Source organism: Pipistrellus hanaki (genome assembly GCF_964339955.1).
Source record: "Pipistrellus hanaki genome assembly, chromosome: 15".
NCBI classification, from domain to species: domain Eukaryota; kingdom Metazoa; phylum Chordata; class Mammalia; order Chiroptera; family Vespertilionidae; genus Pipistrellus; species Pipistrellus hanaki.
The window spans coordinates 47,272,681-47,403,698 of record NC_140517.1 but is presented as its reverse complement, the minus strand read 5'-3'; the positions used below and the strand labels follow the sequence as shown (position 1 = coordinate 47,403,698).

Sequence of the window (131,018 nt, the reverse complement as noted above, 5' to 3'; positions counted from 1 at the left end):
TCCCCACCCCCCTCCTCCCAGGCCAAGGGAAGATGTGACTGCTCCCCAGATGCCCCTCCCCTTCCTAGGAGGCCTGGGGAGGGGGGTGGTTCTCTCGGGGCTGTCATGTCTCTCAGGCTCTGGATCTCCCCTTGCCCACCAGCACTCACCGATCACCGGGAACCTGAGGGCGGTGGAGTTAGAGAGAGGGAAGCTCAGGTGGCACTGCAGGGTGGCGCCGCGGTCCTTGGGCTTCCGCGCCAAGTGCAGCACCGAGGAGGAGGTGGACATGTTTCCGGAGCCGTCGGTGTTGAGGGACGTGGCGGGCTCTTTCCAGGAGGGGAAACGGGCTTTGGCTTCCAGGCAGGAGCTTCGGAAGGTGCAGGTCAAGGTCACAGGCGCTCTGGCCGCAGGAATGTCTGGAATGCAGAGCTCTGGGGTCTGAGTCAGGTCTGAGTCGGGGGCAGAGAGGTATCGTACCCAAACCTTGGGGACAGGGGGCCCTCACAGACACGCCGCTGAAGCAGAGCGTCTTTAGGCTACAAAGTGCTTTCCCAGCCATGAGCTCATTCAACGCCCCTCCCCCATTCCTCCAACCCCAGGGAGCCTGGGCAGCTCTTCCTAAGTACATTTGTCTTCTCTGCATGGAAGGAGCATCCCCCCACTGTCTAGGAGAGAAAACTAGAGAGACTTGCTTAAGGTCTTGAGCCTGAACTTGAGCCTGAACCCTGGACTTTCAAGGTGAAGGTGAGTGAATTTCCTGAGGATCTAGGTGGCCGATGGTCCCTTGTCTGTCCCCCAGCCTAGACTTCCTAGGCCAGATCCTATGCCACCTCCCTCCTCCCCAATCCAATTCTCCCTGCAGGCGCTGCCCCTTCCAAGCAGGTCGGTGATCATTTGTGCCTCCAGCTCTCATTGGCTTGCTGCTGCTGGATAAGTCACTTTCTCTCTCTCTGCCATTTTGATTCAGAAAAAGAAAGATTTCAACTGTACCCGTCTCTTTGAATTATTGTTGTGAAAATTAAATCACTAAGTTTTTAAAAAATATACTTTTATTGATTTCAGAGAGGAAGGAAGAAAGAGAGAGAGAGATAAAAACATCAATGAGAGAGAATCATTGACCGGCTGCCTCCTGCACGCCCCCTACTGGGGATTGAGCCTGCAATCCAAGCATGTGTCCTTGACCGGAATCCAATCCAAGAGCTTCCAGTCCACAGCCCAACGCTCTATCCATTGAGCCAAACCAGCTAAGTTTTTTGTTTTTAAAGCCCAGTGCCTGGTGAGGTAGACACTATGCCATTACTAGCGCCCCTTCTGGAGCTCCTCCTTGCCAAACGACCCATTGCATGAGTTTGAATGTCACCTGACAGGAAGAGTGTGATGTTCCCCCTCAGGAAGGCAGTCTTTTGCTCTTGAAGGTCTGCAGCGGACAAGTATGTTGCATTGTCCCTGTTGGACACACTGTGGACCAGCAGGGTACAGTCTCGCTCCTCAAGGTTCCAAAGAATGTGGACTCTCCCATTGCTGAGACCGTCTATGATAACATTGGACTTATTGGTGGCTACAGGGGCGCTGAAATTTTTGTTGAGCCAGTAGCCCACAATCATGGAGTTGCCCAAAGTTCCTTTGGGAAATGCTAATCTGCAAGGGACCGTGGTGCACAGGTTCTCTTCCACTGGTGTCTTCGTGACTCCCAGCACAGCATGAGACAGTAACACTGCGGGGAGAGATTCAAGTGGAAAACAGACTCACCCAGTGTGTCCCGGTACCCCAATGGTGCATTAAAGGATTAACTTTATCCTAGAAAGGTTTGGCCATCACCCAGATCCCGAGAGGTGACCCCTAAGCTTCTGGAATATCCGGAATGATGAGTGTGTCTTGGTTTACCTGAGGCCTTGGGCCACACTCAGGCAGTATACGCTAACAGTGTGATTGATCATGGGGACCTTGAGGCACATGGTATCATCTTGACTTCTGGAGGGGCTAAGGATGGCCATGAGGTGGTCAGCCATGCCTATAGGGTAAGACTCCCTCCCCCCAAACAAACAAACAAACAAACAAACAAACAACCCCAAACCCTAGACACCAAGCCTCAGTGGGTTTCCCTGGTTGGCAATACCATGCGTGTTGCCACCCATGGTTACTGGGAGAAGCAAGCACCATTCACACAGCTCTACTGGGGGAGACAACTGGAAGCTCATAACTGGTCTCTCCTAGACCCTGCCCCATATGCCTCTGCCCTCTGCTGATTTCAATCTCTATTCTTTTGCTTTAATCAACTGTAACCACAGATATAACCATTCTGCTGAGTTCAGTGAGCCCTTCTCGTGAATCATGGAACCTGATTGGGGGGGGGGGGTGTCTTAGGACTCTCAAACTGCACCAACAACAATGTTGTCTGCTCAACCTGGATGGAATTGGAGAACATCATGCTGAGTGAAACAAGCCAGTCAATGAAAGAGAAACACCATATGACCTCACTCATTTATGGATAATAAAGAACATTATAAACTGATGAACCAAAAGATAGATATAGAGACAGTAAAGCAACAAGCAGACTGTCAAATTACAGTGGGGAGGGGAGGGAGATCTGGGGGAGATAAGAGATCAACCAAAGGACTTGTATACATAACCAATGGACACAAAACTCTGGGGAGGGTGGGTATGTATGGGAGGGGGGGGGCAATGTAAAATATGTACACAAGATAATAATTTAATAAAAAATAAAATAAAAAATAATAAAAAATAAAATAAAATAAATAATGTCTGCTGTTTTTTGCTTTGTTTTGTTGATCTTGTTATTGGTAGTCACTGTATCTTGTGACTTTGGCTTCTTTCCAGGAGGGAAAGCGGGTTTTGGTTTCTATGCAGGAGCTTCTGATGGTGTAGGTCAACTCACAGGCTCCCTGGCCATAGGAATCTCTGGAATGTAAAGCTGGTGTTTTTTTTTGTTTTGTTTTGTTTTTTGATCCTTACCCAAGGATATTTTTCCATTGATTTTTGGAAAGTGGAAAAGAGAAAAACAGAGAGAAACACTGATGTGAGAGAAACACTTGGATTGGTTGTCTCCTGCGTGAGCCCCGACCAGGGTCTGGGCCAGGGAAGAGGCTTTAACCGAGGTATGCTCTATCCACTGAGCAAAACTGGCTAGGGCTAGAACTCTGGTTTTTGAGTAAGTGTGTATAGATTTCCAAGTGCCTTCATAGAAATCAGCTTAAGCCATTCTTATAATGGTTTTATGATTAGTCCCCCAGACGTATAGGGAAACTGAGGTTTAGAGAGATTAAGGACCTAGTTCCAAGTAATAGAGAAAGGAGTCATCAGGCCTGAGCCCCAGCTTTTCACACATGAAGTCAGTTACTCTGAGACATCACTTCTGTGGATCTTGACACACTTGATTCTGAGCCACTGTGCTATGTCTCTTCCCTAAGATTCGATCTAATAATGCTCATCATGCAGGATGATGTTGAGAGAGCAGATGTGGGCACACTTACCATCTTGGTTCTAGAGTAGGGGTGTCGAACTCAATCAGAGAAGGGGCCAAAATCTAAAATCCAGCCTAAATCGCGGGTCGAATGGTTTACTGAACAGTCATAAACTGACAATGTCATAAACTGACAGCGGAGTGCAGTGATGACAGCGCGGTGCGGGCCACATTGCAAGGCCTGGCGGGCTGGATTTGGCCCGCAGGCCTTGTGTTTGACACATGTGTTCTAGAGTGACAGAACTGTCAAATGGGCATAATTCCTCAGGGGGCGGTTGGGTAGATGAAATGGAACATGTGGTGGGTCACAATGCCAATCACAGAATGTGCACATGGAATCCTTGATTACTTATTTATCAAGTACTTAATTCTTTAGGTCCTCACCACTTTTCCCGACCTCAGCTTTTTTCATCTCCCATCACCACTCACCTCCATCCCCAAGCATTCTTGGCTACCTGAGATACCTCCCACCCTGCCTTTCCTTCCACTTACCCAACCATAACCGCAGTAGTGCCATCAGCAGCAGCAGCAGCAGCAGCAGCAGCAGCAGCAGCAGCAGGATCTCGGGGACAAGGGAGGGCCAGCATCTATGCTGTCGCTAGCTCTGATCTCAGATCCACGTGTCCTGGAGGGAAGGATGTAGAATGGGTGAGGAGGAATGCATCAGTGAGAGACATGGGTTGGGGTAGAAATGGACTCACTTCTTACTAGGGGCTCTTGTCTCCTCCATCACCCTGAAGGTCTGTTCATCTTGTGAATGGGGAGCTTCATTTAAAAAACCACCAAGAGGCCGAGACTGGTTTGGCTCAATGGATAGAGCGTCGGCCTGCGAACTGAAAGGTCCTGGGTTCGATTCCGGTCAAGGGCATATACCTTGGCTGCAGGCACATCCCTAGTAGGGGGTGTGCAAGAGGCAGCTGATCGATGATTCTCTTTCATCGATGTTTCTAACTGTCTATCCCTCTCTCTTCCTCTCTGTAAAAAATCAATAAAATATGTTTAAAAATAAATAAATAAATAAAAAACCACCAAGAGAAACCGGTTTGGCTCAGTGGATAGAGTGTCGACCTGTGGACTGAAAGGTCTCAGGTTCGATTCCGGTCAAGGGGATGTACCTTGGTTGCGGGCACATCCCCAGTGGGGGGGGGGTGCAGGAGGCAGCTGGTCGATGTTTCTCTCTCATCGATGTTTCTAACTATCCCTCTCTCTTCCTCTCTGTAAAAAAATCAATAAAAATATAAAAAAATAAAAATAAATAAAAATAAAAAACCACCAGGAGCTTCAAGAAGAGAGGAGAGTCGCCATGACTCTCTGTGGAGCCCCTACACCATGGCTGCTTTCTTCTCTCCCCTAGCATCTTCACTCAGCTCCTTCCCCCTTTAGGAGCCTCAAATGCCAGGCTGAGGAGCTTGGTCTCTCTCCCAAGTCAATGGGGAAGTAATTCAAATCACAGAAAGGTGTTGAACCATGGGGAGCAGCTTTGGGCATTATAAAGGTCCCTCTGAGGAGGACACAGTTTAGGACAAAGATCACGTGGCCTCAGCTGGCATGATGGCTATGGGGGTGGGTAAGAAGATGGGATATACTAGCGCACGCACACACACACACACAGGCATCTCTATGGTGGACAGGATAAATTCCAAACTCCCTTGCTTTGCATTAGAGCTTTCCATCAGTTTGCCCCACAGCCCCACTCCCCACACCCATGCCATTATGTGCATGAGAAAGAAAAATGGTAACCATTCCAGCCTGGCCATTGTGGTTCAGTAGTTGAGCGTAGACCTATGAACCAGGAGGTCATGGTTTGATTCCAGGGCACATGCCTGGGTTGCAAAACATCCATATTCCAGGGAAGAAGGGGGCATGCAGGATGCAGCCAATCAATGATTGTCTCTCATCACTGATGTCTCTATACCTCTCTCCCTTTCCCTTCTTCATATATATATGAAGGCCCAGTGCATGAACTTTGTGCGAGGGGGGGGTGTCCCTCAGCCCAGCCTGCACCCTCTCCAAACTGGGACCCCTTGAGGAATGTCCCATTGCCCATTTAGGCCTGATCTCCGTAGGGCAGTTGGACATCCCTCTCACAATCCAGGACTGCTGGCTCCCAACTGCTTGTCTGCTTGCCTTACTGACTGCCCCTAACCACTTTTGCCTACCAGCCTGATCACCCCCTAACCACTCCCTTCCAGCCTGATTGTTGTCTAACTGGTCCCCTGCCAGCCTGTTTGCCCCTAACTGCCCTCCCCTGCAGGCCTGGTCACCTCTACCTGCCCTTCCCTGCAGGCCTGGTCCCCCAACTTCCCTCCTCTGCCAGCCTAGTCACCCCTAACTGCCCTCCCCGACTGGCCTGATCTCCCTTGCAGACCTGGTCCCTCCCAACTTCCCTCCCCTGCTGACCATCTTGCAGTGGCCATCTTGTGTCCACATGGGGTCAGTCATCTTTGACCACATGGGATCAGCCATCTTGTGTGTTGAAGCGACGGTCAATTTGCATATTATTCTTTTATTAAATAGGATATTATATATATTAAAAGGGACCAATTCCAAAGATACGTCATACATTCCTACTTCTGTATGTTTATTTGGGCCATTCCTCTTTTCATGGCAAGCTTCTGCAACTCTCTCCTCTGCCTACATGCAAACCCACCACTCTATTCAAGTCCAGATCAAATGGAACTTCCTCATGGTAGCGTTCAAGGATATCCACAACCAGAAAGATGTCTTTCTCTGACCCTTCAGCTCCCTATCTCTCTATTTCTCTTACGGCAATGTCTCAGGCTGTCCCGAAGAGTTTTCTACAGGATATCAACCCTCCTGTGCCTCGTTATTCCAAATTTACTCAGGTGATCAAGTCCCCTGATCTTTAAAAAACAAACCTGTATTTTCCTGCCTTTTTTATATTTAGGGGTGGCCATGCAGCTACTGAGTCAAATTTTTAAAAATGTTATTGAATTATTAGGATATAAAAGCCTATTCAGCCCTCGCTGGTTTGGCTCAGTGAATAGAGCTTAAGCCTGCAGACTGAAGGGTCCTAGGTTCAATTCTGATCAAGGGCATGTGCCCAAGTTGTGGGCTTGATTCCCAGTAGCGGACTGCAGGAGTCAGCCAATCAAATTATTCTCTCTCATCATTGATGTTTCTATCTCTCTCCCACTTTCTTTCTCTTTAAAATCAATAAAAATACATTTAAAAATCCTATTCAGTCTTTTACACCATTTTTCTTTTTGCCATCACAATTGAGATCTGAATATCTGTTTTAGGATTTTTTTTTGTATATACTATTAACTAATAAAGTTCCAGAATTTAGTTTTTAAAGAATACTACTTCTCCCCCCTCCACCCCCCGCCCCCCGGTTGGTGTGACTCAATTTGTTGGAGCATCATCCCATATACCAAAAGGTTGCAGTTTTGATTCCTGGTCAGAGCAGATACCTAGATTTCGGATTCAATCTCCAGTAGAGGAGGCAACCGATGGATGCTTCTTTCTGTCTCTCCCCTTCCCTCCCATTCTCTCTAAAAATCAATGGAAAAAATATCCTTGGGTGAGGATTAACAACAGCCACAAAAAATAATATAATTTATGCTCTCCTCTGCAATATACAGCTCTTTAATGAATATTCATGAGTGTTATTGACTTGTTCCATTCTCTATTAATACAAATACTCCCTTGAAAGAACAATTTAAACAAAGTGGTCTTATGAGACTCCAAAGATATTACAAATTATCCCTTATGAAATAAATATCTTATGAAAATGATATTCAAATAAAATGGGATTCTGACCAGTTGTCTTCCTTGATAATTTCTGGCTCCGGTAACAAAAACATTGTGACTGATGGCATTGTTTTCCCAAATTTTATACCTGTCTGTGGGGTGGCACGCTTCTCCTTTTCCTCATGGGCAGTGCAAAAATAAAAATGCGTGGACTCCGCTAGACTTATTATTAAGCAAATATTTTGATACCCATCTATACAGAATACCAAACATAACAATGAGCATGTCTGCTGGGGACTTTGGGAAATTCTGCTTTCCTGATATTGGCACCAATGCTTTCTCCTTGTCACTTGCTGCTTCTTCCCTGGAATATGGATGTAACGCGGGAGGTGGACGGGCCCTCTGGCAACCATGAAGTAACCAAGAGCGCGGTCCCCTCTCTGGCTTCTCCCCCGTTTCCTTATCTATAACACGAAAGGTTGGTGTTTTTTTTTTTTTTTTTAAATATATTTTATTGACTTTTTTTAGAGAGAGGAAGAGAGAGGGATAGAGTTAGAAACATTGATCAGCTGCCTCTTGCACACCCCACACCCCCAATTGGTACATGCCCAAGCAAAGGTACATGCAAACAAAGGTACATGCCCTTGACTAGAATTGAACCTGGGACCTTTCAGTTCTCAGGCCGATGCTCTATCCACTGAGCCAAACCGGTTTCAGCTGTTTTTTTTTTTTTTTTTTTTTTTTTTTTTTTTTTGTGTGTGTGTGTGTGTGTGTGTGTGTTTTCTGGAAAGGAAGTCCACCTGGCTACTTTCTGGAAAGGAGGGGATGCTGGCTGCTTCTCATTTGTTTTCCACTTGGTGCGAGGCACATGATTATGGGGTGTTAGGCAGGCTTGCGTGTGGCTTGGGTAGTAAAGGATGAGGCTCGCTCAACTTCCTTTTTGGTGTTCTGCTGTTTTGGGTTTTAAAAGAACCCAACTGTATCTGCTTGTTGTAGCCGGCCTAGTCTACAAGAGGTGGGGTGAGGAGAGGGAAGGGACGGGATTGGAGCTGGGCGGGGGGGGGGGGGGGGGGGGGGGGGGGGGGGGAGGAAGGAGCCTCAAAGAGCCTAGCGCCTCTGGAAGTCTGCTGGCGGCCACTCAGGATGGGGGCCCAGCGTTGGCTCTGCCAGGCTGGCCGCCAGGCTGCTTCCCTGTGGCTTCCCGAGCCAGGTCACAGGCGATCATGCTGCCGGCGGCCTGGGGAGATACCAGTGCTCTGGGGACTCCAACACTGAGGCCACGAATGGGGTGTGGACTTCCCCAAAGAGAAGATTGCCCACCAGTGACTGGGGCGGCTTTGGGGAAACCCGGGGGGTGGGGGGTGGCTTCCCCAGGGCACTCAGCACTTCCACAGGAGCTGTTACTGGAAGTGGAACCCAGGCGGTGCAGGCAGTAGTCCTGGTGGCCACCAGGGAGCGCTGGAGGGGATGGCCGCCATGCTCTCGCTTGTGGACTGGGGGAAAGCTTCCTCAGCGGTGTCCCCTCTCGGACCTCGGGAGCCCATTAGCAGAGGAAACGGCGGGAGGCCACACCACGACCGAGGTCAACATGAGGTTTTTATTGCCCGATATGCAACGGTCCTTCCGTCTTCATCACTCTTTTCTCTCCCACATCTCATTCCCTTCCCCAGGCCTTGCCACCTCCGTGTATTGTCTTCACGGGCAACCTCTTTCATTTCCAAATGTCCTTTTCCCAGTTTTACCTCCTTGTCTCCGGTTCAGGTCCCCAGAGTCCCAGCCTGGACCCTCCTTAACACGTGTCACCTGGCCACTTTCTGGAAAACTGAAAGTCCTTCTGCACTTTTACTGAGTGACGAGTGGCTAACCGGACTTATTAGCGATAAGTTATAGTTAATAGTCAGCGCTGTGGAACACTGACTGGGGAACTTGCTTTCTTTTTTTTCCTTTTTTAATTTAATAAGTCTTTATTGTTCAGATTATTACAATTGTTTCTCCTTTCCCCCCCTCTCCCCATAGCTCCGCTCCACCCGGTTCCCATCCCACCCTCTGCCCTTACCTCCCCCCCCACCTCCACTGTCCTCATCCATAGATGTACGATTTTTGTCCAGTCTTTTCCCACACCCCCCACACCCCTTTCCCCCTGAGAATTATCAGTCCACCCCCTTCCTATGCCCCTGATTCTGTTATATTCACCAGTTTATTCTGTTCCTCAGATTTTTAACTCACTTGATTTTTAGCAAGGAACGGTTGGCCTGATTTAACGTCTCACCCTGAGCCCGATGAACGGACTGACCCGTTGAATAACTGTGTGTACAGTCACTAAGCGACTTACCGGGAAGTCACAGAGGTGGAGGAAGGCTTCCTGATTAGTTGCCTTATAACCAGCTCATTCGACTTCCTTGGTGTCCAACGTCCAAGCTTCACCAACGTCCCACCAGCCAGAGGTCACGTGCGGATACCCGCCCCCACACACCCCCAGCAGTCCTCCAAGCCCTCAGTTCTCTCCCCTCCCCCACCCGCCTGTGCACCAATGAGCATGCGCGAGTCCGTCAGGAGCCTGAGGATGCGCGCAGGGGCCGCTGAATGGGGCGGGGCCTCCTGGGTTTCCAGTGGCTGAGCCAGTCTGGAACAACGGTCACTACCGGGAACCCTAGACTCCAGCTGGGCTTCCCCTTCCCCAGGAGAACCATCTTTCCAGGCTCCTCCTTGAGCTCAAGACTCAAGGCCAATCAGTCGTTGGGGAAAATCCTCCTCTACCCAGAACTTGTGGGGAAGCAGGTGATGGGCAGATTGGGGGCCATTGATCAAGGAACAAAATGCCGAGTGCACGACCCTCATGGCCAATCAGAAGGCGCCTTCTTGGTACCCCCTTCTTTCCTGTTCTGCAACCAAGTCCCCAAAGAAAACGACACAAAGATGACCCAGCTCTCCATTTTCATGACAACCCAAGCCTGACCTATTTCCACCCCAGTTTCCATCCTTCTTCTTCTCCATCCCTTCCTCAAACCTACCACCCCCCCTCCCAACCCTAGTCCACTCCTCCCTGATACAGGATTTGTTTCTTTGATACAAGCAAACGTTAGACCTATAATGAAGGATCCTGCCTTCAACTTAAAACGTCTGTTACACAATAGTCTCACAGATGGAAGTCCTGATGACTAGGAGCCTTCTTTCCAGGATTACAAAACACAGGAGGCAATAACTCTCCCTGAGAGAGGATACAAATTAAACTTCTCACCTTGAGGCCCTGAAAGGTCTGTCTCCTCGGCAGCTTACCCCCCCCCCCCCACCCTCAGTCTGAGCTGCAGCAGCACAGACACCCCCACCATTGCCGACCTGGGTTCTTGAACTCATCAAACCTCTCCCATCTCAGAGCCCAGAATCTGCTCTTCCCTCTGATTAGCTCCAAATGGTTTAGAGGTCTCAGCAGAAATGTCACTTTGACTTTCTAATGCACACTAGGTTCCTCCTCTGGCCTCTTGTACATGCTCATAGTATTCTGTCCTTCTTGTTATTTTAGGTTATTTTCATGTTTCTCCATTCTGTGTAGCTCATGGAGACCATTAGCCCACGGAGGAAAAGTCAGTGTCTGGCTCATTTGCCTCATCTGTGGAATGTATGAGCTGCATGCAAGAAAGGTGCCCATACATGTGGGGACTTATATAAACATCTACCATGAGTACAAGATGGCCATCTCCCTGGGGCTGAATGAAGAACCACTGGATTGACTCGCCAATAAGGCCCCAGGGAAGAGATGACCCCCCCCTTTTTTTCTTTTTTCTTTTTAAAATATCTATTTATTTATTTATTTATTTATTTATTTATTTATTTATTACAGAGAGGAAGGAAGAGGGACAGAGAGCTAGAAACATCGATGAGAGAGAAACCCCAACCAGCTAGCTGCCTCCTGCACACTCCCTACCGGGTTGTGCCCGCAACCAACGTACAGGCCTTTGACGGGAATCGAACCTGGGACCTTTCAGTCTGCAGGCCGACGCTCTATCCACTGAGCTAAACTGGTTTTGGCTAGGAATTTTCTTGAAGCGAACAGGGCCCTCACTGTGCCGCCGCCAACGCCTCCATCGCCACCTGGAAACATCCCTCCACCAGAGTTTCCTCTGGCTTCGCCCTGCCCAGGCATAGTTCACCATCTTTTGGGTCCTAACACATGCGCTCATGATTCCACCTCCCCGGCGGTGCGGGCGAGACGGGCCGGTGGTGCGCCCTCGGCGGACTGGAGAGGCCTCGGGATCCCACCTCGGCCCGCCGCCCGCCTGTGGGGCGGGCGGCGGGGCCTTCACCTTCATTGCGCCACGGCGGCTTTCGTGCGAGCCCCTGACTCGCACACGTGTTAGACTCCTTGGTCCGTGTTTCAAGGCGGGGAGATGACCCTTTTTTCAACAGCTGCAAATCACCGGCCTCTGATGCCAGAAAGGTTGTCATCTCCTCTGAGGGGAACACTTCACACCATTGTCCATTCTAATGCCAGAACCCCATCCTCACTCCTTGTATGCCTACCTTTCAGACCGGCTGAGAAATATTGCAATAATCTCCTAATTAGGTTCTTTGCCTCCACCTTTATCTGGTCACCACTTCTTTGCTTCAAATCTTCCAGCTGCTTACAATCCATCCATCCATCCATCCATCTATCCATCCAATGACTAAACTATTAAATGATTAAACTATTAATTTATTAAACTATTGTGAGGGTTTATTTTAGGCACTGTTCTAAATGTAGAAAAAAAAAAAAAAAGACAACATCCCTGTTCTCATGGAACTTACATTCTGAGGGAGTCAGAATAAAGTCCTACCAGATAAAGCTCCACTGCCTTATGTGGCACTCACGGCCCATGTTTGTGTCTCTTCTCCACCTGTATCTCTGGACACTTTTCACTCACTCTCCATCCAGGTATACCTCAGGTGAGCATACTGAAGTTCAAAGTTCAAAGTTCAAAGGTGGTCTTATCAGAGACATATGACCACTAAGCATTGAAGTTGGGATTTAATCCATATACTATGGTTCCAAAGCTTGGTCCTCTTGTATGTATATCCCAAGTCCTGAGCACACAGTAGGGGCTCAAGAGGCACTTTTTTCGTGGACCTATTTCATAATTTTGTGTTTATTTTTCCTTCCTTTGACACCATTTCAGGACAGGGCATAGTTCTTCTGGCTAAAACAACAGCTCATAGTTTGCTTTCAAAGCTTCTATGATCAGGTCCAAGAGTCACCGCATTCGATGGCGAACCAGTGTAAAGGACAGGGCAGGGGGCGAGAGGCCTTTGTAAACTGAGGCTCAGGGCGTCCAGATTTGTTACAGGCTCCTGGTCTCCAGGCTTGAACAATTCCATGGGATAATGGCCAGTCCAGGTGTGAATTTAGTTTTCCCAGGGTTTGTCAGCCCCAAATGATCTTGCTTTTTCCTGGAAGTTTAGGATAATGTGTCCTGGAGAGCAAAGAAAGGAGGATGTTGGAACAGGTTCAGAGATGAGGTATCCAAATCTACAAGGACAGAATTCGGTCCCCTCTTTGGGCCCTTGGGGCAATATGGGGCAGGCACTGCCCTGGTGGGAGCCTGGAGCTGTGTCTTCTCCTGCTGGTCCTCCCCTGCATTCATAGCACCAGACTGCTCCCAGACTCCCTTGGCAAGTTTTCCTGCTTCTGCATGTAGGTTCAGTCCCCACTTCCCCTGGGCAACCAGAACCCCAGCTCAGCCTTGCTACTGAGAGGGTGCCTTCCCCACCAGCCTGGGGGGGGGCCCACTTCTGAGATCCCCGAATTGTCACATGGTATTAGAAAAGACTGCAGGAAATATTGTGGAGTATTACAGATGCATGGTGTATACAAAAGAACACCAGTTCCCAGGGCAGGGTATAAGGAGAGCAGGACACTTCTGGTCCTAGAGAATCATCGATGGTAAGTAACAGTGAGACCCAGCTATCCCAAGCACTGTTTCCTCCAAACCTCACTGAGGATATGGGGTGCAGGGTAAATGAAGTCACCCAGGCTTAGTCTGGTCCTCCAGCACCTCGGCTAATTTGGGCCTGTGACATCTATAGCCTGTGCTGATGTAGACTGCCACTCAGAGACCAAACCTTTGATCCTCACTCTAACACTACAACTGCTGTTAGAGGTTCTCTCAACACTCCTCTCAATTGGGACACTGTGTGTGTGTGTGTGTGTGTGTGTGTGTGTATACATTGCTGATTCTTATTACCCTTCAAGTGTTTCTCTCTCTTTTTTTAAAAAATATATTTTTATTGATTTTTTCCAGAGAGGAAAGGAGAGAGATAGAGAGCTAGAAACGTCAATGAGAGAGAAACATCGGCCAGCTGCCTCTTGCACACCCCCCACCGGGGATGTGCCCACAACCAATGTACATGCCCCTGACCGGAATCGAACCTGGGACCTTTCAGTCCGCAGACCGACGCCCTATCACTGAGCCAAACCGGTTTCGGCAAGTGTTTCTCTTAATGTCATCTTTTTTCCCCTCCCTGAGTCTAGATCCATCATCTGTAAAGTGACAATAAAGGGCATTCTATAGGATGAGGAGGGTAATTCCTGAGCACTGCATGTGCCTCTCCTTGTGGGTTTTGTTACATTGTTTTGAAAGACTAGATTCCAAACACAATGGGTACCCACCACACTCTTGTTCCCAGTAGCCGATGTGACTGTGGATGTTTCTGGTTCCTCAGGATTCAGAGACATGTTGGGTTCTGACGGGCTCTTTTCAGCCTTGATCACTGCAATTTTCTTTAACAGTGTCTTTTTGATGTGGTTCACTCTAAGGAAATGACCCTCTGGATCAGTTCTGGCTCTCCACCCCCAGCACCCCCCATGCAGTCTGTGGTCTTAGCAGTTTTGGTTTAGCTTCAATGACACTACCATCTTGTCGTGTTATCTAGAGTGAGCCACACCACTCTCCGGGAACTAGTTAATATCTCATACATGGGGGCCACCTTGCCTATCAGGCTATGGAGCTCAGACGAGGTCAGCTATGAAAAGGCTTTGCAAACTGTGAAGGACTGTTGCTGGTTTTTAAGTCAAGATGACTCTTCTTTGAAAATGGCTCACCAGCTGGCCTTGCCACCCTGCTCCTCCTCTTTCTCATCTGGGATATCTGGTCACTGCCAAGTCCCATGTCTCTGGCTGCTCATCATCACTTGCCCTGGCTCAGCCTGGCTTAGGCCCCAGGCCTCCTGGCTCTCCCTCTCTGGTCTGTGCTCCATCCCAAGCTCATGCTTTTCTCCCCAGCTTAGCCTGCGTCCATGGCTCCCAACTCAGGATTAAGCCCAAGACGACTGGACTGACCAGACTCCCCTCTCCCTCCACCGGGCCAAACTCTGGCCTGACCTCCGGTAACTCTGCTCTTCTCACTATACGCTTCTAGCCAATAGGTTTAGCCAAGTTTCAAGAATCTTTCTGAACTGACACAGAGGGCCTTTCACCTTCACTTTTGGCCATTATCCGCCACTCCCAATGCAGTGAACACTGCATGTATCACTGGGAATTCCTCAAACATGTCCTTAGAGTCTACATAGACCACTTTCTACCAAACAGTGAGTGCTCTGGCCCCCAGATCCGCTCTAGACAGTTCTCTGGGGACTCTGCTGTCTTCTCCAGGGATGCCTCTCACTCCTTTGCCTTCTCCTCTGAGATTTGCTGAAAGCCCCTGTCTCTTAGGCCTGTTTGTGACTCAGAATAGTCCTGGTGGCCCTCGATTTTGGTGACCATGTGTGATGCCTATTTCCCTGGCCAGGCCCTGAGCTCCTGTCTTTGCCTGCTCCGTGCCAGCACCACAGCCGGGCCTGCTGAGCAGCAGGCTCTGGGGAAGGCTGGCTGATGGGTTTGAACTCCAGTACTCACATGCATGGGATGAGGCAGAGAAAGAGCAGTGTAGTTGCAATGACTCCATAGACAAGGCCCTGGAAGAGCCCGTTGATAAAACTCTGGGTAACCGAAGGACTCTTTACTGGAAGCAGACAACATATGAGAAAGGCTTCTCTCCCTCAACCTTCAAATTGAAGCCAAAGCTCTGCTTCCTTCCCCTGGCCCCAGTGCCCATCCCCCTCCCCCTCTTCCTCATCCTCACTTGACATCAGTATGATATTCATAGCATGGCTTCCATGTTCGTTCTTCCCCTCACAGATAAGGTGTGCGCCTAATGCTGGCATCTCGGTCAGGCTGATGGTGGTGTTGCTCCAGGGGGTGAGGGAGGTGGAAGTCACCTGGGGGTTGTCCATCCCGATGACGTCACCTTCCAACCACCACCGCACATAAGGTGCGGGAACCCCATGGAAGGAGCAGCTGCACTGCAGCATCTTCTTCAAAGAGCAGGAGGAAGAGACCAGCTCTGCAGGTTCTGTGGGGAGGGAGGATCAGGAATTGGCAAGCATCCCGACTTCCCTTCTTCACTTTCTCCAGGATCCAGCCTCCTCCTTATTCATGATTCACAAGGAACTTTGAAAGACTTTCTGGAGGCCCAGAGGAGTTGAGCCTCACTCCTCGCTCCTCATCTGGCCTGAACCTGAATGCTTAACCTTCTAGACTGGAATTTTCTGAGGATCTACATTGCATATAACCCCTTATCTACCCCCTAAGCTAGACTTCCTAGTCTCATTCCCTATTTCCCCTCTCTTCCTCCCATCTCCACTCTCCCATTGGGTCTGCCCCTTCCCAGATCCATCTGTGATCAATTTCTCCCTTCATCACTTACTGCTGGATGCTGTGGGGCAAATCCCTTTCCCTCTCTTTGCTCTTTCCTAGTCTGGGAAATAGGGATGCTCACCGAACCTGTGTCATATTATTGTTGCTGCAGGGATGAATGCCCTAATGTTTGCAGTATTGCTAGCTCAGTGTGCAGTCAAGCATTACCCATTCAATAAACAGATGCCTTTCTACAGTTTCTTCTTCCCAACCCCAAGTAGACAATGCTTGAGCATTCATCTAAGGCAAAGATTGCTGTGACATGTTTTGGATAACAACATCTGATGCTGCCTCACCCTGCGAAGAATAGGTGGGACATATAGTCCACTTGGCGAATATCATGGTTTAGTGAGGCCCTTAGTGTTTTTGTGTTATTTCTCATTGGCGTTGGTTGAGGTTACTGGAGGGAAGAGGTCACTTCCCCCTAAACAATAACCCTGGATCTTGGTCCTTCATCTGGTCACTTGAGGTGATGAGAAATCTGCAGGCCTGGTTATGGGTGATGGGTAGCCTGTCCTCCACTGCTGTTCTCTAGCTTATTTCTTTTTTCCATCTGGGAAAGCGAACTTGTGGAGTGCCTGACTCCCTATGAGCTCCCAGCGAGTGCCAGTGGTATCGGACACAGCTCCTTGGGCTCTCTTATCTGCACCCTCATCTCCCATTCCACTCCCTGGCCCAATCTGCTACTTGCCCTGGACACCACCAGCCCAGCCAGAATCTGGCCCGCAGCTGTCCAATCCGGATTGGTTACTTGATATCCTGCACCCTTGTGATCTCTTTCCTCGTGCTCCCAGAGCCCCCAGCTTCACCAAACACCCCAGTGTCCTTCTCTCCACCACTCACCCGGACCTTTGGGCGGCACCACCATCTGCAGCATTGGTAGCTCTCAGGGACAGGAGAAGTCCGGGCCCTTTACTGCAGCCAGCTCCGACCTCAGAACTGTGTGGCCCAGAAGGGATGAGAGGATGAGTAACTGAAAGAAGATGTGGGGATACAGGGAGCAGAAAGTATTCTTTTTTAAAAAAATGTATTTTTATTGATTTTTAGAGAAAGAGGAAGGGAGAAGGATAGAGAGAAACACCAACGAGAGGAAAACATCATCAATCCACTGCCTCGTGCATGTCCTCTACTAGGGGTTGAGTCCACAGGCAGGCATGTGCCCGCCCCAACTGGGAATTGAACCCTGACATCTTGGTTCCCAAGTCAATGTTGAACCACTGAGCCATACTGGCTGGGCCAGAAAGTATTCTTGGCAAGCCAGGAGTTTCTGTCTCTTTGGTCATCCTGAAGACCAGTCAACCCCGAGAAGCAAGAATTACATGGGAAATGCTCAAGAACATCTAGGGACAGGGCAGACCACACCAACCCCCCTGTGAAACCCCCATGCCAGGCCTCCTTTCTCCACTCTCCCCTAGTTCTTTACTCCCAGTCCCAGCCCCCTTGGAGGGACTCTATTACCAGCTCCTTTGGGTTCCCTGTAAAGGCTAACGGAGGTCCACGGGAGGCTGGTGTACCACAGAGGGACAGGATCAGGTCTGCATGTTCCAAGTACCCAGCTGCAGATCCCGGGGTCTCCACAACCACCCTCATTTCTGAGGCTGACTTCAAGCTTTAAAGCATCCAAGGCTATGTTTAGGTTCAATAATTCACTAAAAGTACCCACAGAATTCACCAAAAGCTGTTATACTTGTGGTCGCTGTTTATTACAGCCAAAGGATGTGGATCGGAATCTGTTCAGGGAGCCCTACCCAGTTTGGCTCAGTGGATAGTGTTGACCTGTGGACTGAAGGGTCCTGGGTTCCATTCCAGTCAAGGGCATGAACCTCTTCCCTAGCCCAGGCCCTGGTCAGGGTGTGTGCTGGAGGCCACCAATCAATATTTCTCTCTGTCTTTCCCCATCTAAAAACCAATGGAAAAATATCCTCGGGTGAGGATTAAAAAAAAAAAAAAAATCTGCCAAGGGAAGCACAGACAGTGGGCGGAGCCCAGGAAAGCTCCACCCTGAGAGCTTCCAGCTGTCCTCTCCTATGGAGTCCTGGGGAGTGCCGCTCAAACATCCAGGGAATGGTGTGTGACGATGTGCACAGAGAAGGACAACCAGAGAGCTCACCCACGCTCAGGCCCAGAGTTTTTATCATCAGCCCTCAGTCTCGCGGGCACGGCTGACGGCCCCCGTGGCTGATCCTCGTCTCCAGCTCCTTTTGAAATTGAGCTGATGGCAGGTGATCCAAAGACCCAGCTTAAATCCCACTGTGAAACCATCTGGTGTGGCCAGCCCCTGCCCTGAATCACAGTTTTAGACTATTCAGTGTGATGCAAGGCCCACAGGCAAAGATACTCCTATCGGGCAAGGTATTCTAAGGATTTAGAAATGACCTCCCAGGAGCCAAGGGCAAAGGCCAGACCTCTCTTCAGGTTTAGGTCAAAGTCCTTACTACACAGAATGATAAATGGCAAAGTCAAGGTAGCAGTTCACTCTAGGACTGAGTGGGAGATGTATTTGGGGTGGCAGGTACACGCTCTTATTTTTAGACCCATGTCTGAAATATTTCATAATATTTAATGAAAATATAATCAATGGTCATTTATGTTAAACCTTCATATATATGTATCATACATAAATATATGTACTCATACATCTTTATATATTCATATATATTCATAAATATGCACATACAGAAGTGAATATAACAAAGATACAGAAAAATCATAATAAACTCTGGGCCTGAGCGTGGGTGAGCTCTCTGGCACCAGTACTTACCTATGAAGAGAGCAGAGAGGATGGAAAAGTGGAGCAGGATTTTCAGTTTTTATTCTGTACACTCGGTACTGTTTGACACATTAGTTTGTATTCATGTGTTATGGGTGAACAGATTATTTTCCCAAAGATGGATTAGTAAAAGAAAACAAAGGATTACATAATTAGGCTATAATAAAAGTATTTAAAATGAATATTCATTTGTTGTTTGCTACATGCCTGTCAGTTTCACACTCCTCCCAAGAGCCTGAGAGATAGAATATACAGAAAGACAATGGCCAGACCACGTATGACCTTCAAGCCTCAGCTATACATCTTACATGACTCTGATCCAACTTTGCAGCAACCAGTCCAACAAGCCAAAGCAGAGAGCAATTGGCTCATAACAGCCAGAACTTGGTCAATGAGTGCCAGGTTCCCTATATGTTCCCCCATCAATCACATGAGGCGCCCCACTTGTAATTAGCTAACCCACAGCTTCCCCATGAGCACAGTCTCCAATCAAGCACTATGTGAAATTCCTTCTCCTTTTTTCCCCTCTTTGCTGTAAGGATTCCCCACTGCCCTGCCTGCCTTTGAGTCTTTGTCAAATGCAAGTGATGGGGGCTGACCCTCTTGCCACTGCAAGCTCTGAATGAATAGCCTGTTTGTTCTCATTTGGGAGGTCTTTGTCTGTTTCTTCAAACCCTGTGGTATTAGGTCTTGTAATTTTCTTTTTATAGAGGAGGAAGCTGTAGCGCAGAGAAATAAGTGATTTTCCTGGGGTCACTGAGCAAAAATAGGTGATGTTGGATTTAAAACTCAAGTTCTTTCTCCAACCCAGATTTCAAGAGAGTAGTCATTTTATAATCTACCCCATCCTATGGCCAATAGGCAATCTAGTAAAAGTACAAATTAGTATGAAAAGTTTAAACACACTCATGTCAGAAAAAAAAAAAAAAATCAATCACCTAAAATTTCAGAAACATGCCTCTAAATGGAATAAAATGGTGTCCAGGAAGAAATGAAGACCCAAAACTCTGGAGTCCTCTTTTTGACTAGTCTTTTATATATATATAATTGATTTTTTTACAGAGAGGAAGGGAGAGGGATAGAGAGCTAGAAACATGGATGAGAGAGGAACATTGATCAGCTGCTTCCTGCACATCCCCTACTGGGGATGTGCCCACAACCAAGGTATTATACATGCCCTTGACCGGAATCGAACCCGGGACCTTTCAGTTCGCAGGCCGACGCTCTATCCACTGAGCCAAACCGGTTTCGACATTGACCAGTCTTTTTTTCTCCCATGTCCCATAGCTAGCCAATCTGTCAGAAAATCCTGTTGGCGCTGCTCTCAAAATCTCCCCACTTCTAATCACCTCCACTGCCGCCATCCTGGCCCAGTTGCTGCAATAACCTTCTCACTGGCCTTGCTGCTTCACGGAATCCCCTGCAGTGCATTCCCCACATAGTGGTCACAGGGCTTCTATCAACCCTGAAAATGCCCTCCCCTTCTCCGCTCAGAACTCTGTGCTCTCTCTCATCTTATCAGAGTGAAAGCCAAAGTTCCACACAATGTGGCCCTTTCCCTTCTCCTCTCTGATCTCAGCTCCCGCCGCTCTGCAGAGGCTCTCTTCTTCAAAGAGTGGTTTGTTCCCTCTAATGGGTCTCTCTCGAGAGGCACATTTCTTTTTTATCCACTCATCCACTGATGGGCACTTTGGGCTGTTTCCAGATCTTGGCTAATTGTAAATAATGCTGCGATGAACGTAGGATTGCATATCTTTTGAATGAGCCTTGTGGGTTTCTTAGGCTGTACTTCCTGAAGTGGGATCGCTGGGTCAAAAGGCAGTTCCGTGTTTAAGTTTTTGGGGTAACGCCACACTGTTTCCCACAGTGGCTGCACCAACCCTGTGGTACATTTATACCTGGAACACTACTAGGCCATAAAAAGAAGGAATGTTTACCTTTTGTGACAGCCCGGATGGACCTGGAGATTATTATGCTAAGTGAAATGAGCCAATCAGAGAAAGACCAAAACCCACAGGCTCTCACTAATATGTGGAATCGAATGAACAAAATATAATAAACTGACCAACAAAATAGAGACAGAGGCATAGATACATGGAACAGACTGAGAGCTGTCAGAGATGAGGGGAGTTGGGGGACTGGATGAAAGAAGATGAAGGCATTAACAGACAGCAGTTGGTGGTAGCAAGAGGAGAGGGGGTAGGGAGTAGGTTGAGGTGGGCAAATGGGAGGAATGGGGACAGAAGGAGACTTCACGTGGGGTGATGGGTGTATGATGCATTGTGCAGATGATGTCATTATTGAGTTGTACAGTTGAAACCTGGATGGTTTGCCAATCAATGTCACCCCAATAAATTCCATTTTTTTTTAAAAAAAAGCACATTCCTTTGTGATAGCCCTCTTTCTTTCATTCCTTCAGTCAAACAACATTTTTGAGCTCCTCCTATATGATAGATGGCAGTAAACAAGAATGGTTCTTCCTGGTCCTCATTCTCATATAGAAGGTAGACAATAAGCAGGTGGACAATGAAGACAATTGGGTGGTTGTAAGTACTATGAATAAAAATAACACAGGATGATAGGACAGCTATGGGATGTTATGGGATGGGGTAACGGTTTAGGTAGGGTGAGTCAGAAAAGGCCTCTTTGAGGAGTGACATTTCAGCTGAAACTTAGAGGAGTAAAACCATGGCAAACTGGGGGAGGGAAATGGCAGGCAGAGGGGACAGCAATTATAAAGCTTGAGGAGTTCACCATGCTTAACACGTTCTGGAATTAGATAATAGTGATGGTTGTACATCTTTGTGGATATCCTGAAAACTCCCTAATGGTGTACTTAACAAGGGTAGGTGTTATGTTACGTCAATGACATCTCAATTTTAAAAATCGATTATAAAATTGTAGATAAAACAACTCTCAGTTCAAAACTTTTCTTTCATCAGTGATATTCATTGGACACATATTATGTTGCTTGCTGGATGGTCAGAGTGACCGAGTCACAGTGATTTTCTCACAGGACTCAAAAGTTTGGTGGAAGAGACAGACATAATAACTGCCTAAACTTGTCATCTTTGATTCTTCCCTTTCCCTCACCTCTCTCTCAAATTCACCAACAAATCTCAAAATACAAGTTTAACTTGTTTAACAAGTTTAACTCCAAACACAAGTAGTCTCAAATCTCCACTCTGAGCCAAGCCATTACCTTTATCCAGCTGCCAAATGGTCTCTGTGCTTCCACTCTTGCCTTCTACATGATCCATGTTTCACACAGCAGTCATAAAGAATGTACCCCCCTCTCCCAAAAACCTGGTATCTATGAACATTCACTTGGTTTTGTTTGTTTCTGTTAATCCTCACCCCAGGACATTTTCCCCGCTGATTTTTAGAGAGTGAGAGGGAAGGGGAGAGATACAGAGAGAGAAACATCTATGTGTGAGAGAGAGGTATCAATTGGTTGCTTCACTTATGTGCCCCAACCAGGACTGGGGATCGAGCCTGCAACCAAGGTATGTGCCCTTGACTGGAATCAAATTTGGGGCCCTTCGGTTCTAAGGCCAATGCTCAGTCCGATGAGCCAAACCAGGTAGGGCGAACACTCACTCTTAATCTCTCCTAATCCTCATCCCCACCCCCTGTGTTAGGCGACCACTAATCTATTTTTATGTATCTATGTATTTGCCTATTCTGGGTGTTTTATACAAATAAAATGATACAGTACGTGGCCTTTTGTGTCTGGCTTCTTTCACTTAGCATAATATTTTCAAGATTCATTCACGTAGTATCAGTGCTTCTATTGTTATGTTTGAAAAATATTTCACGTATGGGTAGATATACCATATTTTGCTGATCCCATTCATCAACTGACAGACGTTTGGATTGTTTCTACTCCTTGGCTATTATGAATCAATTATAACACCAGCTGCTACAACTGGTAACCACTTTGCAGTTAACATCTGATGAGAAAATATTGTTGTCATTTACAACTCTAGAGACTTGGAAATTTTATGTCACGGGAACCTCTCAATAACCCTGTGAAACGGATTGCATTATTATGACTTCACAGAAGAGAGCACAGACCCAGAAGTACATGACTGACCCAAACATTTGCAGCCATTAGGTTGACAGATTTCAGACTCAACCCCTGCCTCCAAAGGCAGTGTCCTTTCCATGACACAAATTTTCCTTAAAAACTGCTGTGTAAGCATGGTCAAGTCCATTCTCTTCTCCGAATCCAAATCCTCATGAATAAAATATGGGAATAAATCAGTTAGCCTTCACAGGATTGGTAAAATATGTAGGGAAAGAGCTATAAACCACACAGCATCGTGAGTTAAAGACATTTTTAGCTATGACCTGTGAAGACATATAGTATACACAGGATAGAGTTCTAGATTCTTCCTGGAAGTGAACCAGAAGTCAGAAGGCCTCATCTTTGTCTCCCACATCTGGGAGGTGATAGGTAAGTCCCTTCCCTCACTGTTGGTCTGCTTTAGAGACTGCAAACTGGTGGTGTCCAAATTGGATCTGACCCATACATGTCTTGTCAGGCCCACTAAATCCTTAAATTTTAAAATCAACTTTTTGTGTGTGTGTGTGGGGGGGTAACATGTAAAAATCAGGATAGTTCACAAAGTAATTTAAGTCTAGGCCCCACCAGCATGGCTCAATGTGGTGGATCAATGATTTTCTCTCACCATTGATATCTCTCTCTCTCTCTCTCTCTCTCTCTCCCTAACTCTCTGAAATCAATAAAAACATATTGAAAAATAAATAAAGCGAGTCTAATTAACCGACGAACAGGGCAGGCTATGGAGGGAATGGATCATGCCATTAACTGAACCGCAAGGGGAAAAACTGTTGACTCAAAAGGGCACTAACCTGGTCCTTCACCAGCCGACGGCTTGGCTGCCCCTCCGCTGGGCCTGGTGGCCCAGCGTGGTGGCCACAGAACTGCTCTGGGTCCAACCCGGAGGCTCGAGCGGGCCTGTTAGGCCAGATAGCTGCCCTGGCTGCCGACACTCACGCTGACTGACAGACTGCCCGACGGACAGACAAGTCCTGCTTTCCCGGGATTTCCGGTTTAGTCAGTCCCAACGCAGGCCCACACTCATCGATGGTGGAAGGCTGCGTAATGGCGCTCAGCAGTCTCTCTCTTTCTGGTTCCTCCCGGCATGCCTTGCGCTGGGAGCGTCCACCCGGCAGCCAATCAGCGGCTGCGTGTGCTATTACTCTGCAGCCAATCAACGAGGCAGATGAAGACTTGCATTCATGGACACACACACTTGCCTGTGGCTCGGAAGGAATAGCACCCGAAGCCGCTGATTGGCTGCCGGGTGGACGCTCCTCCGCCCAAAGGCATGCTGGGAGGATCCAGAGAGACTTCCAGGCGCCAGTACACAGGCTTCCCGGAAACTGGCTTCACCAGGCCAATCAGCAGCTGCTTGCTCTATTACCCTGTAGCCAATGAACGAGGCAGGTGAAGGTTTGCATTCATGGACACACTCTTACCTGTGGCTAGGGAGTAATATCACGTGCAACTGCTGATTGGTTGCCAGGTGGATGCTCCCCCGGGAAGGCATGCTGGGAGGACCCAGAGAGACTTCCGAGTGCCATGATGCAGGCTTCTCCAACAACTGGCATCAGAAGGCCAATCAGTGGCTGCATTCTTTATTACCTTCCAGCCAGTCAATGAGGCAGATGGCTCACATCCTTGCCTACATGTGATTAGCCAATTAAAAATATATATATATTTAATACATATATGTTTTTAATCATATATGTTATATATATATAGTTGATTTTTAGAGAGGAAGGGAGAGGGAGAGAGATTAAAACATTAATGATGAGAGACAATCACTGATGGGCTGCCTCCTACAGGCCCCCTACTGGGGATCCAGCCCACAACCGGGCATGTGCCATGATTGGGAATTGATTCTCCTGGTTCGTAAGTCAAAGCTCAACCACTGAGTCATGCCTGTGGGCAGCCAATTTTTAATTTTAGCCATCTGGTGTTTGTATAGTGGTATTTTATTGTGGTTTTGATTTGCATTTCCCTGGTGGGGTAATGTATTTTCATATTGTTATTAACCATTTGGAAATACTTTTTTTTTGGTGAAGTGCCCATGTAGACTCTTTACCTGTTAAAATAAAATATAGTTGATGACTGGCTTAAAAACAAATATATTCTCCAAATTTTTGCCTGTCTTCCACTCTCTTAATGGTGTTTATGATTAAGAGAAGTCCTTTAAGTGAAATTCAATTTATCATTTTTTTTTTATTGATCTTATTTCGAGGACTTGTCTAGCTCATTTTTTTTTATTGATTTTATTTCGAGGACTTGTCTAGCCTGCTGACTGAAAGGTCCCAGGCTCAATTCCGGTTAAGGGTATGTACCTTGGTTGCGGGCACATCCCCAGTAGGGGGTGTACAAGAGGCAGCTGATCAATGATTCTCTGATCAATGATTCTCTCTCATCAATATTTCTAACTCTCTATCTCTCTCTCTTCCTCTCTGTAAAAAAATATACTTGAAAAAATTACCCAGCTACAAATGCCCAAATATCAACGGTGCTGAGGTTGACTAAAACCATGGCCCTAATCCAACCTGTAGGAACAGCTGGGGATGGAGGTGTTGGGAAGGCAGGGAATTCAGCTTGCCCAAAGAGGTGTTATTTGAGCTGCATTTCAAAGTATAAGCATGTGCTGCAAAGATGGAGAAAGGGAACACTATGACTAGGACATGGAACCATGTGAATGAAGCATGGAGAGGCAAGGTTTCTGTGGTGACCTTGAAAAGAAGAACTAGAGAAATTTTTTTATTTTTATTGTAGTGTTACTTGTGGTTTGCTTAAGAATTCTTAGACTCCCCTATCGTGGTCAAATATCCTCTTTGTTTTCTGGAAGCTTTATTGTTGTACCATTCATGTTTAAGTCTATGATACATCCCAAGTGAATGTGTGGGTGTAATGTGAAGTATGGGTCCAGTTTAATTCTTTATGAATAAATATATAATGGCTTATTAAAAAGACAATTATTTCTCCCTTAATTGCAGGATCACCTTATTCATCAATCAAGTCTCTATCTGTGTGGATCTATATTTAATTACTGTTTGCATTCCAATGATTGATTATCTATGCTTACGCCAATACTGGGCATATGCCCTGACTGGGAATTGAACCTGGGACTTCTTAGTCCATAGGTTGACACTCAACCACTGAGCAACACCAGCCAGGTTCATATTGTGTTTTCACAGTTTACATACTTCTGTCCCTTCCCCAAAACCTACACTATGCATTTGAGTTGTCCTGAGACTGTTTCTGGCAGGGGTCCTCAAACTTTTTAAAGTGGGGGCCAGATCACGGTCCCTCAGAGAGCTGGAGGGCCGGACTATATGAACTACTAATTCCTACTGTAACACCTTGGCTGCGCTCACTGCCCAAAAAACCTGGCGGGCAGGATCAGACTCCCCTGGGGGCTGCATGTGGCCCGCGGGCCATAGTTTGAAGACCCCTGGTTTCTGGCATCAAATGGACATGCAATAAAATTTTGGAGAACAGAGAAATGGGGAGAAGATGTAGGGGTTCCTCAATGCTCCCTTCATGAATGCATTTAAAAAGGAACTGACATGCACTTTTGTTTCGAAACTAGCCAGGAGCGAAGGTTTCTGTGGTGACCTTGAAAAGAAGAACTGGGAAAGATTTTCATTCTGCTGACATTTCTCTGTGAAGGTGGAGGAGGGAGGCTCTAACCCAGTGGTTCTCCACTGGGGGCTTTTTGCCACCCACAGGCATTTGGCAATGTTTAGAGATGCTTTTGGTTTTTGAAACAGAGTAGGGAAAGCTCCTGGCATCTCATATGGATGTTAACCAGGGATGCTGATTGACATCCTACAAAGCACAAGAAAGCCCACCCCGCTCACAACAACAAAAAATTAGCCAGCTAGCTGAAACTGGTTTGGCTCAGTGGATAGAGCGTCAGCCTGCTGACTGAAAGGTCCCAGGTTCGATTCCGGTCAAGGGCATGTACCTTGGTTGCAGGCACATCCCCAGTAGGGGGTGTACAAGAGGCAGCTGATCAATGATTCTCTGATCAATGATTCTCTCTCACCGATGTTTCTAACTCTCTATCCCTCTCTCTTCCTCTCTGTAAAAAAATATATTTTAAAAAATTACCCAGCTACAAATGCCAAATATCAACGGCGCTGAGGTTGACTAAAACCATGGCCCTAATCCAACCTGTGGAAACAGCTGGGGATGGAGGTGTTGGTAAGGCAGGGAATTCAGCTTGCCCAAAGAGGTGTTATTTGAGCTGCATTTCAAAGTATAAGCATGTGCTGCAAAGATGGAGAAAGGGAACACTATGGCTAGGACATGGAACCATGTGAATGAAGCATGGAGAGGCAAGAAGGGGCAGGAGCCCTGGCCTGGTACCTCAGGTGGTTAGAACAACATCCTGATACACCAGGGACAGGGCTTGGTCAGGGCACAAACAAGGAGTAACCAATGAATGCATCAATAAGTGGAACAACAAATCAATGTATTTTTTTTCTCTCTCTCTCTCCTAAAATCAATAAATAAAAAATTTAAAAATTGGCTTTAGAGAGAAAGGAAGGGAGAGGGATAGAGAGATAGAAACATCAATGAGAGAGAAACATTGATTGGCTCCTGCATGACCCCAAAACCCTGGGCACGTGCCCTGACTGGGAATCAAACAAGTGACCTCTTGGTTCATGGATGGATGCTCAACCACTGAGCCACATCAGCCAAGCAATTAATAATTTTTTTTTTTTTTTTACAAAAAGAATGAGCAGGAGGTCTTCCAGTGGTGTGAAGGATGTGGCTGAAGTGTGTGAGGGTTGGTGGCTGAGAGGAAGGAGTAAGGTAGATGATGGTGAGGCTGTGAGAATTCTTGAACACCTCCCACTGGAATTGATACCTCGAACGCAGCAGGTGTGGAAGGAAGTTTATCTGGGAGAGGGACAGAGTTGGAGCTGAGTATTAGAAAGCTCTCTGGTGCTGGTGATGGGCTGGGTGAGGTGAAACTGAGCCCAGAGGCTAGGTAGGGGCCGGGGAAAGTAGGGGGGCGGGGACAAGGCAGTTTCAATGATCCTGAAGAAAGAGAGATCAGGTCAGGACCCAGTCAGGGGATGGAGAGAAGGGGCAGATGTCCCAATAATTCCATAAGGGACATATGCACAGGAGACCTGGGGTACCTCAGCCAGAAATCTGACACACTAAGCATAAATTACACAGGAGACAAATATGCAATGCATGAATCACTCACAGGTTATTTACCAGAGTCGTGGTGGGTTCCAGAATCCTAGGCAGGCCACCCGGGGATCCGCACTGACACACACACACACACACACACACACACACACACACACACACACACACGGTTCACGGAAGACTTTGCAGCTGCAGCTCGGCTTGAGTTGAGGCCTCTCACGACGGCTCACGGTCCGAGGCTCAGGGTTCGGGGCTTGTGGCTCGGGCAGAGCTTTGACGGGTGCAGGCAGGGGAAGTGGAGAGCAACTGTCTGTGGAGGAGCAAGAGGAATGTCTCTGATCTTCTGTGGAGCTTGCTCTTTTTATGAGTCTTCAGTGCTCAGATGTGTCCTCAGTGTGTCTTATCAGCGGGTCCCAGGAGCCCTGCTATCCGGTCTTACACATGGGGTACAGGTCACGTTATCTATTTCCTACATACAGGTCACTCAAGGATGCTTATCAGTTTGTTTACATTCCGTTGCATACTTTCAGATATCACATTTCAATTCTACACTTTAATACGTATTCAATATTGTATTTATCCTTATTACTATTACTATAACAGCAGATCCTGGGCTTGGTGACTCAAGAGAATGGGCAATGCGCGAGGGGAAGTGAAACTCAACCCTGGCCTTCAATTATACCAACCTAAATTAGACCTGATACTTATTTGCTAACTTTCACATCAGCAGCCTTTCCCGTCAGAGGAGCACCCACTTTGTCAGGCTGCAAATAGAAGGCCTCTCACCACCTACTTATGTATCGAAACCAAGAGGTCATCTAGGGAGTCGAGGAATCCCCTTGGCAGCATTACTGCAGGCTCACTGTGCCTCCGGCCCTGCCCATGCCCATGATGGAATCCTCAGAACAAGCAGACGGGCTATGAACTGTTCTTGCCCCCATTTAACAGATGAGTCAGGGGAAGGAGCAGAGGCTCGTGGTGAAGCAGGCATTTGAATCCTGGTGGGATGACTTTAAGAGCTTAAATGCTTTTTTAAAAAAAAATTAAGGGAAAACTGCATAACAAAATGAACCATTTTATATTTTATTGATTTTGTACAGAGAGGAAGGGAGAGAGATAGAGAGTTAGAAACATCGATGAGAGAGAGTCATCGATCAGCTCCTTCCTGCACACCCCCTACTGGGGATGTGCCCGCAACCAAGGTACATGCCCTTGACTGGAATCGAACCCGGGACCTTTCAGTCCCCAAGCTGACGCTCTATCCATTGAGCCAAACCGGTTTTGGCACAAAATGAACCATTTGAAAGTGAACAATTCAGTGGCACAGTGTTGGGTAACCACTACGTCAGTCTCCTCCCAAAACATTTAATCGCCCCCCCCCAAAAAAGACCCTATCCCCATTCAACAGTCACTTGCCATTACGTCTTCCCAGAAGCTCCTGGCAGCCCCTAATCTACTTTCTATGTGTTTGTCTACTTTGGGTGTTTCGTGTTAATAGAATCATACAACGTGTTACCTTTTGTGTATGGTGTCTTTCAGGTAGCATGTCTCTGAGGCTCATCCGTGTTGAAGCATGTATCCGTGTACCACCCTTGGCTATGGCTGAATAATATTCCATTGTGTGGATGGTCCACGTTTTGTTTATCCATCCATGTATTGATGGACATTTTGGTTGTTTCCACCTTTAGATGGAAGCTTAAATTAAAAAAAACATCCTCACTTGACAACATGCTTATTGATTTTAGAGAGGGGGAAATGAGAGAGAGAGAGAAAGAGAGAGAGAGAGAGAGAGAGAGAGAGAGAGAGAGAGAGAGGGAGAGAGAGAGATTGATGTGAGAGAGAAACATTGATCAATTGCCTCCTATACTTGCCCTGACTGTGGATCAAAATGCAACCTAGATATGTGCCCTGCCAGGAATTGAACCTGCAACTTTAGGGTGTGCAGGACGATGCTCCAACCCACCGAGCCACATTGGCTAGGGCTGTACTAAATGCCACTGAATTAAAATTTCAACCACTACCTTCATTAAGACAGTTTAGGTTAGTGGTTGGCAAACTCATTAGTCAACAGAGCCAAATATCAACAGTACAATGGTTGAAATTTCTTTGGAGAGCCAAATTTTTTAAACGTAAACTTCTTCTAATGCCACGTCTTCAAAATAGACTCGCCCAGGCCATGGTATTTTGTGGAAGAGCCACACTCAAGGGGCCAAAGAGCCGCCTGTGGCTCTTGAGCTGCAGTTTGCAGACCACTGGTTTAGGTGGTTTCTAGTGCCTGGGATTAAAGCTGTGGTGGAGAGATGAATGGAGTCCGTGGGGTTCCTGAGGAAGGAGTTCCAGAATCTTCCACAGGGTAGTGGAAGCGGTTAGAGAAGGCTTCATGTTGGAGGTTCTGTACCTGTTCAACATTAATGGCTCCCTCACTCCCCCACTCCCCTACTCCCCCAATCTCAAGCCCTCGGTAACCACTCTGTATTACTTTTCTTTGTTATGGTTAAAGAAAAAACACACCATAAAACCTACTATCTTAACTATTTTTAAGTATGTTCTTATTGACCTTGACCAGAGGCACTTTATGTGGTGCCAGCGGGAACTCACAAACCCCAGGGGAAGGGGAAGGGTGGGGGGATGGTGGGGAGATGCAGACTCCCCAGATTCAGGAAGTATTCAGGCACTGGCCTCTTAAAGGAACAGGCAGAGAGGGGCCTAACTGGGACCTGAGAGACTGGATAAGAGGGCGGGAGAGGCCCATTTCACAAGACCCGGTGAGTGCCAGCCCAGCCCTGTGTCCTGGGGAGAAGTTGAAGCTAAGACAAGCACCAAGCACGGGAGCAGAATGCGTTCCTTGCCCAGATACATGGCATCAGGTGTCATGCAGGTTGACGGACATTCTCACATGCTGGACAGAGCAGCGGGGGAGAGCCAGGCCTGAGGGAGGATGTGGAGCTCCGTTTGGGACACATTCAAAGTGAGGAGCATGTGGTCACTCAGGGAGACATGTCCCGGAGGACATGGGGATGGAGCCCTTAGGAGAGAGGCCTGAGCTGGAAGCACAACCTGGTAGACCTCCGCTGAGCCCTGCTGTCCTGCCCTTGAACTTGAGTTCACGTCATTTCGGAGATGGACTGAGTCCACTTTGTGAGTTGTGTCCAAGGCTGGACTCTGAAAACACAGGGTCGGACATAGTGCTTACTGTCCTTGCTCTGGGGAAGCTTATCTTTTTTTTTTTTTTTTTTTTTTTTTTTTTAAAGCATAACGTCCATCTTATTAAAGAGTGACATCCCTCTGGAAAAGAGCACAAATCAGCCCTGGCTGGTGAGGCTCAGTAGGTTGAGTCTGTGCACAAAGGTTGCTGGTTCAATTCCCAGTCAGGGCATATGCCCAAGTTGCAGGCTCAGTCCCCAGTGGGATGTGGAAAACGAGTCTTTGAAGGCAAGAATGTGCAACTCTCTGGGGTACCGTGAACTTGCCTTGCACACAGTTGCTGCACAGTAGTGATGAATAGGTGCCGAATGAAAGGCTTTGCAGATCTCCATAGAAGCCAACGCACAAATCGCAGGATTTTGTGTAAAGTTTTGCTGGTAATTTTTGGTAAAGAAAATGACATAGCCGAAACCAGTTTGACTCAGTGGATAGAGCGTCAGCCTTCGGACTGAAAGGTCCCGGGTTCAATTCCGGTCAAGGGCATGTACCTTGGTTGTGGGCACATCCCCAGTAGGGGGTGTGCAGGAGGCAGCTGATCCATGTTCCTCTCTCATTGATGTTTCTAGCTCTCTATCCCTCTTCCTTCCTCTCTGTAAAATAGCAATAAAATATATTTTTTAAAAGAAAAAGAAAATGACATATATCTGCTTTTCTTCTCCCGATATCTGCTCACTCACAACCAGAAGGAATAATAGTTCAAAAGGCCAGAAGTGAGAGGTGAACAAAAATTTGTTTTTCTCTGTAGAGACAGGGCCAGCTCAGCAAAGTGATTCCCTAATGTGCAAAGGTGGGTTGGGGATGAGAAGGAAGGTTGGAGTATCCCTGTGTCTGGCCCTTACTTTCTGGATCTGGTATCCAAGACCTTCCTTGTGTCCTCAAGTTTTTCTCATCCCGCCTTTTTTGGAGGCCCCAGTGGAGTCATTTCCATGACAAGAAAAACAGGAGTGAGGCCAGCGTCTGGTAGAATGCTGGATCTGGGGGATGAGCAGCTGGTGTGCTGTGGTTTGGGGCTTGAGGGACTTAGAGAAGGGGTCACCTGGGAGAGGCCACAGGGGAGGAGGAAGCCAGCTCCCATGAGGGTGCTCCTGAGCTGGGTGAAGTCCGGAAGGAGAGGCACATACTAGCCTCTCCTCCGGACTTCACCTAAGAAAATGTTGGGAGGACACGAACTTCCTGTTTTCAGCCCTAGGGGCACCCACACTTCCTTCCACTTTTTGACTGTGGGGCTCTGGACAGTCTGGGCTAGTAAGTGCAGTAAGTGTCTGCCCAGAAGTTGGGGTGGGAGCCCTGGGATGGTTGAGATCATCCGCGGAGAGAGACCAGAAGGCTTCAGACAGAAATATGAGAAAACCCTGAAAAAGGGATAGCCTGGCCCTGACCAAACGAGTTAAAACCAGCTCAGATGGGGAAAGACAGACAGCACAACTGAAGTTCTTCAGCTGGTCGGGAGGACAGATACAAAATTAAAAGGAAACCTCATTTCTCCCAAGGTCTTACAACGACTATACAATGTCATAAGGACCCCCACTTGGAGTGGTGGTAAATGCTTTCCTCCCATGATGCTCCGCGTCTGGTTTTGCTATTCCCGTCTAATTACTGAACCCAGCATCCAATTCCTAGCTAACACCCATACTGGGTGAAGGGCCCAAGCATGCGGGGGCGGCACGTCCTGGAAGGTCCTGGACACCGCTGACCAGCATCATTGACTAGGATGTCACCAGACCCTTCCCCAGGCCCTTCCTACTCTGCACTGGGGTCCGTGAATGGTTGACCTCCCTCAGGCGCTCCATCCACCACCCTAGAGACACCTGGGAAGTGTTGTGTTGGGGAGCTGTTCCTGTCCATGGTTCTGAAATAGGGTCTCCAGAGGCTTCTGTCCCAGTTTGAGGCCAGGAGGGAAAAGGGGTGGGGATGGATGGAACCATAGGGGGAGCAGACCATCGGGAGTGGTGGAGTCTGGGCTCTCCCCTGTGCTTGGTCTACCACCTCTCCTCTTCTCTCTCAGGGATTGTATATCCTGAGGGTGAGGTCCGTCTGTCCCATCTGGCTGAGCCTCAGGCAGGAGGATGTTTGTGCTAAGGCTCTCTTGTCCACTGTCCTCTGTAACCCTCCTTTCTTTATTTTTTTTCCTTCCTTCTTTCTTTCTTCCTTTCTTCCTTCCTTCCTTCCTTTCTTCCTTCCTTCCTTCCTTCCTTCCTTCCTTCCTTCTTTCTTTCTTTAAATATATATTTTATTGATTTTTTACAGAGAGGAAGGGAGAGAGATAGATAGTTAGAAACATCCATGAGAGAGAGTCATCAATCAGCTGCCTCCTGCATGCCCCCTATTCAGGACACGCCCGCAACAAAGGTACATGCCCTTGCCTGGAATCGAACCCGGGATCCTTCAGTCCGCAGGCCGATGCTCTATCCACTGAGCCAAACTGGTTTTGGCTGTAACCCTCCTTTCAATAAGCTTGCTTCATGCCAGCCTCACCCAAACGAACAAGATCTCTCAAAGTGAGAGGCTGGTCTTCACAGTTGACAATGGATAAAACTTGAGGGTCAGAGTCACGAATATTAGACACTCTGCCGGGATCCCTTTCTCCAGTTCTGTCCACTCACCCCCATGCTTCTGGGCAGGGGAGGGGTAGTCTCCGGCCTGATGGGGAAGAGAAGCACTTCCTGGACTCTTATTCCTGGTTCTGATTGATTCCTCTTGCTGGACTCACCTGACAGTGTCAGAGGGACTTGGAGGGGAATGAAGCTAGCTGGCTGCCTTTTGATTCTGAGTCAGGATGTGGGAAACCACGGGTCTGAGTGTCTGTCCTCTGTTGGGCTAGTGACTGATGAGGTGCCCTGCTTCTATATTGTTCTCGACCAATTTGATTTTTTTTTTTTTTGAGAGAGAGAGACAGAGAGGAATGGAGAGAGAAAGAGACACATGGATGTGAGAGCAGGACATGGATCAGCTGCCTCCTGCACGGCCCCTACTGGAAATTGAGCCGGAAACCTGGGCACGTTCTCTGACCTGGAATCAAACCAGCAACTTTTCAGTGCACAGGACAGCACATAGCCAACTGAGCCACACCAGCCAGCGCCATGGGTTCATTGTTGTATGTGGAACCCACAGCCTTGGCATAATAGGACGACATTCTAACCCACTGAGCTTCCTGCCAGGTTCCATATGTACTTTTATTTAATCCTCATAGCAACCCTGCAATGTAGAACTTCTCATGCCTGATCACAGATCAGGAAATCAAGTCCCGGAGGGGTAAGGTGGCTCCGGGGGTGTCATATTCTTCTTAATCGGCGGAAAGAGGAGGAGCTTGCTCCCAGGTCTCTCTGACTGCAATGCCTGAGGTAGTTCCAATAGGTCAGGAAAGTCATACACAGTAGTTTGTAAACCCACTGCCTGTTGAGTGCTGTCCTGTGGGGATGTGAGGTCTCCAAAAATCAGCTGGTAGGTCCCCTTTCCCATGGAGGATATGGACGTTTCGGCCTCTCAATGGGTGCTGACATTTGCGTATTCCGATTCGGGGCTCATCTGAGGAGGTTTCTTCTCCTTAAAGCGGATGGAGGCATAATACACCTCTGGCTCCACCCTCAAGGCCGGGGTGGCCCCTGCAGGGCTGGTGGAGTCAGCTGGGCTGTCTGACTCGGGCGTCTTCTGCTGACCCTGTGTGGAGAGCAAAGAACAACGGGGTCAGAGCAGGGTGAGGAGTCCCTGCAATGAATTTGATTGTAACATGATCTTTGTTCATCCTTCCATTAATATATATATATATATATATATATATATATATATATATATATATATATATATTATTGATTTTTTACAGAGAGGAAGGGAGAGGGATCTAGAAACATCGATGAGAGAGAAACATCGACCAACTGCCTCCTGCACACCCCCTACTGGGGATGTGCCCACAACCAAGGTACATGCCCTTGACCGGAATGGAACCCGGGACTCTTCAGTCCGCAGGCCAATGTTCTATCCACTGAACCAAATTGGTTTCGGCTCCACTTTTTTTTTTTTAAATAAAAATTTTTAATTTATTTTTTGTTAATCCTCACCTGAGCATATCTTTTTCCATTGATTTTTAGAGGAGAAAGACAGAGAGCGAGAGCGAGAGCGAGAGCGAGAGCGAGAGAGAGAGAGAGAGAGAGAGAGAGAGAGAGAGACATTGATGTGAGAGAGACACATCTCTTGGTTGCCTCCTGCATGCACCCCGAATGGGGTGGGGATGGAACCTGTAACCCAGGTATGTTCTCTTGACCGAAAATCGAATCCACAATTGTGTGGGATGACACTAACCACTAAGAAACACCTTTCAGCGCATTCTTTCATCCTTTTATTGAATATTTCTCAAGGTCCCATTTATTCACTTATCCAACAAATACAGCTTTTATTGGTTGCTTTCCAATTCTACTGACCTTTGTTGGAAATACTATTATTTTACAGAAAAAGACAGTAAATCTCAGAGAAGTTATGTACTTCTCAAGGTCACACATCTGCTGGTCATGAACTCCACCCCTGGTCTCTCAGAGCTCTCCTATGTGCCGACACTGGCTATACAGGGAGGTGTTTATGAAAAAGGACTTCTCCTGTGTGTCTCTCCTTTCCTCCCTTTAAAAAAGAACCCCCCCACCCCCGCCGCCGAAACCAGTTTGGCTAAGTGGATAGAGCGTCGAACTGCGGACTGAAAGGTCCCAGGTTCGATTCCGGTCAAGGGCATGTACATTGGTTGTGGGCACATCCCAATTGGGGGGTGTGCAGGAGGCAGCTGGTCGATGTTTCTCTCTCATCGATGTTTCTAGCTCTCTATCTCTCTCCCTTCCTCTCTGTAAAAAATCAATAAAATATATTTTAAAAAATAAAAAGACTCCCCCGAAGGGAGGGCATTTATGGGGGGGGCAATGGTATATGTACAGAGATAATAATTTAATAAAAAAATTTATAAGACCCCCCCTGCAAGGATATGTTTTTATTGATTTATAGAAAGAGAGGAAAAGAGAGAGAGAGAAACATTGATGTGAGAGAGAAACATTGATCTGTTGCCTCCCATATGTACCCCAACCAGGCATCAAACCTGCCACCTTTTGGTGTGTGAGATGATGCCCTAACCAACTGAGCCACCCAGCCAGGGATCTCCTTTTACTCTTATAAACCAGGCAATTCTCTGACACCAGCTGGGTGTCCTACAACTGGACTCAATTCTGACACCATCTACCTGAAGATATTGTCAGATCCCCATAGGTTAAAGGCTCAGGCCCACAAGAACCCCCACCCCCACCGCCACTTCAGATGCCAATTACAAGCCCAGGTTGCCACCTGTGCTTCTGACCAACTGGCAGTAAATCAGAGGTTCCCATGATTCCCTCCTCACATTCAATGAATTCACTAGAGTGACTCCTAGAATTCAGGGAGACCGTTTACCAGCTATAGAGCAGCTTGTGATGGAAGGATGTGACACAGGAGACAGAGGAGCATCCCGATGAAGAGATGCATGGGTCCAGGTATGAGAGGAAGGGCAAGGAGCTTTTGTGTTCTTGCCAAATGCGCCTCCACAGGTTCACCAACTTGAAATCTCCCTCAGCCCCAGACTCAGCATTTTTATGGAGGGTTCGATGTGTAGACAAGATCAATAATTAATTCCGTTTCCAGCCCCTCTCCCCTCTCTGGACGATGGAGGATGGGGCTTAAACTTCTAATTATTGCTCAGTCTTTCTGGTGACCAGCCCCCATCCAGGAATCCACAAGAGTTGCCTCATTGCACTCTGGCTGGTGTGTTCAGTGGTTAGAGTGCTGGCCTGGGCCCTGAAGAGTCATGGGTTGAATTCCTGGTCAAGGGAAGGTACCTGAGTTGCAGGTTTGATTGCTGGCCCCCAGTCTGGCACCTAGGGGAGGCAATCAATCAGTGACCTATGGGAGTCAATCAATCAGTGTGTCTCTTTCACCTCTCTCTCTCTCTCTCTCTCTCTCTCTCTCTCTCTCTCTCTCTCTCTCTTTCTCTCTCTCTCTTCCCTCTCACCCCCCCCCCTCCTTCCACTCTTTCTAAAAAAAAATCAATGGAGAAAATATCCTCAGGTGAGGATTAACAACAACAACAAAAATGTTGCCTCATTCGGAAAAAAAAAAAGAAAAAAAAAAGACCCTTGGCTCCAGAGTTACTGCAACATTTTTCAAACAAGGCTTTTCACTTCCTCTTCCTCCATTCTCTCTTGAACGCAACCCACTTATTAAGACATCTGCCTCTGTAAGGCCAGCAGATCTGCCTTTGTCCAGATCAGTTCTGATCCTACTTAGCTAAATTTAAACCAGTGGCTCCCAACCTGGGGCACACGCCCCACAGCGGGGAAATTTGATTAAAAAAATATATATATTTTATTGATTTTTTACAGAGATGAATAGAGGGGGACAGAGAGCTAGAAACATCTATGAGAGGGAATCATCGATCAGCTGCCTCCTGCACCGCCTACTGGGGGAGTGCCCGAAACCAAGGTACATGCCCTTGGCTGAAATCAAACCCAGGGCCTTTCAGTCCACAGGCCGACACTCTATCCACTCAGCCAAACTTGTTTCAGTAGAAATTTGATTTTAAGGGGAGTACAATTTGAGAATGAGTTATTAACAGTGAAATTTTGCATTTCTTATGGTTATAGGGGCCTCGTATTCAGTATATAAATATATATATATATATATATATATATATATATCTCACACACACTATATATATAATATATATATATCTCACACACACTATATATATATATAATATATATATATCTCTCACACACACACACTATATATATATATATATATATATATATATATATATGCATTTCAGTTCTCTATTATATGCTTTGAAAGTCTATTTGCTATTTTTTCATATCACTTCATATTATTGTTATTTTTTAAAACAACTTCTTAGGGATTTCGTCCTCAGTACTTCCACTGTCCTTTCATTCTTTATTTTTCTCTTTCACAGATGCCATGTTCTTTGGAAGCTTGTTTAGACCATTTAATGGCCTTTTAGGCTTCCTCCATGTGAATAGAAGTTAACTTTTTGAATCAAAAGAATTCTATGTCACGGGGGTGGTGGGGCATCAGGATTTTAGAGATGCTTAGGTGGGGCATGGCCAAAAAGCTGTCATTTCTCAGCCCCTATCTTACCAGACTTATTAGCATTTGAAAAAAGGTGAGCACTCTTTCCTGCTTGAAGTTCCATTCGCCCTTGGCTACCAGGACCCAACCCTACACTCTCCTGGTCAATTTTTTTTTCTTCAGTGATCTTTTTGCTCTTTTCACCATGTCTCCCTGACTCTTAAGTGCTGGGAGGCCCCAGGACTCTGTCTGCAGACCCCTTCTTTCCTTTATGGCTTCATCCACTATCAGACCTTTATGTGGAACACTGCCAAATCTCCATGCCTCCCACCTGGACCCCTCTCCTGAACTCCGGACTCTGCCCATCTACTTGTCATCTTCATATAAACATCTCAGAAGTGCCTCAAACTTAGAGTAACCAAAACAAAATTTGATCACCTCTCAAAAACATACCTTTCCTACAGAGTTGGCAATTCAAAGAATTGGTACTTCAATTCTTTAAGTTGCCCAGGGCAACCACATTAGAGTCATCCTTGGTATCTATGGATATTTGTGGACATCGAGGACCATCTACGGAGCCTTATGACATCCTTGGACATCCATGACATCCATGAGTATATCCGTGGCAATCAATGGACATCTCTGACCATCTTTGAATATCTATGACACTTCTGGATATCCATAATACCCATAGAGTTATCTTTGACATTGAGGGCCCTCTATAAACATGTAAGAGCATCTATGACTATAGGTGGACCTCTATGACATCACTGGATATCTATGACACCTATGAGGTAAAGGCAGTGAGCTCACACCCAAGTGTACTCTATCATTCCATTGGCAAATCCTGTTGACCCCACCTTCAGAATGTATCCAGACCCCAACTGCTTCACACCAGATTCATCACGCATGCCCTGTCTAAGTCTGTTTTATGGGCTGAATGATGTCTCCCAAATTCATATGTTGAAGCTCTAACTCCCAATGTGTCTATATTTGGTGATAGGGCCTTTAAGGAGGTACTTAATTTTTTAAAATGGGGTCATTAGAGTAGGATGCAACACGATTTAAGTCTTTATAAAAAGAAGAGAGACCAGGAATGCATGGGCATAGGAAAAAGGCCACGAGAAAGCAAGAAGGTGGCCATCTGCAAGCTTGGGAGGGACATTTTACATTTGTAATGTAATAACTTGTAAAAATACAGATATTGACAAGTGGGAGATACTGGCCGAAGGAAAATATACAAAAGCATGGGTGATGGCTGATCGTGTGCTCAAAAATCTCACAGTGGTATCCACATAAGTTAGAGTTCAGTGAGAGTCAGAACTTGGAGGATGAGCAGGAACAGGGTGGGTTGAGGCAGGCATGCGAAGAGGAAGGGGCAGCCGAGCGATGGTTCTGAGATGCAAAAAGCTTACTCTGCTGGAGGCCAGTGAGCAGGTGAGTGTGGGAGGTGCAAAGCATGGAAGGTGACTGGTTTTTCCTGCCTCAAATGCCAGACCAAGTTGTCTGGGTGCTCGGCAGTGTGGAGAACCAGTGCATTTCAGACTTGGGTGTGATGGGGAGGAGAGGTGGGAGGCTGCAGCAGACATGCTTTGCAGTGTATTAGTGCAGAAAGAGCTGGTTGAGGACTGAGCAGGACAGGGACGAGCCTATGGTTGGATATCAGGAACAAGAATACCAATGGTGAGATGGAGAGCCCACCAGAAGTATATTTGGGGGTTGTATTAACCGTGTGCATTATATATCTATATCTATATCTATATCTATATCTATATCTATATCTATATCTATATCTATATCTATATCTATATCTATATCTATATCTATATCTATATCTATCTATATTTAAATATATTTTATTCAGGTATTACAGAGAGGAAGAGAGAGGGATAGAAATCTAGAAACATCAACGAGAGAGAAACATCTACCAGCTGCCTCTTGCACACCCCCCACTGGGGATGTGCCCGCAACCAATGTACATGCCCTTGACCGGAATCAAACCTGGGACCCTTCAGTCTGCAGGCCGACACTCTATCCACTGAGCCAAACCGGTTTCGGCTGCATTTTATATCCTGATGTCTGGGGCTTTGGTAACCCTAGAGAAACTGTCCCTGCCAGGACTAGCTAATTACTAAAGATAGTAAAGGATTTGCCTGCAACTGTGACTTTCATATTGCAAACCAGCCCGTCCAATCCAAACTCCATGCCTCCAACCATCTCCTTTATGGAACTCTTACACTTCCGACCAGTCCCCTCCTGCCCTGATCACACCAGGACCAGGGACCAGACAACAAGGGACAGCCCCTACACCCCAGAGCCTGTTGAAATTATTCAAACTAGCTAGTCCTAAGCCTGCCTCCTCTGCCTCCCCTCACCTCACCTTCCCCATGGAAACCACTATCAAAGTTCCTGCCCCTGTTTTTCCCGTCCCTCCCTCTGCCTCCTGACCAACCCTGGTGCTGCCCTGTGTGGCCCTGAGGTGGGATGTTTACCCCCCCCCCCCTTCTTGGGAACTGTGAGGAACAAATTGTGGCAGTGGTCTCCTGATCTGTTGGCCTGACATGCCTGAATAACAGTAAAACCTTCATGTTCCCCAAAGAGTGGGAAGGTGAAGAGCTCGTTTCTGGACATGCTGAATAGAACAAAAAAGGTGGGCCACCCAGGAAGTGGGGGCAGGGCTGCGTGCCAAGATGTCCATGTTACTCACCAGGGAAGCTGGCCCCGTGGCAGGGTGGATGTTGTCCATGCCCATCGCTGCCCTGGCTTTCTTCCTGCGAGTCTTCACTCTGTTGGGAGTTGCCAGGGTCTTTGACACAGGGGTCACTCTTTGAGGCTGGAGTGAGTGCCAGGGAAGATCAAGGGTGGGGCAAGACCAAGAGCCTTCATAACAAGACTTTGGAACAGGTCTTCCCCCACCACTACCCCTCCTCCCACCAACTCAAGCATGGCTCCGTGGCTACCAGCTAGATTCTCACCACCACAGCACCCCTCACCCTTGCTCCAGGCCCTCACCCACCCCTCCAGGTCCCTATTCTCCAGCTCTGGCCCACACCTGTCCCGTCTCACACAAAATAGATGAGGCAGAGACAGCCAGCCAGCAGTGCAGTGACACCGGCTCCCGCGACGGCCGCCTGAACCACATCTGCCTTCGTCCTCAGTTCCCCTGCAGACAAGAGGGACCTGGGTGAACTCCAAGCTCGAGGAGCAGGCATGTGTCCCCTTTTCTCTAGCATGAAGAGATGGGTGCCCCTCTCCTCCATCCAGGGCTGAGCAACTGGGTCCTCCAGAAGCATGAGGTGAAGGGCACGGTCAAAGTGACATCTGCTATCAGGTCCCCACACTCCTGTGCAGCAAACCTCATCTTTTCTAGGACCTGGGTTCTTCTCCATCTAGGGTTTCCCTACCACAGACCTGAGACCTGGCTGCAGCAGGACCTTGATCCTCAGAATCCCATGGGCACTCCAGAGAGAGAGACACACACACACACAGAGCGCTGTGGGATGCCGAAAGACCTGTCTCTTCTTCCTTCCTGGGAAGGTGTCAGAATCTTCTCTCCTGACCTGCATCACCACCCTTTGCCCACCATCCAGAACTGAAATACCATTGCTGACATGTACACATGAGGAACTGTTTGACATTGAAATTGGGTCTCAAAAGAACTGGTGGCCCAGAAAGAAACTCACTACAGACTGATGCATATGCCTTTCAGCATAACGATTATTGCTTGTCTCATTTTTGATTCTTATAAGTATATCTCCAGTAGGACATGATCTCACTCATCTAGGGGAAATGGTGAACAACATAGACTGATCAACAAAAACAGACCCAGAGATAAGGAGCCATGGGTCAGACTATTGGACCTCAAAGGGAGGGTGGGGATAAAAGGGAGAGATCAACCAAAGGACTTGTGTGCATACATATGAGCCTAACCAGTGGTCAAGGACAATAGGGAGGTGGGGGCTTGAGTGTGTGGGGGGGTATGGGAATGGGGGGTTGAGGACAAATATGCGATACCTTAATCAATAAAGAAAAAAAATTTTTTTTTTTTAAAGAATCTCTCCTGGCCTCCACTGTCCCTGTTGCTCAGGGTCAAAGGTGATCTTTTGTGCCTCCAGAAGAAGGTGAAAGTGGGGAGGTTCTCAGACCCACAGGCGAGACCCAACAGCTCTCCTGGTCTTGTCTAGCCATGCCTCCCAGGAGCCAAATGCCTGGCGTCAGCGATGTGTCTCTGGGCATCACCTGTCACAGTCTGAACTGAGAGAGTCCTAGCAGAGTCACTGATCAGTGCAGGTGGGGACCAGATGCCCCCACCAACGGGAATAGAGCAGGAGGAGGATGGGGTTCCAGAGACAGGTCAAGGTGAGGGCCAAAGGATGGGCAGGCAAAAAAAAAATAGAGATTTTCAGAGAAGTGAAACTGCTCTACATAATACTATCATGATGTACACATGTCATTGTACAATGTCCAAGCCCATTGAGTGTACAACACACAAGAGTAAACCATAATTATGAGTTTTGGTGGACAATGGTGTGCAAATGTCCCCTCTGGTGGGGGATGTGCGTAGGAGGGAGGGTGCGAGAGGTTTAGGGGAAATCTCTCTACTTTCTGTCTCCTGCTTAATATTTCTGTGCAGTTATGGCTGCTTCTATAACTAAAGTCTACTCAAAAATGCTCCAAGGCATTTGTAACTGGGGGAAGATAAAGAGCATCTGTTAGGGTGGGCGGGGAGAAGGTTGTGGTCCCTCTGGGCAGAGTGTGGTCGGAGGGTATTGGGGAAGAGGTCAGATAGGGATTCTCACGTTTAACTGCACCCACACCTCCCTGCTGAACTCTGAAGTCCAGCTCTGAATCGACCAGACAGAGACCCACGTCAGTCAATGCCCCGTGGCAGAAGGCTCCTTCCCACCTGCACCGTCTCCCAGGCAACCACCTTCTGTTGGGTTCTGCGAAGCACCTAGAACAGGAAGAAAGGAATTCCTTCTTCAGTGGACTGAGTTGGAGTAAGGGTCATTTAGGCATTTCAACATCCATAATCAGAGACCATGGAAATGCAAGAGGGACAGGGCTTTGTGTTCTAGGTCCCCTACACAGCAAGGTCCCCAGGACAAAGCACCCAGCACCCCTGCCAGGCCCTCCTGCTCTGCACACCCTCAGGGACCAGGTGCTCCAACTCAGCACTCACAGGTGACATTGAGCTGGATGGTTCTCTCCACGGTCACACCAATGGCAGGAAAGTGCACCTGACAGGTGAGGTTGGTGCCATGGTCCTGGGGCCATGGGGTGAGGGTGAGCACAGAGGAGAGGCGGGTCCTGGGGCCCAGGGAGCTGTGGGCAGCTGAGGTCCAGGAGAAGGTGGGGGGCGTGCCCCGCTCACAGGCCCAGGGCACCGAGCAAGTCAGGTTCCTGGGGCGGCCACACTCCAGGGTCCCGGGGATGTAGATGTCAGGTGTGTGGTTGAGGGCTGGAGAGGAGGGGAGAGAGGGGATGAGGAGGAAGGGTCCCAGGTGCAGTCCTGAGAGAAGCCTCGGGCTTTGTTCCAGCTCCTCCCTCTGAGCCCAACACACTGTACCCCGACCCCCTCCCAGGATGGGGCCCATCCCAGCCCTGTGAGGGGCCACCATAACTGCCCCTGAGGCCTCTCCTGGGGCCCGTTCTTTACCTGTCACATGCACGAAGAGCTTGTTCATTTTGTAAGAAAATTTAAAATTTGGGTACTTTTCCTTTTCCACACGAAAAACATATAATCCGTCATCTGTCCTCCGGGCATCTCTGATGTCCAGGGAGCAGTTTTTGGTCTTAAGATCCCCGAGGAGATGGAATCGGCCTTGAGTCTCCTCCTGCACTTTACGAGATGGGTTATTTGTGGCCACAGCAGCATCCTGGAGTTCATTAACTCCTTCTTGGAACCAGTAGCCATATGCAGGGGGAGGATAATCCCAGTAGTTCCCCTGGTGGGTGAAGGTGCAGGGCACAAATATGCACAGGCCCTCCTGCACCGTCACAGGCGTCTGCACTGTCAGTGTGTAGTAGCTTCCAGGATGAGCCAGGGACCCTGCAGGGAAAGGAGGGTCAGCCGCAGCCCCTGACCCAGTCCTCCTAGCCCCTCAGGCACTCACCTGCCCACAGCAGGGCCAGCAGCCACAGCATCTCTGATATGGAGAGTTTCTGGGCTCCTGTAGGTGGAAAAAGAATGAATACAGTGGGAGGAGGGACCGTGGTGAGACCACGGAAGCTGGGGAGGAGCACGAGATCGGAGCCGTTCACAAAAGAGGAACTTCAGAGCCCAAGTGCTTTCCCAGTCTGCACAGACCAGGCAGACACCCCTTAGCCCAGAGACCTAGGACAGAGAAGGACAGACAGAAAGCCAACCCATAGTCCTTGGGTCTTCTCAGCGGCTCCAGAGCAGAACCAGGACCTCTGAGGACATCTGAGGAGGGGACACGGGAGTCTCTTAAAGTCCTCCGGTTAGGGCCGTGGTCGGCAAATGGCGGCTCTCGAGCCACATGTAGCTCTTTGGCCCCTTGAGTGTGGCTCTTGCACAAAATACCACGGCCTGGGCGAGTCTATTTGGAAGAAGTGGCGTTAGAAGAAGTTTAAGTTTAAAAAATGTTTCTAACTCTCTATCCCTCTCTCTTCCTCTCTGTAAAAAAATCAATAAAATATATTTGAAAAACACACACACCTGGAGACTGATAGGAAGGGTGAGGTCATGAGAGGAGCTGACCCAGCTTCCATGGGCTGTAGGCTGAAAGAGAGGAGGGATCTCTTGACTACTGGAGGGTATTTTCCATTAGATGATTGAGGCAAAGAAAAACACCAAAAAACAAAAACAAAAACACACACAGATCTATGGACTTGCTCTTTGTTCCTGAGATGTTCCCCACCCAGTGACACCACTTCCTCCCAACCACAGTGCTGTCGGGCTTTAGAGCTGTGGTCACTCGTGAGTCCACTATGTGACCTGGTGGCATGCTGGGTATTTTCTGAAAACACAAGTGCAGGTTCCTATTTAACATCTTATTCTGATTCCCGGTGTTTCAGTGATGGCATCTCCAGAGGGAAAACCATAACACAAAGGGAGACTATGTGTTCCCTGAGCCAGGGCAGGAACCTCTTCCTTAATGATTCCCGTCACTCAGAGCGCATGAACGGGCGACACTGTCTCAGTTCCTCATCACGCAGATGAGCGTTTCCTGTCAGGGAAAAATGCTGCAACGTTGTGGGTGAACAGTGAGCTTACACACTTCTCTTATATTAAGCAAAGCTCTTTCCAGATGGGGTACGTTTCTCCCAGTCTTTAGGGGTAAGATGATATTTGCCTTTCAAATAAGCCACATACTCTCTTGTGTCAGCAAGCGTTCACAATTTCCTTTATGCCTGGACTGCTGGGGATCCCAGGGGTATAGCTAGACTTAATTTCAGAAACAGGTGTTATTCTAGCTCCCTGGTACAATGTTGTCTTGTTTTCTAAGCGATTTCTCTTCTGCCTTAAAAAAGTTGCTACCTTGCCGAAACCGGTTTGGCTCAGTGGATACAGCATCAGCCCGCGGGCTGAAGGGTCCCAGGTTTGGTTCTGGTCAAGGGCACATGGCTTGGATGCAGGCACATCCCCAGTGCGGGGTGTGCAGGAGGCAGCTGATCCATGTTTCTTTCTCATGCATGTTTCTAACTCCCTATCTCTCTCACTTCCTCTCTGCAAAAAATCTATAAAATATATATTTAAAAAATTGCTACCTTATTAGTGCTATTAAATGGTAATCATCTCAAATTCTAAGTTGGACTATGAGGGCTCTGATTTCTACATAAAATAAAAATATGCAAGATTGATAAAAAATGTGCTTCTCACAGTAAAATGTGGCTGCAAGAATATAAATTTTTAGGAAATATGAGTGGAATATGCAGCTACAATTAAAATTTAGGTTCAGCTCATAAGTTTTCTATTTGAGTCTATGGATATGCATCTGGCAAATTCTTGATCCGGTGACATAATATGATTTGCCACCAGATATTTGTACAATCTTTCCAACACAGTAGTATCTAGATAGAAGGGCCTTCAGTCTTACTAATATAGAGAGACTTTTGTGTCCTCATTTGGTGGATAAGAAATTGAGTTTTGTCCTGGCCAGGGTAGCTCAGTTGTTCAGAGGTTGTCCTGATACAGCAAAGTTGTGGGTTTGATCCCAAGTCAGGGCACAAGCCCTGACTCTGTGTCCTGTCTCATCTCAGGAGCTTCCGTTCAGCAAGAGCAGGGCCAGGACTTCTGAGGACATCTGAGAATGAGACGTGAGTCTCCAAGAAGCAATCAATAAATGCATAAAATTGGAACAACAAATCGATGTTACTCTCTCTCTCTCTCTCTCTCTCTCTCTCTCTCTCTCTCTCTTTCATACTTACCTTTTCTCTCTCAAATCTAAATAAAAATATAAGAAAAAGATATTGAATCTCCAGGAAGTAAAATGATATCTTGTTCTAGGTTGCTAAAAAACACATGTAAGAATAGCTTTCGGCTTTTGGCTCGGAGGATTCTCAGGTGCAACTTTCCTCGGTTGTCCCGAATCCGGGTTCATCTGACACCAGCTGCCTCCACCATGCCGCCAAAGTTCGACCCCAACTAGATCAAAGTCGTATACCTGAGGTGCACCGGTGGGGTAGTTGCTACGTCTGCCCTGGCCCCCAAGATCGGCCCCCTGGGCTTTCTCCAAAAAAGGTTGTTGATGACATCGCCAAAGCAACTGGTGATTGGAAGGGTCTGAGGATTACAGTGAAACTGACCATTCAAAACAGACAGGCCCAGATTGAAGTGGTGCCTTCTGCCTCTGCCCTGATCATCAAAGCCCTCAAAGAACCTCTAAGAGACAGAAAGAAGCAAAACAAACATTTAAGCACAGTGGAAATATCACATTTGATGAGATTGTCAGCATTGTCCGACAGATGCGGCTCCGATCTTTAGCTAGAGCAGTGTTTTTCAACCTTTTTTGGGCAAAGGCACACTTGTTTCATGAAAAAAATCACGAGGCACACCACCATTAGAAAATGTTAAAAAATTTAACTCTGTGCCTATATTGACTATATATAAAGTAATTCTCTTGAATAGGAATCAAATAAACACAAAGAAAGTATTTTATAATTACTTTATTATGAAATATTAAGTAAACAAAATAGTGAAAAATTATAAAATTCTTGTCTTGTGTGCACCTACGGCACACCAGGCAACATCTCGCGGCACACTAGTGTGCCGCTGAACAGCGGTTGAAAAACGCTGAGCTAGAGAACTCTCTGGAACCATTAAAGAGATCCTGGGTACTGCCCAGTCTGTGGGGAGCAATGTTGATGGCCACCACCCTCATGACATCATAGATGATATCAACAGTGGTGCAGTGGAATGTCCAGAAAAGAACTACAAAGGAAAATAACTCAAATAAAGATCATTTTGACAAGCAAAAAAACAAAACAAAAAAACAAAAAAACACACAAACAAACAAACAAACAAACAAACCATGCAAGAATAAAGCATATAATAGAAAGCCCATTATAAACGCTGTGTATCTAAAGAAAGTTATACCATTTTCATGGAAGGGAGGTTTCTGTGAGCTCTAATTCTATTTCTTTTAATAACTTCATAATTTACATAGAATAAAATGTACCCACTTGTGTATGCATTTCTATGAATTCGAACAAATGGGGTTGACCCACAATCAACATATAGAGTATTCGCACTTCCACTGAGACTTTCCCCCAGGCCTTTGGAGTTCATCACTGCCACCTCCAGCCCCAGAGACACCTTCAGTCATGGAGATTGAATTCTGTCAATAGGAGAATTCCTTTAAAGGTACTGATTTGTGTCTATATTCTGTCAGCATATTTGTGAAAGTGATCCAAGTTCTATGTATGTGTTCTTCGTCATGTACTATTACTAAGTGGTATTCCATTGTGTTTCATCCTGGTTTTAGCCTGTAATTTTCTAATAACAAGTGATGTTAAGCTTGTTTTCATGTGCATAGCTGCCTCATTTTTCTTATTAAGGGAAATGAAAGATTCATTCGGTGGCTGTTTTTCTTTTCAATAAAACTGTGGTAACACAACCTTAACAAAAACATTTCTAATTGTCTGAGTCAGTGGCGTTAAGGACATTCACATTGTTCTGGGATCATCACCACCATCCCTTTTATGTCTACCAAACTCACTCTCTGTGCCCATGAAAGGTACAGCTTGCCCTCCCCCCAGGTGTTGGCAACCAACATTCTACGATCAGTGTCTGTGAACTTGCTAGTCTAAGTACTTCATGGAAGTAGTATCACAAAGCATCTGTCCTTTTGTGATTGGGTTGCTACACTTAGCATAGTATCTTCAACCCACGTTGTAGCATGAGTCAGAATTCCCTTCCTTTTTTTGAAGATGAATAACTTTCCCTTGTATGTGTACACCACATTGTGTTTGTCTGTTTCTTGGCCGATGGGCCCTTCGGCTATTTTCACCTAATGGTGAATAATGCTACTGTGAACAGAGATGTATAAATATCCATTAAAGTTCCTGCTTTCAATCCTTCGGGTAAATACCCAGAAGTGAAATTACTGGTTCTCATGGTAAGTCTATTTTTAGTGTTTTGACCTGCCATACTGTATTTAGAAGCAGATGCATGGCCTTGGAATGTAGAGCGAAGCCCAAAAGTTTCATTTTATCCATATCTGCTCCAAGCCTTGTTATTTCTGTTTTTATTTTATTGATTTCAGAGAGGAAATGAGAGAGAGAGAGAGAGAGAGAGAGAGAGAGAGAGAGAGAGAGAGAGAAAGAGAGAGAGGATAATAAGAAAGAAATATCTCTGGGCTGCCTTCTACATGCCCCCTTCTGAGGATGGTGCCCACAACCCTGGCATATATCCTGAACAGGAATCAAACCAGAGACCTTTAGGTTCCTGGGTCGACACTCAACCCCCGACCCACAGCAGCCAAGCTCCTTTAGCTCTCTTAGAAGTAACTTTCACAGAACAGCAAGCTACTGCTCCCTAAAGTATGGGTCACTCATGAGGTGACCCACTAATGTATCGGGACATGGAAGAGCAGAGCAAACAAGGTCTGGAGACATTCAAGGATTGCAAAAGGTCACATGGGCAGTGCAGAATGCTGAATGATGGCCACCCAGAGATACCCAGGTCTAAATCCCTGGTGCCCCAAAATATTGCCATAAAAGGGAAAGGGGGGCTTTGCTGATGAGATTAAGGTAAGAATATTCATGTAAAGAGCATCCTAGATTATTAGGGTTGATCCCTGAATCCAGTCAAAAGAGTCCCCAAGATGGACATAGCAGGTGACTTTCTACACACAGAGCAGGACGAGGCCATGTGACCAGGAGATAGGTCACACTGATGCAGCCACAAACCAAGGACAGCCGGGACCCCATCACCTGAAGGAGGCAAGAGACTGGTTCTCTCCTCGAGCCCCTGGAGGGAGTGAACCCTTGAAATGTAGAGCAAAGCCCAAGAGTTACATTTTCTACATATCAGCTACAAGTCTTGTTATTTCCTGTTTTGTAGAAATCCTATAGTGTAGAAACCCAACAACTGGATTTCTACACAATAGAACATATTACAGTAGATGGGGTGTAGGACATGTTACCCCAAGATGTGGCACCCAATCTTTCTTTGTTTCCGAGGTCTCAGATAACCATGTAGAATTGCAGAGGGAGAAGATACTTTTACTCCCTGCATGTATTTCTGGTCTCAAGAACTAAGAGACTAAATTTCCACTTTTTAAAGACACTGAGTGTGTGGGGATTTGTCACAATGGCCCAGTAAGCCAATCCAGGTGAGAGCACCTCTGAGAAAACCCAGGGAAGGAGTTGAGAAAAGAGCTCCTTTGCCAGACTCATCCCTCTGTTCCTCTTTGCAGCCAATTTCTTCAAAGCATTTTCTGGACCCACTATCCCATATCCTCTCCTCCAATTCTCTGCTGCCATTGCTTCAATCTCATCTTCACACCTTTCCCACCAACCATTGCATTCCCTGTTGTCAGGATCTCCAATGACAATGTGTTTCCTTGTATCTTCTCTTCCCTGTGTGCCATCAGTCCTTCTCCTCCCTCACTTGTTGTTCTCATCTCACACTGACATGTCCCCATCTCTTGCCCCTCTCCTGATCTCCAGACATCCACACCAGCTCTCGCACTGATGGCCCCCAGTTGGATATGAAGTGTCTTCTCAGAATGAACATCACCCTCAAAACCCTGTATTCATCAAACACACCCTTTCCTTTGCTCAGGGGAAGCACTTAGGCACCATCCTTGCTCTAGACATTCTCTCAGTCCCCAAGTCAACTTGAAATTCAATTATATCCAGAAATTAAACCTCACTCTCCACCTGACCTCCCTGGCTCAACCACCATCCCCTCTTGCCATCTGTGTCCTCCCCTTTCTCTGTTTGGCTGCTGTGGACATGCTAGTCTATTCTGCAAAGGGCAGCCACGAAAGTCAGTTACAAAGAATGTTCAACCGTATGTCTGGTTTCCTCAATGGCTTCCTGGTTCTTGCATTTGCTGCAAGCTTTCACGAGGCTGCACACCAAGGGGTTTGCACCTCCTACCAAGGTTCTTTCCATTTGTAGATACACCATCAGGGACCCAGGCACCACTGGACTATCATGCCTGAGTCTTGTCTCCATCACACACCAGGTCGCTTCTGCCTCAGAGTTGGGGCACTGCTCCCCATCTTCCTGGCTAATCTCCTTTCAGGCAACACACAGTCTGCTCTCTCACCAGCATCCAGTTGAGGCTCAGACACCACAGTTCATACTCTCAGATGTTGGGAACTGTCCCCCCACATGTCACATGATCCTTTCCCTGCATGATTTCTCCCCAAACACATATCACCATTCAACAGACTCTACAAGTTTTATTTATATTACATTTGATCCAAACACATATCACCATTCAACAGACTCTACATGTTTTATTTATATTACATTTTATCCTCTTGTCTCCAGAATGACAGCTTCTGGATGATAGAGATTTTTGGTGCTGGGTTCATTGTTGCATCCTTAGTACCTACAACAATGCTGACACATGGTAGGTGCACAGTCATTCTTGCTAAAGAGTCTATAAGTAAATGCCTAAATCCTGTTTTGTTCAAAATTATAGAACAAACACACATACACACATGTGTAATGAGGCGACTTTTCACTGAACCAAAAACAAAACAAAAAACACCCCAAAAACGGATCAGCACTTGGAGATGTAGGAATGGGGAGGGAAGGGCATATCAGTAGAAGGAACTGGACATGAAAAGTCTCACAGTCACAAAGGCTCTGGCCGGGCTGGGAGTGGAGAAGGCGAGAGATTCAGGGAGATGGTAGAATCGAATGGAGACTCCAGCAGGGGACAAACGAGGCCAAGCCCTCAACTCCAGCCTGTGGTGTTTGCACCTCATCTCTGCACATGGAGAGGAGAGTCACTGTTCAAAATGTGAAGCAAGTGGACCACATGTCTCTGGATCCACCATCAGGGATCCAGGCATGGGATGAGGCCACAGGAACAATCCCGGCAGGATGAGCAGGAGGCGGCCATCCCATGTAGGCTGTAATTGGGAAGAAGGCTGGGTAAGTCTTAGTGGACTGGGGAGAGCAGGATGGCAAGCAAAGTGTAGGACCACAGCAGTCCTGGTCTTAGAGAAGGGGGCCACCATGTCATCACTGTGATGGGAAACCCAGCAGAGAAGTGGATTTGGGGAAGAAGGTGACAGTTCCATTTTATTTGTTTGTTTGTTTATTTGTTTTGTTTGTCTGTTTATTCATTTACTTAGAAAATAATTTTATTGATATTTTCACAGAGAGGAAGGGAGAGGAATAGAGAGCTAGAAACATGGATGAGAGAGAGAAACATTGATCAGCTGCCTCCTGCACACCCCCTATTGGGGATGTACACGCAACCAAGGTACGTGCCCTTGACCGAATCCAACCTGGGACCCTTCAGTCCACAGGCTGATGCTCTGTCCATGGAGCCAAACCGGTCAGGGCTGACAGCTCCATTTCAGCAATGCTGATGGGCAGACCTGTGGGAGGCATCAGGGGGTGTTGGGTGGTGACACACCTGCATCACTCACCTGAGGAATTAACCTGAGACTCCGCTTGCATCCTGTGTGCTCCCTTGGGACGTCTGGACCTTCCTCTTGTGGTACCTGCCTCTGAGGGAAGACACCGGGGCCTTTCAGTCTGATCACATCAGGTGCAGTGGGCAGCAGACCCATCCCACTGTTCCCTGATCAAGGCCAGGAGAGGAGACTGAAGTGGGAAAGGGTGTGTCTAGCCTGACACACCCTCCTGATGGCTGCAGGTACCTTCCACCCTGGAGACCTGGCTGATGGGACACTCAAAAGGTCTGTCTGTATGGAGGCCACACCAACCACCCCTTATCCTCCTGCCAGCCCTGCCTCCGACCCTTCGGTATCCCAGGTCTTGGTTCAGCACTTGGCCTCGTGCCCCCTGCCCTCCCTTGACCTCCCTCCCCCCCCTGAGCAGAGCTCACATGAGGACGATGAGGCAGAGGAGGAGGACCAGGGTCTTGACAGCAGTCTCTCCAATGGCCACCAGCACCACCTCTGGCCTGGGTCCTGATAATCCTACAGGAGAGAGGGATGAGGACAGTCACCTGCTCAGCTGCAATCCCATGTTCTTCTGCTCCCAGTAGGACCCAGGACATTGTCCCCTGGCCTTCCTGCATCACCGGATTCAGTACCACCTGGGCTCTCACCCTAGACCCCACCCTGACCCCAGCCGTTGGACAGAAATGGAAATGTGCACGTTGGAATCCATCCAATTGAAACATTCTGTTGATCAATGGACACGATGGGGCAAATGAAAAAGCCAACCCACTTAATGGGAGAGAACTTTTGCTAGCTACAGGTTGGATAAAAATCAATAACCAGCCCACATACCAAACTCTTACAAATTAACAACAGAAAGTCAAGGAACCTGGTTAAACAAGGGGCAGAGACTCGATATAAAGTGCTCTTTCAAGGTTACATACAAATGAACCACAATTCCATGAGAAAATAAGGGGTATCAGCGTAATTATAAAAATGCAAATCAAAGCCACGTTGGAGTAGCCTTTCACACACACACTAGTAGCCTATGATTTTTTTTTTTTGAAGGAAAATGCCCATGTTGGCAATTTGTGTGTAGAAATTGGAAGCCTTATGCTTTGCTGGTGGGAATGTAAACTGGTGCTGCCACTGTAGGACACAGTCCGGAATTTCCTGAGAAAGCCATACATAGAAAGTACCATCGACTCAGCAGTGTTCTTTAAGTCATCCACCCCAGTGTTATTTAGGTCATTCACCTAGGGGTGAATGACCTAAAGAACAAAAATAGCCAAAACCGGTTTGACTCAGTGGATAGAGTGTCAGCCTGCTGACTGAACGGTCACAGGTTCAATTCCGGTCAAGGGCATGTACCTTGGTTGCCGACAGATCCCCAGGAAGGGGTGTGCAGGAGGCAACTGGTCGATGTTTCTCTCTTGTCAATGTTTCTAACTCTCTATCTCTCCCTTCATCTCTGCAAAGAATCAATGAAATGTATTAAAAAAAAAAAAAGAAGAAGAACAAAAATATCTGAATCAAAAACGCACATGAAGTTCACAGCGGTATTATAACCGCCCCAAACTGGAAACACCCAAATGTCCATCAACTGATCAGCGGAAGAACTGAATGTGATGCAATGGACTGTTATTCAGACAACCCCTGAGCACCCTTGTTCTTCTTTAGAGAATATGTGCCCACAGCCAGCTCCCTCCATGCCGTGGACAACTCCACAGTCACAGAGACGGGGGGGTGAGGGGATGGCGGGAGGGGCATCTGTCCTACTGATGGCAAAGGGCCTGTTAGGTCCTTCAGGTGAACAGCCAACGCTCACAGCAGCCTGTGGACACTGCTCTCTTCCAGGGGGAGACCCAGCTTCTGAGGGCAGACTTCAGTGCCTTTACCCAACCATAACATTATCTCCGTTGCTACCTCATAACTGTACTTTTGCCACTGCTATGAATCGTAAATAGCTGTGTTTTCCGATGGCCTTAGGCGACCTTGCGAGGGCTTCCCAAACCACAGGTTGAGAACCGCTGCTGTAGAGCCTAAGACAGGGGTCTTCAAACTACGCCCCGCGGGCCACATGCAGCCCCCAGGGGAGTCTGATCCTGCCCGCCAGGTTTTTTGGGCAGTGAGCGCAGCCGAGGTGTTACAGTAGGAATTAGTAGTTCATATAGTCCGGCCCTCCATCTCTCTGAGGGACCGTGATCTGGCCCCCACTTTAAAAAGTTTGAGGACCCCTGGCCTAAGACCATCAGGAAGTGGCCCTGCTCCCTACAGCCCATGACCCGCTCCTTCTTACCTGTGCCGTCTCCTAGGCAACCACCTGGTGTTGGGTTCTGAGGGGGACCTGGGACAGGAAGAGAGAAGTTCCCACGCCTGTGAGCTGACATGTGGTGAGGATTGTGTAGGCATTGCACTTCCACCCTCGGAGACCACGGAAAAGCAAGAGGGTTAGGTCTTTATGCTCTAGGTCCCCTATACAGCCAGGTCCCCAGGACAAAGCACCCAGCACCCCTGCCTGGCCCTCCTGCTATGCACACCCTCAGGGACCAGGTGCTCTGACCCATCACTCACAGGTGACATTGAGCTGGATGGTTCTCTCCACAGTCACACCAGCGGCAGGAAAGTGCACCTGACAGGTGAGGTTGGTGCCGTGGTCCTGGGGCCGTGGGGTGAGGGTGAGCACGGAAGAGAAACGGGTCCTGGGGCCCAGGGAGCTGTGGGCAGCTGAGGTCCAGGAGAAGGTGGGGGGCGTGCCCCGCTCACAGGCCCAGGGCACAGAGCAGGTCAGGTTCCTGGGGCGGCCACACTCCAGGGTCCCCGGGATGTGGATGTCAGGCCTGTGGTTGAGGGCTGGAGAGGAGGGGAGAGAGGGGATGAGGAGGAAGGGTCCCAGGTGCGGTCCTGAGAGAAGCCTCAGGCTTTGTTCCAGCTCCTCCCTCTGAGCCCAACACACTGCACCCCGACCCCCTCCCAGGATGGGGCCCATCCCAGCCCTGTGAGGGGCCAACATAACTGCCTGTGAGACCTCTCCTGGAGCCTGTTCCTTACCTGTCACATGCACGGAGAGCATGATCATTTTGTAAGAATATTTACCCATTCGGTAATTTTCCCTCTCCACCCGAAAAAAATATGATCCCTCATCTGTCCTCCGGGCGTCCCTGATGTCCAGGGAGCAGTTGTAGGTCCTGGGATCCCCGAGGAGGTGGAATCGGCCTTGGGTCTCCTCCTGCACTTTACGAAATGGGTTGTTTGTGGCCACAGCAGCATCCTGGAGTTCATCAGCTCCTTCTGGGAACCAGTAGCCATATGCAGGAGAAGGATAATTCCCCGGGTGGGTGAAGGTGCAGGGCACAAACACGCACAGGCCCTCCTGCACCGTCACGGGCGTCAGCACTGTCAGTGTGTAGAAGCTTCCAGGCTGAGCCAGGGACCCTGCAGGGAAAGGAGGGTCAGCCGCAGCCCCTGACCCACTCCCGCTAGCCCCTCAGGCACTCACCTGCCCACAGCAGGGGCAGCAGCCACAGCATCTCTGACATGGAGGGCTTCTGGGCTCCTGAGGGTGAAAATGAAGGAAGACAGTGCCTGGGAAGAAGGAGCCTGGTGAGGCCACGAAATCAGGGTGGAGCGTGAGATCTGGGCTGTTCACAAAAGAGGAATCTCAGAGCCCAAGTGCTTCCCCTCTCTGCCCAGAGACCCGGGCACCCTCCCAGAGATAGACAGACAGAAAGGGAACCCCGAGTCCTGTCCTACCTCGTATCTTCCCTGTGGCTCCAGAGCAGAACCAGGACCTCTGAGGACATCTGGGGAGGGGACATGGGAGTTCCTAGGTCCTCCCCACGGGGGCTTTTCTGAGCTCTGGTGTCAAATATACGGAAGGGTCTTAGGAAAAGTGTAGGAGGCGGCCATTATTTTGGGTATTCACTCATTCACCCATTCACTCCCTCATCCACTCCTTTGGCACAGAGTGGGGAGGACACACCACAGAGACCCTCAGATGCGGCCTGTCCGGCATGTTCTGGACCTGGGTGAGGCCCGCCCTCACCTCCGAGGGGGCCAGCAGGGACCTCTGCAGATCTGAGGCTGGACAGACCATGGGTGGGTGTCTGAGTCCTGCCCAGGCGGAAGTGCTGTTGGTGCCCAGTGTTGCACTGGGGAGAGGTCACTTCCTGGCCTGAGAGTGTTGTGTGAACTTGTGGTTCTGAACTAGGGCCTGCCGGAAACATTTGGCAATGTCTGGACACATGTCACGGTCCCAGCTAGGGAGGAGGGTGCCCCGGGCAGCCCCTGGGTGGAGCCCAGAGAAGTTTCTGCACATCCTGTGAGGCACAGCACAGCCTCCCGACAGCATACCCAAAGGTCAGCCATGCCAAGGTCAAGACACCCGATCTGGACCCCGGCAGGCAGGCAGGGGTGTGCATGTCAGATATACCTAAGGGTCTTAGGTGAAGTGTCAGGGGCAGCCACTATTTCAGGCATTCATTCATTCACTCACTCACTCACTCATTCATTCACTCACTCATTCATTTACTCACTCACTCATTCACTCACTCACTCACTCACTCATTCATTTATTCACTCACTCACTCATTCACTCAATCTTTCATTCACTCACTCATTCACTCACTCACTCATTCACTCACTCATTCATTCATTCATCTATTCATCCATTCACCCATTCACTCACTCATTCGTTCACCCATTCACTTATTCACCCACTCATTCATTCATTCATTCATTCATTCATTCATTCATTTATTCCTTCACTCACTCACTCCTTCACTCGACAAACAGACTGAGCCTGTGCCCTGTGTGGGGGCCGGAGGAGAGAAGACCGGCAGACACCCTCCGTCCATGCCCAGAGATGGCCCCCATGAGGGCGGGGAGGCAGAGGACCTCAGGACCTGCCTGGTAGAGGCCCTGATGGTGAAACAAGGCTGGGGCCATGACTGGAGGCCCCGCTGGCTGGTGGCTCTTGGGCACAACAGAGCAGACTGGGCGTGGCCTGGGCTCTGAGGGGACCAGGAGGAACATTCCCGGCTGTGGGCCCAGGGACAGTGAGGGGGGACCTCGCTGAGAGGGGGAAGAGGGAGGGAGCTCTCTGCCTTCTCCCTGTTCACGTGCCATCGGCCCCCAGGTCTGGCCTCCTTTCTCACTTCCCTTCCTCCTGGCCGTTTCCGCTGCTGGGAGCCACCCCGGGCACCACCCCAGGCAGTGCGGCCACCCACACCTTCTACAGCCATCCCTCCCGCTTTATCATCCGCTCTCTGACCTCCACGCGGGGAGACCCGCCTGTCCATTCCCCCAGCATTCCCTGCACTGGAGCTGGGGGTGGACACACACACACACACACACACACTGACCCCTGGCCCTGTTACCGTGGGGTGGGGATGGTGCAGGGAGCTCTCAGTTCCTCCTGCGGAGGGGCCGGGGAAGCTGCTCAGGGGAAGCTCAGCCGCTGTGGCCCAGCCCTGGGACGGCTCACATCCCCTTCCATGTCTCTCATCTCCAGAACCCACATGAATGACCCCCAGGCCCTTTGCCCAGGCCCAGGCCCTCCAGGACAAGCCCTCCCCGCACTCCACACACACACACACACACACACACACACACACACACACACACCCCTGTGTGCCCCTGGCATCCCTGAAGCTGAACCTGAGAATAAGGTAGAGCTGTTGGGCCTTGTCCTGGCTGAGCTGGCCTGGAGTAGCCCCGTCTGTCCCCCTTCCCCATCCCCTCTCATAGCTCCTGAGCAGGAGTCGCCAGACCCCAGCCTCCTTCTCTTGCTCTGCTCTTTTCCCTCTCCCGCGCCCCTCCCCTCACCCCCAGACAGGGAGACCTGGGTGCCCACAGGCCCACACCAGCGGGTGAACTCCGCAGGTCTCCAGCCCTGCTGCGTGGGACAGCTCCGCCCCGGGGCAGGGCCCAGGGCGTGGCCTCCGGATGGACGTTCGCATCACCTCCAAGTCCCCTCACCCCCACCCAGGTCACGGAAAAGCTGCGCTCGGGGGCAGTTCCCATGGAGCAGACTGGGTGCACAGCAGAGTGTGAGTTGAGGTGGGAGGAGTCGCCAGCATGCAGGCCCCGCGGGCTGCACAGGGGGCAGGGCTGCAGGAGGCTCCGCAGTGACTGCAGGGAGCGAGCTTGGCTCTCGGGGCAGGAATTGCACGGGGTTTTCCAGGGCAGGATTGCACGGGCTTGGGGCTTGTTGGCGTGATTCCGTGGGCAGACCGGGACCTCGGGCAGCGCAGGCTCCAGGCTCCGTGACAGCGTCCTGGGACCCGCAGCGCAGAGGATGGAGCTGCGTTTCTCACGGTTTTGGAGGCTGGGAGTCCAGGGTCAAAGGCCAGCGTGTTGGGTTCCTGGTGTGAGCCTGCCTCCCGGCCTCACATGTGGAGAGAGGAGAGAAATGGAAGATCAGTTTCTCATCCTTTCCTTTCCTTTCCTTTTTTTTTTTTAAAAAAATCTTTTTTTTTTTTAATTGTCTGCTGTGGTCGGCAAACTGCGGCTCGAGAGCCACCTGCGGCTCTTTGGCCCCTTGAGTGTGGCTCTTCCACAAGATACCACGGCCTGGGCGAGTCCATGTTGAAGAAGTGGCGTTAGAAGAAGTTTAAGTTTAAAAAATGTGGCTCTCCAAAGAAATTTCAATCGTTGTCCTGTTGGTATTTGGCTCTGTGGACTCATGAGTTTGCCGACCACTGTTCTAAAGGTTTACATATGTCTCCTTTCCCTCCCCCCTCCCATTGATCCCCCACCCCCAACCATTCCCCCACTTCCACCCCCGGCAAACCCCCACCGCCTCAGTGTTTAACTACAAACAGGTTATAGTAAGTCCTAGGCTGGTATTTTCCCTTTCAAAGATCAACTTAGATCTTTCCTGAGCCCATTCGCCTTTTCACCTCTAAGATAACCTATCTGTGGGATGTCTGGTTAACCTGTAACTTCCTTTTTACCCCGGACCCCTCAGGGCACAACCAATGGCCCCCGGGGACATTCCCTCATTGTTATTGTTATCAAGTTCATTGTCAACTGATAATTACAGTTAAGGATCCTGTATCCCTCTCTGTAAAAGAAGCACATGTCCATCATTTCACTTTTGACCCTATCCCAGAGGTTTCCCACCTCCTTAAATATCGCCAATGAATTTCATGTAACTCACCTACGTCCCTCTCCTTTGATGGCAATGTACAAATATAGATGTAACTCTGCATTCTCCAGAGCATCATCTCCATTTACTGAGGTTCTGCTTCCCGGCCTATGTCCACAGTTTGGCTCAGAAAAACTCAAAAAAATTCTTCACAGGTTTCAATGTGTGTGTGTGTGTGTGTGTGTGTGTTTTGTTTTGTTTTTTTTGTTTTTCATTAACAGATGCTGAAGTTTCCTCTTTCTTTTTTTTTCTTTTTCTTTTTAAAAAAATATATTTTATTGATTTTTTTACAGAGAGGAAGGGAGAGGGATAGAGAGTTAGAAATGTCAATGAGAGAGAAACATTGACCAGTTGCCCCTTGCACACCCCCTACTGGGGATGTGCCCGCAACCAAGGTACATGCCCTTGACGGGAATCGAACCCAGGACCTTGGCTCTACCACTGAGCCAAACTGGTTTCGGCTGAAGTTTCCTCTTTCAAGGAACCAAGAGCTGCAGAGCCGAGGGGAAGCTCTGGCAGGAAGGTGAGGCGGTTTCGGTGCACCCAGGAGAGGAACCTCGGGGAGGGTGCCCTTGGGGACCGCTCTCCATCACAATGCCCGCCCCGGCTGTCCTGGGAGACTGGCTCGCTTCCTCCTTACCCAGAGGCGAACCCTGCGGCTCAGCGGGAGCCACAGACAGGCCAGCCGAGCCCAGGAGGGCAGCACCTGCCCGTCTCTCTCCTGGCTCCTGCCCGTAGCCTGTCCTTCGCCACCTGCTCTCTGTTCCAGGGACCGAGGCATATGAATCCTGCTGAGAAGCGGAGAGAGAGGCCCCAGCTGGTTTGGCTCCGTGGATAGAGCATCGGCCTGCGGACTGAAGGGTCCTGGGTTTGATCCCGGTCAAGGGCACAGGCCCAGGTTGCGGGCTGGATCCCCAGTAAGGGGGCATGGGCAGGGGGCAGCCGGTCAATGATTCTTTCTCATCATTGATGTTTCTGATAGGTCCTCCCTTCCTCCAACTGATGGATAGACTTAAGCTCCACCTGCAGCCAGACATTCCTGAGCACTGAACCGCCAATCAGCACCTGCCAAATACCTAAGCCCCCAGGTCCCTAACCATAGGCCTTACAGGAAACCACCGATCAGCGTGTGCTGAGTGCCCTAAGCCCGTCCCCTCTCCTCCCCTTAAAAAGTGCTTGTGCCCCAGCCCTCGCTCTCTTCCGCTCTCTCTCTCTGGAAGCAGCCGGCAGTGGTACTCTTCTCTCCCATAAAGCCTGTGTCCTGCCATCTTGGTCTCCGGTCCCCATTCTGTTTCATCTTTCACTTTCTATTTCTCTATCTCCCTCCCTTCCTCTCTGAGATCAATACTGATCTCAGAGAGGAAGGGAGAGAGAAAGTGGAACAAGAGGATGGAAATCAGGTTTCTAAGAAACCACAAGCCATGCCCCGAATTCCCTGGGCATCTAGCACACAGCGCATTCATCGCCTGGCCACCTGGCCAGCCGCTCTCCACCAGCACTCGAGGGCTGCGGGACTGGGTGTGGAGCGAGAGCCTGACTCCGGGGGTGAGGGCTGCTGGGAACTCCCCTGGTAACGAGACGGGCCTCCCTGGTCCCAGTTGACCCTGTGGCTGTTCCTCTCGCTTTTCCCACGCCCCAGCAGCCTGCACCTGTGCGTCCTGAGCCGCCCAAGGTCACCCAGAGGTCATGTTGTGTCTGGTGGGAGAGCAGGAAATGGGCTGGTGTCTGAGTTATGCTTCCCCTGTAGCATCAGGGAGAGTGCTCTCTCTCTCCCCCCTGTGGACGAAAGGAGCCACATGCTCACCCGACAAGCTCAGGGGAGGCCTGTGTGGCAGTCTTGCAAACGCAGAGACCTAAAGTAACCACAAAAGATAGTTTGAAAATTAAATATTTAAACTACAAACAGGTTATGGTGGGTAGTCATGTCCTAGGCCGATATTTTCCCTGACAATGATCAACTTAGATCTTCTTTGCTGAGCCCATTTGCCTTTTTGCCTCTAAGATAACACATCTGTGAGATGTCTGGGTAACTTTTTAAAAAAAACAAACATATTTTATTGATTTTTTTACAGAGAGGAAGGGAGAGAGATAGAGAGCTAGAAACGTTGATGAGAGAGAAACATCGACCAGCTGCCTCCTGCACACCCCCTACCGCGGATGTGCCCCCAACCAATGTACATGCCCTTGACCGGAATGGAACCTGGGACCTTTCAGTCCACAGACCTATGCTCTACCACTGAGCCAAACTGGCTTCAGCTCTGGGTAACTTTTGTAATTTCCCTTTTTCTGGAGCCCCTTGGGGCACAACCAAATGTGGTGGGCGCCAGGACAGATGCCTCAAATTCCTTCTTTATCATGTTAATTGTTCCTGCACTCACCTAAGTCTGCCTCTATCATTTTACTTTTTATTCAATCCCAGGGGTTTCCCACCACTTTGTTTTATCCCACCTCCTTAACCCATCACCAATGAATTTCATGTAACCCACCTGTTGTGTCCCTTCTTTGATTGCAATGTATAAAAACAAATGCAACCCGTCATTCTGGGGAGCATTATCTCAATCCATTAAGATTGGCTCAAATAAACTCACAAAAATTCTTTACAGGTTTCAATGTTGTGGTTTTATTCATTAACACCCCATCTCCCTCTTTTCCCCTTCCCCTCTCTCCCCCTCTCTTCCCCTTCCCCCCTCTCTCCCTTTCCCCTCCTCTCTCTCCTTCTCTTTACCAATCCCCCTCTTCCCCTCTTTCCCCTCTCCCCCTCTCTCTTCCTCTCTCCCATATTTTCTCCCCCTCTCTTTCCCCCTTCCCCTCTCCCCTTCTCTTCCTTCCTTCCTTCCTTCCTTCCTTCCTTCCTTCCTTCCTTCCTTCCTTCCTTCTTTCCTTCCTCCCTCCCTCCCTCCCTCCCTCCCTCCCTCCCTCCCTCCCTCCCTCTCTCTGTCCCTCCCTCCTTCCTCCCCAGAAGTTCCTGACACCCTACTCTGCGACCACCTCCCACCCAGTGCCCAGCAAGCCAAGTCAGAACCTCCTGCTAAACCTCCACTCAGCCAAAGAGGCGACCACCATCCTGTGGAACCTGCAGCGGCAGACATTCAGGTTTCCGCCACAAGGTGGCAGCAATGGCCCTTCCAGCTCTGGTCCTCTTCAACCAGCGATGGGAATCAGGGGAAAGGACAGGGAGACTTCTGTCGTCAGCCGGAGCCGGTCCAGTTCATTGCTGGAGGCCAGTTAGTGGGAGTATTTAGTGTCCGTTAATTACTGTTCTAACTACTTCATCTACAACAGCTCCTTTGAGCTTCAGGACCACCCACTGAGGTCCAGAGTAACGGTCTGCTTTCCACAGGAGGAGCCATAACGAGGTCCATAGATGTGTCTCTGTTTTCTTTTAATAGATTTATTGAGGCACCATTGCTAGACAAAAGAAATGGCACATATTTAATGTGTGCAACTTGATGTGTTTGGACATTTGTTCAAACACATGACCAAACCATATTACATGATCAAGGTAAGAAATACACCTATCCCTTCTCAACATTTCCCTGTATCTCGTGTTTGTTTGTCCTAAGAAAATGCAAGCCCTGGCCCGTAGCTCAGTAGGTGAAAGCGTCTTCCCGCTACACCAAGGTTGTGGGTTCGATCCCCAGTCAGGACACATACAAGCAGCAACCAAAGAATGCGTAATGAAGTGGAACAAGACATTTATGTTTCTCTCTCTTTCTCTTTCTCTCTCTCTTTCTTCCTCTTTCTCTAAAAAGAAAACCTTAATAAATAGCCCAGCTGGTAGGGATCAGTGTTTGAGCATCGACCTATGAACCAGGAGGTCACAGTTCAATGCCCAGCCAGGGCACATGCCCAGATTGCGGGCTCCATCTCCAGTGGGGCGCATGCAGGAGGCAACAGATCAATGATTTTCTCCAATCATTGGTGTTTCTACCTCTCCCTTCCTCTCTGAAATCAATTAAAAAAATACATTTAAAAAAACTTAATAACTAAATAAAAAGAAATGTTGATGTGAGATCTACTTTCTGAACAAACATTTTACGTGCACTATACAGGCACTCTGTTGTACAGCAGCCGGTCTCCAGTACTCATTCGTCTTGCATAACCGAAACTTTTTCCTGATTGAACACACACTCACCATTTCCCCTCCCTCCGGCCCTGAGCAGCCACCACTCTATTCTCTGCTTCTATGAGCCTGAGTATCTTAAATACTTCATACAAGTGGAATCAAGAAGCATTTGTCCTTCTGTGACTGGCTAATTCCACTCAGCATAATGCTTGACCGGAAATGCTTACGAGAGTTCTTCGAGCTGAAAGGACAGGGTGTTCAGGGTGTTCAGTGTAGTCACAGGTTCCCAGAACTGTGCCCCCGGGTGACTTTGTCACTATGGAGACCTCACAGCACGGCCTTCCCGAGACCTCGATGGTGCAGCTTCAGCCACCTGCTAAACCACAGTCGGATGTGCTGTCCGGTGTTGACTGGGACGTCGGTATCACTTTTAATTTTTGTACAAAAGTTAAAGGACAAAAGCATTGCCCTGGCGGAATGGCTCAGTTGGTTAGAGCCTCGTCCTGTACCACAAAAGGTTGTGGGTTCGATTCTGGGTCAGGGCACATGCCTCTGTTGCAGATTCCATGCCACATCGGGGCAAAGTAGGAGGCAACTGGTCGTTATTTCTCTCTCACATTGATCTCTCTCTCTCTCTCTCTCTCTCTCTCTCTCTCCCTCTCTCTCTCTCTTTCCCTCCCTCTCTCTGTCTTTCTCCCTCTCTCTGTCTTTCTCCTTCCCTCTCTCCCTCCCTTTCCTCGGCTTTAGGAAGGTTGAGAACCACTGCTTTAGACCAAGATCAGGGTTACTTTGGTTCACAGCTCCAGGGCTCCCCCTGGTGGTCTAATGAGTTGGTGTGGTGGGTTTGTCCAGAGGGGCACAGAGATGGGTCTGTTGGTTGTCATGGTCGCAGGAGGTTTACAGATCCATAGAGATCCCAGGTGATCATTCCTTGCGGTCTCCAGGCCTGATAAGCAGGGAGGAGGGGCTGTTTTATGAGGGTACATTCCGGCTGTGCTGGGCAGAACCTTGCCCTGGGAGGGGCCGTGACATCTTTCTCTCCTGATAAGAAGGTACAAAACGGGGCGCTGGTACTGTATGCTCTGACAGCTCCATTCTCTCTCTCTCTCTCTCTCTCTCTCTCTCTCTCTCTCTCTCTCTCTCTCTCTCTCTCTCTCTCTCTCTCTCTTGCAAGTGCCTGACTTCAGCTTTGGTTGCCAAGGCATTCACATCAAAGATGGCTTCCTGGAAAAAACACATTGCCAGCCACACGACTAGATAAGACCCCAGCCACTTCCATGAGTGATTTTTTTTAAAATTTATTGATTGAGCCCTAACTGGTTTTGCTCAGTAGATAGAGCATTGGCCTGTGGACTCAAGGGTTCCAGGTTCGATTCTGGTCAAGGGCATGTACCTTGCTTGCGGGCACATTACCAGTATGGGGTGTGCAGGAGGCAGCTGATGGATGTTTCTCTCTCTCATTGATGTTTCTCTCAATCAATGTCCCTTTCTCTCTGTAAAAAGTTAATAAAATATATATATAAATTATTGATTGATTGAGAGAGAGAGAGAGAGAGAGAGAGAGAGAGAGAGAGACATTGCTTTGTTTTTCCACTTATTTGTGCATTCACTGGTTAATTCTTGTAGGTGTTCTAACCAGGGATCAAACCTGCAACCTTGTCACATCAGGACAATGCGCGAACCAATTCAGTGACCTGGCAGGGCTCTATCGTGTTGATTTCAATAACTGACCATTTAGATCTTGATTGATTTCAATAACTGACCATTTAGACTACTTTTTTTCCCCCTCTCTTCTGGTGCTTTAAATCCCTGCCTTTTATTTTATTTAATATATTTTATTGATTTTTTACAGAGAGGAAGGGAGAGAGATAGAGAGCTTGAAACGTCGATGAGAGAGAAACATCGACCAGCTGCCTCTTGCACACCCACTGCCAGGGATATGCCCGCAACCAATGCACATGCCCCTGACCGGAATCGAACCTGGGACCCTTCAGTCCGCAGACCGACGCTCTACCACTGAGCCAAACCGGTTTCGGCCCTGCCTTTTATTTCAATTCACTAATAAGACAACTCTCTCTCTCTCTCCTCTCTCTCTCTCTCTCTCTCTCTCTCTCTCTCTCTCTCTCTCTCTCTCTCTCCCTCTCTCTCTCTTTCTCTCTCCATTCCTCCCTCCCTCCCCTCCTGTGACCTAACTGTGTGGCCCCAAGGGTGCTGTGTAATTTATAGGGCCGATCAAGCAATAACCCTTTATTTCCTCAAGGTGTCCTGCTGGTTGTTGCAGAGGGTATCTTGTAATCATAACAAGAACCACAAGGGGCGGTGCAGCCACAACATGGGTCGTCAGTAGGCTGATTGAGACAGATGGGCACCAGGCAGCTCAGAATGGGATGACGGGGTCCAGGAGGCTGTCCCCCAAGGCTGTCACCTGCCTCCAGGTGAGCCTTGGGGATGGCTGAGGGGAGCTAGTACATGCGCTATGAACATCTCTTTCTGCGGGGGGAATATTACCAGACAGAAGGGGTCCATTTCCCTGTGCTAATCAAGGGCCAATAAGGAGTTTCCAGCCAAGAAAGTAAAGAGGAGTTGGCACCATGCCTGCAGTCACAGGTGGCTGGTGTTCAAAGCCCTGGCTCCCCACGGCTCCCAGGGGATGGATTATAGAAGGGGGAAAATCATGAATCATGGTGACTAATAGCATCGGGGTCATGGTCTCTGCTGAACGGTTGGTGCTAGGGGAGGGATAATGGATCTCCTTGCCTCTGGTCCTGGTGTCAGTCATGGAGCTGTTCGGTCCCGTTTCAGAGGGATTTGTTCTGTGGGATCCGTCTGCTTTCCTGGGTCCGGAGCTGAAACTCCACTGAGGCCAATTACTCTCTGGTCATGGCAGGTGATAAGAAGTAACCAATGGCCCTTGCTGGTTTGGCTCAGTGGATAGAGCGTTGGCTTGCAGACTGAAGGGTCCCAGGTTCTATTCCGGTCAAGGGCACATGCCTGGGTTGTGGACTGGATCCCCAGTGTGGGGAGTGCAGGAGGCAGCCAATCAATGATTCTCTTTCAACATTGATGTCTCTAGCTCTCTCTCCCTCTTCCTTCCTCTCTGAAATTAGTAAAAAATATATATATTTAAAAAATAAGCAACCAATGAATGCATAACTAAGTGGAACTACAAATCAACCTCCCTCTCTCTCTCTCTCTCTCTCTCTCTCTCTCTCTCTCTGTTTCTCAAATAAAAAATAATTTTTAAAAAATCACTTCAGACAAAGGCCAGATGAAAGAAAATAGTGTCTGCATTCCTGTAGTCACTTCCTAACATGCATTAGGCTTCACAGCTTAGGATGTCCAGGGACTGATGACATGGGAAGCCCACCACTGACTAAAGAGACAGAGTTCCAGGTGTTCCAAACTGGGGGGAGGGTCCCAGGATGGCAGGCCATGTCCGTCTCTGGGGTCTGCTTAGCGAATGAGTGTGAGTCTCTGGAGCCAGAGGGATGTTCTGAGCCTGCAGTTAACTCCCAAGGGCACGGGCCTCATTTGGGGGGAGAGGGGGTGTCTCATTGTATTAAACACTCAGGTTTGCTCTGACCAGTTTGGCTCAGTGGACAGAGCATCGACCTGCTGACTGAATGTTCCCAGGTTCAATTCTGATCAAGGGTATGTACCTTGGTTGCGGGCACATCCCCAAAAGGGGGGCATGTGGGAGGCAGCTGAACAATGCTTCTCTCTCATCCATGTTTCTAGCTCTCTATCTCTCTCCCTTCCTCTCTGTAAAAAAAAATCAATAAAATATATATATATTTTTTTAAAAAAGTCCAGGACTTGTCCTTGTTCTGTTGTTTGGTATCTTCAAGTTTTCATGAACATGAGTTGGTGGTTTGTGGTTTTTTTGTGTTTTTTTTTGTAACTGGGACAGAGTAGTGTGTCTACGAAATAAATAAATAAATAACTTAAGTGCCGAAACCGGTTTGGCTCAGTGGATGGAGCGTCATCCTGAGGACTGAAGGGTCCCGGGTTCGATTCCGGTCAAGGGCATGTACCTTGGTTGCGGGCACATCCCCAGTAGGGGGTGTGCAAGAGGCAGCTGGTCGATCTTTCTCTCTCTTCGGTGTTTCTAACTCTCTATCTCTCTCCCTTCCTCTCTGTAAAAAAATCAATAAGATATATTTTAAAACAATAAATAAATAGCTTAAGTAAACAAAGGCAACGCAGCGCCATAAAGATAATGACCAGCTCCTCAGAGGCCGTCCTGCCCAAGCCCCACCCACCGCGGTGCAGAGTCCAATCCTGGAGGCGGGAGGGCGATGGACACTCGGCAGTTCTGCACCCGAGACACACGGGTGGGTGCTGGCGCAGCAGAGGCGGATCCCACACTCTGGAGAGATCCCCCTCCACCGGGAGGACCCACCGGCGCTCATGCACCTTCCCAGACCCAGTCGCAGCCCCTGGAGGGAACTGGTCCTTGTGGGTAAGAGAAAGGCGACCGAGCAGGGCTGGATGGGGGAGGGGAGGGAGACGGGGCCCTCGCTAGGACTTCCATGAGCTCACACACCTGGGTACAACTCCCACCACCTCCCTTCTACACACACACAGACACACACACACACACGCACACACACACACACAGACACACACACACAGACACACAGACACACACACAGACACACACAGACACACACACACAGACACACACACACTCACACACACACACAGACACACACACACAGACACACACACAGACACACACACACTCACACTCACTCACACACACAGACACACACACACACTCTCACACGCACACACACACACGCACACACACACGCACACACACACACACACGCACACACACACACACACACATACACACACACAGAACTTTCCCCTGGGTGCCCTGTCTCCCTGACCCCCTCCTCCACCTCTCCAACTGGGCCCCTTCCCAGTCCCTCACCCGAAGGCCTTCTCCACAGAATCAAGGCTTTGGGTCCGCAGATCAGTAGATCCCCAACAGATCCCCAGCTCCATCCACATCCACTCCCCTGGATTTTGACATTAAATCAAAGTCTTAGGGACTTTTTTTAAAAAAATATATTTTATTATTGACTTTTTACAGAGAGGAAGGGAGAGGGGTAGAAAGCTAGAAACATCGACCAGCTGCCTCCTGCACACCCCCTACTGGGGGTGTGCCCGCAACCAAGGTACATGCCCTTGACTGGAATCGAACCTGGGACCTTTCAGTCCGCAGACCGACTCGCTATCCACTGAGCCAAACCGTTTTTTGGCATCTTGTGGGACTTTTATCCTCCACCCAGATGCTCCTGCCCAGGGCTCCCTCTGGGCTCTGCCCCGTGCTCACAGAGGGCTGGCGTTGCCATGGTGACCGAGACCGCCCTCCCCAGGCTCACCTCCAGGGCCAGCTGCCCATCAGCCACCCCATTCCTTAAACCCAGAGTGGTGGTGGGGACCAGGAGGGGGCCCAGGAGGCTGGGGCAGCCCCCCGGGGCGGGGCCCTCAGACCCAGGCTGAGAGCTGAGGGATGGGTAGGCATGAGTCAGCCAGGAGGAAGTGGGGACCCGCGGGCCAGAAGTGGGGAACGGCTTGGGTGAAAGCTCGGTCAGGAGAGAGGGCGGTGGGTCACGAGGGCTGGGTGTGTGACTGGGACTTCCAACGAACGATGAACAAATGAATGAATGAATAGACAAATGAACGAATGAATAGACAAATGAACGAACGAATGAATGAATGAATGAATGAGGGAGGGCAATGAATGAATGAATGGGGTGAGGAGGTGGGATAGTTGGGATGGGAAAGGAGTCTAAAGGAGTCTGAAAGGCCAGCTCTCTCACTCAGGGTGTGAGTTTGAACTTCGTCATGGGAGAGCAGTGAGAGAGCCGTGGTGAGTATCTGAGCAGGGGCAGAGAGCAGGGGCCACCACGGGGCCTTGCAAGGATCTGTAAGCTGCCGTGTGAGGATGGGCTGGAGGACACTGGGGAGGGTCCAAGGATGTGTCCAGGCTGGACGACAAGGAGGAGAGAACGGACCAGGGTGGAGGGGGGAGTGGATGGGGAGGAGAGGACAGGGTGTCTGAGAATCATTACCTGGATGATGGAAATTTCTCTCTCTCTCTCTCTCTCTCTCTCTCTCTCTCTCTCTCTCTCTCTCCCTCCCTCCCTCCCTCCCTCCCTCTCTCTCTCTCTCTCTCTCTCTCTCTCTCTCTCTCTCTCTCTCTCTCTCTCTCCCTCAGCCAGTCTGCTGGCCTGTGGGGTCTGCCAGGCTTCCGGCCAAATCTCCATCACCTCGTCCCCAACGATGGAGGGCTTTAATGCCTCCCTGGAGCTGCAGAACGTCCCCGAGGGCGTGCAGGAGTACAGCTGGCACCGGGGCGAGAGGGACAGCGCGGACTCCATGATCATCAGCTACTTCCCGTCCTCCAGTGCCTGGCAGCTGGGGCCCATGTACAGCCTCCGGGAGACCGTGACCGATGAAGGCCGCCTGGTGATCAGGGACGCCCTGCGGAGCGACATGGGGAACTACACGGTGCGGGTGGACCTGGGCAACGAGATCCAGAGAGCCACGGGCTGGCTGGAGGTTCAGGGTGAGCTGGCAGGGCGCCCCACTCCCTCAGCCTGAGAGTCCGACTTGGTGGCATGGGGAGTGGGTGCCTCGGTGATCTTACCGCCCAAGTCTCCCACCCATCCCCGGACGGACGGCCCCCGGGGCCTCAGCAGATGTAGCTTAGCTCCCCCCACCCCTCCCCAGCCCGGAGATGGGTCACTCTCTACCCATCTCAGAAACTCACGGGGCTGCAGTATATTTCTTTCTTTCTTTCTTTCTTTCTTTCTTTCTTTCTTTCTTTCTTTCTTTCTTTCTTTCTTTCTTTCTTTTTCTTCCTTTCTTTCTGTAAAAAAAATATTTTTTATTGCATTTTTACAGAGAGGACGGGAGAGGGATAGAGAGCCAGAAACATCGATGAGAGAGAAACATCAACCAGCTGCCTCCTGCACACCCCTTACCGGGGATGTGCCTGCAACCAAGGTACATGCCCTTGACCAGAATCGAACCTGGGACCCTTCAGTCCGCAGACTGACGCTCTATCCACTGAGCCAAACAGGTTTCAGCGGGGCTGCAGTGTCCTTGTCAGTTGTTAGTTATCTGTGAGTAAGGCAGCATGACAAATAGCCTACCTGCTTAGCTAAACAAAGAACCGCCCCATTAAAATATATATATATATATATATATATATATATATATATATATATATATATATATTCTTTTTATTGATTTCAGAGAGAAAGGGAGAGGGAGAGAGAGATGGAAACATCCATGATGAGAGAGGATCATTGATCAGCTGTCTCCTGCACGCCCCACACTGGGGATACAGCCCACAACCCAGGCACGTGCCCTTGACTGGAATCAAACTTGGGACCTTTCAATCCACAGGCCCATGCTGTATCACAGAGCCAAACTGGCTAGGGCAAGAACCTCATGTTTTTTTATTGCACAGTTTCTGTGTCAAGATTTCAGGCATGGTCCTAGCCGGTTTGGCTCAGTGGATAGAGCGTCAGCCTGCAGACTAAAAGGTCCCAGGTTCAATTCTGGCCAAGGGCATGTGCCGAGTTGTGGGCTTAATCCTTTCCCCGTCTCCATCTCCTAGTAGGAGATGTGCAGGAGGCAGCCAATTAATAATTCTCTCATCATTGATGTTTCTATCTCTTTATTTCTCTCCCTTCCTCTCTGAAATCAATATAAATATATACACTGAATGGCCAGATTATTATGATTGCTGAACGCATAATAATCTGGCCACTCAGTATATATATGAGGCCCGGTGAATGAATTCATGCATGGGTGGGGTCCAGCCAGCCTGGCCAGGGGGAGGGGACATGGGAAGTTGGCCGGCCTGCCTGCTGGTCGAACTCCTGGTCGAGGAGACAATTTGCTTATTAGCCTTTTATTATATAGGATAGACACCGAGTGGCCAGATTATTATGCGTTCAGAGATCATCATAATCTGGCCACTCAGTGTGTGTGTGTGTATGTGTGTGTATATGTGTGTGTGTGTGTGTGTATATATATATATATATATATATATATATATATATATATATATATATATATATATATATATATATATATATATAAAGGATTTCGGGCACGGCTTCGCTGAGTCATGGCCTCATAAATGTTGACTCATAAATGCTGGCCCCATGGCTCTGTGGTTCAGTACACAGGCATTTCACATCTTGGCTGTTTGCTCCCTCAAGGTCAGCCAAACTCTCTCTCTCTCTCTCTCTCTCTCTCTCTCTCTCTCTCTCTCTCTCTCTCAGCTACTAAGCAGTCTTATAAGACACAAGGTCATGATGGGTGTGACAGCCATCACCTCCTTCACTATATTCTATAGGTTAGTCACAGGTCCCACCCGTATATATTGCATGGCCTCGGGACTTTGTCTTCCCTCTGTGGTCCTCAGCCTTCTTTCTCATCTGTAGAATGGAGGTACCATCCAGGCCTGGGGTCTGTCGCCAAGTCGGAGGGGGGCACTTGTTAAAGACATGGGACGCAGAGCAACTATGACAAAGAGTCCAAATTCCACCTCCTCTCTGTGAATTCGACCCACAGCTCTCAGGGCGGGGAAGTCCCGATTTGGGGGGGCTGGGTTCAGACACAACCCTTCGGCCACATGCTTATGCCAAGACCTGGCCACGGTGGCAGGGGATCCAGAGCAGTGGCTCTGGGCAGAGGATGATGGGCCCATCTCGGCAAGTGTCCCCCATCTCGGCCGCCCTGTGCCCACTCCCTGCTTTTCTGGGTCCCTCTTAGTTCCAGGGGTGCTCTCCTGCCAAGACCCCAGACACCCGACCCAGATTTTTACAACTCTTTTTTTTTTTTTTTTAATATTTTATTGATTTTTCACAGAGAGGAAGAGAGAGGGATAGAGAGTTAAAAACATCGATGAGAGAGAATCATCGATCAACTGCCTCCTGCACACCCCCCACTGGGGATGTGCCCGCAACCAAGGTACATGCCCCTGACCGGAATCGAACCCGGGACGCTTCAGTCTGCGGGCCGATGCTCTATCCACTGAGCCATACCGGTCCCGGCTAGATTTTTACAACTCTTGCTTTCTCCCCCAACATACCCCAACCCCCCCCACCCCCCCACCCACCCCTCCTCCCTTGGAGACAGAGCAGGGCTCGGGGAGGCAGACCCCATGGCTGATCTCCCCCTCTTCCCACAGAGTGGGGGGACGACCCCAGCATCTCGGCCAACACCACCTCCTTGGTGGAGTACGGGGACCCCATGGCCGCCTTCTGCCACACCAACGTCACCGACGCCACCCGGATCCGGTGGTACGTGAACTCCGCAGAGGCGTCCGGCAACGAGCGGGTGACCGTCTCGCCCGACGGCAAGACCCTCCTCCTCCTCCAGCCCAGCCGCTTCGACGTCACCATCCACTGCACCGTAACGAACGTCGTGGGGTTTGCTCAGAGAAGCGACTCCCTCTTTCTGAAGGTGGCCTGTACGTGGTCTGGGGGGGCGGGGGAAGGGGAGGTCATGGGTGTGGCGCCAGGGCTGGGCTCCGAGGCCTTCTTAGGGGCATAGGGGTTCCACGGGCAGGACTGGAGAAAGGGGACAGTGTTGTGGGGTCGAACCCTGGGTTCAAAATAAGATCATCGAAGGCTGATGATTTATTAAAAAAAAAAAAAAAAAGGCAAAGATTTATTGAAATATCTGGCCAGGACAGCCGCAAGAGCACCACACGCAGGCGGACTCCACACGACTGCCCTGCTTTTGGGGCAGATAGTTCTTTTTAAAGGTTCTGAGAAGGAAAACCCCCATTCTGCAACAAACTGTTGTTTGGAACTTCCTGCTGTTCTTCCCAGATAAAATGTTGCTTTCTAGTTTGCTTTAGCCCAGGGGTCTTCAAACTACGGCCCGCGGGCCACATGCAGCCCCCAGGGGAGTCTGATCCTGCCCGCCAGGTTTTTTGGGCAGTGAGCACAGCCAAGGTGTTACAGTAGGGATTAGTAATTCTTATAGTCCGGCCCTCCAGCTCTCTGAGGGACCGTGATCTGGCCCCCATTTTAAAAAGTTTGAAGACCCCTGCTAGCCCGTTTGAAGAATGATGAAGATAAACTTAGCTGTCTGACCTTGCAGGCCAGAGACCAGATATGCCCACAATCTCAATCCCATGCCAGGTGCACTTTCTCAATTGGATAGAAATATATTGTTTTCAAGGCCAGCATTGAGATAACCACTAAGTGCACATAGGGCTGGCTCTTTAATAAAAAAAGAGGAAGTTCTGCCTGTAACCTTGCCCAGAACTTGAACTCATCCTCCCTAAGCCCATCGCGCGATGAACAAAACAAGTCTCTCCAAACTCTCCCCCTGCACCGTCCCACCGCTGGGGAGCTCTGCCACAGTTCAAACCACAGGAGTTTTCCTTTGTTCTAAATTCTGAATCCTAAAGACTATATTCTAAAAACTGGGGGCAGCCTGCAGGGTCGTTCCCAGTCACATCCTGCTGGACATTGGAATGTGGCCCTATCTTGCAGAAGCAGAACTCAGTGGTTAATCTCCAAAGGTTATGGTCCCAGGCACAGGAAAATTGCCTTCGCAGGTTTAAAATTCAAACAGCAGTTTTTACCAGAGTTTGGTTGCCACTATATTTCAGATAGCATCTGTTTACTTCCTTATCTGGTGATGCCCGCTTTTCCTTCTCGTGTGGGCTATTTCTTTGTCTCTCCGTGGTTTCTCTTTTCAGGATGTCTGGTTATGCAGTTTCTCTCTCCTTTTCTCCCAGCTCAGTGTGTTGTCTTCTCTGCTGACAATCCGCCATTCCTCACTCTTTTGCTGGAATGGCATGTGAGGATGGGGCAGGGCAGGAGAGGGAAGACTAGGGGACAGCATCTGGAGCCAGCCTGCAGTCCAGCCGGATCTGGGTTCAAAGCCCCAGCTCTGGGTCTTCGTGGAGAAGGCAATTCCCGGCCTTCATCCACTGTGTACTGGTTGGAGGTTTGACCCAGGCCCCAGGCCCCAGGGCCAATACAGCTGCTCAGAGAAATGCTCTCCCACCCTGGGGCCACAGGGGAACTTGCTTAACCTTTCTGTAGATCCACAGAAGACGGTTAAACCCCAGTCCTCTCCTCTGAGCCTCGCCTTCCGCATCCATAAAGTGGACCCACCCGGGGGTTGCCTTTGGAACTAAGGGACTGTGTAAAGTATTGAGAGCAGCACCTGGCACGCAGTGGGCAAGATGCGTCAGTTTCCACTCTGCGCCTATTTTATTAATTAATTAATTTATTTATTCATTATTTTATTTATTTAAAATATATATATTTTTTTTTACAGAGAGGAAAGGAGATGGATAGAGAGTTAGAAACATCGATGAGAGAGAAACATCGATCAGCTGCCTCTGGCACACTCCCTGCTGGGGATATGCCCGCAACCAGGGTACATGCCCTTGACTGGAATGGAACCTGGGACCCTTGAGTCCACTGGTCGGCGCTCTATCCACTGAGCCAAACCGGTTAGGGCTTTTATTTTTGTTTTAAATGTTGTGTTTTGTTTTTAATTGTTTGTGTGTTTTTGTTGTTTTTTTTGGTTGTAGTTGTTTTTAAAAAAATATATAATATTTTTATTGATTTCAGAGAGGAAATGAGAGGGAGCAAAAGATAGAAACATCAATGATGGGAGAGAATCATTGATCGGCTGCCTCCTGCACACCCCTCACTGAGGATCAAGCCTGCAACTCGGGCATGTGCCCTTGGCCGGAACCAAACCGTGACCTCCTGGTTCATAGGTCGACGCTCAGCTGCTGAGCGATGCCGGCCGGGCTACCCCTGTTTTATGACAACATAAAGGGCTACCACGGGACTGGCTCATATAGTACATGCTTCATCACGGAAGACATTATTATTATTATTATTATTATTATTATTAAAATATATTTTATTGATTTTTTACAGAGAGGAAGAGAGAGGGACAGAGAGTTAGAAACATCAATGAGAGAGAAACATTGATCAGCTGCCTCCTGCACACCTCCTACTGGGGATGTGCCCGCAACCAGGGTACATGCCCTTGACCTGAATCGAACGTGGGACCCTTGAGTCCGCAGGCCGACACAAACCAGTCAGGGAGAAGACATTATTATTGTTGTTGTTGTTGTTGTTGGCCCAGCTGCCTTGCCTGGGGGTAGGTCTAGGGGCCTGCTCGGGGTGCAGCACCTTGGGGAGGACTTTGTGTGGACTGAGGGGCGGGGGTGGGAGGGGGTCAGACACTGAGACCCCGTCTCCGCAGATGGACCGGACAGCGTGACGCTGAAGACCAGGCCTTCCACGTTCAGCGGCGTCCTGCCCGCCGAGGTCGGCTCTGTGGTGCAGCTGGAGTGCAGCTCCAGCTCCTCGCCGAGGCCCACGTACCGCTGGATCCACAACGGCTCCCTCCTGAGCTCGGCTGCGAGCCTCAGCTTCCCGAGCCTGACCTGGGAGCAGATGGGCAGGTACAGGTGCATTGCCGAGAGCCCTGTGACCCAGCTGAGGTTCTACAGGGACGTCCGGATCCAGAGGCCCCGTAAGTGCGGCCGCTCCCCGTCCGGGGCTCACACGCTCCACGTCTCCGCACCCCCGGGCCCTCTGCGGAGCGGGTGCCCGTCCTCGCCTGCCACCCCCGCCCGGCCAGGCCCCGCTCCCAATGGTTGCGTGAAATCCTCCCATCCTCTGAGGTCGGAGCCCAAAGCTGCTTCCTCTAGGAAGCTCCCAGGGTCCTCAGAGTTGAGTTTTTATTTTTACTTTTTCTTTCTTTTTTTTTTTAACTAGAGGCTCGGTGCACAAAATTCGTGCACAGGGCCGGGGGAGGGGGGCGTGTCCCTCAGCCCAGCCTGCACACTCTCCAATCTGGGACCCTTTGAGGGATGCCCAACTGCCCGTTTAGACCCAATTCCAGGACTGCTGGCTCCCAACTGCTCACCTGCCTGCCATCCTGATTGCCCCTAACCGCGTCTGCCTGCCAGCCTGATCACCCCCTAACCACTTCCATGCCTGCCTGATTGATGTCAAACTGCTCCCCTGCCAGCCTATTTGCCTCCAACTTCCCTCCTCTGCCGGCCTGGTCACCCCTGACTGCCCTCCCCTGCAGGGTTGATCGGCTCCAACTGCCCTTCCTTACAGGCCTGGTCCCTCCCAACTGCCCTCCCTAGCAGGCCTGGTGTCTCCCAAACTGCCCTCCCCTGCTGGCCATCTTGTGGTGGCCATCTTGTGTCCACAATGGGACAGCCATCTTTGACCATATGGGGGCAGCTATTGTGTGTTGTACTGATGGTCAATCTGCATATTACTCTTCTATTAGATAGGATGTATTTTGTATTGATTTCAAATAGGAAGGGAGAGGGAGATAGACACATCAATGATGAGCGAGAATCATGGATCGGCTGCCTGCAACCCAGGCGTGTTCTCCTGACCAGATCGAACCGGGGACCCTTCGGTCCACAGGCTGACGCTCTATCCACTGAGCCACACTGGCTGGGGCAGACCTGAGTTGGTGTGAATTCCAGGGAGATAAGGGTCCCGGGGCATTGGCTGAGCACACACTCTGTGCCTGCTACCCTTCCGACCTGGGCGAGCCTCACAGGCTCCCTTCGGAGCAGGGGCCTGTTGCACACATCGCCTCCATTGTACAGGCGAGAAAACTGAGGCTCGGGGAGCTGGGTGCTTTGCTCAAGGTTCCAGTCCTAGTCAGCTGAGGAGGCAGGATTCAAACCCTGGCAGTCTGGCCACACAGCTCTTGCCCTCACCCTCTCCTCCCCGGGCTGCCTCCCTGATGAGGAAGTGGAAAGACGGAGGGGAAGTGGTTCAGAGAAAGGAGATGTTTGCTGTGGAGGTGGTGGCTGAAGCATGGCTTTGATAGCAGACACAACACGGGTCCGTGGCTGCCTGTGGCCACTTAGCCAATACACAGAGGCAAGGTTGAATCCTTTAAGAGCGTTTATTTTTTTTAAGTGTTTTATTGATTTTTTTACAGAGAGGAAGGGAGAGGGACAGAGAGTTAGAAACATTGATGAGAGAGAAACATCGATCAGCTGCCTTCTGCACACCCCACACGGGGGATGTGCCCACAATCAAGGTACATGCCGTTGACAGGAATCGAACTTGGGACCCTTCAGTCTGCAGGCTGGCGCTCTATCCACTAAGCCAAACCAGTCATGGCAATAAAAATATATTTTAATTTTTAAAAAACACATTTTATTGATTTTTTTACAGAAAGTAAGGGAGAGGGACAGAGAATTAGAAACATCGATGAGAGAGAAACATCGATCAGCTGCCTTCTGCACACCCTGCACTGGGGATGTGCCTGCAACCAAGGTACACGCCTTTGACTGGAATTGAACCTGGGACCCTTCGGTTTGCAGGCCACGCTCTATCTACCAAGCCAAACCGGTTAGGGCAAGAGCATTTATTAATCAGACTAGAGGCCCGATGCACAGATTTGGGCACCAGTGGGGTCCCTCCACCTGGCCAGTGGAGATTGGGCCCAAACCGGCTCTCCAACATCCCCCAAGGGATCCCAGATTGGGAGAGGGCGCAGGCATATGGTTGCTGCTCGGTGAATATTTGTGCTATCTGTGCAAGGAGTGCGTGACCCTGTGTCCCCAGCACGCTCTCACCCTCTCACCCTCTCACCCTCTGTCCCCTCCTGTGGGTCTCTTCTTCTCCAGAGCACTCATTGCTTCTGCAAGAATACGAGACATCACTTTGCTTCATTTCCCAGCTGCCATGTCAGCCCCGTGAGGGCGGGACATTTGTTCTGCTTCCTGTGGAGCTCCTCCTGCCCGGACAGGGTTTTGCACACAGCAGGTCCTAACAGGTCTCTGGAGAACAGGCATGTGGGTGAGTGAAGGGATGATGGAATGACGGTCCTGACCCCCACATTCCCTCTCCTTACAGGGACCATCCCTGTGGGCGGGCCAGAGTTCTACCTCTCGGGGCCCTTGCTGGTGTTCTTCATCGGGATGACGGCCCTGGGCGGAGTCTACCTCTGTGGAGTCCTGATCTACGTCCTCGTCACTCGTTTGTCCACCAGGTACCTGTTGCTCGGGGTCAAGGGTGGGGCACTAGGTTGGGGGTCTGGGGCTCAGAAGCCAGTACTCCCTGGAATGGAGGTAGCAGAGCGAAGGGGAAAGGGACAGGCTGGGAACTGGGTTGTCAGGGACTCTATGGAGCAGACACACAGGTCTTTTTTTTTTTAATATATATTTTTATTGATTTCAGAGAGGAAGGGAGAGGGAGAGAGAGAAACATCAATGACGAGAGAATCATCAGCTGACTGCCTCTAGCTCGCCCCCTATGGGGGATCAAGCCTGCAGCCCAGGCACGTGCTCTTGACCGGAATCGAACTTGGGACCCTTTAGTCCGCAGGCTGATGCTCTATCCTCTGAGCCAAACCAGCTAGGGCAAGGTAATTTCTTTGTAGTAGTTGTTGTTGTTGTTGTTAATCCTCACCCAAGAATATTTTTTTTCATTGAATTTTAGAGAGTGGTAGGGAAGGGGAGAGAGAGAAACATCGATGCGAGAGAGACACATCGATTGGTTGTCTCTTGCATATGCCCTGACCAGGGCCAGGGATCAGGCCTGCAGCCAATATAAGTGCCCTTGACCAGTAATCAAACCTGGGACCCCTCAGTCCATATAGCCATTGCTATATCCACTGAGCCAAACCAGCTAGGGCTAGAAATTTCTATAAATCATCTACCGCAGTGCCCGGCATACAATAGGTGTGAAATAAATCATCATCACCATCATCGTCGACATCATCAGTCATTAGGCCAGGTCATGCTAACTCCTTCCCCAGGTATGCTCAGCCTCTTTTCCCTCCGTTCATCCCCTGCCCCTGCTATCTTCCTCCAGCAACCAATTTAAGACCTCAGAAACAAAAAGTATGGGGAATGTTGAGCCAAGCAGGTCGAACTCACAGCCCACAATGAATATTTTTGTGGCCCAGCCAATACAACGGCATGTGAGAAACATTTTAAGAAAAATTCCGTAACTTAATTTTTATAATATCCTGTTACACATAATCCTATATAATAAAAGCCTAATATGTAAATTGTCCCCTCAAGAGGGAGTTTGACCAGGAGTTTGACCATGGGTTGGGGCTGGTGGCAGCCACAGTGGCAGGGAGCTGGGGGGAAGGGAGACTCCCTTGGCCAGTAGCCACTAGGGACCCTACCCATGCATGAATTTTGTGCACTGGGCCTTTAGTTATTAATAACAAACTAAAATGTCTGCTAATGACTGATGGCTATAATTGTGTTGCATTCATTTCCCTTAAATGCCTTACATGAGGGTGCTCAATTTCTTTTCTTCTTCTTCTTCTTCTTCTTCTTCTTCTTCTTCTTCTTCTTCTTCTTCTTTTTTAAATATATTTTATTGATTTTACAGAGAGGAAGAGGGAGGGGTGGAGAGTTAGAAACATCGATGAGAGAGAACCATCGATCAGCTGCCTCCTGCACACCCCCTACTGGAGATGTGCCCGCAACCAAGGTACATTCCCTTGACTGGAATCGAACTCGGGACCTTTCAGTCCACAGGCCGACGCTCTATCCACTGAGCCAAATGGGTTTCGGCATCAATTTCTCTCCACTAATACCAGCAGTGAATATTTTAGCAGCCTCATTAGTCTTGGACTGACTTGTTTGGAGTGTGCTACAGGAAATATTTCACTTTTGGAGAACAAGAGAAATAGGTTTGGAGCTTTCTTGCCTGGAAAGTGTGGGAAGGTGGGCCCAGTGGAGAGAAACCAAGATGGCGGCATACGTAAACACCTAGACTACTGCCTTGCACAACAATTTCAAAACTACAACCAAGAGACAAAATGGACATCATCCAGAACCACAGGAAGGCTGGCTGAGTGGAAATTCTACAACTAGAAGGCCCCTGGAGGGTTTGGAACACAAAGCTGCCTCCTCATCTGCCCAGGACTCTCTTGCTTTCTCTCCGTTTCCTATGGGCCTGAGATGTGACTTCTTCCCTGATTTCTCTCCACAGGAGAAGCCGGGCTATATAAGTGTCCACCTTAAACTTGGAGGAGGAGACCAATGAACAAGGAGGTAAGAGGGACAGGGGGTGATGGAGAAAAACTGAGAGTCCTCACAGGGGCGGGCTTGGCTGTGGGGGCTGGTACTCACAGGGGACTGTGAAGAGAGGGAGCAGCCACAGTCACACATGTGCCCTGCAGCTGGGAGACACAGGCTCCTGGAGAAGGTCTGGAGGCCCCACCTAGGACCCGGGATGGGACATCACAGACAGTATGGCCATGGGCTGCTGTGCCTGTCCATCAGAGCCGGCCAATGGGCTGCAGGCTGGGGTGGGTCCTGCGGGGAGCTCTGTGTTCTAATTCCAATGCCTCTTCCCCCCCCAGCAAACGTGCTACTGAGGTCCCCACTTTTTTGAACCTGAAGCCACGGACCATCAGACGTGCTGCAAAGATGCCCCAGCTCAGCGTTGCCCATGGAGACCCTCCATGGCACCAGCACCAGCATCGCTATCATCACTCCTGTCCCCACTCATGGGCACAGCCTTGGAGCGCCCAGCAGCCGGGGATTGCTGAGAAGGGGCACAGCGCGTGTTGAGCTAATTTGTGACCCGGGGCGAACCGTGCTGGGGAAAGGTGCCTACTAAGCACGGGAAAACACTCACACCCCGACAAGTTAGAAATGCTTAATCATGCAAAGCAGCATCTGACGGGGCCGCCGTTATTTAAAAGCATAGATTAATTTATTGAGACAGATAAAGTATATACAGCATGTATGTAGGGGTTTCCTCATTTTGCGTGTATGCACACATGCATACACACCTGTAGGAAAATCGCGGAAAACGTTCACCAGGAGCATGGCTATCGCTTCATGTTCTTCTTTACACACCACTGTATAGTCTAAAATGTTTTGTTTGGGTGTTTGTGTGTTTTTTCCTCACAAAGTGTGTACATCCTATCTAATAAAAGAGTAATATGCAAATTGACCATTACTCCAACACACAAGATGGCTGCCCCCATGTGGACACAAGATGGCCGCCACAAGATGGTCAGCAGGGGAGGGAAGTTGTGGGCAATCAGGCCAGGAGAGGAGGGCAGTTGGGAGGGACCAGGCTTGCAAGGAAGGGCAGTTGGGGGCAACCAAACCTGCAGGGGAGGGCAGTTAGGAGTGACCAGGCCAGCATGGGAGGGCAGTTAGGGGAAAACAGGCTGGCAGGAGAGCAGTTAGGCATCAATCAGGCTGGCAGGGGAGTGGTTAGGGGTGATCAGGCTGGCAGGCAGACACGGTTAGGGGCAATCAGGAAGGCAGGCAGGTGAGCAGTTGGGAGCCAGCAATCCTGGATTGTGAGAGGGATGTCCAACTGCCTGTTCAGGATTGGGCCTAATCGGGCAGTTGGACATCCCTGGAGGGGTCCCAGATTGGAGAGGGTACAGGCTGGGCTGAGGGCACACCTCCCCACACCATGCACAAATTTCGTGCACCAGGCCTCATAGTTGCTTTTATAATCAGAAAATAATCAATAAAGTTAAAACAGCATGAAGTGAGTTCAGATCCCATGATGCCATTTCTGGAACTTTCTTTCTGAGTTGTCTTTGTGGATGTGCTCACAAGTATCTAAACAAATGTGTTTATTGCTATGAGAGAGATAGAGAGAGAGAGAGAGAGAGAGAGAGAGAGAGAGAGAGAGAGAGAGAGAGGGAGGGAGGGAGGGAGCCCTGGCCGGTGTGGCTCTGCTGATTGGGTAGCATCCTGTGCACTGAAAGGTTGTAAGTTCAATTCCAGGTCAGGCCACATGCCTGGGTTGTGGGCTCTACCACAGGGTGTGCAGAAGGCAGCCAATTGATGTTTCTCTTTCACATCAGTGCTTCTCTCTCTCCCTCTCCCTTCCTCTCTCTCTAAAAAAAGAAAAATCAAAGAAGGAAGGAAGGAAGGAAGGAAGGAAGGAAGGAAGGAAGGGAGGAAGGGAGGAAGGGAGGAAGGGAGGAAGGGAGGAAGGGAGGAAGGGAGGAAGGGAGGAAGGGAGGAAGGGAGGAAGGGAGAAAGGGAGGAAGGGAGAAAGGAAGGGAGAATGACAGAGAGGGAGAGATTCCTTCCTGGCTAAATCTATGGACCTGTGGACAGCCAGAGCAGCTGCTGTTGGAATATTTAGACTTAAAACAGCACCTGGATTCAAGGCAATCCCCCAGGACCCAGTGCTGAAGACCGCCTGCGGCCTCGAGCAGCTCCCAGGCACCTCCTCTGTGCCTTGGGGACAGCACCGACCCCCTCAGGTGTCAGGGTGAGGACTGAGTGAGGCAGGATGAATGGAGGCTGGAGGCATGGAGGCCCTGAGCAAATGTGCTGGTTTCCTAGGGCTGCTGGGTGGCTTGAAACTGTGGAAACGTATTCTCTCCCATCCTGGAGGCTGGAAGACCACATAAAGGTTTCAGTGGGGCCACGCTCCCCCAGAGGCTCTCGGGAAGAGTCCCGCCTTGCCTCTTCTGGCCTCTTCAGCCTTCCTGGCTCTGCAGCATCACAACTCCAATCTCGGCCTCCACTGTCACATGGGCCTTTCCCCTACCTGCGTCCAAATCCCCTTCTTTGTGTGTGGGGGGGGCAGGGGGAGGGGAGGGTCACATTGTTTACTTGATTTAGGCTCTCATCGAATCCGCTCGGACCTCATAATAACTTGATTGCATCTGCAAAGACCCTATCTTCACTAACAAAAGGGTAATATGCTAATCAGATAGGACAAAGCCATGGTGGCTGGGGCTGAGGCAGAGGAGGGTAGGGGTGATCAGACCAGCAGGGAGAGCAGTTAGGGGCAATCAGGCAGGCAGGCAGGCAGTCAGGCAGGCAGAGTGGTTAGGGGCGATCAGGCAGGCAGGCAGATGAGCAGTTAGGAGCCAGCAGTCCCAGATTGTGAGAAGGATGTCGGATTGGAGAGGGTGAAGACTGGGCTGAGGGATCCCCCACCCCCTCTCTCGGTGCACGAATTTCATGCACCTGGCCTCTAGTCTCTAAATAAAATCCTATTTCTGGGTCTTATCGCTGAGGACACAATCCAACCCACATCAGTAGGTGTTCATTCTCAGGATCATTGGACCCCGATGTTTCCCACTGTCCATCACCAGTCACCACCTTCCTCCTGAGCTCCATGCCACCCATCTATCTAGCTGCCTGTTGGGTGACGGTCTCTATGGGGAGATTACAGAGACCCACCCGTTCCCAACATGTGACTCTCCTCTTGGTCCCGCCCCCCAACACTTGAGAGAAACGAAAACGTATCTTGAAACAGTCAGGTACAAACATGCTCGCAGCTGCTTTATGCGTCATTGCCCCAAACTGTAAACCAACCAAACGTTCGTCCATAGAAAAAAATATGGGTACACAAACCATGATAGACTCTCACAGCGGGATCCTCAATAAATGCGAGGCCAGGTTTAAGACAAGCAGACACACAGAGGTATGATTCTAATTACAGAAACCGATTATATCACGTGCAAAATTCACTATTTATTTATTTATTTTTACAGAGAGGAAGGGAGAGGGATAGAGAATCAGAAACATAGATGAGGGAGAAACATTGATCAGCTGCCTCCTGCACACCACCCACCGGGGATGTGCCCGCAACCAAGGTACATACCCTAGACAGGAATCGAACCTGGGACACTCCAGTCTGCAGGCCGATGATCTATCCACTGAGCAACACCAGTCAGGGCAAAATTCTCTATTTCTACACCTCGAACCACTTGCTCGAAGGGCACCCCTTGAGCTCCACTTTCAACGACAGAAGCAGAGAAAGGCTGGGTGGGACGTTCCAGGACGAGGAACCTCAGGGTGCGAGGACTGGTGCTGGTCAGGAGGAAATTCCTGGTAGGACCTTTCTGTGCAAAAACCCAGAGATCCTGCACGTGGGTGGCCTACACATGGAGCCGGGTGCGCTGGTAGGACTTCACTCCCAGAATTCTCATCACAAACTTTCAGGTAGGGCTTCTCCACTGGGTCCACAGGGCAGGAAACCGAGGCACGGGGAGGCAGGGACCAGTCTGTCACTTTACACAGGAAAGGGGATGGGCATGGATTTGAACTCACAGTTCTTTGGTTCCAAAGCCAGTGTTCTTTCCACCAAGCTTTTAACTCATCACCCAGAGGGCTTTTAATTCTGCAGGGATCTGCCTGTTTTTTGTTTGTTTGTTTGTTGTTTGTTGTTTGTTTTCTTTGCCCTCCAGAGGCCAGGTCTCCGCAATTCCCGCTTTCACATCAAGATTTCCGAGTACTCGTTTTCAGGGATGCCCTCCTGTCCCTGAGGGTTCCCAGGCTTCATCCTATGAAATCTGAGGGATGAGTATTGAATCTCTTCTCTCTTCTCCGAGGAGGTGGCAGCCAGGGCTGGGGGAAGGGGCTCTGGGCGGCTGTCCAGCTGGGATTCATTCAGGGAACCCTGAGTGGAGGGAAAGAAAAACAAGTCTGAGTCACCTGGCTGGTGTGGCTCAGTGGGTTGGGCAAGGATGTCCGACTGCCCGGTGGGATCAGGTCCATCCCATGCACCAAAAGGCCGTCGGTTCGATTCCCAGTCAGGGCACATGCCTGGATTGTGGACTTGATCCCCAGTACGGGGCGTGCAGTAGGCAGCGAATCTGTGATGTTTCTCTATCATTGATGTTTCTATATCTCTATCCCCCTCCCTCCCTTCCTCTCTCTCTAAAAAAAAAATCAATAAAGATTTTTTTTTTTTTTTTTTAAGAAAACACATTATGTGTCTTATTTACTGAGATTTTTGGCATCCCATTAGCTTTGCTTCTAGGAGAATGCCTCACCTCACCCTAATCCTAATCCTAACTCCAACTCCAACCCTAACCTTAACCCTAACCATGGCCGTTCTGAAGAGGTGGGATTGTAAGAGGGATGTCGGAGAGGCCAGAATCAGCAGAGCTGCAAGTAGAGGAGTTTGGGTTTCATTCTCTAGGTCAGGGGGTGCTGAACTACAGTCCTTGAATCAAATCCCACCTATTGCTGATTTTTGTGCTCTTGGCTGGAATCGAATCAGGGACCCTTCTGTCTGCAAGCTGATGCTCTCTCCACTGAGCCAAACCAGCTAGGGCTGTAAATAAATAAAGTTTTATTGGAACACAGCCATACTCATCTTATATAATAAAGAAGGAATATGCAAATAGACCATCACTCCAACACACAAGATGGCTGCCCCCATGTGGTCAAAGATGGCTGCCCCCATGTAAACAAAATATGGCTGCCACAAGATGGCTGTCAGGGAAGGGCATTTGGGAGGGACCAGGCCTGCAAGAGAGGGCAGTCAGGGGCAATTGGTCAGTTGGGTGTTGATCACACAGGCAGGGGAGTGGTTATGGGTGATCAGGCTGGCAGGAAGAAGCAGGGGCAATCTGGAAGGCAGGCAGGCGAGCAGTTGGGAGCCAGCAATCCTGGATTGTGACAGGGATGTCTGACTGCCCGGTGGGATCAGGTCTAAACGGGCAGTCGGATATCCCTCGAGGGGTCCCAGATTGGAGAGGGTGCAGGCTGGGCTGAGGGACAAACCCCGCCCCCTCCCGTTCCTGGCCCCCCCCCCCCCCCACTGGACACAAATTTTGTGCACCAGGCCGCTAGTTCATTTATATATAGTGGATAGCAGTGCCAAGTGGCTGCCACAGACACTGTATGGCCTACAAAGCCAAAAAGACTTGCTATCTGACCCTTTACCCTATCAGCCTCTGATCAGGCAACAAGGGTAAACAGATGTCCAGAGGCAGAGCATCTGGACGGTGATGACCTTCAGACAATCCCTCCGCATGAGGCAACAGAGCGAGAAGCAGGGAAACGAGGGGAAGTGATTCCTCAGCTTCAGCAATGATGGGGGTCAAGATGGAGAGAGAGAGAGAGGCCCTAGCCGGTTTGGCTCAGTGGTTATAGCACTGGCGAGTGGGCCAGAGGGTAGCAAGTTCAATTTTGGTCAAGGGCATGAGTCGTCTTGGTTGCAGGTGTGAGAAGCTACCCATAGATGTGTCTCTCTCCCGTGATGTTTCTCTGTGTGTCTCTCCCCCTCCTTTCCACTCTCTCTAAGGATCGAAGAGAAAAATATCCGCGGGTGAGGATTCACAAAACAACCAAACAAAGATGGAGAGAATGGGCGACCAATGCTGGCTGTTCTTAGGAGGAAAAATTAGCGCGACATGGTGGATTTGGGGGCAGCAGGAGAAGAAAGGGGGGACAGAGAGAAGGCAAGTCTTCCATTCCTGGAGAGCAACTTGTCCATGCTGAGCACAGCAACCCAGGGGGCCTTCCTGAGGGAGGTGTCCACGTGGGCTGCAGGATCTCGAGATGCCCAGGTCACTCACCTGAGGGGTTGGCCTCTGGGCGGCATCAGCACCCTCCATGCCTGCGTCCCCTGTGCCCGCTGCTGCCCTTGCCGCCTTCTTCCTGCGGGATCTCACTCTGAGTGAAGAGACCAGGTTGCCCTTCAGTCTGCCAGTCCCGGGTGCGGCGGGCAGACAGACGCTCCCCCTCTGTTCTCTCTTAAGCGGCTGGAGGGGTGACCGAGGTGGTCCCGTGGTTGAGAATGCAGCTCCCCCTCCTGGAGCCAGAGGTTTGTGACGCCCTCCCAAGGTGCCAGGGACCTGCTCCCTGCCTGGGCTTCAGGCTCTACCCCCCCCCCCCCCACCTCCCGCCTCAGTCCCTCCAGCTCTGGGTTCAGGGATTCCATGGCCTCCTGACCTCCCAACCCAGGGCCCTCCCTGCCTCCCTCCCTCCCTCTTTCCCTCCCTCCCTCCCTCCCTCCCTCCCTCCCTCCCTCCCTCCCTCCCTCCCTCCGCAGATCAGTGCTCACGTGATGACGATGACACTGAAGGCCAGGAAGAGCAGGGTGGTCACACCTGCGCCCCCAAATGCCCCCACCAACACTCCCGATGATGACGACGATGATGATGACCACTCTCTCCCTGCAGACAGATGGGATGATGGGGAGGGTGTCTCACCTGAGAATTCAGTCTTCCCTCCTCCCGCGCCTGGCAGGGACAGCCCCCAGAAATGTGTTTTCTGGCCCCTTTGCAGGTTGCAAAGTACAGGAACAGGGTGGAGGGGGGTGGGGGGGAGAATGGAGATCGGTGTGAGGCGAGCGAGGTGCCCGGAGCTGGGTGGAAGCCTGTCCTTATTGGGAGCTTGGAGATTTTGTTCTTTGTGGGACTCATGCTGCATTTAGTTTTATTGAAAACAACAACAACAACAACAACAACATTGCACTATGGTTCTGTTTCTCTTCGTGGCTGAGGTTTCTGTGGCTTCTCTCTAAATGTTGTGCCCAAGAGGAGTGCCTCGCTTGTCTGACCCTCCTCTGGCTCCAAAAAGCAAGGGCCTTGTGTCGTCCAGGGACACCCCTGTCCCAGCCTCAGCCCCTCTCCCAAGACCCACCTCCTCCCCCTGGCTTCTCCCTCCCAGCCCCACCCCACCCACAGCACTGGCCACACAGGAAGAGGACAGGGGCACTTTAAATCCCAGGGAAGTTTTGGGCTTTCGCAGCGGAGCCCAGAGCAGAGCTGACCTCCTCTCTGAAGTTCAGGGGGCTATATGTGTGTAGGGGGCAGTCGGGGGGGAGGAGTGGGGGGAGACTGTGAGGGTGGAGTGGGTGCTGGTTTCCTCCAGTGCCCTCCTCTTCTCCCCTGCTCATCCACGGGGGCACTCACTCTGTACAGAGAGGCTCAGGAAGGAGTGCAGAGAGCCCCCAGGGTGCTGGGCCTGGCAGGCGAGCTCCCCTTCATCCCCGACCTGCACTGGAGGCAGCTCCAGGACCTCAGGGCCCCCAGGCCTGGAGGCACTCAGGGTCAGGTTCCATTGCCGCCACCAGGCCCAGCTCAGCCTGGCTGGCGGGCGGGGGGCGGTGGTTGCTGTCCACCACACACACCAGGCTCTGTGCGAGAGACGAGCCGTTCTCGGGGACTGTGGGTGCTGGAGTAGAAGAGACAGAGGGTCAGAGTGACCACAAGGTGGAGAGGGAGTAGAAGGATGTGGGAGGAGAGCCGAGGAAAGGAACAGACAGGCAGACATGGGCTGACGGGCTCTCACCCTGCGGCTGGTGGGAACCAACGCTTATCTGCCTTCCGTGCAGAACAACTTGACCACTTCCCTCCAAACTTTCAGAGGTGTGAAATGCTAGTAGCTATGGGTTGCTTTCAGAAACTTATCCTACAGACAGACACCCACACACACAGCGTTGTGAAAGTGGAGGCAGGGTATTCATTGCAGAGTTGAGGTGAGCAGAGTCAGATGAACGCCCTGGGTCTCCGTTAGTAGATGTACACACAGCCCCGGCTGGTTTGGCTCAGTGGGTAGAGCGTCAGCCTACGGACTGAAGGGTCCCAGGTTTAATTCCGGCCAAGGGGCACATACCTGGGTTGGGGCTCAGTCCCCAGTGGGGTGTGTGCAGGAGGCAGCCGATCAATGATTCTCTCTCATCATCGATGTTTCTGCCTCTCTCCCTCTCCCTTCCTCTCTGAAATCAGTAAAAATATGTAGCCCCTGACATTATTGGGTGCCTTTCTTTACAGTTTCTACAGAATATAGTTTGATGTCGTGTTTTGATCTAATCTGAGAGTCTTTGCATTTTTATGGGGTTTTAACTCATTTATATTGATTATCAAAAATAATACTGATATTACTTTTTTAAAAAAAATATGTGCACACAATTAGAATCCACCCATGTTGTGGAATACCGCATAGGCACGGAGAGGGATGGGGATGTCTGTCCTATGGATGAAGAAGGACCTGTGAGATCCTTCAAGGGACCAGCCCCCAGGCTTGTGGCAGTGCGTGGACGCTGCTCACTTCCAGGGAGGTGACAGGGAATCTTCAATACCTTTCGATTTTTGCCTATATATAATATGCAAATTGCGCCCCCCCCCCCCCCCCGGGAGTTCAACTGGGAGAGCGGGAGTTCGATCACTCGCTATGACTTGTGCCACCAGGAAGGCAACCAGCAGTGGAGGTGGCCTGGTGCTGAGGGAGCGAGGGAAGAAGGAGGCAGGGAGGCCTAGGGACCGTACCTGTGCAGGAATTTCATGCACCAGGCTTCCAGTGTGACTATATTACCTATTACAGGGGTCCTCAAACTTTTTAAAGTGGGGGCCAGATCACGGTCCCTCAGAGAGCTGGAGGGCCGGACTATATGAACTACTAATTCCTACTGTAACACCTTGGCTGCGCTCACTGCCCAAAAAACCTGGCGGGCAGGATCAGACTCCCCTGGGGGCTGCATGTGGCCCGCGGGCCGTAGTTTGAAGACCCCTGAGAAAATACACAAATTAAACTATTGGAGGAAAATGAAAACTTGAGCCTGGAGGACTCATCAGGAGATGGAGGACCAGGGGCCTCGAGTGACAGCTCAGCCATGTGGAGGGTGCCAAGTTCTCCTGGCGAAGGTGTCAGGGGGCTTGGAGAGCAGCCATGAGGACTGAGAAAAAGGAGGGACCAGGGCGGGTACCTGGTCACGGGGTGAGTCCAGGATGAGTCAAGGATCAGCCCTGTCTTCCCTGACCTAGAAGAGGCCCTCCTCCCTACAGTCCATGATGGGCTCCCTCGTACCTGAGCCATTTCCTTGGAAATTGGTTATGGTTGACGTCTGCGGAGAGTCTGGGACAGAAAGACCAGGAGGAACAAAGTCAGTGGCGAGGGCTGGGTAGACATGGGCTCTGGGGCCCCAGAAGCTGCTTAAATGGAAGCACGGTGGGAGCAGCCATCCCTCTGACACCTTCCCAGACCAGGTCTAGGACCCAGCACCCAGTGTCTGAGGTCCCCAACCCCCATCTCTACTGCCCTTGGGACTCCTGGACGCTGGCCCAGCTCTCACAGGACATGGTGAGGTGCATGGTCCACATCATGGTCACTCTGGCCCCAGGCAAGGTCATGTGACAAGTGAAGGTGGCACCCGCCCACCCCCAGAGGCAACAGAAAAGCAAGAGGAGCAGAGCTATGTGCTCTATGTCTCCTACACAGTCAGGCCCCCAGGACATAGCACCCAGCACCCTTGCCTGGCCCTCCTGCTCTGCACACCCTCAGGAACCTGGTGCTCTGACCCAGCACTCACAGGTGACACTGAGCTGGATGGTTCTCTCCACGGTCACACCAGTGGCAGGAAAGTGCACCTGACAGGTGAGGTTGGTGCCGTGGTCCTGGGGCCGTGGGGTGAGGATGAGCACGGAGGAGAGGCGGGTCCTGAGGCCCAGGGAGCTGTGGGCAGCTGAGGTCCAGGAGAAGGTGGGGGGCGTGCCCCACTCACAGGCCCAGGGTACAGAGCAGGTCAGGTTCCCGGGGCGGCCGCTCTCGAGGGTTTCAGGGGTGAGGATGTGGGGTGTGTGGTTGAAGGCTGGTGAGGAGGGAGAGACAGGAGATCAGGAGGGAGGGTCCTAGGTGTGGCCCTGAGAGAAGCCTCAGAATTTGGTCCAGCTCCTGCCTCATAGTCCAACACACTACACCCTGATCCACTCCCAGGATGGGCCCCATCCCAGCTCTGCCCGGGGCAACCATAAATCCCCCTGTGGCCTTTCCTGGAGCCCGTTCCTTACCCGTCACTTGCACGGAGAGCTTGTTTTTTAGGTAAGAAAATTTAGCAGTATCTCCTCTCTCCAACCGAAAATAGTATAATCCCTCATCTGTCCTCTGGGCATCTCTGATGTCCAGGGAGCAGTTGTGGGTCCTGGGATCCCCACGGAGGTGAAATCGGCCCTGGGTCTCCTCCTGCACTTTCTGATCCGGGTTGTTTGTGGCCACCAAAACCTTATTTTCAAATGTCTCTCCCTTGTACCAGTAGCCGTGAGCTGGTGTAGAGACACCCCATCCTTCCTGGGGGTAGAGCACCTCGCAGGCCACCTGGACACACAGGCCCTCCTGCACCGTCACGGTGGACTGCATGCTCAGCGTGTATCTGCTATCCTGAGCCACGGACCCTGCAGGGAAACGAGGGTCAGTCTCAGTTTCGCCCTGCCGGCCCCCTCCCCTCAGGCACTCACCTGCCCACAGCAGGGACAGTAGCAGGCACAGCATCTCTGAGGGTATCTGGGCTCCTGTGGCTGGAAAGAGAAGCAAGGCAGTGGGAGGGGCCTGCAGAGAGACCAGGAAAGCTGGGGAGCAGCACAGGACCTCCCCGACCACAGAAGAGGAACCTCAGAGCCTGAGCTCGTCCCCCTCTGCACAGAGAGGGGGGAGGACACCCCACAGCCCAGAGACCTGGGCGACCAGGCCTGGATATCTGTCCTGAGCACCCTCTGGCCTTCGTACCTCCCACCCCAAGCCAAACAGTGGCCTGTCTGGGGTCTGTGGTACCAAGTTCCCTCTGGGGAATTGTATTTCTCATTGTTTATCTCAATAAATGTTGCACGATTTACAGAAAGCCGCACAGGAAGATGAAGGTCAGAGCAGAGCATGGCCGGCTGTCCAGACTCTGGGGCTTTGCCTGGGTAGGCTCTGCATCCAGTGGGACACAGGGAGTGAGGAGCACCACCCTGGGGGTCCTCCATCCTCAGGGATGGTGTGGATTTCAGAGGGAAGGTAGATGGGGGTGGGAAGAGATTAATCAAGGATCTTATATGCGTACTAGAGGCCTGGTGCACAAAATTCACACACTGCGGGGAGGGTGTTGGGTTTTGTAGAATACTTTCTCTGTGTCTATATATAAGATCATGTGATTTTTGTCATTAATTTGTTTATGTGATGTATCGCATTTATTGATTTCTGAACATTGTACTAGCCTTGCACCTCTGAAATAAATCTCACTTGATCTTGGTGTACGATCATTTGAATATATTGCTGGATATGACGTGCTAATATTCTGTGTCCTCCCCAGTCACTCTTTGGCTGCTGTGGTCTATTTTGAATAGGGTGGCCATGGTTTCCTGTTACAAAGAACCTTCAACCATGTCTCTGAGTAGCTCAATGGCTTCCAAATTCCTGCATTTGCTGCAAGCTGTCCCTAGATGCATACCATTGGGGATGTGGTTTGCACCTCCCTCCAGGGTTCTTCCCTCCCAGGCGCCCCTGGACTCTCATGCTGAAGTCTTGTCTCCATCACACACCAGGATGCCTCTGCCTCAGAGCTTGGACCCTGCTCCTCCTCTTCCTAGATATTCTCCTTTGGGGAAACATACAGTCTGCTCTCTCACCAGCATCCAGTCTAGGGTCAGACATCAGAGTTTGTCCTCTCAGATATCTGGTTTTGCTCCCCCCCATGTCATGTGATCCTTTCTTTGCATGAATCTCTCTCTCTCTCTCTCTCTCTCTCTCTCTCTCTCTCTCTCTCTCTCTCTCTCTCTGTCTCACACACACACACACACACACACACACACACACACACTCTCACACAAAAACGTATGACCATAGTATGGGCTTGAATATTTTCATTTATTGATTATTAATTGTATCCTCTTGTCTCCAAAACGACAGATTCTGGGTGAGAGTGATTTTTGAGGTTTGGTTCATAGTTGCATGCCCATTACCTATAACAATGTAGGTGTACAGTTATGCTTGCTAGAGGGTCATTAAATGAATGACGAAATGTTATTTTGTTAAAAACAAAACAAAACAAAACCTACAAGAATCATACATGTACCATGAAGTGACTTATAACCGGACCCAAAGAATGATCATCAGTTGGAGAAGTATGCATGGGGAGGGAAGGGCATTTCAGAAGAAGGAACTGCATGTGCAACATCTCAAATCACAAAGGGCCTGGCGCAGCCAGAAGTGGAGATGATGTGAGACTCATGGAGATCATAGAATCTCTTGGAGAGTCCAGCAGGTGAAGGACCACGCTGAGATCCTCAAATCCAGCCTGTGGTGTTTGCACCTTATCTATGGCCATGGAGAGGAAGCATCATTGTTCACACTGTGCAGGAAGTGGGTTATAGGTCTCTGGAAACACAGTCTGGAGACAGGTAGCTGGTGGATTCGGCTCCCAGGGAAGAGATGAGGCCACAGGAACAGTCCCAGCATGACGGTGAGGACATGGCCATCCACCTAGGCTGTGACTGGGAAGGAGGATGGACAAGTCTGAGTGGATTGGGGAGACGGAAGGGGAGGCAAAATGTACACCCACACCCCAGTCCTAGCCTTACACAAGGGTTGCCATCATGTCAGAACTGTGATGGGGAACCCAGGAGAGAAGTAGGTTTGGGGAGGAAGATTACAGCTTAATGTTAGCAATTCCAGGGGCAGACCTGGGGAGGTGTCAGGGGGATGTTGGGTGGTGAGACACTTCCATCACTCACCTGAGAGATTACCCTGAGCCTTCGTGTGCATCATTCCTGCCCCCTTTTGGCCTCAGGGCCTTCCTCTTGTGGTACTTGCCTCTGAGGGAAGAGACCAGTGTTTTTCAGGGTGATCACATCAGGTCTAGTGGGCAGCAGACCCAACCCCCCATTTCCTGCCAGGTGGTGGGGAGGAGGGTGAAGAGGGAGAGAGAAGTTCTGGCTCCACATGTGCTCCTGATCACTGCAGGTACCTCCCACCCTGGGCACTTGACTGGCATGGCATTTGTGAGGACTGTGTGTATGGAGTCCTTAACTGGCACCCTTTCACCTCCTGCCAACCCTGCCTCTGACCTGTCAGGATCTAGGTTTTTGGTTCAGCATTCAACCTTGTATCTCATCCACTCCCCCAAATAGAACTCACATGAGGACCAGGAGGCAGGTGAGGAGGACCAGCATCTTGACAGCTGCTGCACCAATGGCCACCAACATCACCTCTGTCCCGGGCCCTGATAATCCTGCAGGAAAGAGGCACCAGGACGGAGTCACCTGCTGGTCCACAATACCATGTTCTTATGCCCCCAGGAAGATCCTGGACGATGTTCCTCAGACCCTCCTGCATCACTGGAGGCAGGACCACCTGGGCCCTCACCAAGACTTCTCCCTGATGCCCAGCAGTAGGACAGAAAATAAAAAGCTTAAGTTGCAATGCATCTTCATGAAACATTTGTTCATCAGTGGACACTACAGGGAAAGTGAAAAGCCAACCCATTTCATGGGAGCAAATAGTTGCTCATTATAGATCAGATAAGGTTTAATACCTTGGCTATATACAACCGAACAGTAAAAAGACAAAGAAACATATCACACAACGGGCAGAAGACCTGACATAAACAGCTGTTTAACGGTGACATACTGATGAACAATAATTTCACGATAAAATAACCGGCGTCACAGTGATCACAGAAATCCAAATCAAAGTGACTTGGAAGTAGCCTTTTACACACACACTAGTGGCCTATGATTTTTTTTAAGGAAAATACCAATGTTGGTAATTGTGTGGAGAAATTGGAAGCCTAATGCTTTGCTGGTGGGAATGTAAACTGGTGCTGTCACTATGGAACACAGCCCAGAATTTCATTAGAAATTTATACATAGAAAGTACCATCTGACTCACCAATTCCATTCCCAGGTCCATGATCTAAAAAACAGAAAACATGTCTGAACAAAACACGTGCACCGATATCCACAGCACTATGATAACCGCCCAAAAGTGGAAACACCCAAATGTCCATCAACTGATCAATTGAAGAACTGGACTATCCATACCTCCATACAGCAGAATATTATTCAGACAACAACTAGAGAAGATGTTGCCTGAATAATAGTTGTCCATTAGAAGAAGATGTGCACACAGACAGAGTCTGTCCATGCCGGTGAAAACACCCCAGGCACGGAGAGAGAGGGATGGGAAAGTCTGTCCTACGGATGGCAAAGGACCTGCTGGATCCTTCATAGGAACAGTCTAAGGTGCACAGCAGCGTGTGGACACTGCTCAGTACCTGGGGGTGGTTTGAGGCCGTTAGATGTGGGACCGGGTATCTGAGGGCAGACCTTAGTGTCTTTACTCTAAGAGAAAAGTCTTATTTCCTTTTATAGTTACTGATTTGAGAGAGAGAGAGAGAGGAGAGGGGAGAGGAAGGGAGAAAGAGAGAGGGAGACATGGTTGTGTTGTTGCACTTATTTATGCATTCATTGGTTAATTAGCATACATGCTCTGACCTGAGATCAAATCCACAACCTTGGGGCACTGGGATGTCACTAGAAGCAACTGAGATACCTGGCCAGGGCCAACTCCAGTGCCTTTTGAATGTTTGGCCATGTGACTCTCTTACCTGTTTTAAAATACATGAGTTAAACTATTGGAGGGAAATGAAAACGTGAGCCTGGAGGAATCCACAGGAGTTGGAGGATCAGGGGCCTCGAAAAGGCACCTCCGCCATGTGAAGGGGGCCAAGCTCTCCCGGTGCAGCTGACAGGGGCTTGGAGAAATCCTTGGAGATGAAGGGGCCAATGGGGACAGCTGCTCACCGCGGCCATGGGGGTGAGGAAGAAGAGGGACCACTGGGTTCATCCACAGGGGGTGTATGGTCATGAGGTAAGTCCAGTATGAGGCAGAGATGGGCCCTGGTCTGATCTGGAAGAGGTCCTGCTCCCTACAGCCCATGACCCGCTCCTTCTTACCTCCTTCTCTTAGGCAACCACCTGGTATTGGGTTCTGAGGGGAACCTGGGACAGGAAGAGAGAAGTTCCCATGATATGAGGACTGTGGTGAGCTGACATGTGGTGACATTGTTTAGGTATTTCAATGTCCACCCTCAGAGAGCACAGAAATGCAAGATGGACAGGGCTTTGTGCTCTAGGTCCCCTACACAGCCAGGTCGCCAGGACAAAGCACCCAGCACCCCTGCCTGGCCCTCCTGCTATGCACACCCTCAGGGGCCTGGTCCTCGGACACAGAACTCACCAGTGACACTGAGCTGGATGGTTCTCTCCACAGTCATGCCAGCAGCAGGAAAGTGCACCTGACAGGTGAGGTTGGTGCCGTGGTCCTGGGGCCGTGCGGTGAGGGTGAGCACGGAGGAGAGGCGGGTCCTGGGGCCCAGGGAGCTGTGGGCAGCTGACGTCCAGGAGAAGGTGGGGGGCGTGCCCCACTCACAGGCCCAGGGTACAGAGCAGGTCAGGTTCCCGGGGCGGCCGCTCTCAAGGGTTTCAGGGGTGAGGATGCGGGGTGTGTGGTTGAGGGCTGGTGAGGAGGGAGAGAAAGGAGATCAGGAGGGAGGGTCCTAGGTGTGGCCCAGAGAGAAGCCTCAGGATTTGGTCCAGCTCCTGCCTCTGAGCCCAACACACTACACCCCAATCCCCTCCGAGGATGGGCCCCATCTCAGCTCTGCCCGGGGCCACCATAAATCCCCCTGTGGCCTTTCCTGGAGCCCATTCCTTACCTGTCACTCGCACTGAGAGCTTGTTTTCTAGGTAAGAATATCTAATGGTACCTCCTCTCTCCAACCGAAAATTGTATAATCCCTCATCTGTCCTCCGGGCGTCTCTGATGTCCAGGGAGCAGTTGTAGGTGCTGGGATCCCCACGGAGGTGAAATCGGCCGTGGGTCTCCTCCTGCACTCTCTGATCCGGGTTGTTTGTGGCCACCAAAACCTTATTTTTATATGTCTCTCCCTTGTACCAGTAGCCGTAAGCTGGTGTAGAGACATCCCATCCATCCTGGGGGTAGAGCACCTCGCAGGCCACCTGGACACACAGGCTCTCCTGCACCGTCACGGTGGACTGCATGTGCAGCATGAATCTGCTATCCTGAGCCAGGGACCCTGCAGGGAAAGGAGGGTCAGCCTCAGTTCTGCCCTACCGCCCCCCTCCCCTCAGGCACTCACCTGCCCACAGCAGGGGCAGTAGCAGCCACAGCATCTCTGAGGGTATCTGGGCTCCTGTGGCTGGAAAGAGAAGCAAGGCAGTGGGAGGGGCCTGCAGAGAGACCAGGAAAGCTGGGGAGCAGCACAGGACCTCCCCGACCACAGAGGAGGAACCTCAGAGCCTGAGCTCGTCCCCCTCTGCACAGAGAGGGGGGAGGACACCCCACAGCCCAGAGACCTGGGCGAGCAGCCCTGGTTATCTGTCCTGAGCACCCTCTGGCCCTCGTGTCTTCCTCCCACCTCAGGCCCACAGCATCCTCTCTGGGGTCCGTGGTACCAAGTTCCCTCTGGGGAATTGTGTTTCTCAGGGTTTATCTCTGAATAAATGTCGCACAATTTACAGAAGGCCACACAGGAAGATGAGGGAGAGAGCAGAGCAGTGACCTTCATCAGAGGAGAAAGGTCGGGCTCTCACACTGTCAGGTCCCAGACAGCCCTTGAAGATCACCCATCCCCTGCCCACGTCCACTCCTGGGAACCCGGAGGCCAGAGGGGGTGAGAGAGGCATCCAAGTCACACCCAGGCAGGACCTCAGCCCACTTCCTGCTTGCCTGGCATACCCTTCCACTGGGGTGTCATTTTCTGCAAAAGTAAAAGTTGGGCAGACGCCCTAGTCACAGGCTGCAGATGTCTGTGGAACATTGCAGATAGGGAAGGCCTGGCAGGGGGAAAGCTAAGGAGGCCAGTGATCTTTCCTCCCTCAGCAGCCATGCTGTGGGCACCCCTCTCCACTCACAAGGCTGCATGCCATCTCTGGATGCTCCTCCAGAGTCTCTATCCAGTGGGAACACAAATGAAGATTTCAGAGAGAAGAGAGGTGGGGGGCGGGAAGAGATTAACCAAAGATGTCCGACTGCCAGGCTGAGAGACCCACCCTCTCCCCACCCCACACCCATGTATGAATTTCATGCACCAGGCCTCTAGAATAATAATAATAATAATAATAATAATAACAATAACAATAACAATAATAATAATGATAAAATAATAAATGGCTATTTGCATAACATTGAGCCCTCACAAGCATAACCAGAATCTAGGAGAGGAAGATGGCCAGGATGAGAACAGGACATCAGCTCAGTGACATTGCAACACACTCATCCATCAGTTGCTTCCTGCTTGCCCCCTACTGGGGATGGAGCTCGCAATCCAGGCATGTGCCCTGACCTGGGATCGAACTGTGACCTCCTGGTTCATAGGTTGATGCTCAACCACTGAGCCACACTGGCTGGGCATGTTCCGCTTATTGGTGCACTTATTGGTTGATTCTCATATGTGCCCTGACCGGAGATCAAACCCACAACTTTGGTGTGTTGGGATGATGCTCTAACCAACTCGGCTACACAGCTAGGCTAAAATCCATTTCTTTCTTTTTACGTATATTTTTATTGTTGAGAGTATTACATATGTCCCCATTGTGCCTCCATTAACCACCTCCAGTCTTTCCCTGTTCTTCCCTCTGCCCTAAGCCTTCCCCTCCCTAAGGTCTGTGTCCATGGTAAAACCAATGTCTTGATTTAGGAGGAAATGTTCCATTAAAGAAGGAATCATTATGTTTGAGACATTGGATTTTTATTATAAAGAAACTAGAGGCTTGGTGCATGACATTCATACACTCGGGGGTGGGTGGGAGGGTCCCTCAGCCAGGCCTGCATTCTTTTGCAGTCTGGAGGCCCTTAGGGGATGTCTAACTGACAGCTTAGGCCTGCTCCCCAGGCCTAAGCTGCAGTCGGACATCCTTAGCGCTGCCAAGGAGGCGGGCCATTGTGCATGCCAAGCGTCAGCTCAGCTTGTGGCTGAGTGGTGCTCCCCCTGTAGGAGTGCATTGACCACCAGGGGGCAGCTCCTGTGTTGAGCATCTGCTCCCTGGTGATCAGTGCACGTCAGAGTGACCAGTTGTTCCGCTGTTCTATCGACTTGCATATTACCTTTTATTATATAGGATGCTAGTTACAGAAAAGAAAAAGAATGTTGTGTGGAACCTCTTGCTGGGTCTCCCATCCTTATCACCACACCCCAAACCCACTAGCCTCACTTGAAAACTAATTGTGTCCTTGTTTTTCTTTGTGTTTATCATCCCAGCCTGCTTCCCTTAATATGATGGCTTTGCATATGTTTTTCTAAAGACTCATATATGGAAAACAATTGCAGTCTGTTTCCTTCCATTCAAGTTCAGGAATTTGCCCATCCCATAATATGCCTTTTGCAAAACCATTACCCACAACATGGAGTGGGGTCAGAGCTGTGACCACTGGGGAGGGAAGCCGAAGGTTTTAGCATGCATAGACACTCCCACACCAACGCCAGTTCCTGCATTTTCAGCAGGTATCCTGCCTAGCCCCCTCCTGGGCCCCTGATCCTGGCCAACCCACTCTCTCCCCAGAGGACCAAAAGACCAACTTACAGCATCTCTGTGGTCAGAATGGCTGGGCCACCCCGGTTTCCAGTTTCCCCAAATTTGCAGATGAATGGGAAGGAGAGACATGGTGAAACCTCAGATAATCTAACCGCATTATATAAGAGGAACTTATAACCCGAAGGCCATCAGATCTGAGAAGTCTTCTAGCCCCACTTCTTCAATTTGCAGAAGACACGGGGGAGCAGAGAGAGCAAGTGAGTTGCCTACATCACAGGAGTGTCCTGCCTCAGGCATCTGTCTCACGGGAAGCCATGTCATCGATGTCTGTCTTCTGGGAAACAGGAAGACGCTGGTGTTGATCTGAGAGGAGAGAATTGTCAACTCTCCCCTTGAGGTGAAGGAGGGAGTTTCATTCATTCATTCAGTTAGTCAGTCAGTCAATCATTCATTCAACCACCTTCTCTTGTTCCCTCAGGTTTCCAGAAAAGGGGTGGATATGAGAGATTTGGCTCTTGCCTTTGAGAAGAGCAACAGATTGGGAGACAGGCAGGTTTCCTGACAATTCTGGTGGCGTAGGGTAGGTGGCTGTGATGGGGGAGGCACAGGCTGGAAGTGGTGGGGCTGTTGCTCTTGCAAACAGGAAGGTGACTTCTCAGGGAGAAGCAAGCCAAGTGGACATGGTAAGGACTCCCAGACAAGTCACAAGGGTCTTAAATTCTGCAGGTGATCCTGGGGACGACCGGACTCAGGTTCTGTGTTCTCCATGCCACTCGCTTCTCCATCAACTATCAAGTTATGTGCTGTTTGCAACCAAACACACCTCTGCCCCAACGGGAGTCAGTTCACTACCTATAGGGGGCGCTCCCTCCGCCCAGGATATATCCTATAGGCGATGGCGCTGTCCGTGGTGCTGATTCGGAGCTGCAATGAAGCAGAACATGTACCATCTGTGTGTGTGTGTGTGTGTGTGTGTGTGTGTGTGTGTGTGTGAGTGTGTGTAGATACTAAATATTGGTTTCCTTAGGCCAGTGTATGATTCATTTTATGCATCAGTTTGACTGGGCCATGGGATGCCCAGATTAAACATTACTGTGGGCGTGTCTCTGAGGGTATTTCCAGATGAGATTAGCGTTTAAATCTGTGGGCTCAGGAGAGTGGATCGCCCATCCCCAGCGTGGGTGGGCACCATCCAATCCACGGAGGGCTCAAACAGGACCAAAATCAGAGTAGTGTGCGTGCATACTATTCATGGGTTGCTTTTCAGTTTCGTGCTTAACCCAGGCAGTCCCTGCATTCATTTTGTCTTCCCCCTCCATTCTGAACCAGTGTTTGTGGAATGGATGTTGCTTTCCACCATCTGCTCTGAGACCTAAGTGTCCAGGGCTGAGAGAAAGAGGGTAGAACTCAAATGGGGTTCAGTACACACTCCCTGAGGTCCAGGACTCATCTCTCTTTTCTGAGACTCCAATATTTGCTGGGGTTCTTTCCATCAACCCATGGGTGTGTCTTACTTGGGGTTTGTGCTTGAAGCCCAACTCAGAACAATGTGATGGAAGATGGTAAGCTTGGGTGACTCTCAGATACAGAATTAGTGATGGATAAGGCTTCTCTGGAAGTCATTTCACTAATTTCATCCAGGTCTGTCCACTCACATAAGTGGGACTATGTGTCTACTGGGGAATCCTATATAATAAAAGCCTTATATGCCAAGTGTCCATTCAACCAATGAAAGGGTAACATGCTAAAAAAAAAAAAAAAAAAAAAAAGAATAATATGCTAATGATATGCTAAGGCCACTCAACCGCTCGCTATGACATGCATTGACTACCAGGAGGCAGACGCTCCCACTGGTAGATGAGCTTGCTTCTGGGGTCTGGCCGATCAGGACAGAGCTAGATTGGCTGGCCATGCCCTGGAGCCCTCCCACGGTCCCTTCTCTGCCCTGATAGTGCACTGGTGGGGTCCCTCCACCTGGCCTGCACCCTTTCACAATCTGGGACCCCTTGGAAGATGTTAGAGAGCCAGTTTCAGCCCGAGCCCATCAGCCAGGCCAAGGGACCCTACTGGTGCAAAAATTTATGCCCTGGGCCTCCAGTTTCAGTAATAATTATCATGGTCCTCTCAGCCCCACATTTCCCCCCTAAATTCCTGAAAAGGCAGGCCTCCATCATCCCCACCAGGCAGGGCCAACAGAGGATAGAGAGCTAACCAGAACCTAATGCAGGACCGACTTAGCAGACCTCAGGAAATGACCACTAGCCAAATGAACTAACAAGCCAGTGATGACGAGAACTGGCCCATCATGATCCTTATCGGTGACTTCCCAAAGGTCATCTCTGAAACCACGGCAGTGTGGTTCCTAACATGAGGACAATACAGGCTACACAGTGCCTCTGTGTCCCTCAGGTTATGACTCACCACAGACCCACTCGCCCTCAGGCTCTGCACCTCCTGGGATGTCTAAAACTCTGCCCCCATCAGCATGAAGACCTTTGAGCTCTGGATCTGGGGACTTGGGTTTGGGGGCCCTGAACCCACGTTTTATAGCCCCAAGATTTCTGGTCTCCTGTGCCTCAGGAATCTGAGTGTTTGGTCTTCTGGGACTCCCCCAGATTTTAGTTTCAGGGGTCTCCAAGGCCCTTGGCCACTGGAGGGGAAATGATGCTCTAGGTCCCTGGGTTGGGTGGGAGAAGGTTGTCTCTGGAGCAGTGGTTTTCTCAGCTGCTTGGATCTCAGGGATCTGAGACTCCAGGCCCTGGGGCTCCTGGGTTAGGAAGTGTCTAAGCCTTCGGATCTAGGGCAGTGGTTCCCAACATGGGCACATGCCTCATGAGGGGGGCACAATTTTATTTTTAAGGGGGGCAAATGGGGAATGAGTTATGAACAGTTAAATTTTTTGCATTTCTTATAGTTCTAAATTTTTTGCATTTCTTATAGATCTCATATACAATATACAAATATATATTGTGACAAATTTATGCATTTCGGTCTCTATTAGGTTTTGAAACTTTGCTATTTTTTCACATCACTTCATATAATTAAAAAAAAAAAACCCACACAATTTCTTAGTGATTTCTTCCTCAGTACTTCAACTGTTCTTTCGCTTTGCTCTTTCTTGGATGCCATGTTCCTTGGAAGCTTGTTTAAACCAAGTTAATGGATTTTTAGGCTTCCTCCACGTAAATAGGAGTTCACTTTTTGAATAATAATATGTCATGGAGTGGGGGGAGACATCAGGATTTTAGAGATGGTTAGATGGGGTGTGGCCAAAAAAAGGTTGGTAACCCCTGGTCTAGGGTCTGTCTTGAGGCCGTTGGGTTAATGGAACATGAGTTGGGTTAACGAGCATCTCCATGACTCTGTGCCTCAGGACTACTGCACCTTCGGGGCCCTCAGTCTCGGAGTCGGAATCTGTAGGGTCTCCTAGCCCAGTGGTCGGCAAACTGCGGCTCACAAGCCACATGCGGCACTTTGGCCCCTTGAGTGTGGCGCTTCCACAAAATACCACAGCCTGGGCGAGTCTATTTTAAAAAAATTTTTTAAATATATTTTATTGATTTTTTACAGAGAGGAAGGGAGAGAGACAGAGAGCTAGAAACGTCGATGAGAGAGAAACATGGACCAGTTGCCTCTTACATACCCCACACCGGGGATGTGCCTGCAACCCAGGTACAAGCCCTTGACCAGAATCGAACCTGGGACCTTTCAGTCCGCAGACCGACGCTCTACCACTGAGCCAAACCGGTTTTGGCCGGGCGAGTCTATTTTAAAGTGGTGTTAGGAGAAGTTTTAAGTTTAAAAATCTGGGCTTTCAAAAGAAATTTCAATCGTTGTACTGTTGATATTTGGCTCTGTTGACTAATGAGTTTGCCGACTACTGTCCTAGGCCCATCAGGACCTCTCCCTCACCCTCCATCACTCAGCTCAACCTTTACATAACAGGAAATGTGTACCGGTTCCCTGGCCAGGCCTGTGCAGCGGATCCCATGCACATCCACTACCCAGGAGCAGCCAGCTGCACCTACAGAGACCCCGCCCCCACCCCAGCCCCAAATCATTAACAACAGACGCAGGGGCAAAGACCTCAGCTCACTCACGGCGGCTCGTTTCCCCATTCCACATGCTCATGTGCACCAAAATCAATCCGCAGACATGCGGAGACCCCTCATCCCCACCCCCATCCCCACACACACCCCAATCCATAGACCCTAGGAGCCCCCACCCTCGGAAAGTCTGCCCTGTGCACGCGCTGACCTCGCGACCCAACCCCTCACTCCCACCTTCAATTTCCACCTGCAACCCCACCTCAAATCCATTAAAAAGCCTATAATAATCCCACAAAAGCAGATACGCGGACACAGCCACTTTGCACACTGCTCGGCTGCGTACCCAAGCCTCAGCGCAGGCGCAGAAAGGAAACCCGGCAATGCCTTTGGGAAGCGGTAGGCGAAGCCCAAGGGGAGCCGCAAGGATTGCTGGGAGTTGTAGGCCGAGCGGGCCCAGTAGCCACATGTGCTTTGAGACAGAGCTTTTGCATGGGATTCTGGGAGCCGTAGGCAAGACAGCCGCACAGCCTTGTGGGAGTCGTAGTCTCAGGAGCCACTTCCGTGCGGGGCTTCCGCATGTCTAGCAGCTTGGCCACCCCAGCACCACATTCTGCACAAAGTGAGTATTTTCTCCCCGGGCGGGTGGGCCCACGGGCGGCCGCTCTTGGTTGCGGTGTCGGGTGAGTTAGGCTCTCGCCTTTGTGATTTCCCAGCGTCTGTATCCCCAGGCCTTCCTTCTGTCCAGGATCCCCACGTGGGACACGGAGGCTCGCCTGTCTCTTGCTTTCCCCAAGTCGGGTTCGACCATCTCCCTGCCCCCGCCTCTAATCGGGTTCGTGTCCGGAAGGTACCTGCTCTGCCCTAGAACCCCCGTCATGATAGCGGTCACACCACATCCATCCTCTGACAAGGCAGCAATCCGCCGGCTTCCCAGGGGTCCGCGTGCCGTCCTCAGGGTGCATTTATTACCCCCTCGTCCTACAGACATGTACTGAGCGCCGACACTGTGTGCGCAGTGGAGGGAGAGGATGGTGGAGAGGCAGGCCCAGCCCTGCTGTTCGTGAGCTCGCAGTGGGCAGTCAGGCCTGTCAGGGACAGGTAGAGTCCTGGTTGGGCTGGGATGAGGCATGCAGGCGGCTCTGGGAGCCCGGAGGAGGGGCCAGGCCCATCCTGGAGTCCCTAAAGTCTTTGAAGGGAAGACGTTTGCTTAACGGGGACTTCAAACCTGACATGTCCCAGTGGAATTCCTAGTTGTTCCCTCCCCACCTCCCCACTAACTGTCCCATCCTCTCCCCAGGTGCCTTGCCCCAAACCTCAAAGCCATTCTTCATTCCTCTTTTCTCATCACCCTATCCTCCACCCCAGTCCGCGTTCTGGGCAAGTCCTATGGGCTCTACCTTCAAAACAGATCCAAACTCCCGTCTCTTCCCACCTCCACTGCCACCACCTCCACTCGGGCCACATCATCTCTCACTGACTTTTTTTTTTTTTTTTTTAATGTTTTCCAAATATGTTTTTATTGATTTTAGAGAGAGAGGACAGGAAAGGAAGGAGAGAGAAAAATGTCAATGTGATGATCTAAGAACCCGCAACCAGGATTCTGGCCTGACCAGGAATCAGAGGGACGATGCCCAACCAACTGAGCCCACCAGCCAAGGCTCCCACTGACTATTAATTGCCCGATAGCCTCCTCGATGGCCTCCCGACCTCTACCCCATGTAGGGAACGTAGTCTGTTCTCCTCACAGCAGCGAAAGGGATCGTTTTAATACTTAAGTCCAGCTGAAACCGCTTTGGCTACATGGATAGAGCGTTGGCCTGCGGACTGAAGGGTCCCAGGTTGGATTCCGGTCAAGGGCATGTACCTTGGTTGCGGGCCCATCCCCAGTAAAGGGTGTGCAGGAGGCAGCTGATCAATGTTTCTCTCTCATTGATGTTTCTAACTCTCTATCCCTCTCTCTTCCTCTCTGTAAAAAAAATCAATACAATTTATTTAAAACACACACACACACACACACACACACACACACACACAAAAAAACTAGAGGGAGAGCCCTGGCTGGTGTGGCTCAGTGAGGTGGGTGTTGTCCTGTGCACCGAAGGGTTGCTGGTTTGATTCCCAGTCAGGGCACATGCCCAGGTTTCGGGCTCAATCCCTCATCTGGACAGGTGTGGGAGGCAGCTAATCGATATTGTACCCTTTCTCTCTAAAAATCAATAAACTATTCTCTAAAAAAAAAAAGGAGGGGAGGTGGAATTCAAGAGTGACAGGAAGTCATGGTGGATGGTCCTAAGAGCTCCTTGCTGAGCCAGTGTGACAGGGAAGAATATTCTGGGCAGAGGGAAGAGCCAGTGCAAACACAGACCGGAGTGTCCCTGGGCTGTTTTGAGAGTAGAGGCCAGCATGGTGGAAGGAGACTGAGATAGGATGTCACCGGAGGGCTCCATGGTGTTATCAGGACAAGGGCTCAGGCTGCCTGTTGCTGTGTCCAATATGAAGGCAGGGTTGAATCATATAAGGTGTTTACTGAGAAGGCCAGCCAATCAAGAACACAGGGCGCTTGCAAGCATTCAAATCCTTCCTTGCAACAAGGTGCAGGGGGCAGGATTATAAAGGGGAAGGGGCTAGGGTGAGGCTGGGAACGGAGGTCAGCTGTTGTCCGTGCCATCAAGCGATGAGATGATGTTTTGACTCCTGGTGGGTCGGTCTGACCGTGCTTATTGATTCAATTCTGCTTGCTGAATCCACAGCTGAGTCACCTCCTTCATTGGTTTGCACAGGCCTTGGAAAGGAAACTTAAGCCCAGCCAGTGTGGCTCAGCGGTTTAGCATTGACCTATGAACCATGAGGCCAGGGTTCGATTCATGGTCAGGGCACATGCCCGGGTTGTGGGCTCGATCCCCAGGGTGAGGCGTGCAGGAGGCAGCCGATCCATGATTCTCATCATGGATGTTTCTCTCCCTTCCTCTCTGAAATCAATACAAATAAAAAAATAAAAAAAAAAAAGGAAACAAAAGCTCTAACTGGTTTGGCTCAGTGGATGGAGCATCGGCCTGCGGACTGAGGCGGGGTGTGTGTGTGTGTCCCAGGTTCGATTCTGGTCAAGGGTGTGTACCTTGGTTGTAGGTACATCCCCAGTGGGAGGTGTGCAGGAGGCAGCTGATCGATGATTCTCTCTCATCGATGTTTCTGGTTCTCTGTCCCTCTCCCTTCCTCTCTGTGGGAAAATCAACTATATATATATATATATATACTTTTTTTTTTAAAAGGAAACAAGAAAAAGTTAACCCCCTATTCACCTAAGTATATGTGTTTTAAGATTTAAAATAATATGACTACCTTTCAGATTAACTCAGGTTCTCCATTATCAGATTCTAGGTCTCCCCTGTCAATAGGCCATCGGCCATGAAGTGAGGTGAGATGCAGGAGAGGATGTAGACAAGCTACTGGGCAGGATGTAGCTTGTCTACATCCGACTGTGGAGAATGCTGTGCCTGTCACAGCAGAATCCTTAAGCCAGAACTTGTGTGTAGGCCACCCCATCTCCAGAAGCCTGCTCCACCCGCACACTCCCCGAATCTGTTTCGGGCTGGGTGCTTTCCAGACAGCCTCCCTCTCTTGAAGGTGACCCCACAATCCATCCGGATCCACCTGTAACCGCCTCCCTTCTCTTCTAGCCCAGGAGCAGCGGACCCTTCTGCACCCGCCTGCCCGGACCCCCGCGATGCCGGCCCCGCAGTGTGCCTCCTGCGGCAAGGCCCGCGCCGCCCTCCGCCGCCCGCGCTCCGGCCAAGCGCTGTGCGGCGCCTGCTTCTGCGCCGCCTTCGAGGCCGAGGTGCTGCACACGGTGGTGGCGGGCCGCCTGCTGCCGCCCGGCGCCGTGGTGGCCGTGGGGGCCTCGGGCGGCAAGGACTCCACGGTGCTGGCGCACGTGCTGCGCGAGCTGGCGCCGCGCCTGGGCGTCTCGCTGCAGCTGGTGGCGGTGGACGAGGGCATTGGCGGCTACCGGGACGCGGCGCTGGCGGCCGTGCGGCGCCAGGCGGCGCGCTGGGAGCTGCCGCTCACCATCGTGGCCTACGCCGACCTCTTCGGGGGCTGGACGATGGACGCCGTGGCCCGCAGCACGGCCGGCTCCGGCCGCAGCCGCTCCTGCTGCACCTTCTGCGGGGTGCTGCGGCGGCGCGCGCTGGAGGAAGGGGCGCGCCTCGTGGGAGCCACGCACGTTGTGACCGGTGAGCGCATGCGCGGCAGCAGGAGGGACTTTGTGGGAGGAAGGGGCTCTCCACGTGGGAGCCACGCACGTCGTAACCTGTGAGCGCATGCGTGGCCGCAGGAGGGACTTTGTGGGAGGAAGGGGCACGCATGCGCGGCCGCAGGAGGGACTTTGTGGGAGGAAGGGGCTCTCCACGTGGGAGCCACGCACGTCGTGACCTGTGAGCGCATGCGCGGCCGCAGGAGCGACTTTGTGGGAGGAAGGGGCTCTCCACGTGGGAGCCACGCACATCGTTACCTGTGAGCGCATGCGCGGCCCGCAGGAGGGATTTTTGTGGGAGGAAGGGGCTCGCATGCGCGGGCGAGGGCAGCACTGACCGGGGCTAATGCGCATGCCCGGGAAGTGAAAAGGAGACCCTGGAGGGTCCCGGTTAAAGGGATATGCATCCCCCAGAAGGTTCACGGGCGTGGTGTGTGTGCGTCTCCCAGGAAAGGGCAGGGCAGGCGTGGCGAGCTTTTGAGCCCCTGCCATCACCTTGGTGCACACACACAGGAGCCAGTAGAGGGCTGGAGGGGTACTCTTAGGGCCTAGGACCGTGCTTCTCTGCGTTTTAAAAATGACATTCTAGCCCTGGCTGGTTTGGCTCAGTAGATAGAGCCTCGGCCTGCGGACTCCTGAGGGCTGAAGGGTGTCGGGTTCGATTCCGGTCAAGGGCATATATGCCTGGGTTGCGATCCCCAGTAGGCATCCAGCACAGGACCTGCCTGGCTCGCCCAGTAGGTGGATGACAGTGAGGGCACCCCAAGTGGCTCCATGGGTGGGACTTGTCCTCTCCGTTTCTCACCGTGTCTTCTGCAACCCCCACCCCCTGTGCCCCCGGGTCCCCATGAGTAGCAGCGCCCACTGCGCCCTCTCTGACCGGCTCCCATCTCTCTCCCCCCCTTACCCCTCCAGGCCACAACGCGGACGACATGGCGGAGACGGTGCTCATGAACTTCCTGCGGGGAGACGCGGGCCGGCTGGCCCGGGGCGGCGGCCTGGGCTCGGCGGGCGAGGGCGGCGCCCTGCCGCGCTGCCGCCCGCTGCAGCTGGCCTCGCAGAAGGAGGTGGTGCTGTACGCGCACTTCCGCCGCCTGGACTACTTCTCCGAGGAGTGCGTGTACGCGCCCGAGGCCTTCCGCGGCCACGCGCGCCACCTGCTCAAGCTGCTGGAGGCGGCGCGGCCATCCGCGGTGCTGGACCTGGTGCACTCGGCCGAGCGCCTGGCGCTGGCCCCGGCCGCCCGGCCCCCGCCCGCCGGCGCCTGCTCCCGCTGCGGGGCGCTGGCCAGCCGCGCGCTCTGCCAGGCCTGCGCCCTGCTGGACGGCCTGGACCGCGGCCGGCCCCGCCTGGCCATCGGCAAGGACCGCCGAGGGCGGGACGAGGTGGGGCCGGCGGTGGTGGCTGCATCGGGGACTCCGCAGGAGGAGGAGCGGGAGCAGGTCCAGCCCCCAGCTCGGAAAGAAGCCGTTCCCGCAGTTCTCACCTTCTAGGGACCCCAGTTCTCCATTGGGGAGCTCTGGACTTAGGGCGCCTGAAAATGACACTGGGAATAAACCCGGGTGACCTTTGCCCAGGGTTTCTGGGAGGGAGGCACGACCCGACCCGTTACCTCTGACCCTGCAGGAGCTGGGGTGGGGGCCTGGGCTCCAGGGTCTGAGGGAGGAGGGGACTGAGCAACTTTCCACTCCTGAGCGAGTGGGAATGGGGGGGGGGAGGGGGAGGGCAGGGAGAGGGGGCTCGCCTCACTCCTGTGCTACCTTCCTGAGCACCTACTGTGCAGCCGCATTTCCTGTTTGCCTGTAGAGGAATAAACAAAGCCGCCTTGATGGGCACAGGGCTCAGGAATCAAGGTGCTTCTCTGAGACCTGAGCACCCTGCAGGCCCGTCCCCTCTTGTCATTTGCATAATCTCATTGGCTGTGGCCTGAACCAGGGAAACTGGCCTGAGGTCACCTGACTGGGGAGGGACCCAGCTGGGGGTCACACCAGGGTCTACCTGGGGCTCTTGAAGACCAGGGAATTGCTCCCCACCCGCTCACACCTGAATCCCTTCCTGGTGTCTGTGATGGGTGAGGCCCAGCTGGGTGGGGTCCCCAGACCTCAGCTTTTGTTTTTTGTTTAAATATATTTTATTGAGTTTTTACAGAGAGGAAGGGAGAGGGATAGAGTTAGAAACATTGATGAGAGAGAAACATCAATCAGCTGCCTCCTGCGCACTCCCTACTGAGGATGTGCCTGCAATCAAGGTACATGCCCTTGGCCGGAATCGAACCTGGGACCTCTCAGTCTGTAGGCCAACGGCTGATGCTCTATCCACTGAGCCAAACGGGTTAGGGCCAGACCTCAGCTTTCAGAGGCTGAGCTGAGTGAGCCTGGGTGGGTGACTTGACTTCTCATGTTTTCAGTTGCCTCCTCTGAACATGGAATCAGAGCGGTCTTCGTCCGTCAGTCCTTCCGTCCCCCCCCCCCCTCCTCCCCATGAAAGCACTGTTGGAAGGGCTTGGTTGTTCACCTTAAGGTTTGGCCACCAGGGGGCTCTAGGTTTCAGGGTTACTGTCCTGCCAGTGGAGACCCTCAGGGGAGACCTGGTGTTTTCAGGCCCGCCTCCAAGCTTTGCCTGGCTGGTGTCTTGTCAGGAATGCCCTCCCTTTCCCCTCTTCCTGCTCAGATCCTATGGGGCCTCCTGGAAGCCTCCTGACTCTCTCCTCCCACCCCATCCACTCCCCATCCCCTGGATCCGGCCCTCTGGTGTGGCCACCCACACTCTGGGTTTCATCTTTTTCTAATTAGACTAGAGGCCCAGTGCATGGGTAGGGTCCCTAGGGGATCTTCCAGCTGCTGGCTGGGGCCTACCTCCATTTTGTGCCACCCCCTGGTGGTCAGCACATATCATAGCGAGTCTCCCAGTCAAACTCCCAAGGGGACACTTTGCATATTAGCTATATATATATATATGTATATATATATATATATATATATATATATATATATACACACACACACACACACACACACACACTAGAGGCCTGGTGTATGAAAATTTGTACACTGGGTGTGGGGGTATCCCTCAGTCCAGCCTGCACCCTCTCCAATCGGGGACATCCCTCTCACAATCCAGGATTGTTGGCTCCCAACTGTTCACCTGCCTGCCTGATCACCCCCTAACCACTCCCCTGCCAGCCTGATCAAACCCTAACTGCTACCCTGCTGGTCCGATTGCCCCCAACTGCCCTCTTCTACAGGCCTGGCCGCCCCCCCCAGCTGCACTCCTCTGCCGGCCATCTTGTGATCACACGTGAGGGCATGATGGTCAATTTGCATATTACCTCTTTGTTATATAGGACAGATTGGGCTGGAGGACAGGGACCAGGTGCCCTGCCTCTTCCGAGATCGAATCGAGTATTAGCATTAATAGTTCACTCAACAAATGTCTATTGAGCACCTTGCCTGTGGCCTATGTGTCAGGTGCTAGGAATTCCTCGAGGGGCTAGGAATACCGCAGTGAACAAAAGACGAAAGCCCCTGCCCTTTCTGACGTTCACAGTCTGGGAGAGACAGACCATAAGCAAATAAGCCATGCCACGCCATGGCGAAGGCAGCAAATAAAGTGGGGTAAGGAGAGAGGGAACCAGTTCCCACAGGGCTCGGGGCAAGGCCTCTGAAGAGGTGGCACGTGAGCAGGGACCCGAGTAAAGCAAAGGGACGAATCCATAAGCCATCTCGGGGGCGAGCTTCCCAGGAGGAGGGAACCCCGGAGTGGGGAGTAAGCTTGGCAATCCAGGGAACTGCAGGAAACGTGAGTGCAGAGCAGAGCGGAGAGGAAGGACAGCAACAGGTGAGGTGAGGCAGGAGCCAGGGCGGGCCGTGCAGGGTCTGCAGAGGCAGGAAATATTTGCATGGAGCCTAAGAGTGATGGTGTATCATGGATGGGGAAGCTTTCCACCAAGAGAGGTCCTGATAGGATTTCCATTGCCTCAAAGCTCACTCCAGCTGCAAGTGAGGGCCATGGACTGTAGGGGGCGCAAGATGATCAAGGTCCATTGGGATGATTTGATTTTATTTTTTAAAATAATGCTTGCCGAACCGATTTGGTTCAGTGGATAGAGCGTTGGTCTGCGAACTGGAGGGTCCCAGGTTCGATTATGGTCAAGGGCATGTGCATTGGCTGTGGGCATATCCCCAGTGGGGGACATGCAGGAGGCAGCTGGTCGATGTTTCTCTCTCATCAATGTTTCTAGCTCTCTATCCCTCTCCCTTCCTCTCTGTGAAAAATCAACAAAATATATTTTAAAAATAAATAAATATAATGCTTATTTTTCAATTGCAGTTGCCATTCAACATCATATTCGTTTCAGGTGTATAACACAGTGATGGCACATTTATATACCTTCCAAAGTGCTCTCCCCACCTCCAATAAGTCTAGTACCCACCTGACACCATAGTTACCACAAAGGATGGCTCCTGTGGGGTGCACTGCAGAGCCTTCTTCCCGTGTTAGCTCAGAGGTGTGATGGGCAGGGGTTGGTCCCCGATTTTACAAAGAGTAAGCTTGTGGCTCCAGGAAGGAGGTGGGACGCCAGACCCCTTTTGCTATGCTGCCTGCTGGAAGCTGGGGGCCTGGGTCCTTGGTGGTGGGCCTCTAATTCACCTATAGCTTTGGGCAAGGGACCGTTTCCCTTCTGTTCAGCTGAGTTCCTCCCTCCCACCAGGAAGTGGGTGTTTGGTTAGATTTCTACTGTGATTTAGGGCAGTGTTACTCAATAGAAATACGGTGTGAATCATATATGCAATGATCAAGTTTCTCTTTTCATTTTGATTGATTGATTGATTGATTGGAGAGAGACGCCGGTTTGTTGTTCCCCTTCATTTATGAACTTATTGGTTGCTTCTTATATGTGCCCTGACCCAGGATTGAACCCAAAACCTTGTGTGTGGGCATGGTGCTCTAACCCACTGAACTCCCCCCCCCCCAGACAAGGCTATAATTTTAAAGGTTCTAATAGTCATATTTTATTACTTTTTTATTTCTAATAGATTTTAGAAGGAGGGAACAGGTGATGTTTAATTTTTTTGTTAACCCTTACCCAAGTGTATTTTTTCCATTAATTTTTTTTTTTTTTAGAGAAACTGGAATCAGGGGGGAGAGAGAAACATTGATGTGTGAGAGACACATCTATTGGTTGTCTCCCACACACCCCCTGACTGGGGCCGGGGATCGAACCTGCAACTCAAGCATGTGCCCTTGAACAGGAATCGAACCTATAACTCTTTGGAGCCTAGGCCAACACTCCAACTACTGAGCGATACTGGCCAGGGTGGAACAGGTGACCTTTATTTTTTTTTTAACATACTGTATTTTATTGATTTTTTTTACAAAGAGGAAGGGAGAGAGATAGTTAGAAACATCGATGAGAGAGAAACATCCATCAGCTGCCTCTTGCACACCCCCTACTGGGGAAGTGCCCGCAACCAAGGTACATGCCCTTGACCGGAATTGAACCTGGGACCCTTCAGTCCTCAGGCCGATGCTCTATAAACCGGTTTCGGCCAACAGGTGACCTTTAAATAACATCTTATTTGACCCACTATATAAAATATGACTTTAACAGATAAGCAATTTTTAAAATTTTTGTATTTTTTTTTTTCTTCTTTTACTGAGTTCTTGAAATCTGGTGTGCCTGTTACACTTACAGCCTATCTGGATTCAAGCCCGACCACTATTGAATCCACATGTGATAGACATGAAGGTCCTGGGAGCTGGGGAAGATGCTATGCTCAGCCCTGACCACAAGGGGTCACTGTGCCCATGCCTGTGCATGGGGTGGCCCCTCCCTTCCTGGGGAACTCTGATCTCCCGTGACCTGAGCCAGCCTCCAAGGCTCAGTCTGGCAGAAATCTTAAGGCCCCACATGAACTCCGGAAACCTTTCTTGATCTCAAGAGCTGTGTGTTCATTGATTCATTGATTCATTCATTCCACAAATGTTTATTGAGCTTTTAATTTGTGACAGTAAGTGATCAAAGAAAAAACCTGTCCCATGGGAATAGAGAAAATAATAGAATATAGAGTGTGTCAGAGGATGCTAAATCGGGGGTAGAAGCACGCCACACGTTTAAGGGGGTGCAGGGTCAGTCCTGACACGTGGATCCTCCCCTGTGTGGAGTGTACGTGCCCAACTTCTGCTTTGATTGCCGAGGCATCCGTTTCAACGATGCTTATCTGGAGCAAACACGTCACCAGCCACATGGTTATTAAAAGGACAAGGCTGGCCGAAACCGGTTGGGCTCAGTGGATAGAGCGTCAGTCTGCAGACTGAAGGGTCCCGGGTTCAATTTCGGTCAAGGGCATGTACCTTGGTTGTGGGCACACCCCTAATGGGGGGTGTGCAGGAGGCAGCTGATCAATGTTTCTCTCATCAATGTTTCTGACTCTCTGTCCCTCTCTCTTCCTCTCAGTAAAAAATCAATAAAATATATTTTAAATAAATCAATCAATAGATAGATAGATAGATAGATAGATAGATAAAAGGGCCAGGCTGGCCCATGGTTTTAGAGATCTTGGTTGATTTCAGTAAGGGACAGTTTGGGCCTCTGTTTTCCCTCCCCTTCCTTCCTCCCTTCCTCCCACCCCCTGAGGTGGGGTACCCCGCTCAGTGTGAGGTGTCATGAAATGGTTTCCACAGGAGGTAGTGCTCAACCCGGGACCCAGGAGGTAAGAATGAGCAGGGCCCCGACCCATGTGGCTCTATTTTTTGTGTGATGTTCTGGGCACCAAAGGGTCGCTGGTTCAATTGCCGGGGTTGCGGGTTCAGTGCAGGTGGGTGGCCAATAAAAATGTCTCTTTCATCTCTCCATGTTTTTCTCTCCTCTCCCTAAGCATGTCCTTGGGTGAGGAAGAAAAAATAATAATAATCCTATATAATAAAAGGCTAATATGCAAATTGACCGAACAGCAGAACAACCGGTCACTATGATTTCGCACTGACCACCAGGGGGCGGATGCTCAACACAGGAGCTGCCCCCTGGTAGTCAGTGTGCTCCCACAGAGGGAGCACCACTCAGCCAAAAGCTGGGCTCACAGCAGTGCTAAGGATGTCTGACTGCCAGCTGAGGTCTGCTCCCCGTGGAAATCGAGCCTAAGCCATCAGTCAGACATCCCCCCCAGAGTTCCTGGACTAGGAGAGGGTGCAGGCCAGGCTGAGAGACCTCCCCCCACCAGTGCACAGATTTCGTGCACCAGGCCTCTAGTAAGTAAATAAATAAGAATGATCACGGATAAGGGTGGGAGGGGAACAAGACAATGGCCGGCATGAAGGATCACAGGCAGAACCTGTGCAGAAGGGCTGCTCCTGGCACAAGACGGCCGGGAGGAGCCAGGAAGGGTGGCCGGGCCCCGCCCCCAAGAGGGGTCAGAGTGCTGCTGCACCCATGGGTGTTCAGCTTGGCTTATGGGGCATTGGGGAGAGCTTAAAGCAGATGGGGCTGCCTCGGGTGTCTGAATGACCCTTCTTCCTCAGGCCGTGTCCAGGAGGCCAGGGAGCAGCCCACACCGGCCGTGGCCTGGGTGTGGGCATGGTTGGGCTCTGATACAAGAGCTCTCTCTCTTTTATTTATTTATTTATTTATTTATTTATTTATTTATTTATTTTATTGATTTTTTACAGAGAGGAAGAGAGAGGGACAGAGAGTTAGAAACACTGATGAGAGAGAATCATTGATCAGCTGCCTCTTGCACACCCCCTACTGGGGATGTGCCTGCAACCAAGGTACATGCCCTTGACCGGAATCGAACCTGGGACCTTTCAGTCTGCAGGCCGACTCTCTATCCACTGAGCCAAACCGGTTTTGGCGATACGAGGGCTCTTTACGAAGCACACGCCAAGGGTCGGGTGGAAATCCCACTAAATAAACCTTGGGATGTGTTTTGTAAGCACAAGAGTTTCCACATAAACCCACATGCAAGAGACATCGCCACGGAACAGACGGAGCGGAGACAGAGGTGTCTGGCCCCGAGGCGGCCGGCCACAGCACAGGCGGGAGAGCCCTGTGGAGGGAGAAGGCCACGGTTCCCCACGGAGGCCGGGCACGGGGCTGCGGGGGCGGGAGGCCCTGGCCTGCGGGAGGGGAGCCGGGCTGTTGCTGAGGTCTATGGCCCGAGGAACGCAGTCCCTACTGAAACCCAAGCGACCCCTGGAAGGACCAGGCAGGTGGAACCCGTGCCCTGGGGCACATCCCTTAGAGTCGGAAACCTTCCTCCCTGCAAGTATTTGGGGCCCCGTCTCAGAAAGATGGGCTCCCCCCACCCACCCCCCCCCCCTACCCTCTGCCCCATGAACACTCTCCCAGGCCCACTAGTTGTAGGTTCGATCCTTAGTAGGGGGTCTTGCAGGAGGCAGCCAATCCATGATTCTCTCTCATCATGGATGTTTCTATCTCTCCCTCTTCCTTCCTCTCTGAAATCAATAATTATATGTGTATATATGCACAGTATCCTATCTAATAGAAGAGTAATATGCAAATTGACCATCACTCCAACACACAAAGATGGCTTCCCCCATGTGGTCAAAGATCCTGCCCCCATGTGGACACAAGATGGCTGCCACAAGATGGCCAGCAGGGGAAAGCAGTTGGGGGTGATCAAGGCCTGCAGGGGAGGGAAGTTAGGCTTGACTAGGCAGGCAGAGGAGGGCAGTTGGGGGTGACTGGGCCTGCAGCGAAGGACAGTTAGGGGCAAACAGGCTGGCAGGGGAACAGTTAGACATCAATCAGGCTGGCACGGGAGTGGTTAGGGGGTGATCAGGCTGGCAGGCAAAAGCGGTTAGGGGCAATCAGGAAGGCAGGCAGGCGAGCAGTTGGGAGCCAGCAGTCCTGGATTGTGAGAGGGATGTCCCAGATTGGAGAGGGTGCAGGCTGGGCTGAGGGACAACACCCCCCCCCCCCACACACACACACACCCATGCACGAATTTCACGCACTGGGCCTCTAGTATATAAATACATAGGCACGTCGTCTTGGTGTGGGGTAGGGGTTGGGGGTGGGGGGAGGCGGGGGCAGGGATCGGTTGCAGAAGCAGCCAGACCGAGCTGGATGCCGCTGCGCCCGTCCAAGGGGAGAGAGACGGGCGGCTTGCATGAGAGCGGGTGGCAGGAGGCAAGCTGGCGACCAGCCATCTGTTTTGCAGCCGCGGCGACTAGACTTGTCCACGTGGCAGGTGGGAGCGAGGGAGGGATCCAGAACCACTCCCGGGTTTGGGTCCAGAGCCACGGGGAAGAGGATGTTGTCATTCACTCACCAGGGGGGAGGGGGGAAAGTGGGGGAGATACCATGGAGCCTAAACAAAAACAAGTGGGGCGCAGCCACGGAGGGAGGAGGGGGTGAGGCAGAGATGTTTGTCGGCTGTTGATTTGGCATCAGGTGTGCCCACGGATGCCGCCTGGCACGTAGCAGACACAGGTGTTGGCTCGGAGAGACCTCGGGGAGATCCCCTGGAGGGCGTGTGGGTAACGAAGAGACACATGAGGTCAGCGGCAGAGAGAGAGAGGCATTGAGATAGACGGGCTGGGGTTCGAACCCCAGCTCCCCCCATCGGCTCACCAGGCCCCCGTTGGGCAACCGACCACATTTCTCTGTTTCCTCACCTGTCGGAGGGGAATGTGTCTGCATGCGTGTCACGGGGCTGACGGGGGAATCTGGCCAGAGACACCAGGCACACGGCACATGGGCGGGACTAGGGAAGCTGTCCACCGAGGACGTGCAGAGGTCAGTCGAGGGTCTGGGTGCACCTTGCAGACACCCCTCATCAGCCCTCATGCCGTGTTTTCCCAGGCTGGGGCCTCCAATGGACCACCATGACAGCCAGATGGGCCGAAACCGGTCTGGCTCAGTGGATAGAGCGTCGGCCTGTGGACTGAAGGGTCCCAGGTTCGATTCCGGTCAAGGGCATGTACCTTGGTTGCGGGCACATCCCCAGAGGGGAGTGTGCAGAAGGCAGCTGATCGATGATTCTCTCTCATCAGTGTTTCTAACTCTCTATCCCTCTCCCTCCATCTCTGTAAAAAAAAAAAAAAAATCAATAAAATATATATATATATATATTTTTTTTTTTAAAAAGAAATAAAGAAAGCCAGATGGCACCGTCCTCAGCAGCCCGGTGGTCTCGGTTCCGTCACGCACGTGCTGATGAGAGTCTCCAGCCTCGGGAAGCTGTTTGTTTGCCAGGATTACGTGCGATGATCTACATCAAGCCCTTTGGCAGCCTGCCTGGGCTTTAAGCTTTTGTTATCACTGGAGATGGAGGCGGGCGGGCCTCCGCTGACGCCCGGGACCCGGGCGCTGAACCCCTGGTTTTGGGGAAGCATCCCATGTCCACATTGGCTGGAGACCACCTCGGGCGGCTATCACCCGTTCTCACGGCCACTCCCGGCCCCTATCGCCATGCGGAAGGGCTCCGCCTCTGAAACCACCAAATCCCACCTCCCACTCCCTGACCACAGCCTCCCGGGGCTGTGGGTGGCTCCGTCGTACCTGTTTCTCCACCTCAGAGGCGCCCTGACCCTTCTCATCCAGCCGCCCCTCCGAGCCCCTTCTGTCCCCACTTCCTCCGCCCCGCAGTCCACCCCTTCGTGACCCCCTCCCCGGGGCCCCGTCTTTCTCCCTCCTCCCCTCCCCCAATCCGCAGCTTCCCTGTCTCAGCACCACACAGTCCTAGATCTGCCTGTTCTTTGCTGGAGAAAAAACAACAACAAAATCAACCAACTGGCCTAAACTGGTTTAGCTCCGTGGATAGAGCATCGGCCTGTGGACTGAAGGGTCCAGGGTTCGATTCTGGCCAGGGGCACATGCCCTGATTGCAGGCTCCATCCCCAGTGGGGGTTGTGCAGGAGGCAGCTGATCAGTAATTCTCTCTCATAATTGATGTTTCTGTCTTTCTCTCCCTCTCCCTTCCTCTCTGAAATCAATAAAAAAATTAAAAAAAAAAAATCAACCAACTGGCCAAAACTTGTTTGGCTCAGTGGATAGAGCGTCGGCTTGCGGACTGAAGGGTGCCAGGTTCAATTCCGGTCAAGGGCATGTACCTTAGTTGTGGGTACATCTCCAGTAGGGGGTGTGCAGGAGGCAGCTGATCCATGTTTCTAGCTCTCTATCCCTCTCTCTTCCTCTCTGTGAAAAATCAATAAAATATACTTTTAAAAAAAATCAACCAACTGATCAGCTGGCCCCTTTGTCCATTCTCGGCATCTTCTCTATAGTCAGCACCCCGGCCCCTTACCCCCACCTGCCCAGGCATCTGAGGAGATGCAATGGCTCCTGGTCTTTCTATCTCCCAGGGAGGAAACAAAAGCAGCCCAGCAGGCCCTCCCTCCCTCCCTCCCCTTCCTGCACCACCTGACCCACACAGCCACCTGCCACCCAGCCGCCCTTTCCTCCTTCCTTCTTCCTTCCTTCCTTCCTTCCTTCCTTCCTGGAACAATGGTAGGGGTGGTGTTCTGTGGGGCTGCTGTCTGGGGTGAATCCCCCCACTCTCACCATTGCACCATCTGCCCCTTTGTCCTGGGCACCTCATGCCCTGGGGTTGTTAGCTCTGCACAGGGTTTCCTCCTCGGATCCTGGTGCCACCTCAGAGCTGGTTGTGTAACCTTGGGTGGGTGACTCCTCCGCTTCCTCCTCAGTGCACGGAGGAGAACAAGAGTCCCTTTCTCACAGGGACCATGGGAAGGGCTCAGGGAGTGAACATACCAAAAATAAATAAATAATAATAATAACATTAAGACAGTGACAGCGTGGGACAGAGATGTGCAGACTGGGACCAGCATCCTGTGGCCACATGGGGAAGGGGGCCGTCTACAAGCCGAGGAGAGAAGCCTCAGGAGAAACCCAACCTGCGACACACCTTGAACTTGGACTTCTGGCCTCTATCACGATGAGAAAATAACCATCGGGCCCTGACAGGTGTGGCTTAGTGAATAGAGCATCAGCCTGTGGACTGAAGGGTCTCAGGTTCGATTCTGGTCAAGGACATGGACCTTGGTTGCAGGCACATCCCCAGGGGGGAGGGTATGCAGGAGGCAGCTGGTTGGTGTTGCTCTCTCATTGATGTTTCTAACTCTTTATCCTTCTCCCTTCCTCTCTGTAAAAAAAAAAAAAAAAAAAAAAAAAAAAAAAAAAAAAAAATCAGTACAATACATTTTTTATTTTTATTTTTAAAATATATTTTATTGATTTTTTTTTTTTTACAGAGAGGAAGGGAGAGAGATAGAGAGCTAGAAACGTTGATGAGAGAGAAACATCAACCAGCTGCCCCTTGCACACCCTCTACTGGTGATGTGCCCACAACCAATGTACATGCCCTTGACCGGAATCAAACCTGGGACCCTTCAATCCGCAGGCCGACGCTCTATCCACTGAGCCAAACCGGTTTCGGCACAATACATTTCTTAAAAAAAAGAAAATAACTCTCTGTATTTTAAGCTCTCCCCCCACCATGCCCACCCCCCAAAATAAAACGGTTCTGGCATAAAAATCAGTGCTCAAAATCACTCCTCATCATCGCCAGAGATTCAAAGAGTGAAGCAGAGGTTCAGCTGGTCCCGGAGTTTGCATGCGTCCTCCTGTATCTCTACCAGCTGGATGACCTCGGACAAGCCACGTCCCCTCTCGCAGCCTCAGTTTCTCTGTGTGTAAAATGGGGACAGGATAGCACCTGTCTCAGGGAGCCCAGAATTGCCATAATCTCACTGCCCTTACTTTTTTTTTTTTTTTCTTTTTTCTGCCCCAGTGACACGGGCCTCCCCTCTGGTTCTCAGATACACACCGGGACCAGCTGAACCTCCCAGTTCAAAGCCTCAGCCCCGGACAATCCTCCCCCAGAGATCCCCATGGCTCGCTCCCCAATGACCTTTAAGCCGTTGTTCGAAGTTGCTCTCATCAGGACTTCCCTAACCCTGCCCTCCTCCCTGCTTGCTTGTTATTTAAAAAAAAAAAAATATATATATATATATATATATATATATATATATATATTATTGATTTTTTTTTTTACATAGAGGAAGAGAGGATAGAGAGCTAGAAACATCGACCAGCTGCCTCCTGCACACCCCCTACTGGGGATGTGCCCACAACCAAGGTACATGCCCTTGATGGGAATCAAACCTGGGACTCCATCCACTGAGCCAAACCGGCTTTGGCGGGTCTGTGTTTTAGCCCAGCATCTGGCTCTCCTGTGTCACCAGGGCCCGAGCCAAGGCCTTCAGCACCGAGCAGGGCACCCCCTCCCGGGAGGCCAGCTTGTTGGGGGGTGGAGGGTAGCAGACATGCACGGGGCCCAGGTGGGCGTGAGCATCCCCAGGCAGCACCCGAGCAGAGCAGGTCCCAGGTGCAGGCAGAGGCAGGCTCAGCTGGGGCAGCCCGGGCACAGGCGGGAAAAATGGTTTGGGGGTGGACGAGGGAGGCAGAGCCAGCGGGAGGGAGGGAGGGAGAAAACAGAGAGGCTGTCTCCTGAGTCACCGCGTGTGGGTCGGGGCCTGGCTGCTCGGGCTGGGGACAAATTGCAGTCATTAGGGACTTTAAGAGGCTGGGGGAGGGGCTGGGCAGGGAGGCCCCGCTCCCCCTCCCCGTCAGGATGGGTTCCCCCAACTCAGGGCCCCACCTCGGGCTTCCTGGACCTTCCCTCATCTCCCCGCTGTCTCCCCAGGTCTCTCTGGGTCCCTGTCCCCCTCCGTCTGGGTCCCCATCGCTTCCTGTGCATCTGGCTCTGCACCGAGCCTCCCGTCCCTGTCTCCCCTGCCCGGGACCCTGCTCCCTCATCGCCCAGGACTGTGAGGACCACGGAGTGAGGAAGCATGGGTGTCTCCTGCACCTCCCGCCCCTGCCAGCTCCCCCCCCCCCCACACACACACCCACCCCCGCCTCTCCCTCTGCTGTGTCACCTTCCACAGCTCCCTCTGCTCATGTCCCCACCACCTGTCTGGCATCCATCCCTCTCACCTGCCTGGTCTTGCCTTATCCTTCCGGGATCTCTCTGAATGCCCACCCCCCAACATCGCTGCTTTACCGCTCAGCACCTGTGTGTGTGTGTGTGTGTGTGTGTGTGTGTGTGTGTGTGTGTGTTTGGGGGCGGGGGACCCCTCTTCCCTCTTTCCTTCGTGTCTCTTCCTATTCTGTCTGCACCTTCTTCCCTGTTCTTTTTTTATTTATTTTATTTTAATATATTTCATTGAAGTTTCTTACAGAGAGGAAGGGAGAGGGATAGAGAGTTAGAAACATCGATGAGAGAGAAACATCCATCAGCTGCCTCCTGCACACCCCCTACTGGGGATGTGCCCACAACCAGGTACATGCCCTTGACTGGAATCGAACCTGGGACCCTTCAGTCCACAGGCCGATGCTCTATCCACTGAGCCAAACCAGCTGGGGCCTTCCCTGTTCTCTCTGCTTCTCGCTCAGCTTTTCCACAGGGACCGCTCCATGAATCTCTCTCTCTCTCTCTCTTTCTCTCTCTCTCTCTCTCTCTCTCTCTCTCTCTCTCTCTCTCTCTCTCTCTCTCTCCTTCCCACCCCATCTCGTCTTTTCCCATCTGCCTCCCCTGTCTCTGTCTCTCTCCTCTCTCTGCCTCTCCCACTTCTCTCGGGGCCTGTATTTGTCTCACCTCTTTCCCTGTCCACCTTCACAGACCTCTCCAGCCTCTGTCCCTCCCTCTCACAGCCCCTCCCAGCCCCTCCCAGCCCCTCCCTCGGAGCCCCCCTCCACCCTCACCCCATCCGCCCTGCCCCGAGTCCCTGCCCTGGACCTCTTCCAGACCCTAACACCTTTACGGGCAGGCGGGCAGGTTCGCCTCAACAATTGTGGCTGCTTTTCTGGCCAGAGAGGGAGGGAGGAGAGGGCACCCTGGAGTCTTGGAATGGGAACTGAGCAATTAATAAAACGTCAGGAGGAGGGCGGGTTGGGGGGAGAAGGGGGAAGGTTGGGCAGGGCCAACTGCCCAGACCAGGGATAAAAGGATCTACGGAGTGACAGGAAGGTGAGGCACCATCCCCACTTCCTCCTCCCAGGAAGACTTCGAGGCCGGACGTGGTGCTCCTCGGTCAGCATACTCCCTCCTTCCCGGTTGCCGAGGACCCCGGATTCACGTCTCTGCGGAAGGGTCTCGTTGTCTCTCTGACCCTCGGCCTCTGGTCCTTCTCTCTCACTTTCTCTGTTTTTGCCAGAAACCCACACCCCGAGTCCCCAGAATGCTCCTCCTGCTGGCCTCACTTCAGATCCTGGCTCTGGGTAAGAGAAGCAAGTGGGGTCCGGGGTAGGAGGTGCCCTGGAGATGCTGAGAAAGGAGGGGCAAAGGGCGCTGGGGACCAAGATGCTCTTGGGTGACCGGTGAGGAGGAGACAGACTGGGGCTGTCGCTTGGAAACCCAGGCCGAGGGATGGAGCCAGGGGGTCCGAGTGCTGCTGACTTGGGGTGATATCCCAAGGTTTTGGGGGGGGAGGTCATCCAAGAAAGGAGGGCACAGGGTGCCCCCAAGTGCTGGTGGGGGTGGCAGGCTCGTGGTGGGGATGTGGTGTGGAGCACGGAGTAGGTGTGGGGAGAGATCGTGGGACCGAGGGGGGGGGGAGGAGAGGGGGAGGCCACATTGAGTGGGACATTTGGGGACGGGATAGGGAGCTCATTGAATGTTTTAGGGGAGGAGTGAGGAGTGTCTTGAGATAGAGCATGTTTGCGAGAGGATGCTGTGGAGGGCAGAAGACACAGCAAGGCCCTGGGTGAGACCGTGGGGATGGGGCCCGTAAGCTCCCTATTGTGTTGGAGCAGACATGGAGGTCCCGTGGGCGGGGTTGACAGAGGCGATGGGCCAAGGATTAAGTATAGAAAGTGGGAGGCGGAGGGGGGAGAGTTGGGTCCAGGAGATCCTGGCTTGCTGGGGGCGGGAGGGAGGACAGACGGACGTCGGCTCACCTGCTCTTCCCACCCCACCCCTGCCTGCTCCCAGCCATGGTCCAGAGCCAAGAGGATGAGAACAAAATAATTGGCGGCTACTCCTGCATCCAGCACTCCCAGCCGTGGCAGGCGGCCCTGCTGGTGGGTGTCGCCCGCAGTTTCCACTGCGGAGGGGCCCTGCTGTCCGACCAGTGGGTCATCACGGCCGCTCACTGCTCCCGCCCGTGAGTGGCACCCTCCAGCCCCCCCCCCCCCGCCCCCCAGTACACTTCTGCCAAGTGACCTCCCGTTTGGAGGCCCAGAACTCAGCTCAGAACCAGAACCCAACGTGGTAACTGGGTCCAGGTTGGGGGAGGGTGGGGTGGGGAGTCTAGAGGAAGGTGACCAGACGTCCCGCTTTTGGCGGGAGAGTCGTGGTTTTTAACAATTTGTCCCGTGTCCCGCTGCGTTTTTTAAAAAAAAGTCCAGATTTTTACAGCGGGGAGGGTAGGGAGATCTGAGGAAGATAAGAGATCAACCGAAGGACTTGTATACATGCATGTAAGTACAACCAATGGACACAAAACTCTGGGGAGGGAGGGCATGTATGCGGGGGGGGGGGGCAATGATATATGTACAGAGATAATAATTTAATAAATAAATTTTAAAAAGTCCCAATTTTTGGAAAGATTCTTCTTCTTTCCAAAAATCGGGACTTTTTTGGAAACGCTGTGGGACGCGGGACAAATTGTTAAAAATAGGGACTGTCTGCCGAAACCGGTCTGGCTCAGTGGATAGTGCATCGGTCTGCGGACTCAAAGGTCCCAGGTTTGATTCCGGTCAAGGGCATGTACATTGGTTGCGGGCACATCCCCGGTAGGGGGTGTGCAAGAGGCAGCTGGTCGGTGTTTCTCTCTCATCGACGTTTCTAGCTCTCTATCTCTCTCCCTTCCTCTCTGTAAAAAATCAATAAAAAAAATATATATATATTTTTTTAAATAGGGACTGTCCCGCCAAAACTGGGACGTCTGGTCACCTTAGTCGGAGAAGAGCCTAGAACCACAGACACAGCTCCACAGGCAGAATCCAGCACAAATCTTGAACTCAGTGTAGGATCTGAAAGCAGAGGGAGAGTTTAGAACATACACCAGTGTGGAGGCATCCCTTCCCCCAGAACCTGGAACCCACTGTGTGATCTCGAGATCCATCCCGAGGCCGGGGCCCACAGAGAGACAGAGATTAGGGGCCCATGCTAGGTGGGTGGTTGAATTTGGGGCACAATCTACCTTTTAGAAACCCAGGCCCCCCAATCAGAGAGAACACCGCCTAGAATCCAGAGTCTGGTTCAGAGCCTACCATCCAGCCATCAATCCAGAAACCCCACCTAGATCTGGGACATGCAGCTCAGAGGGTACGGTAGATAGAAGCAGGACCTGGGGCCCATTCTGGATCCCATGTTTAGTCCAGAGTCTTAGGCTACAGCTCCCCATGGAGCAGCCTAGAACCCAGACCCCAACGCAGCGTCTAGACCCCAGAATTCAGACCATACTCTGAAGCCCCACGTAGCAACGCATAAGCCCTCTAAGCACATGAACCTAGAACCCAGGCCCCAAACGAGAGGTCTCCGTCCGACTGCCTACGAACCAGGCCCAATGCTGTACACGGAGGTTCCCTGTGGAACCCAGAGGGCAGGACTCAGCCCAGAGCCTAGAATGTGAAGCTCAGAATGCAAACCAGCATCTAGAAACTCATTGGATCCAGGAGCTCATTCTAGAACCCAGAGCCCAACCAGAGGCTAAGGGCTCAGACCAGAGTCTAGAACCAAGAGGCCCCGACAAACCAGGGATTCCATGGGAACAGTCCAGCCTAGAATCAAGGTCTCAGGTTGCTGTTAAGAACCCTGAGCCCAACTGGCAGCACAGAGCTCCAACCATCGTCCAAAACACAGCTCATAAGCCAGAGCTGAAGCAAGAATCCAAAACTCAACCTAGAAACTAGAGATCATAGCAACGTCCAGAATCCATAGCTCGTCTTCTTCTTTAATATATATATATATATATATATATATATATATATATATATATATATATATATATATAAAATTGATTTTTTTACAGAGAAGAAAGGAGAGGAATGGAGAGCTAGAAACATCGTTGAGAGAGAAACATCCACCAGCTGCCTCCTGCACACTCCCCACTAGGGATGTGCCCACAACCAATGTACATGCCCCTGACCGGAATCGAACCAGGGACCCCTCAGTCCGCAGACCGACGCTCTATCCACTGAGCCAAACCAGTTTTAGCATGGGGTCTTTTTAAAAATATATATATTTTTATTGATTTCAGGGAGAAAGGGAGGGAAAGAGAAACATCAATGATAAGAGAGAATCATTGACTGGCTGCCTCTTGCACGCTCTCTACTGAGGATGTAGTCCACAACCTGGGCATGTGCCCTTGACAGGAATTGAACCCAGAACTCTTCATTCCTCAGGCCTATGCTCTAATCCACTGAGCCAAACCAGCTAGGGCCACAGCTCAGGTCTTAATCTATCGGTCCAAAGAGAATCCTCCCCCTACCCCAAAACTGAAAGCTCAAATCAACATCTAGAACCCAGATTCAAGCCGTCGTGCGGAGCTCAAAACAGAACCCTCAGCCCGCCCTACCAGTATCTAGGAACGATGCCGCCCAAACCGGTTTGGCTCAGTGGATGGAGTGTTGGCCTGCGGACTCAAGGGTCCCGGGTTCGATTCCGGTCAAGGGCATGGACCTTGGTTGCGGGCACATCCCCAGTGGGGGGCGTGCAGGAGGCAGCTGATCGATGACTCTCTCTCATTGATGTTTCTAACTATCTCTCTCTCTTCCTCTCTGTAAAATAATCAATTAAAAAAATATTTTTTAAAAGGATGTCACCACCCACACTCCACCTAGAACCCCAGTCCTAGCTTAGATTCCAACATACAAAAAGTCAGGAACCCAGAGGCCAGGCTAGACCAGGGGAGAAGGCTCCCGGGAGCCTAGTCCAGAACATCGGTTCTGATGGAGAGCCTAGAGCCGTAGCCCAGAGCCTGGCATAGAACCTGGCCCCAGCCGAGAATTCCCACCCATCACCTGGCACCCCAGGCTCACCAGAGGAGGGAGAGGACGGGCCTGGGCCGAGGAAGAATATACCCAGCCGATGCCCAGCCCCCCGGGTAGAGGGCGTGGGGCTGGAGCATGGGCCGGTGTCTCCCGGTCACATCGTGATCAGTGTTCCTGTCGTGGGTCACGGGCCAGGATCCTTCGGGTCGCCCTGGGCAAGCATAACCTGCAGAGGCGGGAGGCCACCCAGCAGGTGCTGCGGGTGGTCCAGAAGGTGCCACACCCCCAGTACAACGCCCGGACCCACGACAACGACCTGCTGCTGCTGCGGTTGCAGCAGCCGGCCCGACTGGGGCGTGCGGTGCAGCCCATCCCCGTGGCCAGGACCTGCGCCGACCCGCAGACGCCCTGCCGCGTGTCCGGCTGGGGCACCACGTCCAGCCCCATCGGTGAGGACTCCTGCACCCTGGAAAGGAGCGGACTGGGGGCTGGGCTCCGTGTCCGAGGGAGGAGGAGGCAGCGGCGGGTCCCCACATTCCAGGGTCCTACTGGCCGGTAGACCCACGTCCTGACCACTCAGTGCCTCCCCAGCCAGGTACCCCAACTCTCTGCAGTGCGTGAACATCAACATCACCTCCCGTCAGCAATGTGAGCGGGCCTACAGGGGCGCCATCACCCCCGGCATGGTCTGCGCAGGAACGCCGGAAGGCGGGAAGGACTCTTGTCAGGTGAGGCCCAGGGTGAGAGCCGGGGGGAGGGAGGTGGGCAGGGGGATGGCTTGGGGCCACGATCTCAATGCAAAAGCATCTCAGGAGCATCCAAGACCTTGAGAGATTGGAATAGGCAGGTGGCCTCCTAGCTGGAAGCCCTCAGGTCGGACCTGATCTCTCTGTGCCTCAGTTTCCTCCTCTGTCGAGAGGAGGTAGCACCGCGTAGAGCAGTTGCCCCTGGAAAGAGCGTGAAGCCGTGCCTGCACGTAGCTCTGGTCGCTGCTGTGGTTGTCCGGATCATGCATGCACACCTGGGGATCTGAGCTCAGGGTCTCCAGGCCTCTCACGCCATCCCCGGGAGACGGCTCCAGAGACAGAGGTGTGTGAGGAGCCACACAGTTTTCTAGAGGCAGAGCTAAGACGAAGGGGGGCTCCATTTGGCCCAGAGACAGCAGGGACCAAAGAGGGAAGGAAGGGACCCAACCCTGGGGCTATGTCTGCAGTCTTCCCCCAGCCCCCATCCTCACCCCCGTCTCAGCCGTGTGCCTCCCCGTCTCTGCCTCTGGCTACTCCATGCACCTGTCCATGTCCATCCGTCCACGGGTGCCTCCATCGGGGTCTCTCCTGCTCAGGGAGACTCCGGGGGACCCCTGGTGTGCAAAGGGAAGCTCCAGGGCCTGGTGTCCTGGGGGATGGAGCGCTGTGCCCTGCCTGGCTACCCCGGCGTCTACACCAACCTCTGCAAGTACAACGACTGGATCCATCAAACCATTCAGAGCCCATGATCGCCGCCCGTGTGAGGGAATACCGGTGCCAGCCTGCTGCCCAGACCAGCTCTCGCCATGCCAGACCAACGGCTCCTCGGCCCCCAGCCCTCCTCACTCAGACCCAGGGATCCAGGCCCTCAGCCCCTCCTCCCTCAGACCCAGGGATCCAGGCCCCCAGCCCCTCCTCCCTCAGACCCAGGGGTCCAGGCCCCCAGCCCCTCCTCCCTCAGACCCAGGAGCCCAGGCCCCAGCCCCTCCTCCCTCAGACCCAGGGGTCCAGGCCCCCAGCCCCTCCTCCCTCAGACCCAGGAGCCCAGGCCCCAGCCCCTCCTCCCTCAGACCCAGGGGTCCAGGCCCCCAGCCCCTCCTCCCTCAGACCCAGGAGCCCAGGCCCCAGCCCCTCCTCCCTCAGACCCAGGGGTCCAGGCCTCCAGCCCCTCCTCCCTCGGACCCAGGCATTATTCTATTTATTGGGAGTCCAGACCCCCAGTATCCTGGTCCTATCACCTAGCTCTGAGGTCCCTCGGATGTTCTCTCCCCACCCCCACCGCATCATCACCCTCGACACAGAGGCGGGAGCATGAAGGCACCACACTTGGCAGCATATTCGAAGAAGAAGGCAGTGTTCAAAACGTTCAGAGTCTCTGCAAACCAGATGAATAATAATAATTAAAATGGAATAATCCCAGATTCCGCTCCTCTATTCATTGAACTCATCCAACACATATGCACACAGCAGCTCCCGTGTGCACAGCTCAGCCCCTGGCTGGCTGAACGGGATGCCTGAGGACTTCTGGGTGTTCCCTGGGGCCTTACCACACCCCCCTCCACCGGGGGAGGCCCCCACGCTGCAGTGGGACCCCGAGCAGGACGGCCCCTCCCCCGGCTGGGACTGCTGCTTCCCATGAGCAGGCACTGCCAGGGCCCAGGGCAGGGAGGGCAGAGAGGAACTCTGTTTCCTGGAAAACCCTATGCAAATGGAGCAGCCTCTTCCCTAATCAGATCTCGGGTGAAGAGAGTTGAGTTAATCACACGCTGAAGTTCAAGTCCTGGCAGGGCCCGGCTCCCTCTCTCTCTCTCTCTCTCTCTCTCTCTCTCTCTCTCTCTCTCGCGGTATTGGTTTATTTCCACCTGTCATCCCTGGCCTCGGTCCCCTCCCCTCCCACCCACAGGCACCTGACGCAAATGGCCTCCCATGTCGGTGCATTGTCACTTCTAATGTACGGGAATCAATTGTTAGGAATTTCATTTTCTTTGTGGCTTTCACTCACTAACAGCTATTTTTTGGGGAGCACCTACTACCGTATGCACCAGACATGGGCCAGGCATTGGAATACTATTAGACACCTACTGTGTGTCCGAGATCGGCTTATTAGTGGGCATCTACTATGTGTCAGGCATTGTTCTATGTATTGGGGCCCTACAGGTGTGCCAGGCATTGATCTGCTGATTAGGCACCTACTGTGTGCCAGGCATGTTCTAGAAGGTGGAGCTGTGCATAAGTGAGACAAAACCACTGGTAAATGCCTCCTCTCACAGAGCTGACATCCTAGCAGGAGATGACAGATGAGAAACAAGAAACTTAATAAAAGTAAGGTAGAGAGTCCGGATAAGTAAAAAGGTCCATAAACTTGGGCTGGGCGGCAGACCCAGTGTGTGCCAGAGCCAGCTCATAACCGGCCCAGAAGAGCCCCTTGGCAAATTTTCAGGAATTTTTGAGAGCGGGTTGCCAAACAGCCATTATTATTAAACATTGAATTGCATAAACTCACAATTAAACAAGGTGTATTTAAAACAAAATCCAGTCCAGCCGGAGCGGCTCAGGTGGTTGAGCATCGTCCTGTGCACCGAAAAGTTGCCAGTTCGATTCCCAGTCAGGGCACATACCTGGGTTGTGGGTCCGCTCCCCAGCAGTGGTCGGCAGACTCATTAGACCACAGAGCCAAATGTCAACAGGACAACAATTGAAATTTGTTTCGAGAGCCAAAGTTTTTAAACTTAAACTTCTTCTAATGCCACTTCTTCAAAAATAGACTCTCCCAGGCCGTGGTATTTTGTGGAAGAGCCATACACAAGGGGCCAAAGAGCCCCATGTGGCTCGCGAGCTGCAGTTTGCCATGGCTTCCCAGGGACGTGTACAAAAGGTAACTAATAGATGTATTTCTCTCTCTCTTCTCTCCTCTCTCAAAGCATGTTCATTAAAAAATGAAATATGACAAAACCAGTCTTGCTCAGTGGGTAGACCATCGGTCTGTGGACTGAAGGGTCCCAGGTTCGATTTCGGTCAAGGGCGTGTACTTTGGTTTCAGGCACATCCCCAGTGGGGGGTGTGCAGGAGGCAGCTGGTCGATGTTTCTCTCTCAATGTTGTTTCTAACTCTCTGTCCCTCTCTCTTCCTCTCTGTAAAAAATTAATAAAATATATTTTAAAAAATGAAATAAATGAAGCTGAAATAAAAAAAAAAACACTCAAAACTAATTCCTAATTATCTTTTCCAATTTTTATGCTTTAGCGTTATTTATATCTATCACATTACATCTGTAATGGTGGGCTTCTGAGCATTGTATTTTTAAAAATACTTTTATTGATTTTAGAGAGAAAGGGAAAGGGAGAGAGAGAGAGAGAAACATCAACGATGAGAGAGAATCATCCATCAGCTGCCTCCTGCATGCCCCCTACTGAGGATTGAGCTCGAAACCTGGGCATGTGCCCTGACCGG

General features: G+C 50.9%; 7 protein-coding genes, 1 long non-coding RNA gene and 2 pseudogenes across 15 annotated transcripts; 4 read left to right on the top strand and 6 right to left on the bottom strand.

Annotated features, from left to right (window-relative positions):
• Nucleotides 1–8,239: 8,239 nt before the first annotated feature.
• LOC311633518 (pancreatic progenitor cell differentiation and proliferation factor-like) lies at nucleotides 8,240–8,655 on the bottom strand (annotated as a pseudogene). The gene has a single exon. The product of its transcript is annotated as a pancreatic progenitor cell differentiation and proliferation factor-like (transcript).
• Nucleotides 8,656–34,236: 25,581 nt separating this feature from the next.
• Nucleotides 34,237–45,056, bottom strand: LOC311633437 (myeloid cell surface antigen CD33-like). Of its 2 annotated transcripts, XM_084906140.1 has the most exons (9): nucleotides 44,850–45,056; nucleotides 44,537–44,730; nucleotides 44,284–44,340; nucleotides 43,827–44,219; nucleotides 43,350–43,628; nucleotides 43,074–43,121; nucleotides 41,234–41,330; nucleotides 40,875–40,953; nucleotides 34,237–34,738 (listed from the first exon to the last, which is right to left on the bottom strand). In XM_084906140.1, the coding sequence occupies exons 2-9, from the start codon at nucleotides 44,538–44,540 to the stop codon at nucleotides 34,565–34,567; spliced, it is 1,131 nt and encodes a 376-aa protein (XP_084762266.1). In that variant the 5' UTR covers nucleotides 44,541–44,730; nucleotides 44,850–45,056; the 3' UTR covers nucleotides 34,237–34,564. The 2 variants fall into 2 exon arrangements, with proteins under 2 accessions (XP_084762266.1, XP_084762267.1); XM_084906141.1 differs by lacking the exon at nucleotides 44,850–45,056 and having other exon boundaries at nucleotides 44,537–44,811.
• A 1,699-nt stretch (nucleotides 45,057–46,755) lies between these two features.
• LOC311633901 (large ribosomal subunit protein uL11-like) lies at nucleotides 46,756–47,580 on the top strand (annotated as a pseudogene). The gene is made up of 2 exons: nucleotides 46,756–47,127; nucleotides 47,436–47,580. The product of its transcript is annotated as a large ribosomal subunit protein uL11-like (transcript).
• Nucleotides 47,581–51,024: 3,444 nt separating this feature from the next.
• LOC311633443 (myeloid cell surface antigen CD33-like) lies at nucleotides 51,025–55,950 on the bottom strand. Of its 2 annotated transcripts, XM_084906153.1 has the most exons (7): nucleotides 55,733–55,944; nucleotides 55,285–55,668; nucleotides 54,808–55,086; nucleotides 54,533–54,580; nucleotides 52,677–52,770; nucleotides 52,255–52,335; nucleotides 51,025–51,729 (listed from the first exon to the last, which is right to left on the bottom strand). In XM_084906153.1, the coding sequence occupies exons 1-6, from the start codon at nucleotides 55,770–55,772 to the stop codon at nucleotides 52,263–52,265; spliced, it is 918 nt and encodes a 305-aa protein (XP_084762279.1). In that variant the 5' UTR covers nucleotides 55,773–55,944; the 3' UTR covers nucleotides 51,025–51,729; nucleotides 52,255–52,262. The 2 variants fall into 2 exon arrangements, with proteins under 2 accessions (XP_084762279.1, XP_084762278.1); XM_084906152.1 differs by having other exon boundaries at nucleotides 51,032–51,729; nucleotides 54,808–55,668; nucleotides 55,733–55,950.
• Nucleotides 55,951–67,859: 11,909 nt separating this feature from the next.
• CEACAM18 (CEA cell adhesion molecule 18) lies at nucleotides 67,860–81,314 on the top strand (the record flags this gene model as incomplete). Its single annotated transcript, XM_084906166.1, has 7 exons — nucleotides 67,860–67,911; nucleotides 69,685–70,035; nucleotides 72,679–72,960; nucleotides 75,741–76,013; nucleotides 78,383–78,518; nucleotides 80,483–80,544; nucleotides 80,856–81,314. 6 exons carry the CDS (start codon nucleotides 67,860–67,862, stop codon nucleotides 80,499–80,501), a joined length of 1,113 nt encoding a protein of 370 aa, XP_084762292.1. The 3' UTR covers nucleotides 80,502–80,544; nucleotides 80,856–81,314.
• A 6,935-nt stretch (nucleotides 81,315–88,249) lies between these two features.
• On the bottom strand, nucleotides 88,250–91,503 carry LOC311633900 (sialic acid-binding Ig-like lectin 9; the record flags this gene model as incomplete). Its single annotated transcript, XM_084906906.1, has 5 exons — nucleotides 91,457–91,503; nucleotides 91,017–91,397; nucleotides 90,539–90,817; nucleotides 90,037–90,084; nucleotides 88,250–88,404 (listed from the first exon to the last, which is right to left on the bottom strand). The coding sequence occupies exons 2-5, from the start codon at nucleotides 91,360–91,362 to the stop codon at nucleotides 88,250–88,252; spliced, it is 828 nt and encodes a 275-aa protein (XP_084763032.1). The 5' UTR covers nucleotides 91,363–91,397; nucleotides 91,457–91,503.
• A 1,616-nt stretch (nucleotides 91,504–93,119) lies between these two features.
• LOC311633530 lies at nucleotides 93,120–94,211 on the bottom strand. Its single transcript, XR_014796977.1, has 3 exons — nucleotides 94,117–94,211; nucleotides 93,710–93,794; nucleotides 93,120–93,473 (listed from the first exon to the last, which is right to left on the bottom strand). It is a non-coding gene; the product is annotated as an uncharacterized lncRNA (long non-coding RNA).
• Nucleotides 94,212–95,665: 1,454 nt separating this feature from the next.
• Nucleotides 95,666–96,908, bottom strand: LOC311633899 (myeloid cell surface antigen CD33-like; the record flags this gene model as incomplete). The annotated part of the gene is made up of 4 exons (XM_084906905.1): nucleotides 95,666–95,775; nucleotides 95,913–95,981; nucleotides 96,220–96,498; nucleotides 96,698–96,908. Coding segments are annotated over 4 exons (669 nt in total), but the record flags the coding sequence as incomplete, so codon positions are not given.
• A 7,208-nt stretch (nucleotides 96,909–104,116) lies between these two features.
• CTU1 (cytosolic thiouridylase subunit 1) lies at nucleotides 104,117–109,558 on the top strand. 4 transcript variants are annotated; one of them, XM_084906135.1, is made up of 4 exons: nucleotides 104,157–104,204; nucleotides 104,570–104,683; nucleotides 107,268–107,817; nucleotides 108,753–109,558. In XM_084906135.1, the coding sequence occupies exons 3-4, from the start codon at nucleotides 107,310–107,312 to the stop codon at nucleotides 109,328–109,330; spliced, it is 1,086 nt and encodes a 361-aa protein (XP_084762261.1). In that variant the 5' UTR covers nucleotides 104,157–104,204; nucleotides 104,570–104,683; nucleotides 107,268–107,309; the 3' UTR covers nucleotides 109,331–109,558. The 4 variants fall into 4 exon arrangements, with proteins under 4 accessions (XP_084762259.1, XP_084762261.1, XP_084762258.1 ...); XM_084906133.1 differs by lacking the exon at nucleotides 104,570–104,683 and having other exon boundaries at nucleotides 104,117–104,204; XM_084906132.1 differs by lacking the exon at nucleotides 104,570–104,683 and having other exon boundaries at nucleotides 104,158–104,204; nucleotides 107,263–107,817.
• Nucleotides 109,559–123,065: 13,507 nt separating this feature from the next.
• On the top strand, nucleotides 123,066–128,317 carry KLK14 (kallikrein related peptidase 14; the record flags this gene model as incomplete). The annotated part of the gene is made up of 5 exons (XM_084906904.1): nucleotides 123,066–123,105; nucleotides 123,818–123,989; nucleotides 127,018–127,271; nucleotides 127,414–127,550; nucleotides 128,165–128,317. The coding sequence occupies 5 exons, from the start codon at nucleotides 123,066–123,068 to the stop codon at nucleotides 128,315–128,317; spliced, it is 756 nt and encodes a 251-aa protein (XP_084763030.1).
• Nucleotides 128,318–131,018: the final 2,701 nt, after the last annotated feature.

Excerpts from the sequence above, each read along its gene's own strand:
- LOC311633437 (XM_084906140.1), bottom strand. Across the intron at positions 41,331-43,073 it reads TTGCCTGGGAGACGGTGCAG|GGGAACTGAGGACGAAGGCA; the intron begins GTGGGAAGGAGC and ends TCTTGTCTGCAG. Across the intron at positions 40,954-41,233 it reads CTCTGCCTCATCTATTTTGT|AGTGAAGACTCGCAGGAAGA; the intron begins GTGAGACGGGAC and ends AACTCCCAACAG.
- LOC311633443 (XM_084906152.1), bottom strand. The coding sequence starts at position 55,772 with ATGTCAGAGATGCTGTGGCTGCTGCCCCTGCTGTGGGCAG. Across the intron at positions 54,581-54,807 it reads CATCCAGCTCAATGTCACCT|GTCCCCCTCAGAACCCAACA; the intron begins GTGAGTGATGGG and ends TTCCTGTCCCAG. Across the intron at positions 52,336-52,676 it reads CTCTGCCTCATCGTCCTCAT|AGGCAGGTACCACAAGAGGA; the intron begins GTGAGCTCTGCT and ends GTCTTCCCTCAG.
- CTU1 (XM_084906132.1), top strand. The coding sequence starts at position 104,162 with ATGTCTAGCAGCTTGGCCACCCCAGCACCACATTCTGCACAAA. Across the intron at positions 104,205-107,262 it reads AGCACCACATTCTGCACAAA|CCCAGGAGCAGCGGACCCTT; the intron begins GTGAGTATTTTC and ends CTTCTCTTCTAG. Across the intron at positions 107,818-108,752 it reads AGCCACGCACGTTGTGACCG|GCCACAACGCGGACGACATG; the intron begins GTGAGCGCATGC and ends TTACCCCTCCAG.